The sequence below is a fragment of the Cololabis saira genome, chromosome 13, assembly GCF_033807715.1.
Source record: "Cololabis saira isolate AMF1-May2022 chromosome 13, fColSai1.1, whole genome shotgun sequence".
In the NCBI taxonomy this organism is placed as follows: Eukaryota; Metazoa; Chordata; class Actinopteri; order Beloniformes; family Belonidae; genus Cololabis; species Cololabis saira.
The window spans coordinates 21,100,667-21,225,954 of record NC_084599.1 but is presented as its reverse complement, the minus strand read 5'-3'; the positions used below and the strand labels follow the sequence as shown (position 1 = coordinate 21,225,954).

At 39.5% G+C, this 125,288-nt stretch overlaps 2 protein-coding genes across 2 annotated transcripts; both read left to right on the top strand.

Moving 5' to 3' along the window:
- The first annotated feature begins 3,629 nt into the window (after window positions 1-3,629).
- On the top strand, window positions 3,630-73,538 carry faf1 (Fas (TNFRSF6) associated factor 1). Its single transcript, XM_061738243.1, has 19 exons — window positions 3,630-3,925; window positions 7,938-8,006; window positions 10,849-10,895; window positions 13,580-13,845; window positions 14,214-14,305; window positions 16,699-16,790; window positions 23,670-23,775; window positions 28,711-28,797; window positions 37,928-38,023; window positions 38,118-38,241; window positions 38,358-38,421; window positions 38,534-38,615; window positions 50,781-50,935; window positions 56,073-56,209; window positions 56,306-56,394; window positions 60,062-60,142; window positions 60,397-60,474; window positions 65,574-65,786; window positions 72,490-73,538. Exons 1-19 carry the CDS (start codon window positions 3,866-3,868, stop codon window positions 72,571-72,573), a joined length of 2,022 nt encoding a protein of 673 aa, XP_061594227.1. The 5' UTR covers window positions 3,630-3,865; the 3' UTR covers window positions 72,574-73,538.
- Window positions 73,539-84,723: 11,185 nt separating this feature from the next.
- On the top strand, window positions 84,724-87,726 carry dmrta2 (DMRT-like family A2). Its single transcript, XM_061737139.1, has 2 exons — window positions 84,724-85,463; window positions 86,604-87,726. The coding sequence occupies exons 1-2, from the start codon at window positions 85,019-85,021 to the stop codon at window positions 87,473-87,475; spliced, it is 1,317 nt and encodes a 438-aa protein (XP_061593123.1). The 5' UTR covers window positions 84,724-85,018; the 3' UTR covers window positions 87,476-87,726.
- The last annotated feature ends 37,562 nt before the right edge of the window (window positions 87,727-125,288 follow it).

The window sequence follows — 125,288 nt, the reverse complement described above, 5'->3', positions numbered from 1 at the left end:
TGCTCCACCTGATATATCATTTGATATATATATATATATACACACAAACACACATTCACGGTATCATCTGAGCAGGCAGCCAAGTTCATTGATGATTCTAATTATTGGGAAATCTGAAATGCACATGAGGCTTATAATTTATTGTGCAGATGTTGTTATCCTCTATCTTAGAATATCAGATGAAAATTATCACAAAAAATCTCACCAATCGTCCCATCAAAACACTCACTATACATTAGTTTGCACATCTTGTCTCTTTACTATTAAGAGTGCAGATGCCAAAATGCACTTTTTTGCCTATTGCGAGCTCTGATCTGACATCTTCATCCTCTGTGCCCTACATGCTCAGGATCTGCTGGGATCACTCCCAGTATCAGTCACTCCCCTTAGGTCACAGCTCTGGCGTTGCCTTCACGTTCCACATCTTATATTCTTCCTCTTTTAATCTTTGGCTTCATGTGTTCCTTTGTCTTAAAACTGCCTGTAACGTGGAATCTCTATATCTACCATCACTGCTTTCGTTTGAGATTTGTTCAACCTTGACAAAGTCCAACTGCCTACCCATCACCATTTTGGGAGTCTTGCTCTGAAAATCTCACGGAATTTCAACTCTTTCATCCTCTATCAAGCTCCCATTTTGACCAAGGCATTTCCAATGAGAAATTAATTCCATGCACATGTCTACGCCCACATCACAGATCTTCCTCTCATATGCAGTTTTCGCACAGCTCTCATCCAACATTTTGCGTACTATGGAGCCCAGCTTCCATGGCTCCTCTGACCAGAGCCCATTCTTGTGGTATGTCATAATTGGTTGGGGTGTGTCATAATTGGAGCATCTGTACTGACATGTGGGAGCTTCTTCTTCTATGATAGAATCCTCTTTCTGTGCTTCCTTATTGAGTTTCTGCTGCCTGAAATGTTAATTTCACAGTTCATCACTAAGGAACAACATGACACTCTAGTTTAGGGGTGGGCAATCCTGGTCCTCGAGGATCGGTGTCCTACATGTTTTAGATGTTTCCCTGCTTCATTGCACCATGACACAAGTGATACATGATACATGACACAAGTCCTGCTCAAGGTTTCTTCCCTCCTAAAGGGGAGTTCTTCCTTGCCACTGTTTGGCTTAAGGTTTTTCTCCCACTAGGGGAGTTTTTACCTTCCATTGTTTATGTTATGTTTATGTAATAATTGCTCGGGGGTTATGTTCTGGGTCTCTGGAAAGATCCTAGAGACAACTTCTGTTTTAATCGAATTGAATTGAACAAGTGACTGTGTTGTTAACAGAATTGTACAGACCTTGATGACAAGCTGATGATGATGATTAATTAGAATCATGTGTGTTGAAACCGTGACACAACTAAAACATGCAGGACACCGGCCCTCGAGGACCAGGATTGCCCACCCCTGCTCTAGTCCTGTCCTCCTTCCTTCCACTTATAATACAGTTTCAGGGTGGTAAGGGGGGGGTGTCCATGCAGTCTGAGCAGCTTTGTCTGATTTCTTAAGACCCTTAACCCTTCTTTCCTCTTCATCACTGATCATCCTCAGATTTGTCTGGACTATTTTCATCCCTTTCCTCTCATTTTTTTTTCATATATACAAGTAGGTACTGTAGATGTATTGGATTGTCTTGGGTTGTGTGTTGTCTCGGTCATTCTGGGTGCTTTAATTTTCTGTATTGATGCTGCTGTTTTGTGATCCGTCCATTATTATAATCTCTTCCCAGTGAAGATAGGATGACAAAATGGCTACCAAAGCCAAACCAGCACTACCACCTTCAACAGAACACTGCGCTCATACAAGCTCCACGTAGTGACAGTGCAGATATTACCTTCCCTAACATAGCAGAAGCAAACAAGGTTACCAGCATGATCCCAAACAGATTAAAATATGCCACTCCCACCTCCTTAAATAAACTCTCTCTGCCTGGATTTCCTCCTCAAAAGCCTGATTCGTGGACCTCACCTGCCACGCATCATTAAATAGAACATGTAAAATGCCCCAAACATCATATTTATTTTCATTTATTTATTTACTTACTTATATTTGATTCATTCTTTCTTGTTATCTTATTTTAAAAAAAAGGATCTGATCATCCTCAGATTTGTCTGGACTATTTTCATCCCTTTCATCTCTTTTTTTTCATATATATAAGTAAGTGAAATGTATTGGATGGTCTGGGGTTGTGTGTTGTATCTGTCAGTCTGGGTGTTTTAATTTTCTGTAATGATGCTGCTGTTTTGTGATCCGTCCATTATTATAATCTCTTCCAAGTGAAGATAAAATGAAAAAGAGTGACTGGTTTTGTCTCAGAATTCTATTCCAAGCTGCAACACTTCACTACAGGCAGACTGTCATTCTTACAGACATCATGGGAGACTCAGTTGAAGACAACAATAGACAGTGATACATGGGACGAAATTTTACTCTTACCCTCGAAAATATCAATCTGCAACCGACTCAGAGAAATGCAATATAATATTCTACAGAATGTCTATATATCTCCATATATGTATAGTAAGTATACAGCAGGAGCCTCTCCAAACTGTCAAAAATGTAAAACTAGATTAGGAACAAGATTGCACTGTCTTTGGGAATGTGAAAAGATTCAAAGTTTCTGGCAAACTGTATGTGATGAGGTTGGTGTGATAATCCAACAACAATTACAGCCAAACCCACTATGTCTACTGGGATGTATCCCTAAATCACTATTACGGCATAAAAACACTTTACAGTTCTTGCTTATGTTGGGCCGAAAGGCTATTGTGACTAAGTGGGTGGGAGAAGAACCTCCCTCAACACATTTGTGGAAGTCGTTGATAGCCGACTATATTTCTCTGGAAAGAGTGAGATTTGGAATAAGTGATCAGAGGTGCCTTTTTGGAGCAAAATTTGGCAAAGTGTTGGAGTACCTGAGAACAGCCTGACATATTGGATTCACTGAGGACCTTGGGAATCATTACTTTGTATGTATTCTGGATCTGCTACAGATTTCAAATTATTTGTATATATACTGTCCCCGTGACCCTGCAAAGGGTAAAAGCGGGTATAGATAATGGATGGATGGATGTATACAGGACTGTCTCAGAAAATTAGAATATTGTGATAAAGTTCTTTATTTTCTGTAATGCAATTAAAAAAACAAAAATGTCATGCATTCTGGATTCATTACAAATCAACTGAAATATTGTAAGCCTTTTATTATTTTAATATTGCTGATTATGTTTTACAGTTTAAGATTAAGATTCCCAGAATATTCAAATTGTTTGAGATAGGATATTTGAGTTTTCTTAAGCTGTAAGCCATGATCAGTAATATTAAAATAATAAAAAGCTTGCTATATTTCAGTTGATTTATAATGAATCCAGAATGTATGACATTTTTGTTTTTGTAATTGCATTACATTAAATCACAATATTCAAATTTTCTGAGACAGTCCTGTATATACTGCACTGGACATGTATAATTTTGAAAATGTATAATAAAAAGAATGTTAAAAAAAAGAGTGACTGGTAATTTTGAGAGTCCATCTATTCTTAAATAAACAAACAAATAAATAAATAAAACCACGTCCTCGCTTCAAAGTTTTACAACACCCGGAGCCGCTTTACGTCAGCCGTAAAGCAATGGGCTAGCCGACAATAATGAACCGAGATAACTGAACACAGCAGCGTTATACTCCGTTGTTTTGTCTTTTTAAGGCAGTCATATGCCAGTTCACTTCACTATTTCGAATTTGCCAACGTTTCGCCCGTGGTCACCTGTGAGCATATCGTTTTATTTATGCTCAGTGTCCTTTTGTGAGGCGAAAAAGCGACGTGAGCCAGTGAAGAGGAATCGCTTTTAGCCAGTCATTGCCATGGCCTCCGAGAGCAGCGACAGCTACATGGACAGGGAGCTGATTCTGGCCGACTTTCAGGTGTGTCCGGGTTGTGTGTGTCTCATATGATGTCGGGGAGGGGGTTTCCTGGCCGGGGCTGCCCGGGGGAGCCGTGTTGTGGTCGGCAGCAGCAGACACGGCTCCGGGAGCAGAGCCGGGCTGAGCTTAGCCCGCCGGGCTAACTCTGACAGCTCTGGCTGTCTGACACCCAGAACACCGGCGGGATGGAAACAAACATGGTTTATACTGGGACTGGGCTGCACTTTGCTGGGTTCATCTGACAACTCCTTGTTAAAGATAAGAGCTACAACGCCCACGACGAGTGTCAGCTTGTTTACATCCTGCTGGCTGTTTTCCTCTTGGTGTAAATATGACGAACCTAGATTGTTAAAAACCACATTACTATTATTAATGTGTGTCTATTTTGGTTTTATTTAGATCAAACGATTAATCTCCCTCAAGTTGTTGTTTATTTTCTTTTATAGCGTAAAGGTAAATTCAACTTTAAACCTTCTTACTGGTCTCTCATGATCTTTTATTTTATATTTGGGTTTTAAATAAGCAAATTCACTTGACAGCAGCTCTAATTAGTAGTATATTGTCTAAAAGCCTGCTCCAAGGACTGATTTTTTTGCTACTTTATGTTTCTGTGCTACATACTGAGATTAAAGATTAAAAAATGCAGGAATAATAGAAAAACACACACACACACACACACACACATTCACAGTATCAGTTTCTAATAATGGGAAATCTGAAATGCACATGAGGCTTATAGTTTATTGTGCAGATGTTGTTATCCTCTATCTTAAAATATCAGATGAAAATTATCACAAAAAATCTCACCAATCATCCCATCAAAACACCCACTATACATTAGTTTGCACATGTTGTCTCTTTACTATTAAGAGTGCAGATGCCAAAATGCACTTTTTTGCCTATTGCGAGCTCTGATCTGACATCTTCACCCTCTAACACACTGACAGCTCTCCCCAACGAGTGTCAGCTTGTTTACATCCTGCTGGCTGTTTTCCTCTTGGTGTAAACATGACAAACCTAGATCGTTAAAAAACACATTACTATTATTTAAAATGTGTCCACTTTGGCTTGATTTAGCTCAAACGATTAATTTCTTCTTCTTAATTGTTTATCTTCTTTTATAGCGTAAAGGTAAATTCAACTTTAAACCTTCTTACTGGTCTCTCATGATCTTTTATTTTATATTTGGGTTATAAATAAGCAAATTCACTTGACAGCAGCTCTAATTAGTAGTATATTGTCTAAAAGCCTGCAAAAAGGACATTTTTTTGCTACTTTATGTTTCTATGCTACATACTGAGATTAAAGGAGCTGTATGTAAGAGCAATAATAAAACGAATCATAAAATGACCCCGATATGTCAACAGACATTTAAAAATCATGTTCATTTCAAATGCTTATGTCACTGACAACAGCACTCAAGCCAGGATATTCCAGTTTAAAAAGAGGAGTTGCAGCCTCAACTGATGTTTATGTTGTCATTTTTTGTTTTGGCCTGAAGCTCCACCCTCCACCTATCTCCCAATCACCAAGTCAGTATTGTTTCGGCATCCGGGTTGTCAGCTCGGCTCTAATTATCGCAGCCATGACAGCCTACGTTCCTGCTGCGTTCTGCAGCCTACCTGGCAACCTCTGGTCGGGGGGAGGAGGGGGAGGGTACACGCTGCTCAACAATATTTTGAAAGTGACTGCCGTACCAGTTTTGGCCATTTCTTACAGACGGCTCCTTTTAAATAAGCAAATTCACTTGACAGCAGCTCTAATTAGTAGTACATTGTCTAAAAGCCTGCACCTAGGACTGATTTTTTTCCTACTTTATGTTTCTGTGCTACATACTGAGATTAAAGATTAAAAATTGCAGGAATAATAGAAAAAAAAACCACACACACACACACACACACTCACAGTATCATCTGAGCAGGCAGCCAAGTTCATTGATGATTCTAATAATGGGAACTCTGAAATGCACATGAGGCTTATAGTTTATTTTACAGATGTTGTTATCCTCTATCTTAGAATATCAGATGAAAATTATCACAAAAAAATCTCACCAATCATCCCATCAAAGCACTCACTATACATTAGTTTGCACATGTTGTCTCTTTACTATTAAGAGTACAGATGCCAAAATGCACTTTTTTGCCTATTGCGAGCTCTGATCTGACATCTTCACCCTCTAACACACTGACAGCTCTCCCTGTCTGACAGATAACAGCTTCACCCTGGCGGGATGGAAACAAACACATGGTTTATACTCAGAACTGGGCTTCACTTTGCTTGTTTGATCTGCCAACTTTTTTTTTTTAAAGATAAGAGCTACAACGCCCACGACGAGTGTCAGCTTGTTTACATCCTGCTGGCTGTTTTCCTCTTGGTGTAAACATGAAAAACCTAGATTGTTAAAAACCACATTACTATTATTTAAAATGCGTGTCTATTTTTGCTTGATTTAGATCAAACGATTAATCTCCCCCAAGTTGTTGTTTATCTTCTTTTATAGGTAAATTCAACTTTAAACCTTCTTACGGGTCTCTCATGATCTTTTATTTTATATTTGGGTTTTAAATAAGCAAATTCACTTGTCAGCAGCTCTAATTAGTAGTATTTTGTCTAAAAGCCTGCACCAAGGACTGATTTTTTTGCTACTTTATGTTTCTGTGCTACATACTGAGATTAAAGATTAAAAATTGCAGGAATAATAGAAAAAAAACCTCCAGTTACTTTAACAGCCCTTTTTGCAAACAAGGTAGCTGTTGTTGATTGTTGGAGAGAAAACACTCAGTGATCTGAAGAAAGAGTCTGAGACTTAACTTATTTCTTGCAGGGTAGCAGACTAGCTGTAAACTACAACTAGCCAGCACCCAGCAGGGTTTATTTGTTAGACACAGAAAGTGGGTGTAGAATTACACCAGAAAAAGGTGTGGTGTGGGTGTGGTGTGGATCACAGCATCATCCAGCATCATTCATGAGATAAAGGAAGGTCATATTGCACGCACATAGTTGTTTAACATTCATAAGATAAAGAAATGTTAAATATAGTTGATTAACAATAAGGACGTCTTGACATGAGCACATTTTCATTCTAACATTGATGAAGTTGATTTGCAGGGGAGGGCAGCTGCCTTGAAATAATGTAGGGGAAATCTATTTGTTGTATTGACTCCAGCTGGTGCAACAGTTTCAAGACACTGACAGAATAGTACTTGATCTCATAGTCTTTGAAGTTTTAATTATTCATTAACAAAGGATGCTACATTTCTGTTTGCAAATAAAGCTTCATTTTCTGCATTTTCATGTCAATGACAAGCAACATTTAAGAATTCTTAGAGCTCAGTAAATAATGTTTTATCAGGCAGATTTCTGTTGTAGATTTGTAATGATTAATGAGGTAAAATTGTTTGAGTTATTTTGCCTGTATTCATATTACATGGTCTTTAGTGTGACAACAGCCTTGTTTCTGCCCAAACATCAAAATTTCAAATATTGTTCATCTCTGCCTCATCCATTTTCTACTAGATATGTGCTACTTTGAATATGACATTGCATTTTTGAATCTGTTAGTGAGAGGGATCAGTCCAGCAAAGAGAGTAAAAGACAAAACAAATCACGAGGATTCTAGTTCTGGAAGCTCAAGAAAGTTGTTACAAAATTATACAGTGACATTTGGGATATAATTAGTTGTTTTTTTTGTATTTTGTTCTTAAAATACTGACAGCTTTTTTAGTTGGCTTTGCAATTTACAGGTAATTCAATACAATTTCCAGCAGCCGAAGGCTGCTCCTTTTAACCACTTGTCCATTATATGTTTTCACAACATGATACATTCTTTAATTTCCCTTCTCTCTTAACAAGATCAGTAAAGGCAGAGCAGAAATAATGAAAACAAACCAACATGTTTTTATTATATTTCATTATGTGACACTGGACTGAAATATTTAATGTAAACACTGCAGAATCTCAATTCATTTTATATATTGCTTTCTTGTAATAACTTGTTCCTCTCATCTTACAGGCTTGCACTGGAATTGACAACATTGCAGAGGCTATCACTCTGTTGGAGCTTAATAACTGGGATTTAGTGGTAAGTTCATTATCTGAAGGCTTTGGGCTTTAATCTTCCACATGCAGCTGTTGTCTTTCTAAAGTCCAAGTTCAAAAGGCCTCTTGACATCCAGTAGCAAACATTTTGTAATGGTCTAATCAGGTCTTTCTAATCCGATCTTCATTAATTATTTTGTTGTTAAGTAGACCCTATCTTAGCAGAAAGGTCAAAATGAGAGAATATATTTCCAAAAAGACAGAGTGAACGTTCTGTTCAGAGACTCTGAGAAAGAACTTGTCCTGACAGGTTTGTATTAAATTATGATGAACCCCTTATGTGAAGTGCATATTGGAAGGGGTCAGTCTATAATTAGATTCATGCTGGCAGGAGCTCAAAGCAGGAAACAGCAGGACAGACTATGGGGACTGGACTCGCTGCAGCTGTAAATCTGATGACTTGCAGTCCTCCTGTAGTTGGTGTCAGTTTTTGTGAAAGCATAGCTGCTTGTGGGTGCATGCTACTGTAAGTTAGGCTGTGGAATGTCAGGTGAGAAAGCAGAACTTGATGTGCTGATGTGCACCCACATCAGCATTTCAGCTCAGTGTTGGAAAAGATTCCCCATCCACACTACAGCAACAGTGACACTTATTGCAACAACCATTGATGCTCCACTGCAATATACCTTTCCTGAAAAGGTTTAGCATTTTTACATGGAAAAATTATTTGGATAGCAGTTAATAACGAGGACAAAAAAGTCAGGAGTGGTTGTTGTTGTTGTTCCATTTTTACACTTTCTGTTATGTCTATCTCCTCTATCTGTATGGTCATTATGCTTCATATTCTTGTATAGCCAGATCATTTTTATTTTTTTATTTCACTTATCCAGTTCTTACTTTTAACTTTGATTTTGAAAAGTTTGTGAGTGAGTGGGATTCTGACCCAGCAATGGACTGGCAACCTGCCTGAAGAGAGTTGGGATAGGCTCCATCAGTTACCCTGAAAAGGAATAAGTGGGTATGGATAATGAATGGACAGATAGATGGTACCTGTCATTAGTTATATCCATAGGCTGTAAAAAAAACTATTGATGAAGCCTCTTTTTCTTTGTATTGAGTGCAGCCATGTTGCCTGGGAAGCAGATGGGAACATGTTCACCATAATCAAAGCAATCAGTTTCTTCATCACCCGCCGAAGTAGCTGACAGACGTTTACAGCAAAATATCCTGTTTCACATGTCAAATCTCCTGATGTGGTTCAAAACAATCCCCCTAAAAAAATAAATAAATAAATAAATAAAAAAAAAAATGTTTTTTTGCACTAAAGTTGAACATTTTGACATGAGGGTGATGGAGATCGACTCACTTTTGGAGCAGGCCTCTATTACCCAGTCGATGAACTGCAACAAATCTTACTTCTGCATGGGATTCAACTTGGAAAGTAGATGGTTTGTGCTTGGTTATATGCAGTAGTCCATTTTAGTCACTCTTTTTTTTTTTTTTTTTTTTTTTTGCCTGAAAGATAATTAACTATACTGATGATGTTTTGTCTATGAACCAACATCATTTTTATAGAAGGTGTTGCAGCCTCATAACACTTTTTTGTTTACCTCTCCTCTTGTCCTCATATGACTTAGGAAGGTTGTTTTTCTTTGTCATAGAAATAAATGTGCACGTTATTAATGATGTGAACAATTCTTCTGCTCTATTGCCTCATTAAACAATGACAATGACCTAATAACAAGACGTAACATTGAACTATTCACCCCCAGTTTCATAGTTTAAACACGTGCTTTGTATCGTGTCAAATTGTCCTCTTAAAGAAGGGGCTATCTTCTATTAAAGAACCTATTGTAATATGTTATAAAAAGAAGTTAAGTCACCAGACAAAGATTCTTGTTAAGAATGGTGTTCAACGTCATTTAGCACTGGTCCAGCAAGAAATGTGTGGGATACAGAGAAAGTGTGGCTCAAACGTAATTTAAAGATAAATTAATATTTTTTAAACCTTTCCTAAAAGGTTCACTGTGTGCACAATGTATTTACATTGAGAGGTGAACTTGTAAATTGTCACCAACTAAATACTTTTCTCCTTCCAAGAGTGTTGGCAAATTTACAATGACTGCAAACAAAATATAAAGCTTACTTTAGAGCCTGTGTTTAGTTTTCCCTTCTAAACGGCTCTCTTAACGTGGTTGTGCAGCAAGGCAGAGGCCCAGGAGGAGCAGGTGCCTTTACATAAACTATTTGTACATTTAAATCTTAATACAAAGGAAATATAACTTTTTTTGTTTTGTTTTTGTTTTTGCCTACAGCATTGAATATTGATATTATGCCAAAAATCCCTCTAAATATTACCTATAATAATGTTAAACATATAGATTTGTTTTTCCCATGTGGTCCATTCATTAAACACAAGAGGAACATTGGTGATGATTATAGCAGCACATGCCAGCTACCACTGCACAGTGTAGAACAGTGAGTGTTCAAGAAAAATCCAGTCAATTGTCCACTGAAACAAACGCTCACTGCAAAGCTGACGATGGTTGTATTTGTCCTTTCAGTTCTTTTTGTCCGGATCATTCAGCTTCCTTGAATATTCCACCTGTCACATTTTGACCTTCTTTGTTTGAAAATGTAAAGCTTAGTAGAGGGAGTGGTAATTACTGCTAAGAGTTTTATAAATGTTCAAGTTGTGTAAAGCACAGAAGGTGTCATGTGACCAAATTTATTGGAAGCTTTGAAACTGCATCACATCTATATCTGTTACAGCAACTTGTGACTACCAGTTAGCAGTAATCTATTTTAGTAGCATGCATTTTGGTTATTAATTTAGTAAATAACAACAATGGCATTCAATTAAATGTCTTCTTTTTTCATTACAGGCAGCCATCAATGGTGTGATACCACAGGAGAATGGGATCTTACAAAGGTAATCACCATTCTGCTCCACATTTTTTTTAAACCAGGCACTGATATTACCTTTTTGTAGAAAACTGTGCACTATTCTCTTCTTGCCACTTTTGGAAGAAGATGTATGAGGGAGAATGCTGTAGTTGTGTGAGTAACTGAGTGAGTAGCAGTGAGTGTGGAGGGGTTTAGTGGTCCTGTTTTTCACTGAGGAATACTGCCTATGACTCGGAAGTACCCCCACACCATAGATGCAAAATAAAAGTTGATACAAAGTATATCTCTCTCAGCAAAAAAACATTGTCAGTAAGCTGTATGCCTTTGAATTGGTATTAAATTGACTTTAAAAAAAAAACTTTCCTAACTAATTCTGGATGTTAAAGCTTTGTTTGGTGCCTTACATCCATCTGTATTCATGGAATCACTTCAAAATATTCAACAAATGATGCCAAGATAGAGACTGCTGAATTCGAAGGCATTTTTTTGTTTTTAAGTTTATCTTCTTTTGATAAGGGACTAATATAAAAGACTGCAGATGCAATATATTTTGTCAAGAATTGAGTTGTACATAGTTTCTGAATAAAACATGCTTTCTTTTTGCTGTTAATGTTCCTCACAATGGTTAGCTGACACACCGGAGTCATTCTGATAAACCGTTTTATTTTGTGCACCCATTTGTATACATGTGGTGTAGCCTGGTTTAGAGTACCGCTGGTCTCTCTTGAGGGCACATATTGCTGTTAATGGAGGCTGTTTGGCAGTGTGACCAGCAGCCATCACGTTTACTAAGTGGCTGGCAAGGGTACGAGTAGGTGGCTGTTGCCCAGTAAACAGGCTGATGACACGGCCCGAGCTGTGGCCAGTTGGAAGATATACCAACATTCCTGCCTAAAATGTGTTTCCCTCCTCCCTTGTGCCCTCTTCACTTGGCAGTTTGGAAATTAGAACATGCAACAACGTTTTTAGGAGCAGGACATAAAACAAAAAAGAAAAAAAGAAAAATCCCTTTGGTGAACTTTGTCATTCTCTAGTCCGGAGAGTTTGTCCATTGCCAAAGCCCTGCAACAGTTTTGTTTGTCCAGCTTATTGATCTCAATAATCTGACAGAAAAGTGCCACTTCAAAGCCTGAAACTGTACCCAAACAGCAACAACAGACATTTTAAACTGCGTATAGCTTTACAAAGATGGCTTTATGTTAAAGTGTATGCAATTGCAAGAATCATCTTGGTAAAACCTCTTACCTTGTCCCTAACTTTGGAAATCTCCACTGCTTCATTGTGTCTCTTTTTCAGGTTTACGTATTTCTGCTTTTCTATAAAAAAAACAATGCTATTGAAAAATGAAATGAATCCTCTGGTATTATGTGTTTTTCTACATTACTTGATCAGAAAATCAAGGCACACCACACTGAATTTAAACATAACACCCTTAGGCACATGATCTTTCAAGTTTTCACTGAACTCACCTCGTCTGGGGACCCGACTTTTGTAGGACCTGCTCACTGTTCTGTTCTTGTGTAACTTCAAATATAAGGAAAAATCAATCTCCTAAAAAATATCATGTTATCAATAAATTTGCCGATGGAGGAGATATTATCATCTGCTACTGTATAGTGTTCATTTTCATCCCTCTTAAAGGGGACCCATTATGGCATCTAATACCTATTTTAAACAGGCCTTGAATGTCTTAAAAACAAGCTTTTGATTTTTTTTTTTTTTTTTTGCTAAATAAATTAGAAATTTAGCCACTGAGCCATGTCTTTAGCATCCCAGTCTCTAACCTCATTATCTATGCAGGATTCTGAGTGGGCGGAGGCTATGATAATGAGGCTCTGTGCTGATTGGCTGCCTGAATGACGTGTAGCAGGGGAGAGCACAAAGATGGAATACAGACATTTGTGTTGGTTTTTACAACCAACAACAGAGCAATTCGCATGTCTAGCTCGAACAGACGCCATCACGATACACCGCTACGAAAAAATGGCGGAAGCTCCGGCCGGCTGAGTTGTTGTTGTTCCGGCCAGAGTTAGTTGTGGGCGTGGCTTCACGCATCGGAGGCCAAACAATGTAAATCGCTCCCGTCGTTACGTAACGACGGAAGAAGAATCTGAACGGCTTGTAGAAGCCACATCACACTGGACGGCTCATCCGGGCGGCTGTACAGACACTGCAGAATTTGGTTGCTTTCCTCCTTCTCTGAGTTGGCAGGCTGAGGGGAGACCACTTTATATATGTTAAAGCAAGAAAAAACGTGTTTTTCATAATAGGTCCCCTTTAAGGGCAGCCTGTTTGTGAAAATGTTGTGGTAGTTGATGTATGCCCCAGGACAGTGACCTCGCTAACATTGTGGGTGAAAGGAAATAGAGCATTTTAGCAAAAGCCTGATTGTAACACTCTTTCAAAAGTGTGGCTGATTACACTTTGAAGAACAAAGGATGCATTTTGTTTGTGGTCCGCTGTGTTGTGTTAACAGGAGTCTTCTGATGAGAAAGTGTTAAAGAAAAAAAGCATGTGAGAGAATGGGAGAGTAAGCCCCTTTCAAGTTTTCTTGTTGGAATTTATTTCTGAAAAGCATCTTTTGTGTTATGGGCTGTGCTCTGTAACATTTATCCTCAATGAGCTTTGACAGAATATGTTATTCTTTATCATATGAAGGCTCAACTCTTGATCTTTCAGTATATCAGCAACCTTCTCATTTCTTTGCAGTGACTTTTCTAGTGAGGCGAGCCAGGCCTCCATGTACGGACCCACGAACCAACCCGAAGCAGCCAATTCAGCAGCTGGAGGTGTGGCTCCTCCCCCCTCTTCATCATCATCATCCTCTTCTCCTCCGTCATCCTCTGCTTTAGCTTTTTGCCCGGCCGATCCTACTTCCCGACACATTGTAGAGCGTCAGCCACGGATGCTGAACTTCAAGGTGGAGTACAGGCAACGTACTGTGGAGCTGGTGCTCGAGGAGGGCAGCACAGTCGGTGAGAATCACATGCAAATGATGATGATACACATTCAATATCCTGTCCAAAAAACTGTTTTTGATACACAAACGCATAAAACAACTGTCTAAATGCCATCACAAAATTTTGTTCATAGTTAACTCTATTTTATATATATATATATATATATATATATATATATATATATATATATATATATATATATAGCATGTGTGTATTATCTTCTCATATTTAATTTACTTCAAATACAAACGAAAGGTTTTGTTTTTGTGGGCAGAATGTGGATGAGCTAGTGGTTTTGTGAGAATTTTGACTTTGTTATTGTGCTGTCAACTCAGGTAATTGTGATAAAGCAACTGTGAGACTGTCCTCATTTAACCCTTCAGGAGAAATCAAACAAATCCTTGAGACTGAGCTTGGTGTTCCAGTGTCCAAAATGCAGCTGAAGGGATGGAAGAGTGGAGAAGTGTCTGATAGTGTAAGTCTAAGCTTTTATTTGTTTTTGTTTTTTAAGTGAAGAGCAATAAATCATTCTTTAATGTCTCTGGTCATCAGATTAATTATATGTAATACATTTAAAAGTGCCAAAGTTAGTCAGAATATGTTCTGCAAAGAATCTTGGGGCCGAGTCCTGACAGGAGCTGTGTCTATCCTAGCATCAGGGAAGAGTGGAGGCCAGCTACACCTCTGCTGGATGTGAAATCTGTGCTCAGGCACAGAGATGTAGTAGGCAACATCCAGCAAGGCAGAGGGACCTTGGCCTCAGAATAAAAATGCATACCTGGCATAAGGAAACCACCCCTGAACACCGAACCATGGTAATAGGCTAGGTGCACTGTCGGGAAGAAGCAGTCAAATGTTCCAAAGCAACAGTACCAGCCAAGCAGGGTTGCTGGGTGAGATGGGAGAGCATAGAGAGGAGGAAACTCACGGAGTAATCTCTTGAGCATGGAGTCAGATCGACTATGTTTCATCATCAAAGCCTTGTGTGAAATTCTGCCATCTCCCACAAACCTAAGTATCTGGCTCAGAGAGGACCCATCCTGTCTTCTGAGCACAGTCCCAGCAGCCCCAAGTCACATTTTATGGCACTTTTCCACTAGTACCTACTCGGCTCTACTCATCTCAGCACGGCTCGACTCAACTTGGCCAAGTTTCTTTTCCATAACAATTCAGTATCTGGAGAAGTAGGAGGGTTGGAGTGAAGCTGCTGTGACGTATTTGATTGTGTGATCTAAACGAAGAAGACAACAACACTAAAGATGTAGAACATGGAGGAGATGATATATATGTGCTGCTGGGTCTGTGACTTGTTAGTTATCAAGTTAAAAAACGAGTGAGAGAATCTTCAAGCAATAATTTTTTACTTTGTCTCTGCGCTGCTGAAAAGTCTGTTGGTAGCTGCGAGCAGCTGAGAAGTGACAGAGCTCCTGGTAGATCTTGTCGTTCCTCATCACCCCGTCTAGATTTCTATTTAATTCTCTCCTCAGCCACCAGGTTTAGGAGCATCTGCACCTCAGAGTTGGATCACGAAACAGACCTTTGCGCTGCCATTTCTTGTTGAATAAAATGAACAAGCAGTCTAAGTCGCTCTTTCCCTGATGTCCACATCTTGACTCAGCCGTCTGACTCCAACCCCCGACCAATCGGTGGCCTGTAGTGTGATGACGTCAGATACAGCCCGACTAGAGTAGTTACAGAAAAAGTATCTAATCTGCATGGGTAGACCCCTGGTGGGAAAGCGCCAAACCGAGTGGAGCCGAGCCGGGCTGAGTAGGTACTAGTGGAAAAGTGCCATTAGTTGGGTGCAAGGCCAGCCTCACCGAACGCTGACACTATCAGGTGCTCAGGTGTTTGGCAGCTCAGGTGCTCAATTGCAAGCGGATATCCATCAATGCCTGACCTCTGAATAATCAGGCCGTGCACTGACAACTCCCATCCTTCATGGGAGAAGGGGACAAGTTCATGGCCGGTCCCCCAAAACCTAGCTTAGGATCACTGAGTGCAGCCAGGGACTGGGAAATGTGAGCAGATCTTGGAAGGTGCATTCAATGGAGGTGAGGTTTCAGGAGCTTTGTAGCAAAGCCATAAAGCGGCAAAGCATATGCCTACTGCTATTTTTTAGGTATTCCCCTAATTGGGAGTGATACTGGAATATAAGTGACTGCAACATATAGTCCTTTTACTGAATCTGAAATGTATTTGAAAACAAACAACAAAAATACAGTCCTTGGGGTTGAGGATTCAGGGGAAGCATGATACTGAATTTAGATGATTATACATTGTTTGGGAAAAACAACAACAACAAAAAAACAAATTCTGTGTTGGCCAATCCATGTGTGAAAATACCTTTGTGGTCCTTGAATCACTCTTTCACAATTAAACACAGTGAATCCTGGCTTTGTCCTCTTGAAATATGTCTGTGCCATCATGAAAGATCCTAATGGAAAAATCTAGTAATTCTGTATATTCAGGTTGCCAGCTATTCTCAATTATGGCTGCTTAACGTTTCTGAACGTAGACCTGACCAACTGAAGCAAGCCCAGAGCAGAACACTGCTCCTACAGACTTGGATGAATTTGGCCAAGAAAATTGCTATTGAACAAGTGAAAGTGCTGGTGAAATAATCTAAATCTGGTCCCTTTAAAATCTTTTACACAGTCAAATTTCAAATTTTCATGTTTGTAAAACTTTTAGCCATTTTTCTGTATTATTTTCCTTGGTAGCTCAGTAAGTGCTGAATGAGAGCCTCCACTCAAACTCTTCACAAGATCTGATTTTGTATTGAACAGTGTCAGCACACCTACAAGTAATATTGGTGAACAGAAATGTTTTGAAATTATTTATTTGTGTGTGTGTGTGTAAAATCAGACGGTGTTGAGAAGTTTACACCTGCCCAAGAACAACAGCCTGTACGTCCTGACCCCAGATATTGCTCCTACTGCCAGCACCAGCAAAAACAGGTATTCACTCATGCTATTTTTCTCTTACTCGTTTTAAATAAGAAATATTATAGTTAATCTTCTTCCTACCTCTATCCTGATGCACATTACCAACAAAGCACTCTTGTTTTTGGTGTACAGTTATATGAGCGCAATACCCCATAATGAACACCAGGTGGAGATCTGTGTCCACTTTTAAAATATGAACATACAGAATCCAACCAGCAAATATCATTGACTTCTTTTAATTGAAATACATTTAGGTCACCAATGCACATTTATTTTCCTGAAACCATTGTGAAATTTTTGAAATCTTTATGTAAATATTTTGTCTCCCCATTAGTATTAAGGAATCAATTTCCCTTCTGGGATTAATAAAGTATTTTGAATTGAATTTTAAATTGAATTGCTGCATCCTGAAGCTTGCTATATATCTAGCTCGTTTGAATTTATGCGTGATATCTCTTATTTATGCCTTTTTTTTTCAAACAATATAAGTCTGCCATTTTAGGGATTCTATCTAATAATAAAGAGGATTTTCAGACAGTTTTCTCCATCCAGCGGTGGCTGCAGTCATCTTAGTGAGCACATGACCGTATTAGCAGCCTTTTCTTCCGAAAGGTCAACCAGATAAGTGTCACAGAAGTAGCTGGTGGACATGTGGCAGTCTTCCGACCAGTAGCATAATCGGTTTCTCATGTTTATTTAACTGACATTTGTCAAGTAAAGCTTAAGTGAAGCATACATACTGTACTTGACTTACTGGAAGGTTGTTTTTTTCTTGCTTGTTGTTGGACAATTTTATTTAATTTTTTTGAATAATTATTACATGATTGTAAAGCTTGACCTAACGCTGTCATGCATGTGAGTGAGGCCTCGTGATTTGCAGATATTTCTCTGAATGCAGAACACTTGCATGAATAGACTTAATGCAGTATTTTGAATTGAATGAAATTTGAAATAGATTTTTTTTTTTTTTGATTTTGAGTTATGATAATAAAAGAAATGGCTTGGATGAAAAGAAACACGTTTTTTTCAGAATTGTTGTCAATGAGTTGTATCCAAAATAAATTAGGAAAAAAAAATCTGATATAATTTAGTAGTATTAAAAATACCCTTTCTCAATGAGTATTTAGTTTTGAATCCACATTCAAAAGGAATGTAACGTAACATTTTTGCCATCTACTTCTGTTTGGGAAGATGTTAAATGTTCTTTGTCACCAAAAGAAGACATAATAAGGATGTTTTGAGGATTGTTTTACTAGCACTGTTCCCAGATACATGATCTTTTCTCCACAGAATGTGTAAAATGATACATACAATGTCTGTAATTTGTTAACAGTAGATTAGAGAATAGATTCTGCTGTCATTCTCACTCAAACAAACGTCCACATGTCAGCCAAACACTTGTAAAATAAGTCATTTGGCAGTTTGCCCTTTTGCCTGCTAGTTAGGCTAAGTGGTAGCTATATTGTGTTGGCAGCTAATGGCCCTCATCTCCCCAGTCTTCCCTCCCCTTCTCTCCTCATCCTCTCACTCCCCCACTAACTGCTGTGTCTTTTTAGCAGCACCGTTCCCATTTCTCCAAGTGTCATCGATATCATTTTGGGTGTCAGGAGCTCATTATTCTGTGTCAGCTATTTTAGTGGCGGACAGTTGGGGCTGAAAGGAGTGGGTGGGATCCTGTGTGTATGCAACATGCAATCGTGTATGAGTGTGTGGTTGTGTGTGGGGTGACCCTGCCGTCATGCTGGGAGAAGATAGGTGACAGTTCACAGAATATGAGGGGAGCAGCCCCCGTGGTGGAACCAAACAAGCTGTTAGCTTGAATTAAAAATAAGCTGTGGTCACACCACATATCCACAGTACGCACAATTAGTCTACAGTGCCTGCAAATTTGTTGCAGTAGACACTTCTCACTGTCACATCAGGCCTCCCCTAATGTTTACAGATAGGGAGCTGCACCTCATTAGCACTGTGCCATCTCAGAGTATTTATAATAAACTGAATTATCTGATCTTTCTCATTACTATTTTATCTAGCATAAAATTATAACTTGCATTTAAATGCCTCCTTCCTAAATCCATTATTAATTAAATGCAGTTTTTTTTTCAGCATTTTCAAGCTTGTATATCAAGTTGTGATTTCCATGGACACACTCCTAAAGTAATTGTCCCTTTTGTTGCAAAAAGCAGAATAGATCATTTTAAATTTTTTTTAATATATATTTTGGAGACAAATCTCTGTTCTTAGATTGGTTACACAGTTGAAAGCATAAGCTACCGAAGACACGCAGTCGTATTCAGTTTCTTACTCGTCACTTCAACACAACAACAGATTTATTTGTATCCAGAGAAACCATGTTTTTATTTTTAACAACCAAAACACTGATGTAGTACTACAAAGGTACACATTAAATAAAGCTCTGTTGTACTTCTCATTGGCCTTTCAGCAAGTAAAATGCTTAAACACTAATCCATGTGTTTTCCCTTCATGTATAAGGTTGCCATCTAAATAATTAGTTAATAATTAGAAATTCTAATAATTAACCTTAAATAAAACCATTTTTATTTCCTCTTTAAATAATTTTTCTATTTTAATTTGTCGACTTTTCGTTCTGTACATTTATTTTCAAACATGTAAACAACAGTGTTTCATCCAAGCTTGTACACACAGGATTTATTTACTTGAGCGTTTGTTTTTGCTCACATATTTCTTGGGAGTTGCTGAGCCACACACCTTAATGCTGCATAATTCATAATTATGTTGATTAGGATCATTGGCAAAGGTTGTGTTGTACTGCACTTCATTAAACCTAAAATGTAGTTCCTCTGTAACAATTTAAATATAAACTGACAAATGTCTGTGTGTCAGAAAGCAAACATTATGGTGGTACTGTTTAATTGAATTTCATTTAAATGTCCAAGCTTGAGATATAATGTGGAGAGTCAAATATGTTTTTTATTTTTTTTATACATATTCCTTGATGTGTGTTTTTTTTTTTTTAATAAATGAGATGTGTGAAGAAAAACTTTCTGAGGAAAGGTTTATTTATTAAAATTTTAGGTGGTTGCACATAACTCAATAATACTACAAGCCAGTGTGAAAAATATAATTCAGACAACGTAAAAGGTCTGCACTTATGTATCACCTTTTAAACCTAAGTTCTAAGTAAATCTAAGTTCTAGAAAGGGCTTAACAACATATTTACTAAACGTTTATATTCACACACATACAGAAACCTGAATTTGAACATTTTTAATCATAGTCTGAAAACACAGTCATGTACTCAAATTTAATTTCACAATGCTTGTTTGCTCCAAATTGTTGCTGAGTAAAAATGCAAATGTCCGTTAAATCGCTAGCAATTACTTTGTAGACTTGGCTCATGTGCTACACACACCTTAAACAAACTGATTGATTAAACAATGCTGCACCGTCATTATGGATGCACTGAACAAACTCCTCTTGGTTGTCTTCTTTGATTAGAAATAAATCTTGAGGCTTTGGGAGATATTCCACGGTCAACCAATCTGTCTCAGTTATTTAGTGAGTGGCGAGGTATCGTATTTAGTTGTGCAGTGTGAGAGCCTGATCTGGAGAAGGCCATGTTGAAGACCGCTGCAAATACAAGAGAGTGTTGAGGAGGAGCTAATCTCTTGCATAAATGATGAAAGCCTGATGAATATTTCAGTGGACCCTGTTTCCTTTCATGTTTATTCTTCACTTCAGCTCCCAGCAAGCATGTTTGCCAAAGAAAGGTTATTTCAATTTGAAGTCTCCCAATGAAGTTTGAAATTGCAAAAACGATTCATTAGGCTTTATGTGTATGTGCTTTTTTTTTTTTTTTTCTTCTCTTTTTTGTGGCATCTTCCCTCACCTATGTGTGAGCTATTGAGCTGTAGATACATGGATGGATGTGGAGAAATAGCTAGCTGGTTAGCTAAGCAACTTTTATGGGAAGGGGCCAACAGTTAACCTGCTAATTTACTTTTGGACAACATGACAGACCAAAACAGAGCAGAGACTAAATGGCTTCATATTTTTCCGCTTTGTTGTGGATGCAAAATATGGAGGAGGTAAGAAGACCTTGTGTGTGCTCCCAGGCTGCCTCTTCGGAGGCAAAATCAGTCAGCATGTATTCTCCTGGTCAGTGTTTTCAGCTCTTCTGAGGAGCTTAAAAGTACATAGTGGTAGGGCTGCACGATTAATCGTTAAAAAATCGCGATCTCGATTCATGCTTGAACGCAATCTCATTTCCAAATGACGACGATTTAATTTATTTATTTATTTTTTTTTTTTTGGATGTTTATTGTTTGTATGTTCAATGTCAGCTGTTACAAAGTTGATGCCAGTCTTTTATCAGGCACCATCATATTTTTTGTAACGTTTACCTTTTTGTATCGGCAGCTTCTTAATAGCAGCAAAAGGCAATGGGGGGTTCATCCCAGCCAGAGGAATAATTTGTTGCCTCAGAACTACAGGATCTGTTACAAGTCCCCTTTCTGGGACGAACAAATATTGTTCAAAATTGTTATTATTGTTTAAATTATTCAAAGGTTTGTGTAAAGAAGACAAGAGATGTTTATTGTTATTATATTTTTGTTCAGCTGTTGCAAAGTTAAAGTAATAAGTGCAATAAATTTTATATTGGAAAAAAATCGTGAGAGAATCGTGATCTCAATTCTAAGCAAAAAAATCGTGATTCTCATTTTGTCCAGAATCGTGCAGCCCTACATAGTGGTACTCGGTTAAAGGTTGGGGAGAATGTCTATGGGACTGTGCGTATTTGTGTTTTTCAGTCACATGTCGCATTGCGTGAATGCGTGTGCACGTCTGCATCAGGCAATACTAGTTTAATAAGGTCTATAGTCTGCTCTGTGCCATGGGGACTGGCAGCTTAGGCGATGGGCTTACCTCAGAATGAAACCAATCTGTTAAGGCTGCTCTTCTCCCTCTGCAGAACGCACAATTTTTGCTGTCCATAAAGTTAAATGACATTTTACTCCCAGCACCCTTATGCCATGTCAAGCGCCTCTAGAGATGTTGTGGGCCGACCTAGATGTCACCGACTATGTGTGTTGAGTGAGGAAGGGACCTCTGATGGCGGAGGCAAACATAAAGCCATCCGTATTTCACCCCTCTACCACTTGAGGGGCCTGCTTTTGTCAGATGACAACAGGTTTAAGAACATCAATGGCAAAAGCAGTCAGGACTAAGGGATGTTAAGCTTGAAAGATTCTTGTTCTGCTTATATGAACCATCAGGACTCTTTAGACAGATGGCAAATTAAATTGAAATGACTCATAATGAATAGTGCCCCCCTCCTCATCCTCTGCTGGATGCATTCAATACTTTAAGTAGCTATATTTGGACTAAAGAGCACAATAAGTGATCTGATTTTTCAAAGTAAATCTTGAACAGAACTCTGGCGATGCAGGCACCAAATGTTTTGTCACCCTGCCATAAATAACTGATAAGATCTTCTTTCTTTTCTTGGAAGGACAGAGTAACACTTCCACTCAGTTTACCCTCTATCTCTGCCTATTTAGGAGTCTAGCTGTCTGCCAGCAGCAGCTCGGGACTGTGTCCAAACATAATCATGATATTAGCTAGATCCGTATTTATGTGTCCTTACCCCTTCCATTTCTCCTGTTTTTCTCAGGCACACATGCACGCTCTTCTATCTCGTCCTTCTGCTCAGCCCTATTACATATGCATCCATCCTTCCCACTCCAAGCATATCCAATCTTCTTCAGTTAGCTACAACAAACATTACATTTACATATTGATTTCGTAGTTTTAGTCAATGTAAATATGCTGTCATTACAGTAAATTTGAGCTTCTGTTAACATAAGCTCGTCCAGATCTGCACAGATTAAGGATGTGATTGCATAATTAATATGTGTGCTACATATTAATTCCCTTATCCCTCCCTTTCGCTCAACTCTTTCTCCTCTTCTTGGTTTCTGAGCCCCGATTAAGTGCCCGTTTCGGCCTTTAAGCCTCCCATTGCTATTCACCCTCACAGACCAAGTGTTTGCTCAAAACGCTACTTAACCTCGCTGCTTATTGTAAATAAAACCTTCAAAATATGATTCACCCACCTCCTCTTCACTAGTGCTACATCTAACACTGCTTTAAATTGCAGATTGAGGTACAGATGTCACTCCAGAAACAAAATGATAGAAAAGTGGTTACCTGTGCAACGTGTTCTTATTTTAACAGAGTATGAGTTTTATTAATTAGTTGTTTGTAATAAAGTGAATTACTCAAGTTAGTTTTATTAGAAAATATCTGTTATAAGTTTTCTGGTTTTTCATTGACACGTTTTTTTTTCATTTGTTTTATTAAAAATGACAAAACCTTCCTACATGCAAAATGTATGGATTCAAATTCTGGATTTATTCAGAAATATGTAATGTAGAGAGGACGTAGTGACATCTTCAAGTTTTTGCTACTCTTATATATTTTACAGTACAGTTGTATTTGATGCATTGTGGGGGTTTATCATTATGAAGGTGCTGAAAGCTCTTCTTGAATCACTTTTTAACAGCTTATGGGTTTGTTCAGAGTAGAACAAATTAATGGACTCCATGCTGTTAGTATGCAGGTGGTCATAGCTGTGAGATCCTTCTGTGCTGAACACGGCTCTGGCCAGGCTTGTTAAGACACAACCAGTAAAGTGGGTGACCGGCCCCTGAGGAGGCACCTGCCTCGCTGTGGGCCGGCAAGCTATCAGTAGTTGACAAGTTTCAGCTTGTCCTGTGTTTGACTCAGTCACTCTCACTGATAATGTTTGCTTTTCTATGCATCTGTCTTTCTTTCCTCTGACAACCTAATGTGCATTTGCATTGCTCCCTATTTCTTATTCTTTTAATTTTTTCCCTCTTCGTTTAGTGGTCTCCCAGAGTCGTTAAGCCAGAACTTCCTGCTGGTAATCAGCCACCGTGAGGCTCAGAGGGACTACAGCCTCAACTTCCCTGGCTCCAGAACCATACAGGAGGTATAACACCAGCACAGCACACAGACACAATCCGTAGAGGACACTTGTCATGCGCACAACATACAGTTCTTTCTTAATGCATCTGCAGGTGCTACATAATATTATTGTACCAGATTCTAATTTCCCCAGAACAAAGTTTTCCTTCCATTTGCTAAACATTGCTGGTCTATCTCAGCCATCGATTCATTATTCATCACAAATGATCACATTTCAGAGCACATAATTACTCTCACAGCTGTGGTCTTTTACAACCCCCTCTTTTCCTCTCACTTCCCCGTATCCTGCGTCTAATTCCCTCTCCCTGTATCTCTGCAGACTGCGGAGGGAGAAGCAGTTTAAATAACTGAACATTATTTGATCTAGGCATGCAGGAGCAAAAGAAAAGTCAATTCATTTTTTTTCATCTGAAAGTAAACAGTAGATTTGGCAGCCTGTGAAATATTTATAGCTCTTAATCCTGAAACCCAGCATGAAGGCAGTGCATCTTTATATCCACCGGTTATTACTCTGCCAGCTGCAAATGGAATAAAAGGTTAAGGAGCATGAGAATATAAGTGCATGCTTTGTTGTCTATGTAGACGAAGAAGCTTGTGCCTCTGTCAGTGTTTTGAGAGTTTAAGCCAGCACATGCAAACATGCATAACTGCCCTGGCCTAACTTCACATCCCGAAGGAGACCTGAGCAGGCAGGCAGCATATATTATTCAAAATGTGTGGCCTGCAGAGTCATTTTTGAAAATGCTTCCATGAAACGGGTCAGTTAATCATACCTCACTGATGAATGGGGTTTTCATTATTTTCACTTAATAATTCAGGCTAGAAATATCTCTGTCTTAAGTTGTTTTCATTCCTGTGCTGATTTACACAATTGGATTAGATTATAATTTTTTTTCACTTTGGCTGTTTGTGTAATCCACGTTTTATATTTATGCAAATGATTTACTCTCAAGCAACAGTCAAATGTGTCATTCCTTGCTCTTTGCAGCCACGGGTCCTCAGTACGGGTTAAGATTACACTAATAATAATAAGACCACTACTCGGGCTTGTAATGGTGCTAATTGAACAAATTAGTATAACCATCACCTGAACTGGTGGTAGCCTGCCTCCCTGGATAACCGCCACACCTCTTTTGCTCTCTCCTCTTTCTCGTCACCCCATCTTCTCCCTTTAAAAAAAAAAAAAAGAAAAAAAAAACTTTCTCACTCTGCTCTCAAGCAGATGTTTTTGATGAGCACCCACTGTGAACCTTAAGTGTTTCTGCTGGGATTACAAACACTGGGGAGGGGCCCCTGCGGTGTGGGAGGGGGGGAACTGTGGCCAAAGAAAAGACGCAAAGGACTGTTAGCTCGGTGGGGGTGCTGTAAGAGGCCATGAGGGATAGAGAAGCAGACAATGTGGGCTTAAACAGGCCTCCATGTCGTGGTCTTTTCCTTACACATGCTTTCATTCGGCATCTCGAGGCCCCCTGCAGTGAAAATGTGTCCTAGAACTTTAACCTGCATATATCCAAATGTATACACCATGTAGTTTAAAAAAAGTTAAGTTACCAGCTACAGGTGTAAGAGTAATGATATCATTACTGGGAGTTAAACAGTACTCACAAATGAACTGAAATGAGTTGATGGTGGCTGATATGCTCATAGTAAAGATGAATGGGAAAGTGGAAATTCTGACAGAAAAACGGCAAGAAGAAATGTTAGCAAGGAATTGTTTTTCTAACTTTTTTGTAAAAAGAGAGTGCAACAAAGAAGTAACACCATATTCAGCCTGTCTGAATCCTTTCCTGTTCATTCTGTGGACACTCACACTTATGGACTACGCTAGAAAGCATCTTTCTTTCACCATTCTCTCTTTTGTCTTAGCTGAAGACTAACCGATGGACCCTGCTTGTGCATATCAATAGGAAAAGAGTCTTGTCTTTTTGTTTGTCTCTTCCATAGACACTGGCTTTGGCTTGTGGCTCTAAGGGAACTGCCCTTACCCCTCCCTTTCTATTTCTTCATTTGCCATCTCTCTTTTCCAGTGTCCCTTTTCCACCTTCTTTCTTTTCCATCCCTAAAACTCAAGGCTGTTGAGACTTTGATTGGCATTACCAGACAAGAGTGCGGGGGTAAGTTGCTGGCTAGCTTCTGAACTAAGCTGGAGAGCAAATGTTTGCCAGGGAAGTAGAGGGTAGAATAGGGATGGCTGCTGGGTTCTGAGTTGTCCGTGACCAGACCAGTTGTCCTGGGGATTTTTCTTGTCTACTGCCCCCCAAGGCTGGGCCTGGGGCCCTTCCCTGCGCCGCAGCTGGGAGACATATATGAAGTAAATGCAGACGGGGGCTACTGAGCTGAGAAAACGAAGGCTGGATGGTAAAGGGAATGAAAGAAAGGCATCTGCTGTCAAGATGAGATGAAGAAAGAAAGCAAGAGAGCAAGAGCTTGTGACTGTTTCATGGAAACCTGTCTTTCTCTTTGATTTGATTCCAGTCAGGGATTAGACGAGACAATTGGCATTTACGATGATTAGATCATTAATTTTACAGTGAGGCATCAAACCCAGCAGCTCAGCAGTACAGCTTTTCCATCCTTATTGCTGATGTCCTTATTGTTGTCTATAACTACATCATACACTCTTGTCTAATAATAAAATGGACAGTTGTACATAAAGCATCTCCACTGAGTTATTAAGCTTTGATATGAAATCGCTTCTGTTCGATTGAACACATTTCCTTCATATTTTAACTTCTGAAGGTACTGGTTTCATGAACCCTTTATTTCTCATCATATAATGACGTTTAAATAATGCTCCCTTGATTTTTTTTGTTTATTTATTTTTTCCTCTTTTGTAATTGTTTGTAAGAACTCTTGCTGACCACTAAAGGAACTTGATAGTATGATACATATTCAACCATGCACGCACGCACGCACGCATGCACACAATCATACAGCAGTCTATAGAGCTATACACAGATTTCTTCTCTATTGAGTCCATGCAGTGCTTTTTCTGTCTTGTATACAATCACACACTGATGAATGCATCAAAGGCAAGTTGGGGTTTCGATGTCTTGCCCACGGACACTTTGACATATGGACTGTCAGGCCTGAAATAAAAAAACAATAAAATGGTATTCACAGTCAACTATTCGATGTTACCGTTTCGTCTGTTACAAACTCTTATGAGTGAACAGGCTATTGTGGTAGACAGGGGGCAGCATTTGACAATGTTGCTTCATGCATGATGGCAGTACCAGAAAGAAGGGGAAAAAACAGTTACCTGGAGAAGTTGAGGCAAGCCATCATATTCCAAATTTATTTTTTAAAAATATAAATATTTCACTTGACATAATTTTTCACCATTTTTCATGTATCAGTAGAGGGTTGAATGAACGACTGCAGAGTTTCTTGGGGTAGGTTCAGGTGGGGAGTTAAATGGTATTTTCCTCCGATGGTTGCTATAACTTCATCCATTGCTAGCTATCTTTCACTACGTGTCTCCGTTCTCCTTCAGCACCTCTCACCTTCACTTTCTCTGTGGTGGGCGTTAGTTTGTTGTTTCTCTGATGCTGCTTTAACCTCTGACTGCAGCCTCTTCATTACTAGTGTTTATGCCTCTCCTTTCCTCCCTTTTCCCGTCTATTCATCGGCTGTCCAGCCGGCCAGTCAAATCCCTGTAGTCTGGCTGGTCAAACATAGATATTACACTCTGTAATAATACTGGCCACCCGTCTTGACCCCAGTCTGCTATCCTGGCCATAGCTTTTCCTCATAAGGATAGAAATAGAGCAGTATGATGTAGGATTACAATAAAGAGACAAAAGAAAGATTGTGGCTCTCATTCGTCATATTTCTTTTATTTTACTTCTCTGCTTCTTTGTACTGTGTTTTAATTTGTGAGGCCTACCATAAGCGTAATCATTTTATTGTGAAATAACAGCTAAAGTATGAACTCATGTTGATCAGACAAAGAATTGTGTTCAGTTGTAAGTAAGTTATACAACTGTAAATGTATAAAGTTGAGTAATAAGGAGTACAAGCAAAGTTTATCCTCCAAATCATTGAAGTTCAGTGTTTTTCAGATACATCCCTGCTTTGCTTGAGATTGGGTTTGACTGTGTTTGCCGTGTTCTTTAAGTTTCCACCTCTATGATCAGCAGGCCTAAATATGCCCAAGGATCCATCGCTCCTCAGAGCTTTTTACAAAGGCAGGATTTGTCCGGTATATGGATGGATATGTGCTCCACAATAGATAGTTTTCTCAGCATTAGTGTCCAGCTCCGCGAGCCTGAATGGCAGAATTCTGCAGAACAAATGCACTAGAATCCAACATCGTTGGTGCTCAGACACCGACAAGGCTTTGATCAGCTTTGACTGGCGCACATCAGGCTGGCGTTAGGGCTTTAAAACAACAACCCACTGGAGGGTGTAATGCAGCGCCTGGTGGGACAGGCGCTGCTGGCTGCTAACTGTTTAAAACCAAGGAATGTTATTAAGTGATGCAGATACAGCGTCCAAGCATGAATGGAAGAAGAGAAATACTGTTCATTTCAGAGCGTGGGGCTGTTGTTGCTGGGAATTAGCGGTGGCATCTGAGGAATGCTGATAATGCTGACTTTTTTTTTGTTGTTGTTTTTTTTCACTACGATCCTTTTGACTCTTGTCTTTCATTTTCTGCCTCCAATGAGAATTGCTGAAATTGGCAGTTTTGTGAACACCATTTTGAAGCAGTGATAGGAATAATTTTAGTCATAATAATGCATGAATAGATTACTTTTGTGACCAGCTGTCTATGGACCAAGTCTGGTCGACTTTACTTGCTCACAGGGCTGAGAACCAAAACAAAAAATACTTCCAGGTCTATATATTTTATGAGCTTGCCTTTCCAGATACAGATGCTGTGCAGGTCTGAATTTACATTTCAAGTGTCCATTAATAACTTAAATTTTTTTGGCAGGTAAAGAGGAACATTTCAGACTTGACTAACATCCCAGTCCGGCATCAACAGTGGGAGGGATGGCCTGCATCTGCAACTGATGATTCGGTAAGAGAGAGACACACACACACACACACACACACACACACACACACACACACACACACACACACACACACACACACACACACACACACACACACCTAACAACAAATATTTCTTTATGCCCTACAAATATTGTCTGGATCCAACCCTTTACGTTTTAAATACAATTTAAAAACCCATTTGACATTAAAGTACATCATTATTAAATTATTTAAAGTTATTAACATTTTTGATACGGTCAAGGTTTTGATGAAACCGTGTGACACGCTGTCATCCATGCCAGCCCCATCTGTTAGAAGCAAGAGAGTAAGATGTTGAAGCTAAATAAGATGTCAGAGACTATTTCCATCGTATGTCTCTATCTGTGGACATTAAAGATCACATCATTGAGTGCCACTGACCTCTCCGTCCCAGGGTTGCTCTTCCCAGCCATTCACCCTCCACACAGTCAAGCTGATCAGAGATCGCCCTCATACAGAACCCTGAGGAACCTCTGACCCCTTTTGTTTCACCCCTTCTTTGACAGCATATGTGTTCCCATGCTAATTGTTTGGGATGGGTTATCATGCCACATTGAGAAGCTGCTGGGCACACATTCTTGTGTTAACTCCCTGCTAACGTTTCCCTTTTAGATCCGTGCAGTTTGTGTTTGGTTTAGAGTATTGATGTTGACTTTGCCTCCTATTTTTTTTTTTTTGTTTTATCCATACATTGTCGCATGTGTCTTATACCAGAAAGAATAAGAATGCAGAGCTGTGGATAAAATAAATGAATTGTTTTATTTCTGGTGTTATAGTGAAAACAGTCTACTTAATCTGTTACCCATTATTTAAAAGATTTAAACTGAGTGAACAATGAATTCAACTGATATGAGGAAAATCTTTTAAGGTTAACATTAAAAATCAATGAACTATTAGCAGCCATTCCATCACACAAAATCAAATCTCTGAAAGTTTGATAAGGGTAGCGCTGTGGGGGGTCAGTGTTTCCATTGATAGCTGTTCTTTGAATAAGTGTAATTATCATAGCTCCGCTAGTATCTCGTCCTGCAAGACTTCTCTTCAAAACAATGAAAAAGAAAATCCCAATGTTGAAGAAAATTGAGCTAAAAATTAAACAATTGCCACTACTGCTTTTGAGAAAATAGTCAGATGATGAAGCAGTAGAGGATCATTCAAATGATTATTCAGGGGCAAAGCCCTTATGTGATGTATAATGATTAAGTAGGGTTACAGGACAACTACATCGTTTGAATTAGGCCAAAAACAGCTGGAAACTTAATTTTGATTACTTTAGATTGACCGGCTACGTCACATACAGCGCTGCCAGACACGGGAAAAATTTCAAAAATCTAGGGGTAATAGAAACATGCGTAATGCATGAAAGGCAGAGAATTAAAGCATATACTGTATACCCTTTTACGCTGCAAAACATTTTTATTTTTTATTTTAGTCTGTGATCGTGCAAAGCAGCCAATTTTGAAGCCAGTAACTACCAAGCAAATCATATTGCTATCATACCGATTTAGCATTGTTTGCATTACCTCTGTAGACTTCCAATTCTGTGCTCAGCAAACAGCCCAGGATTGCTACACAACACAAATCATTCGGCAGATGTCATCACACTGTGAATAATTCAGGCAACAAACTAGCCTCAGTTTTGAGTAACTATATTCCTGTTTTACAATATCAAATGATATATTTCTCAGCCTTGAAACCACGCTATGCAGTTTGGTCTTCCTGGCAGATTAAGACAGTTCAGTATGTTGAGTTTATCCTTCAGCAGAAGACAAGTGAAATCTGTGATTTCTGTGCAAAAAAAAAGAAGAAAAAAATTACAAAAAAGATCTAAACTTCAATTTTTTTTTTCATTAATCAAATCAGCAATGATGTAACAGAGTGATTTATCTATTTCTTTTTCTCCATTTAAATATTATTTACAAAATGGCGAAATGTCATCAAACCAATCAATACATCTAATTTTTTATTTTATTTATTTTTTTAAACATGGTTTTACATTAACTGTTTTTGACATGAAATTGGCCATACTCAGGCCATACTCAATTTGCAACTAGCAATGCATGGTTGTTGCTGCAGTTTGTCACCCAGGAAACTTTTTATCTGCATTTTTGGAGGGGTTTTTTCATCAGCGGGCTTCAACTTATAGCTGTTATTAATGATCATGAATGAGTTTGAGTTTATTGTGTTATTACAGCCCAAGCCAGTTCCAAACTAATGCACATCTGCAGTGTCTGTTTTTTTTGCAGGTTTTTTTTTCTCAGTTTGAGGAGATATTAACTCTCAGAGAGAAGAGAGTGACAGAAGTGTAATAATGGCTTCTGCAATAGCTATAGCTCTCTTATTGAAACGTCCAAAGGTATTAACAGAGAAAGCCTTGGGGTTGGCTGGACTGGCAGGCGGGTAGGGAGCCAGAGTTAGTGTCTAGCTCATTAGCCCAGGCTCATCTCTCGGGGTTTGAGCCAATAAAGATGGCAGTCACAGGCCTCCAGATTACTTTTAGCTTTGTACATTATCCAACTTCTAGCTGAATCTGTGATTATTTATCTCTGTTTACCCTTCAACTGGGTTACCACTGCAGTTAACTATACATTTGCATTTATGTGTCTCTCTTATTGTCTTAACTGTTTTTGCATGCTGCATACTGAATCTCTGTATTATCGGATACATTATTTTATCATGGCCAATTATTTCCCATAGATGGGTATGATTCTCTGTAAAGTACCAAAAATCAGTTTTTGAATTGACACCAGTAGGGAAACAAATGAACAATGTTCAGCACCTTAATCTTGTCATTGTAGTTACGTCTTTTAGACCTGCTGTAGCAGGGAAGCTGGTGTTACTTTGTAGGTTCACAGAGAAACATTTTTGTTTCCTTATTTGTAACTTGATTAACTAACTCATTGCACCAATTTCCTATATGACTTATTGTTCTGGGAAAGTTATGTAATTTGATGAAATGAAATGATGACATTATTCTCTTTTTTGAGGGAAACTAGTGTGTTGTACACCCCCTAATGCTGTCTAAGTACAAAAGAAAGTGAATGTTTCACAAAGCAGGAGCTACTTGGGGTAAGCAAACCTTTGGGTAATTTAACTCTACCCTAAGGTGTGTGCAGAATGCATGAATCATGATATTTTGTATGTATATAAATCCCATCCTTGTTTTGCTCTCTAAATAATCCAAATACTTATAATTGTTCAGTAAAGTGGCATTCACTTAAATTCCATTTCATATAGCACAGAAGTCCATCCCTCTTTCACAAGCAAGATTTTTATGTGCCATTCCAACATTCTGTCTTTTGTGTATTTACTAGAAGACAGTTTGTGATATATTCTGGAGTTGCCAAAAAGAGGATGATGAGAGGAAGCCCACTGTCCCTGAGTGAACATTTGTTTCAGCATTTGTTTTCATTTTCTTTGGGTTTACTGCATCACACCAGTCTTTATTGCTTGAAAAAGTTGCCAGGCAGAGCAAAGTATGTTGGACTTTGTAATAGTTAAAACTTGATGCAGTTCATTTTATTCCAAATAGATCAAAACAAATGCTTTGGCATTATTTGCAAATACTGTGAAGTAGCTCTGCCTGCAAATTCCTCTGGATTCATGTGGCTTTGGCAAAGCTGTTCTGCACAGTGCTGGTGATGGCAGAGATCTTTGCAACTGCTGATTTGAGAGGCCAGGGACAATAACATCCTTTGCTGTTGAAAATACACTGAACAAAGCTCCTGCACTCCTCTGAAGTCGTCTCCTTTGCCGAAGCAATTCAGCTTGGAGAGTTTTCTAGACAGGCCTAATCTCATTGGAGCTGGTTTGATTAGCAGTTCTACCTCCACACCTGTTGTAGTGATTGACAGCCAGTGGGACATCCTTATTGCATGCCCTCATCCTTATCACCCCTCCTCCACCGCTCACCCATCCCTCTAGCGAGTAATTGCTGACATTTATGCAGTGTTTCATGGTGTTTGCTAATGTATTAATGCCGAGGAACCTCTAAGGTGTATTGCTTTGTAGGGCAGCGGCTCCCTCCCTTTCCCAGCTGGCATTAACGGAATCCTTTTCTACCTGATTGGGGGCTATGGAACCAGGGGTTTATTGAGAAAGGCCTGATGGTTTCCGTAGCAACAGGATTCAGCAGTAAGCTCAGGCAGAACCCCCTCTCTTGTAAAATGGGCCTACTTCAGGTGACATTCAGAACTGAGGTTGCCTGTCTGACTTACTTTCTGTCTCTTCTAATTTGTTTTTAGTTGAGCTCTGATATCTTTTAAACATTTGTATCATTACTTCAGGAAGAAGATGCTTCTCCTTTAGCTTTGCCGTGTTTGGAACCTCCTGCACTTATGGTTATCAGCAAACTACCATGTTGATGAAATTATGCTTTTATAGCCACTTTTACAGCTCCATATACTCCAATAGTTTTTTATTACTGCCTAATAGTATTCGTATCACTAAGGTGTTGTATGTTATACCTTTGTATATTCAGCAACGCACAAAGTGGCATAAAACAATGAAATCCGGACCTATTAAGAATAGATCTCTGCCTTTTTTGTGCAAATGGGAAAAAATATTTCTCCTATTATATTGTTGCCTCCTCTCTCAACACTTCCACTCTTTTCTTCAACTGTTCTTCTTTCTCCATAAATGACAAAGTGGAGTAAAGTGGTTTATGATTGTGGTAGCCTTCAGTGCAGCTGTCTGTGGTAATTATCTCACACTCGCAGCCAGACACCTTATCCAAACATAGCTTACACCAGCAAAGAAAAAAAAAGAAACACAAGAGAGAATGGGGAGAGAAAAAGGGAGAAAAAGAAGAGTAAAGAAGGGGGAAAAAAGGATTGAAGGGGAGATGGACAGGAGGGTGAGGGTAAGAGAGAGAGAAAATTCTTTCGCTGTATCAGCCCCTGAATGCTTAGAGCCTCAATGCAAGTGTTAATTAAAAGAATCCAAAAAATAGAGGAGCCAGTTCCTTTTGTGTGGAGATGTGGGAGAGGGTCGTTTTGGGGGGGTGGGAGGTTAACCTCATCCCCCCGGACCTCGTGCCCTGCGGTGCTTTAACCTTGTTTCTACGTTTTACCACTGAACCACCAAGCTGCACTTGTGTAACTCAAGATTGGTAGAAGCCATCGGGTCAAAGCAAGTAAGGGGAGTTAGAGACACTCAACTCACTTATTCCCTTTTTTCCCCTCCTCCCTTCCTTGCATCAATGTCAGTCCAAACCCTTCAGGGCATCTATGAAAGGGGAAGTGGCCAACTTTATTTATACACTTATTAGGTCCTCAGACAAGAGCCTCTCATTGTGAGTAGTGGGGGTAAATGATTTATTGTGACCCTCTCAGCAACTGCTGTTAAAATTCTTATGTTTGATTGCCACTTCATTTGAAGGAATAAACCAGGGGACTCTTCCTGTCTTCCTTTTGGAGCAGCACCTACAGGTATCTGCTAATTGTCACTCTCATGTACATATATGATTGTGTTTATTATTATTTTAAACCCATGAAAACCTAGAAGAGCACATGGGTATGTTTCTACTCATGTCTAGAGGATGCTGTCTGTCCTAATATGTTAAATAAAAGCAGCTTTAGTCAGTGTTTTTGTCAACCCATTCCTTGATAAAGTTCTGTTTCTATGTAAATGACAAAGTCATTCAATAACAGTTCTGCAGTACTAAATTAGTTAGAGTTAAGTTACATGAAAAAAACAACAAAGCAATTCAGTTAAGTGTTCTTCGTAGGTGTTCCTGGGGTACTCACCCGTCCTTGCTGTGACACTTGCATGCTTTTCATTGTCAAAAGAACACTTACTACTAATTGGTGGCATAAAAGAAACACAATCTGTTTCATTTCTAATCTGTATATACACTTGTCTGTCTATGTCTGGCGGCGGCCCAAAATGTTTAGGCTTTTCAGTGAGTAAGATATGAGGTATATTTGTGAAGAATGCTGTGGCCACTGTTCATGTGTGTCTTCAGCCGTGATGTCATTCTTGGTTTGTCTAGATTTAATATTACATTCCAGTCTAGGTGGTGTGCTTACGAAAACACAGTGGACGAATACTCATCAAGATATTATTCTTTCTCAAATGTCATGGGAGACACTGGGTTTCTCATATATCCTCTTCTTTGTTGCTGGCTGGTGGCACTTTAAAACCCAGAGTTCAATATTAAAACCGGTTTCAGTATTTCCCGAGTCTCTTATCTGAGGCTTCAATAAGTGGTTGTTTGCTTCCCATAGGTCATTGTGACAAAGTTAATTTCCCTCAGTTTAGCTGAAAGATCAATATGTAAACCACACAAATACGGTAATTTGAAATCGATACCTGTACAGGCTCATGAAGAAGTACAAAGTCTTTCAAGTCCAAGGTTTTACATTTCAGATAATACTTTAGATTGTCAGTTATATAATGTTTTCTACCTATGAATAATCTTTATCACAGTAGAATTATGCACTCCAGATTCTCTGGAAATAGCTTTATAACTCAGATTGATGGACACCAACAATTGCTCCTCTAGGATCATTGATGATATCTTTTTTGCTTTGCTTTAACATTTTTTTAACACAAACTTGAATGCTCCAGAGCAGCAAATGGAAACATTTTAGTTTTTATAGAATTGGCCACACTTGCTAATAATCAATTTATCAAACATATTTGATAAGCAGCATCTGCCTACTATTTTCCCTCTTTAACACATGTTATGTCCACGCTAATGGAGTTTTGTTTAAAAATGTAACCAATCCATGTCCATAGCAGCAATTTAACTTGGTTAACTCTGCACCATAAGTATTGTTCTTTACACTTTCACAGCCTGGCTTGCCTGGTTTTTGTTTTTTTTTCTTACTTTGTAATGGTCATATGATACGGACTTTGCAAATGGGGAAAGGATGTGTTGTAACCCAGAAGAGCAAATTTAAGACAGGAACGAGTTCAACCCCATCATAGTTTTTAAATGCTTTCAGTTTTATCCATCAGCACTGGATCCCAATGGACCCCAACCCCAACATTTACAGGCTGAAACTTTGTCTGCAGCAGACCAAAGGTTTCCGGTTTTCAAAGAAAACCATCAACCTCTCCAGAGCAGTGTGGGGGCTGAAATAAACATTTTAAATTTAAATCTGACTAATGTGGACAAACTTTTGTTTTTGACACATTGCTTCTACCTTTTACCTTACTTTTTGAGAAACAAAAAATGATGCGTTATAAAATGGTCATGTTTGTATTTGAAGTTGTTTTCAACATTTTCAGAACTATTAATTAGTAGATTATTTTTTTGTTTTTATTAAATCTGCATTCACCCTTGTTCATTCGTTCGTTCATGTTTTAGTTCGTTCATGAATTCTTTCGAGCACACATGACTAGCAATCATACTGATTGACAGTCGTGTGTGATCCTCGATTCGGGTGTGAAAGGTGCTGGGTTCAATTCCTTCAGGTTCAATACCGTATTATAACTGAAAGAAATGGCGCCGCTGTGTATGGTCCACCATTGTCGATTACTTGTGAAGCACTTTGGTCAACCCTGGTTGTTTTTAAAAGTGTTATACAAACAAATATATATTTATTAAGTATTTGAATGGACAGTCCTAACAGGCAGCAATCATGCTTTCCTCAGAGCTGAGCTTTCTTCATTGAGAGTAGCTGTATATATTTTGTGAGATTTTACAGTATTTCACAGAAAACACCATTGATTGACTGGAATTTTTACATTACTGCGGTACTGGAGTCACTACATTGGCCAGTACTTGTCTGGTTATAGTCTCCATAAACCAAAGTTTCACTTTTAATACTCCAGTAAATTTCTCCTGTGCATTGACTGGCACTTTGTAAGAAAGGCATAGCTGTGCAAGCAGGATAATAAAATCTCAGACAGAATAAAATTCATATAGTATTAGCTTGTATGATTTTTAACCTACCCATCCGTATAGTTGCATCTGCAAGTCGTGCATGTGTAGGCCACAACTGTGCAAATATTTTTGAACAAATATTTTGATTTTTTTAATATACTTTCTTTCTAATGCTGCAAAGACATATAAAAAAACAGTGTGGTTCTTTGTCAGGTATTTGTTTTTAACAGTACCTAGCAGAACATTTGGCTCCATGTTGCTGACAAGGTCTGGTGGTTGCACTGTTTTCTCCTGTTGTAGAAGGTGAGGCCAGGACGGGGAATCAGTCTATTTTAGAGCGAAGCTCCCTTCAGTCTGTGTAGCCCTTTTCAGATTCAACAGGCGTTGCATGTAATCGTCTCTTGATTCAAACATGTCCAGCTGCTCTTTGTGTGTCTTAGTACCTGACAATAGAGTAGATCACAGGACCTCTGCAGGGAACAAGCAGCTTCTCTTCCTCTTATCACACTCTGCCTGCCTGCCCCTGGCTTTTCTCTGTTGTTTAGAAGTGCACTCTCCCAGAAAAGAGCTTGCTGATAGACACTTAACAATTAGTTGCTTAGTGAATATATTGTAACATTATTGTGATGTATTGCTTCAATCAGGCATGGATAAATTATTACCAGTCCCACTTTTAGAAGTCATTATTGACGGGATCAGAAAAATGTACCTTCATTATGAGAAAATGTTGACATGTAGATATTTTTTTAATAGTTTGATGTTACAAGAAGGTTCCTTTTAGTTTAATTTTGATCAGATCTGCCTTCTCTATATTGTTGATGTCCCTTGAGATCTGAATCAGGAGACTCGAGATGTAATGAGTCCCCGCTGAACGCAGACATTTTCAGTCCTGGCTTTGTATTTGGGAGCTCATTAGTCAGGTGCTCTTTTACTATATAACCCCCCATTTTACAGCTACTGCAGGTCGCGTGCAAAAAATTCACAACTGTCTCCTCTCATTAGAGAGATGAGTAAGCATTTGTTTTCAAGTCATATAGTAAATTATAGAGACTATGCTTCTGCAGCCAATTTTAAAACGGCTCTAACTGGATATTAGAGAAGATACTATGATCTAAATACCAACTGTAGTGAGTTTTGAGGATTTTGGTCTGGTCAGACTCGCATTGCTTACTTAATTTAACTCAATTGTAACTTTGGATATTTAGCTTGAACAATGAATCAGATCTGATCATAATTACCTTTGATTTGAACTTGGACTTAATGTTTATCTTTTTTATAGATGACACTAGCTCTCTCTGGGATCAGCTATCCCTGCCACCACCTTAGTGTTTGTCGAAGGTCCGCACCAGCCAACACCCAAGAACCCACAGAAGAGGTACACACTTGTATTATGTATCAATACAATCCTCACATCTGTCGATCACTTTCCCTGTGGTCATTTATATACACTAATTTATGAACATTTCCAGTGTGCAGATGTCCATATGATGAGTGACAGTGAGGGGGATGATTTTGAAGATGCGTCAGAATTCGGCGTGGACGATTCAGAGATGTTTGGAATGAGCTCGTCAACTTGTCGGAAAGCACCCATGAGTATGTAAATTAACCTAATCTAAAAATATTGATACTGATTGTATCAAATCCCTGGTGCTGGTTACATTCCACACAGCCAAAATTTGACCATGTATTTATTTTTGTCCCTCTTGCAGTGCCAGAGAATAGTGAGAATGAAGCGGATGCCTTACTTCACTTTACTGCTGAATTTTCTTCAAGGTGGGCAAAATGTGTTGGAAGCTGATTCGATAAACTTCAAATATAATTTTGTTGAAATATAACAATGTATTCTAATCTAACTGTGTGCCTGTTGCATTTGTGTGTCATGAAGGTATGGAGAGACCCACCCAATGTTCTTTATTGGGTCTTTGGAGGCAGCATCTCAAGAGGCCTTCTATGGCAAAGCCAGAGATGTAAGTAGAGTGGACTGTTGGAGCTTCACATGAATATTTTTAATTGGTTCATACTGTATACAGGAATGGGTAACAGTTATATATTTCTTTGTATTTTGATCTTCTGCATTCACCCTTGACTTTTTGCATTGCCTATGTAAAGACAAGACATTGATTACAGCCTGTCCATTAGAAGTCATTCCTGGTTTATATAGTCTAGTCACTACTTTATTCAGGGGTTTTCTTAGCTTAAAATAATATGGAAAGAGACTGCAGACTGCACAGGATATTATTCATTCTCTATCTGTCGAGGGAGGTGCTGCATTACTCATATCTTTTGTTTCATTACTGAGCTGGTGGGAATTTAAAGCACACTAATTATTATTATAACTAGTGTCTGTACATGGCTTGTTGCTGTTTAGTTTTTTGAGGCCACAGTAAAGATGGAATTAATTATGGTAGCTCAGACTCAAAACAATAAAATGAATTAAAAAATCCTCAAAGAACTTTAAGATTTAAAAAGAAAAAAAAAACCCAAACAGCTCATACTTTGACAATGTATGTGGCCTTCAAGAATTTCCACAGAGATTAACATACTGTATATTGCTGAAATGCAGACGTCCATGAAATGGGTGACGCTGTCTGCAGTGACTCACAAATAATTAAAACCCATATAGGATTAAAAGTGTTCTAATAAAACCCGCCAAACTGTTTAAAATTTGACCTAAGGAGGTATGTGGTTCACACACGATTTAAGCTGTTCAACATTCTCAGGTCTCCTTTGCTAAATTCATAGTACATAAAAAGATTGTAGGTTGAAGGGTCTCGACTGCTTTTAAAGTGCTTGATCTTGCTGAAATGCGTAGGATTGTCCTTGAAAAAGACTGTTTAAAAGAATGTTGAACTTGGTTGACAGGATTTGTTCAAGGACCTGACAGATGCGTCCCAGGTTGAGGTCAGATTATTTCTTTGGGATTGTGGTAAAATTAAGCCACCCAAAAATTTAAATGCAGTACTTTTTCAATACTTTTTTTTTTTTGGTTCAGTTATTAAGAATCAGCTGCTCTGAATGTCTAAGCTATATACAGGTGTTTGCACAAAATTTGTAATAAATATTCTGTCATACATATATATAACTGAGATGTACATTTTGAGTACATTCTGACTGAAAATGTTTGTTTAAAATGTTTTGTCCCTTCATTGATATGCCTATTAAAAGGGTATATATATATATATATATATATATATATATATTCATTTGAAATTAAAAATTAGAAGTCATAAATCTCTAAATTCATCAGTGAATGAAAAAAGATGCCTGTCGGGTCTCTATTTTTATAGTGTAAGAGTTTTATCCATCCATCCATCCATCCATCGTCCGCCGCTTATCCGTTCCCGGGTCACGGGGGCAGCAGTCTCAACAGAGATGCCCAGACTTCCTTCACCCCAGACACTTCTTCCAGCTCTTCCGGGGGGAGTCCGAGGCATTCCCAGGCCAGCTGAGAGACATAGTCTCTCCAGCGTGTCTTTGGTCTTCCCCGGGGTTTCCTCCCGGTGGGACATGACTGAAACACCTCCCTAGGGAGGAGGGACATGCCTGGAACACCTCCCTAGGAAGGAGGGACATGCCTGGAACACCTCCCTAGGGAGGCGTCCAGGAGGCATCCGGTACAGATGCCCAAGCCACCTCAGCTGACTCCTCTCAATGTGGAGGAGTAGCGGCTCGACTCCGAGCTCCTCCCGGGTGACCAAACTCCTCACCCTATCTCTAAGGGAGCGTCCAGCCACCCTGCGGAGGAAACTCATCTCGGCCGCTTGTATCCGCGATCTCGTCCTTTCGGTCACTACCCAAAGGTCATGACCATAGGTGAGGGTAGGGGCGTAGATTGACCGGTAAATCAAGAGCTTCGCCTTTCGACTCAGCTCCTTCTTCGCCACGACGGTCCGTTACATCGACCGCATAACTGCGGACGCTGCACCGATCCGTCTGTCAATGTCCCGCTCCATCGTCACTCGTGAACAAGACCCCGAGATACTTGAACTCCTCCACCTGATGCAGGACCTCCCCACCCAACCGGAGAAGGCACACCACCCTTTCCCGGTGGAGAACCATGGCCTCGGTCTTGGAGGTGCTGATTCTCATCCCTGCCGCGTCGCACTCGGCCTCAAACTGCCCCAGCACATGCTGAAGGTCCCAGTCCGATGAAGCCAACAGGACTACGTCATCCGCAAAAAGCAAAGATGAAATCCTGTGGTTCCCAAACCGGATCCCCTCCGGCCCCTGGCTGCGCCTAGAAATCCTGTCCATAAAAATTATGAACAGGACCGGTGACAAAGGGCAGCCCTGCCGGAGTCCAAGATGCACCGGGAACAAGTCTGATCTACTGCCGGCAATGCGAACCAGACTCCTGCTCCGATCATACAGAGACTGGACAGCCCCTAATAGAGGGCCCCGGACTCCATACTCACTGAGCGCCCCCCACAGAATGGCACAAGGGACACGGTCAAATGCCTCTTCCAGATCCACAAAGCACATTTAGACTGGTTGGGCAAACTCCCATGAACCCTCGAGCACCCTGCGGAGGGTGTAGAGCTGGTCCAGTGTTCCGCGACCGGGACGAAAACCGCATTGTTCCTACTGAATCCGAGGTTCAACTATCGGCCGTATTCTCCTCTCCAGTACCCTGGCGTAGACTTTCCCGGGGAGGCTGAGAAGTGTGATCCCCCTGTAGTTGGAACACATTCTCTGGTCCCCCTTTTTAAACAGAGGGACCACCACCCCAGTTTGCCACTCCAGCGGCACTGTCCCCTTCCTCCGTGCAATGTTGCAGAGGCGTGTCAACCAAGACAGCCCTATGACATCCAGAGACTTGAGGTACTCAGGGCGAATCTCATCCACCCCCGGTGCCACTGAGGAGCTTACGAACTACCTCAGTGAGTCCCCACTCTCTGCTTCCTCAGTGGAAGGCATGTCAGTCGGGTTGAGGAGATCCTCGAAGTATTCCTTCCACCGTCCGACTATGTCCCCAGTCGAGGTCAACAGCTCCCCATCCACACCATAAACTGTGCCGGCAGAGTACTGCTTCCCCCTTCTGAGGCGCCGAACGGTCCGCCAGAATTTCCTTGAGGCCGACCGAAAGTCTTCTTCCATGGCCTCCCCGAACTCCTCCCAGGCCTGAGTTTTTGCCTCCAGGACTACCCGAGCCGCGGCTCGCTTGGCCTGCTGGTACCCATCTACTGCATCAGGAGTCCCACAGGCTAACATAGCCCGGTAGGACTCCTTCTTCAGTCTGACGGCATCCTTTACTTCCGGTGTCCACCACCGGGTTCTAGGATTGCCGCCACGACAGGCACCGGAAACCCTGCGTTCACAACTTCGAGCCGCCGCGTCGACAATGGAGGCAGAGAACATGGTCCACTCGGACTCGATGTCCCTGCCTCCCCGGGATCTGAGAGAAGTTCTCTCGGAGGTGAGAGTTGAAGACGTCCCTGACGTCCCTGACAGAGGGCTCAGCCAGACGTTCCCAACAGACCCTCACAATCCGTTTGGGTCTGCCCGGTCTGTCCAGCCTCCTCCTCTGCCAGCGCATCCAACTCACCACCAGGTGGTGATCAGTTGACAGCTCAGACCCTCTCTTCACCCAAGTGTCCAAGACATGCAGCTGAAGGTCAGATGAAACGACAACAAAGTCGATCATTGACCTCCGGCCTAGAGTGTTCTGGTGCCACGTGCACTGATGGACACCCTTATGTTTGAACGTGGTGTTCGTTATGGACAAACCGTGACTAGCACATACAGTTAGGTCCATAAATATTTGGACACTGACACAATTTTCAGTATTCCAGCTCTGTACAACACCACAATGGATTTGAAATGAAACAATCAAGATGTGCTTCAAGTGCAGACTTTCAGCTTTAATTTGAAGGTATTTACATCCAAATCAGGTGAACGGTGTAGGAATTACAACACATTTTATATGTACCTTCCACTTTTTAAGGGACCAAAAGTAATTGGACAACTAACATAATCATACATCAAATTGTCAATTTTTAATATTTTGTTGCAAATCCTTTGCAGTCGATGACAGGCTGAAGTCTGGAACCCATAGACATCACCAGACGCTGGGTTTCGTCCCTGGTGATGCTCTGCCAGGCCTCTGCTGCAGTTGTCTTCACTTCCTGCTTGTTCTTTGGGCATTTTCCCTTCAGTTTTGCCTTCAGCAAGTGAAATGCATGCTCAATCGGATTCAGGTCAGGTGATTGACTTGGCCATTGCAAAACATTTCACTTCTTTGCCTCTTTGGTTGCTTTCGCAGTATGCTTCGGGTCATTGTCCATCTGCATTGTGAAGCGCCGACCAATGAATTTTGAAGCATTTGGCTGAATATGAGCAGATAATACTGCCCGAAACACTTCAGAATTCATTCTGCTGCTTTTGTCAGCTGCCACATCATCAATAAATATGAGAGAAGACTTCACCAGAGGAAATACAGAGGAAATACAGATGGGTTACACAAGGTGTAAACCATTGGTGAGCCTCAAAAACAGGAAGGCCAGATTAAAGTTAGCTAAGAAACGTCTAAAAGAGCCAATGCAGTTCTGGAACAACATCTTATGGACAGATGAGACAAAGATCAACTTGTACCACAATGATGGAAAGAGAAGAGTATGGAGAAGGGAAGGAACTGTTCACTTTAATCTGGCTTTCCTGTTTTTGAGGCTCACCAACGGTTTACCTTGTGTAACCCATCTGTATTTCCTCTGTATTTCCTCTGGTGAAGTCTTCTCTTATATTTATTGATGATCTGGCAGCTGACAAAAGCAGCAGAATGAATTCTGAAGTGTTTCGGGCAATATTATCTGCTCATATTCAGCCAAATGCTTCAAAATTCATTGGTCGGCGCTTCACAATGCAGATGGACAATGACCCGAAGCATACTGCGAAAGCAACCAAAGAGGCAAAGAAGTGAAATGTTCTGCAATGGCCAAGTCAATCACCTGACCTGAATCCGATTGAGCATGCATTTCACTTGCTGAAGGCAAAACTGAAGGGAAAATGCCCAAAGAACAAGCAGGAAGTGAAGACAACTGCAGCAGAGGCCTGGCAGAGCATCACCAGGGACGAAACCCAGCGTCTGGTGATGTCTATGGGTTCCAGACTTCAGCCTGTCATCGACTGCAAAGGATTTGCAACAAAATATTAAAAATTGACAATTTGATGTATGATTATGTTAGTTGTCCAATTACTTTTGGTCCCTTAAAAAGTGGAAGGTACATATAAAATGTGTTGTAATTCCTACACCGTTCACCTGATTTGGATGTAAATACCTTCAAATTAAAGCTGAAAGTCTGCACTTGAAGCACATCTTGATTGTTTCATTTCAAATCCATTGTGGTGTTGTACAGAGCTGGAATACTGAAAATTGTGTCAGTGTCCAAATATTTATGGACCTAACTGTAAGTCCAACAACAAAACACAGCTCGGGTTCAGATCGGGGAGGTCGTTCCTCCCAATCATGCCCCTCCAGGTATCACTGTCATTGCCCACGTGAGCGTTGAAGTCCCCCAGTAGAACAATGGAGTCCCCAGTTGGAGCACTATCCAGTACTCCTCCCAGGGACCCCAAGAAGGCCGGGTACTCCGCACTGCTGTTTGGCCCGTAGGCACAAACAACAGTGAGAGACCTTTTCCCGACTCGAAGGCACAGGGAAGCGACCGTCTCGTTCACCGGGGTGAACTCCAACACATGGCGACTGAGCTGAGGGGCTATAACCAAGCCCACACCAGCCTGCCGCCTCTCACCCTGGGCAACTCCAGAGTAGTGGAGGGTCCAGACCTTTCAAGGAGCTGGGTTCCAGAGCCCAAGCTACGTGTGGAGGTGAGCCCGACTATCTCTAGTCGGTATCTCTCAACCTCTCGCACAAGCTCCGGCTCCTCCCCCCCCGAGCAAGGTGACATTCCATGTCCCCACTGCGAGGGTTTTGGTCCAGGGATTGGGTCGTCGAGGCTCCCCGCCACGACTGCTACCCAGCCCACATTGCACCAGTCTTTCACGGACCTTCCTGCAGGTGGTGGGCCTAAGGGCCCACGTCGCCATTTCGGGCTGAGCCCGGCCGGGTCCCATGGGCAAAGACCCGGCCACCAGGCGCTCGCCTACAAGCCCCAACCCCAGGCCTGGCTCCAGGAAGGGGCCCTGGTGACGCCGATCTGGGCGATGTTACGGTCCTTGCTGTCTTCCTCTTCATGATAGGCTTTGTGAACCGCTCTTAGTCTGGCTCGTCACCTAGGACCTGTTTGCCTGTTTGCGTAATGCCCCCGACAATATAGCTCCTAGGATCACTTGGGCACACAAACCCCTCCACCACAGTTAGGTGGCGGTTCAAGGAGGGGGTAAGAGTTTTATTTCAAATAATTTTACATTACTGAAAATACTATTAGTACAGTCATCTGAAATAATTTATGATGAAACACTTTTATAAATCAAATAAAACAGTTGTGAATAAATTATTATGCTGAGTCTATTGGGAAATTTAGTTTCATAACTTTTCTAGTCTAATGATGTACCTCGCCCAACTTTTTGGGCTGCTGGATATGCATATGTGAACAAAAAAATGTCTTAATGATTTTGAGAGATAAGCAAATAATGAATTCTGTTTTTAATATTACAACATTTTATGTTAATAGGGATTTCAGCTGAATTCTAAGTCTGAATTCTAGAATGAAAGTCTGCAATCTAGAAATTTCACCGCAACATGGAAACAGAACAAAGTAGAGGCCTAATAATGCATCCTATTTTCACGGAAAGTTGAAAAATGTAATATTAATGACACAGTACCAGACACTAAAGAAATTTGATGTGTTTTCTACATTGTAATTCTTTTTTCTCATAGCGTTCTACATTGACAAGATTGTATCGTCACGTTGATATAATGACAGTAAATCTTACATTCAGTTTTCCCCCTCACAGCTGATGCTTCATTTTTAGCTGTCCACTTTCTCCCCTTGTTTTCCAACTATTTTCCGTTTAAGGATGCTTGTATCAACTGACAGCTTGTGTGGATTATAGCCTTATTAGACTGTCAGGACACAGCAAGATGTTGTGGGGGGGGGGTCAGATCACTGAACACACAAGGACACACACAAAGAGGGAGTGATATAGATGACATCAAGGGCACATTATCAAATGGACTGATACGTGAAAAAGGAGCAGTGGTTAAAGTTAAAAAGGAGTAAGAAGCAGGTGAAAAATATGATATTTTTTTTTAGTTTGTAGAACAAGTGTAATATATGGGAAGAGTGAAATAAACAGATGAACATAAAAAAAAGCTAAAGAGAAAGTTGGCATTTAGCCTGCATCCCAGCTGATCTCCTCAGATCTCCTCCTCTAAGCCAGCTCAATATGGCTGATGTCTCTCTGGTGTTCACTCATTCTGTACTGTACCAGGGTGCTCTACACAGCACAAGGGCAAAGAAGTATTTATTTTCACAGTATTTAGTTTTATTCTGGGTGAGTTTGATTTAGCCCGCCAACTGTGCTGTGGTTAAAATGGCTTTAGAGGAGCTCGTTATGTGCAAAGACATTTTCATGAAAACAGAAGCTATTCTGTGTTTCTCATGTTTTGTCTCAAGCTGTCTGAGTGACAGGCCAAAACTGCTTTTGATGGTTTTGCTACAATGTAGCGTATTTGTACAAATTACACCATCTCTTGGTTCATCAATCAGGCATATCATTCTTTGTCCTTACTTTCCATTTCAAAAGAAATCTTTTTTTTTCCTCTCTCTTCATTAAAGAGCTATAAGAACAGCACAGATTTGGCTGAAGAGGGACAACTCTGGATTTATAAACAGAGGAATCAGTCTTACTCTCACATATCCTGGGAGAGGCTAATCACTAAGCAAAACACTACATCTGATGAAGTGTTTCTGAAGGTGTGTGTTGGGGCACTGTTGAGATGGACTCAATCCATCCTTAATGAAAATGCTTTGGGCTGCAGAGCTGAGCTGTGCTGAGCTGAACTCTCTTGGGGATCAACGGTTAGTCAGAGCGTATGGAGAGATAGGCCACCCATCACTAACCACGATCCTCACTAAATCCCCATCAACGCAGTGGTTAATCACTCTAACCCCACTCTCCTTCACTCTCCACTTCTCTCTCCTGTCTGCCACACACAAAGACACATCAACATTCATAGCCTTGCTAGAGTGTGGAGTTGATCACTGCCAAGTATCAACTTTAAATCCTAGCAATAGCTTTGTAGAGTCAAGAGGAAAGACCAGCGGTGATTGAGAAAGGCATCTGACACTGAGATACTGACATGCCTGTCAGATCTAGAACTGTAAATCATAAACGAGTCATGATGACGTTATTGACTGCACATGAACTGATGCCGTCGTTCAAAAATGTACATATTATCATGCTAATGTCAAACTGATGTTGGAGGCAGCAAAAGTAGAACTGACAATTCACTGACGATTGATAGATCAGGAGCCTTTCAGTTCAATGGTGGAGTCTACTCTGTTTTATATTTATGTAGTAGTACTTCTCTCTGTCCTTTTAAGTTATATGCATCACATATAATAAACAGTAAGGAAGGGGTGGAAATAACCATATTGAAATGATAAAAAATACACCTGGTTTGAAACACCAAGTGAATTGAAATGGAGTGGAACTCAACACCCCCCATAAAACTGCTACATTTTAACCGTTCCATTTTTCAATCTATCACCTCATTTAACTTTTGTTACTTCCACCTCTCAACGAATTGCCCAAACACACCACCTTCTTCTCTAAAGCATGCCGGTCAACCTATCATGGCTTAGGCATATATGGTTGTCAACACAACTGGTCCAATGGCAGTTAATTATTTTACATCCAATGGCAGCAACAAGAGGAATGCAAAGGTTAGAGGGTAGTCTATATGTGTCAAAATTCAGCCACCTATCGGAACATACTCGACCACCATCACTTGTCTGACTGAGCATGTTTCTATGCTCAGTGCTGATCTAGTAAAGTCTGAGAGACCCCAAAATAAGTTGAACTTGGGGCCTTGAAAGGGCTTAGTAGAGCTGAATCAGAGACACATGCAAAGCGCAAAGATTTGATCATATTAATTAGTCAAAGGTTTCAGGTAGTTGATGATGATAATGATCATAATAATAACAAACAAATAATAATAGTGGCTGATGACAATTATAACAACCCAGTTGTCTGATATAGAGCTTTAAGGCAAAGTGTAGTTGAACCGTTGATTGTAATTGGTCATTCCATGGCTGTGTTTCCATCTGTATCTTTCCATGTTTGTACCTTATTGTTTGGTCTGCCTCCCTTAACCATTCTGTATTCATGATTAAGAGTCTCTTCTTGATTTGACAGAATTGTCCTCTACAGAAGTAGCCTTATTCACTTATTTAATAGCTCTTGATCAAGACAAAAAATACCACCTGAGTCCCGTGTAAATATAAAAGTGCTTGAAAATGTCATATATATTATTTATTTACCTGTATTATCGGTTGCTTTTTATTGTCCACTCTACTGGCAGAGAATGACTGAAAGCATAAGACCCACAGCCACTTGAATATTAGTTTACAGTGAAATTTAGGAGAAAAATATTAGCTGGTATTTTGGGGTTATCAGTACGTAGTGAATGTGGAATGCATATTGAATGAGGTGGTGTTTAGAGGTGTTGGTGGATTATTTTTTTCCAGTAAAATCAGTCTGGGTTTTATTGGCACTGTAATTTTCATGTCACTCTTACAAGTGCTCTAACAGTGCATGGTTTAAGAAAAAGAGGAAAACAAGAAAGTTTGCAGGATACACAAAGGAGTGAATCTGGAGCGGTTTAAGGCTCAGTGTGATTAAGTATACTTATATGGAAAAAATTCATTTTATGCACCGTGGCTATGAAGAATAACTGACACTAATGAGCTATATTTTCATCTAAATGAAACATGCATTTTCATAGTTATCAATATTCTGAAAGGATTGTCTATTTAACCATAATTAAGTTTATGATATGTGTTTTGAAACTATATCTGGCATTGGAAACTGACTGTACTATTGATTTATTTGGCTCAAAGTAGATTACCATAAATATTTTCAGAATATTGTAACATTGTCCAAGCTTTACGTCATCAGTTATGAATTGTTCTTCCTACTTTATCAGGGTATTTTAGATATCTTGAGAAATTGCAACAGATGGCGAGTTGAGTTTATATTAAGTGGTTCTTATCATTGATTCTAAGTGTTGTCTCGGGGGACCATCAGTGTAAGCTGCACCTTTTTCCAGTATTGGTTCAATATTAAGCACAGATTTTAGACTCTAAAAAGGCGATTTCATTCAAAGAACCGCCATGATCCAAAAGAAGATTAATGGATTTATGTACTGATATTTGAGTCCAAACATGTCCCTTTTATTCAAACAGACAAACATTGTGTGCTTTATGATTCACTCTCCTAGTTGTGCTTGGCCAAAGTTGAAGCCAATCAATATCGTGTTTACAACAGATACTCGTTTCATCACAGAACAAATAAATTATTTCAAAGTAAAAATGTGTTTTTTAATAGAAAAATGTCGTCATTGTAAACTGAAATGTTCATGATTTGAAATGGCACCAACACAGACTCTGTATGTTTTGGTTTTACACACAGGCTCAGGTGCAATCGCTGCTCAGCTCTGTGAACTCTTTCGTTTCTTGCTTAGACAAAGCAAGCGTAGATTTAGGTGAACAGGTGTGAGGAAAGGCTATGGGGTCACTATCTAGCTCAGGTTAGACCTAGTAATTTAGCTGAACAGAGGGATTTGCTCCTCCCTGCTAAGACGGGCAGTACAAAAGATCTCACTTGAAAGCGGCGAGAGAACAGAGGGGTATGGACAGTTTAACTAAGATGAAGGAGTTCAGTTGGCCAAAATGCCTACTTTGATTGGTCTTTACACTTGCTCTAATTGAGCATGCATGTGTGAGTATAAATCCTTCGCTTGTGGATTCAGAGTTAAGTTTGTGCATGTGTGTTGCGACGGCAATGTTCAAGTGTGTATCAGGGTTTTTTTTTTTCCTTGTTTTTTTGCTGTTGTAAAACTCCCTCTATCCTCACACTCATTCCTCCCTCAAGACTGAATTTGCTTGTCTTCTCAGCATGAGTGTTTAATCTTTTCAGGCTGTTGAATCGGCCCAGTGAATGAGTCCCCCGCTCCTTCTCTCTAGGAGCCCTGGAGATTATTCTAAAGCACTAATCGTTGAGCAAACACAGCAGTGCTCTCCCATTCCTATTCTACACAGGCCACAGTATAGACCAACTTCTTCTTTCAATTCCCCTCAGATTTTATGCCCTGTGTAGATTTTTTTGCTTTTTGGCGCACGTAGCCTAGATCACTGTTCCTGAGAAACGGACTCCTTAACACCCTCGTCAGTCATGGTTAAAACAGACCAAGCAGAGACTGACAATTTTTATTGTTTGTTCTTTTATGGCAAGAGAAGTGACATGTAATTTAAAGGGCATTATTTCCTACATTGTCCCCTGAAACCTTTTACGCTTGTGGTTTTGTTTGCTTTTTAATTAGACTGTCTGTAAGAGAAATCTAGCAGGCTTATATGATGGTGTCAATATCCTTGGATTTGGAGCTTCGTCAATATTGTCTGGCCTTGCAGCTACTAACCTGAGCAGGCTGCTGGCATTTGGTATAAAATAAATAGAGTGATTTGTCTGTTTTGTTTTCGCCATATCTCTTTTGCCTCTAAACGAATTTTATTTACACCGCTCTCCATTTGATTTTGTTTGGTATTTGGTCTGGATTTTTTTGTAAGTTGTGCCCTTGCTGTAGTCTGAAGACATCATGTGAGCTCTTCCCCAGATATCTGTCACGTTATTTTATTTTCAAGTGTGTCCACGGCAATGAAGCACCCACACACGGGTAAAAGATGTCACACAACTGGAGCTGTGATTTTTATTTTTTTTAGAATCTCATTTTGTCATTTCAGTGGGACATCATCAGTTTTTGTGTTAACCAAATCATCAAACATGTGATTTTCAAGCTTTTCTGCAAATTAAACCAAAACTTTGCTGTTTTTCTTGATGTAAAAATGACTCGTGTTTCAATTATCTTAAAAAGAAAAGAAAATTGGCTGCAGTAGCCCAATGAGCTTGTTTTTCCTCTGCTTCCAACGGTCAAGTTTTGATTTATTCCTCAGAGAAAGCTGCTGGCTATCTACCTCCACAACGATGACAGTGTCCTCAGCAACGTCTTCTGCTCCCAAATGATGTGTGCTGACTCCATTGTCTCATACCTGAGCCAGAACTTCATCACATGGGCCTGGGACGTCACTAAAGAAGCTAACAAAGCCAGGTACGGGAGCAGTGGGGTTATTTTAGGTTCCTTACAGCTATAGTGTTTCCCCTCATACTGTGTTTTTATAATGATTGATGACATAGGTTAGATCAATGCATTCTCCTTTTTAATGATTAGATTATATGATTTTGATATAATCTGATAAATAAAACTATTTCTTAACTCAAACAAGCTGGGCTATTAAAATAACCATAATCCCAATCTAATGAAATTCTGACTAAATAAAAATGTGTTGTCAACTTTTCCTTCCACTAAGTTATTTTAATATTAAGTAAAACAGGGTTACCTCAAAATACTGGCGTGGACACATTTTTGAATCATTGTTGAGATGGCACCAACAAGTTTGGATGAAACTACGTGCTGCACGTCAGTTGTAGTTTGTGTTGTACTGGTAATTTCGTGCTCTGCAGTAAAGACACTCCCCGTTATCGTGGGAGCTTGTTTGTTAAAACTGTAATCACTGCAGCTTACGAACTTCGAGTGGTTTGGTAGGTTTTGCAGAGCTTATTAAGCTCAATACTTATTTTACAATAACAAATGTGAACATATACTATACATTGGTACCCATATCTGACCATTCAGCAACACATGACTTCTTTTTTTTACGAAGCTAAATCAGGTTGAGGTCATGATGAAGTTAGTGAAAATGATGGGCAAACCTTTATAGTCTAGTTCAAAACTTGTAAACCATTTACATTTTATATTGCAGCAATTGAACATCTAAGAACGACGTCCAGCTTAATCGTTATGTTCTATTAATATGTGGCTTACAGCCCAGAAGAAGTGACTGTTTGCATTACTACTCATGTGTTTGTAATAAAGAGGATATTAAATGTATCGCACAACGTGAAGAGCTTGATTGGGTCCTACAAGACTTTGGGAGCAATGAGAAGCAGTGTGGAGTCCTCGTGTCACATTATCTTTCATTGTTCCCTTAAAGAAAGTTAATGTGATTTTCATCTTTTCAGTTCTGCATCCAACTCCTCTGTGTTGCCTTTTTACCCCCCTTTCACAGTTCTATATAGAGTTGGAAAATCTTGGACTTGAAATACTCGGAGCTAAATATTTTAGCATGCCAGTGCAGTGTTTACAGGAAGTATTTAAAAAATAATTTAAAAGTGCTAGTGTGTACGGAACCTTATTTAACACATGAACAGCGTTTTAAAATCCATTTGACATGTCCTTAATTGCTGGTATTCAGCTCACACTCCACTGCTCACACCCTGTATCTCTGTCTTCTCATTCTCTCTTCAGCTTCATTCTCTTTTTGAAGCTCGGAGGTTGCATGCTAACAAAAGGCGTTGTGTTTGCATGGTGGAACCCCTGATTGGGCAATCTTGACTAAGCTGTCTGAATAGAGGGTCAGTGGGAGATGAAGGACTCCCTTGGAGTCCAAACATCTCTATCTCCCATTTATCTTGAAAGTCCAAGCATGGCTCCAGTGCTTCATTTTGATAATTTACCGATCTGTGCAACACCTGTTAATGTCTTTGATCCAGCACTTATAATTAATATTACTTATCAGATAATTAATTTTAAAGTAGGTTTGTTTTTGTGACAAAGACAATCAGATCTCCTCCAGGAGATTGTAGCCATTGAAAAAGCTCATTTCTCATCTACATCATGTTTATGCTGCATTTCATGTGTCAGTCCTTCTCCTGTTGTCTATTTTTTTTAAATATATTTCTTCTGTTTAGTTCTGTTTATTTCTTTACCTCAGTTTTCTCTTTCTCCCCTGAACTTCCAGAGTTAAGCCTGCCCTCTAGTAGCAGTCATTTAATCCAGACTCACACCCTGACCTCACCCCTCTATTATTTCTTTTAAGGAAATTCCCTCCTTCCTTCATTCCACTTTCCTTTCTCTCCTACTGGCCTCCTTTGCTTTTTGCCCCAGCTGGGCCTTTTTATTGCACATTAAAAGAGAGGCAACATCTGGAGCTTTTCATCACACACAGCTAGTCGCAGCTTTGCTGCTAACGCATGCATGCACTTGTGGACACTGACTCGCTCACACATACGCTGCTGCTCCGCATTCTCACGCTCTCTGGTTGATCCAAAGTGACTGCTGATTGGCATCAGTCACACGGGCTGTTAGAAAGGTATCCTAATTGTGTGTGTGAGTGTATGCGTGTGTGAGAGGGAGAAAATGATGAACCTGCTGATACTGGAATGTGCTAGTCTCACAGGCATCCCTGTTAAATGATTAAGTATGCATAAAATCAGATCTGGTGATTGGATTCCAGTGCATTTGTCACTTGTGGGAAACAAACATGATATATTGTGCAGACAATATATATTTTCATTTGACAAGGGGATTATATAAGATACCTTTGCTGTCACTGTACACAAGAAAATGTAAATACATACTATATATACACAGTGGGTAAAGTGTGCATAGAGTGCAGAGATGTATTGTACATGTAAAAATATTAGTTCAGTTGTTCTGAGTCCAATTCAAAGGAGTGCCTGCTGCAGATTCAGATGGCTGTGGGGTACGAGCTATTCTTTATCTGGCTCATGCGGGCATGAAGGACTCTGAAGTGCTTTCCAGATGGCAGAGGGGTGATGAATCTATGTCCAGGATGGTTTGTGTTTTTGTTAATGTTATTGGCTGTGCATCTTCATCAAATGTGATGGATTTCTTGTAATGTTGGAGGTTTAGTGCCAGTGATCCACTATCATGTTTTTTTATGATGAGTTGGAGGTAATTTCTTTTCTGCATGCTGCCAATGGAGCACCACACTGTGAAGCAGTGTGTGATAACTGATTGTGGTGCTCTTGTAGAAGTGAACTGACTTGTGGTAGCTATGCTGCCTTGAGTCTCCTCAGGAAGTGGAGCATCTGAAGGCCTTCTGTTGTCATTGCTGACTTGTTAATTTTCTGGTCCTGCCTGATGTGTACTTAAAGAAGTTTAAGAAGCTCTGAACTAGCTCCATACTCCTGTCATTGAAGACAATAGAATGATGGTCTTCATGCTTCCATTTTCCAGGATCCAGCATGAGAAACTTTTGTTATTTACCAAGGCTCGCCATTCCTGATTTTGACCCTCTTTTCTGTATGGGAAGCTGTTGCTAAGGAGGGGGCTGAGCACACAACCCTGTGGTGTCCCACTGCTGTTTGTGATGGTGCTGGAATAAGCTTAGTAAATAAACACATTAAAAGTTGATTATTTATGGTATTTCTAAATATATCACCCATAGCTGTCCTGTACTTCCAGTTAGTTTGTTGCTGTGCAAATCAGACTTAATTCCTAAAAGCAAGACCAATGTGCAAGCTTGTTCTGTACGCTTGACATCTCCCCTTGACATAATTCAATCTGAAAATACAACTGGTTTATGGAGAGGAAAAAATGTCACTTTCAAATCCAAACATGTCCACATTTTCTTTGAAACAAAGTGTGCATGACACAGTGAGCTATCGGAGTATCCGGTTCCCATACTGCTCACATACAGGTGGCTGACAAAAATACCCCCTGCAGTGCTACTGTACCAGCCTGACTCATCAGCTGCTCAGTGGAGCAAACGGCAGGTCCTAGCAGTCAACTCCATCTTAATGCGCCACTTAGATTTGAAGAAATGCAAGCTGACATGTGAGGGAAACATTAACTATTTTAGCTGTGTGAGTCTGCGCTGAAAAATTGAGACTGGATGGATGACAAATTAGAAGCTGTCAGTCAGATTAGTCGCTGAAGCAGAGTCTCAAACACATTAGTTACGAGTTCCGTGCAGGTGTTTTCTCCACGTTTAGTTCCCCCTACAGGTTTTTGGTTTTGTTTTGTTGAAGCAGTGGGTCTGGTGTGTTTTCAAATGCATTCTTTACCATGTTATAATATGCCTGGATGAAACTGCTGAAATGCTTATCTCAGTTCCCAGTAGCTCATTTTCCTCCTGTCCTTTGGTTCTGTGTCAGCACTTTTAAGTGGATTCACAAGTGCTTCATATCTGTGTTTCAGCTTTAGTTGCATTCTACCTCGCAGTGGGATTCATGGCATATATGTTTGGTTGTGATAAGTTTTATTGTAGTGGACTAACATTTTCTATTTTAAACTATTTAAACTTTTTTTTTTTTAGAAAAAAAGCCAAGGCGTTTACTTAAATAGAGATTGAAGATTAGGTTACCTTTTACAGCAGAGTCCATTGTTCTCTAGTCTTTCATTGCAGGTTACCCTGTGAGCAGTAGTTGCGTTCTGACAGAGCTGAAGGGTGAGGAAAGACAAATGTTGGGTTAAAATGATCAGTAAGATTAACGGTACCCACTTTTTTACTTTTTGCAAATTGAGGGTCACTCAAAGTTCAACATTTGGAAAACTTTTCTCTCGATCACAACCAAAAGCTGAACTTTCAGGGCTCATTTATTGTTGCATCCATATTCTAAGTTTGTACTACAGTATGTTATTGTTATTACCCCGGTGAGCTCCTGTACTCGATTTCACAGTTTAAAAGTTCTGCATATAGCTTCCATAGCTTTGAATTCATATTTTAATAAGTAACACCCCCTCTCTGTCAGCTCCCTTTCTGTCTTCTTTCTCTGACCTGCTGTCCCTCCATCCATTCCATTACTTCTCGATTTACCACCCAGTTATTAAAGTAGATCTTATTAAAAGGCTGGAGAAAAAGCTAATCTATATTTGCATTCAGTCTATAGCAATTCATTAATATTATGACATTTACAGGGAGCTCGGTGAGGCCCTGGCTGCCTGCTACCCTTTTCCCTCTCTGAAATGTTAATTTAAAAAGTTCTGTCTTTGTAATGGAATAAGAAATCCTCTCTTGCCCTATCAATTCTGGGTGTCTGGTGAAGAATACTAATTCATCTGCGGTTCCAATTCAGATAGCATGTCATTCTGATGGAATAAGAAAATGCAGAATTGGTTTTAAAGTCCTTAATGCCATGACTTGGTTATGTGTATTTCTCTTCTGTGCTGGGGTCTGAATAAAGTGTGCCTTCCTTTGTTGTGAAAATATGTGTGTGCACACTTTTGAACAGAAAATGCTTATGTGTGTCTTGTTTACGGCTTATGCATTATTTCAAATTGAAAAGGATTTTCATTTTTCTAGAAAAACAATCACGTGTGTGAAAATCGAATAGATTTGAGGGGGGAAAAAAAGAATTAAATCTTTTTCTTTATCTTCCAGACTACTTACCATGTGTACAAGGCACTTTGGCAGCGTGGTGACACAGACTATACGAACGTATAAGACAGACCAGTTCCCCCTGCTCCTTATAGTTATGGGCAAACGCACATCCAATGAAGTTCTAAATGTTATTCAAGGTAATTATTGTTTTATTTTTGATAAACATTTTCATTTTGTAACTAATGTAGGAAACCATGCACTGTGGATTTTGACATGTTCATGTATTTTCAAAGGCAATACGACAGTGGACGAGCTGATGATGAGGTTAATGGGAGCCATGGAGATCTTCACAGCACAACAACAAGAGGACATCAAAGACGAGGTGCGGTTTGTGCAAAATCACGAAGCTTAAGTATGGAAGGATGCACAAACATCAATTTTTGAATTTTAAAGGTGCAAAGAAAGCTTTATATTTTGGCACCCTCTGATTTTTCAGTCTTTATTTCAAGTACAGTACCTGCTGTGGCCTGAGGAAAGAGATCAATCTATTTATTATCATTTAGTACCCTATTCAAAAACTCGGCTCAAACCATCCTGGTGGTTAGTTAGTGATCTGTCCATGTGGGTTTAGTGGAGCGACTGAGCTGAGTCTTTTACTTTCTGCTCAAGAGAAGATGTGCAGTGTTGGGAAAAATCAGAAGGCTCATATTAAATTATGACTACTTAACCAATTTGTTGTCTATAAGGCCTTTATAGCAGTGTTCCTCACAATTTTAATAGCTTGGTGGCAACCCAAGTATATTTCCAGCTGCCTAATCATATTTGCCAACCGACTCGCATATCGTTGTATTTTTATCATTATTTATAAATCTACTACTGCAGGGTTTTGATTCAGCTATCTGCCATTCTCTTGCTCACTTTCTTCCGCCCATCTCTTCCTCTCTCTCACACAACCGCACACACGCATGCACACATGGTTAACCTTGTTCAGGTGAGTTCTGACTACTGAATGGCATCTGTTTTCTCACTGTTGTTATTAATAGTATAATCTACTTGCTTCGTTGTGCATTTGTCACTCTTGGTGGCTCTTCAAGTAATCATAACTGACAGAATATAACTAGAGCTATTCAGAGGATGTACATTAAGCCTGTTGTCGGCTCATTCTGAGTATCAGGATTGTTTTTAGTGTCTGTGCCAAAACAAAAGCTTAGAGGCGGTGTCAAAAGGATACTTTTTGTATTTGATAACTGAGCAGGTTTTCCTTGAATGTCATGATTTTTGTTTATTCTATTAACATATAACTAAAAGTACTTAGATATTAAATGTTGTCTTGCACACATAAACTGTGGACCGGAGATTTGCAAAAATGAGGCATAATTTACATAAAATCAGAATATGTTAATGACATTTTAGTAAAGGTTTGATGCCAGTTTTCACTATCTGGCAGCTTTAGACACTTGATGCTATACACACATTTAATTTGCAGCCAAATTACTTGCATTCAACGCTTATTTCTAGTATATGAGTATTTGATTTAATCCTGTGTATTGTATATTCCTCCAACGTGATTTTATTTTTTTAATGTTTAATCTTCTTTTTACAATCTTTACACAGAGTAATGAATTAGTTCTGCAACAACTGAGTTGCATTCAGACGAAAAATAAGAGATTTGTGTTGTTTAAAAAAATAAAAATTAGTAAAGCTGTTTCAAAAGATATAAAAGTGCAGTAATTATCCAGGAATGGCCTGCTAGTAGGAAATAAATCAGTATTATGTCAGCAAAATGCAGTATTTAATTAATGGTGTCATTAACCTCAGGACTTATTCATTTCTTGTAAATGACAACACCTTTTGCGTCTCCTCAGCCTTTACTTCGCTAATCTCATCCTTGTAGCAGCTTTAGGGTACAAGTGAGTTTCCTCCTTTCTTTATATTGGTGTTTTCTTTCTTGTATATCTTGTTCTCACTTTTCCAAGGGAAACTCAGGCATGAGCACAGACGCCTTACAAACCCAGACATTCCAGTTTGTCAGAGACTGTCTGGAGCTGGAGCATCTGGACAGCCGTGCTGTGACTTCAGCTAACTTTGCTGACACTCATTCCTATGATTGTCTGTGTTTTAGTTTACTAGTTACTAATCCAGTGACTACTCACTGCAGGTTTTTGTGGTTTATCTCGGCATCAACATTCCAGGTATTTAGGTCATTTTCAGGTCATTTGACATTTTATGCAGGAAAGGAAATTTCTATTGGAAGAAGTTTAAGACCACCAAACACGCTAACATCAGGGCAGTGTGCAACATTAATAGGAAGTAGCACTCTAGTTTCATTTATTCCAGTGTTAATTTTTTCAAAGCTGTTTACGCTGTGATCTTTGCACCTGGCCGTCTTGCTTCTTTATCTATGGGAATTCCCTTTGCAGAATATAAAATTAGCCTTTGGATGTATAAAAGTTGCTGTCATGAATTGTCAAACTATGTTGTTCTTAATTAAGTGGTGTAAACCGAATATGACCTGGAATTTAACTTGTAAAAAGTGTGCACGTCTTGCAGTGCTTTTGGTCATTATTGAAATGAGCTGTTGACACAAGTTGTTCATATATCAGGATGATTTTCAAACCTTGCAAGCAGAACTGGACACCTATCAGAACCATTTATGATTTGTCACCACATGTTAATTTGCCTAGCATAGTAAACCTTCCTCAGAATTTAATTGGAATATTGATAAATATAGCAGTGTTAATGACATTATCAGAAAGAACCTTTACAATGGCAAGTGTTTTCCTGTATCTCTCACATGCTTTATTATTATTATTATTATTATTATTATTATTATTGTTGCCCCTCAAAGATTACCCCCTCCATTAAGAAAAAAAATGAGGTGCAGTGTTTTCATAAAAAAACAAACAAATAACATGTCATATGTAGGGTTTAAATGAAGTGCATTTTTTAATTTATATGTTGACATCTTACACAGAATCCCATCTTTTTTGGGAAGTGGGGATTTATCTTTGAGCCTCTTGGACACCGACTTAAAAAGGAAATTAAAAAGAACCATTTAACTTTCTCATTATTTGTTCGCAAACATTTAATGTGTGACAGCTTGCTTTTCCAAACTCAGTGTATCATCAGCACTAGAAGACGGTAAATGCTGCGCCAACTTGAACAGTAGCCATGCTTTAGTTTTGGAAAGTCTGTTTCTTTTTTCCTACAAAACTAAGTCTTAAAAATCACATGGTGCTAGAGGAGATACATGTGAAAATATTTTTCTTTGTGCTTCTGCGCATTAGGATATTTTGTTTTGAAAAAAGCGAGACCTGAAGTGAGTATTATTCATGAATTGCTCTGTGACTTGTTTGCGTGACTCATAACCTCAGAAGAATCTTTTGACAGTAGCCACTTTTGAAGTTTTTGTGCCTCTACTATTCTTTTACAGTTTACTTTCAGCATGTCTCTATTATGTGGGCCAAAAGCACAAATGTATCTTTGCATTTTCCATTTTAATACAACAATACACACTGTCATTTTGCTTTGCCACTGCCTGGTTGCATAGTAGCCCTCTGATCGTAACAATAAGCTTTCTTTGCCATATCCGGGGTAGAACCCAGCATGGGCCTTCAGAAAATAGAAAACCAATGCCTATGCAATGTTAGCACAATGGACACTCATATTTAGGCCCAGTCTTTATAAAACACTTTGTAGCCACAGCAGGTAGAAAGATAAAAGCCATCTGTCCCCTTCCCTCTGTACAAACAGGAAGAGAGAGACAGAATGAATGAAAGAAAAAGGGAGGGTGAAACTGAGATGAGGAAACATAAAAGAGGCTCAGGGTTTGCTAAATGACATCCCAGTCACATTGAATTCCCTCTATTGCTACTCTTTCATACCTGATGTTTGTAGGTTACCACACTTGACATGCTGCATTTTCCTTTGCATCGTTCTTTCCTGGGATCTATAACCGGCACCTCAGCTTAGATGTTTTGTTCTTGTGTATCCTTTATTGTATTGTTTATTAAGTGGGCCCCGATTTCTTTCCAATCTTTTCAATCCAGGACGAGCGCGAGGCTAGAGAGATGGTGAAGAGAGAGCAGGATGAGGCCTATCGTTTGTCTCTAGAGGCTGACCGTAAGAAGGTACTGTCAAAATAAGATTCTTTCCTCACTAATCTGGAATCATGAACCCTTTCAAATTTAAAGTGACTTTACTGTGTTGCAGTGTGTTCAGTTTATTTTGATGTTCTAAGAATTGTAATGTGATTTTGATTGCTACATTAAAGACTTAAACTCCAAAATAACACTTATTTAGTAGACAATAGGACCTAATGTGGTGATCACATAGCATTGGACCCTGCCAGCTACTTATACAAACTAAATTCCACCTTTCTCAGAGAGAAGCACAAGAAAGAGAAGAGGCTGAACAGGTACGCCTGGAGCAGATGAGAAAAGAGCAGGAGGAGGAGAAGGAGGTAAGATTAAAAGTCACATCAACTTTACATTGACGTCATTAAAACTACCGTATTTTCCACACTATAAGGTACACCGCATTATAAGGCGCACCTTCAATGAATTATGTATTTTAAAACGTTTTCCATTTATAAGGCGCACCGCATTATAAGGCCCTACAGTAGAGGCTGGGGTTACGTTATGCATCCATTACACCAAGGGTCGGCAACCCTTGGTGTAATCCTTATACTGCGGCTCCGAGTGGCTTGGGAAAATAAATTACAAAAAAAAAAACTAAGTATTTAATTGAAGTGTATTTTATTTGTGTTAGTTCTTTAATATTTTAGTTCTAAGATCGAAGATTATTGTGATCTTGACATATTAGAATAAATATTTTTTTTGTTTTTCGTCGCTCAAAATAAACGTCATACTCGCGAAAGCCGGTATACCCGCCAAAACGCCATCCATTCGTTGCGACTTTCAACCCCAGCAAGGCTGGAAATGTAAGAAAAGTTTAAGGAAAGTAGTTCAGCCTGGCGGCTGCTTACCGTAGTTGCGAGACCTGTTTCGGCTCAATATTGATCCATATATAAGGCGCACCGGATTATAAGGCGCATGGTCAGCTTTTGAAAAAATTGAAGGCTTTTAGGTGCACCTTATAGTGCGGAAAATACGGTAGTCAAATAAGTGCTCCATCATTACCAATACTAAGCTAAATAGTAATATGTTTCGCCAGCACGCAATGATTGTCTGATTTATTTATTTTTTCATGATATTTTTGTCTTGCTGTCCCTTCACTGTAAAAACTCAATTAGATTGTGGTTTAGGTAAAACCTGCCAGTCAGTGAAGCCTGCACGTTGCCCTCAAGCAAATAACCGTTTCAGAAGAATGAAATATCTTAATTACATCTGGTGCTTGTTAATGTCACCTTCCATACACAGTCATTGTTCTGTTTAACTGCTTTCTACTGGTAAAACACACAACCTCATATTCAAACTAAAGTTAACAAAAGACGGCTGGAAATCATGTACATGGGACTTTGGACAAACATGCGTATGATCTAAGCAAACATACATATTCACTTGAAAACAATTATTGTCTTTGAAAAGGGGGCAAACACACAGGCAGACACAATGTCACGCATGTAGGAAAACAATAATTGTCTGCAAGGATAGCACCAATGTTGTTGTGCAGAGCAGAGTAATACAGTGTAGTCCTGGCTGATTGTTGTTTGCTCAACAGCAAAGGGCCCGAGGGCAGGCGGAGGTATTGGGTGACCCGGCTCACTCGGATGATTTGTTGCTTAAGTTAAACATAACAACAAAGGAGACTCAAACCGAGCTGTCTTGATTTATATCAATGTAGTCCGCTAACCAAATCTGTGTATACATACAGTCAACTTTTTACCTGATGTAGTTTAAACACGTTTCCTCCGTCCAGGTCAAAGTGTTGCCCTTAAACCTTTTTTTTAAATGTATATATTTTTGCATCATTAAACAAAACAAAAGGTCAGTTACAAACACTTACAATAAAAGACAAAGATTAAAGCTCTCAAATTGTTCGTTTGTAGTATCTAGTATCTTTGTAGGGAGCAACGGGATTGTACTGATTACAATTGGACCTTTAAACATAATGTCTTAGCAGTGTCAGGGAGCTTTAGAGATGCAGAAAGATGAAGGTAACAGGCAAAAAGTAGATGAAAATGTAGAGCAAGTTAAGAAAAAAACAAAAACACCCACAGCCATGACTGAGCTGAAAACCTTGCAAATTGTTTTAAAGTTTTAAACACACCTTCCACTGAGTTTGAAACAGTCTTGGCTGGTGCAGGTGAATGTTGCAGCGTAATTGACTTCGTTTGCAGTCTTGCTGGTAGCGGATCTAGGATTTTTCTAAGGAAGGGGCCATCAAGAGGCCACATTTCTCAGAGAGATGAGGATTTCTCCAGCACGCTATGCACAATCCCTTTTTTGTTAAGGTGTTTATACATTTCACCTGTCACACCTTCTTCAAACACTTGAAAAATGTAATAAAAAAAAATGCTTAGACAGTAAAATTCCTAATTTTACATTCATTTTTACTTTACATACAACTGGTCCATGCATTCATCTTTAGTAGGCTTAATTAATGTAACAGCATCTTTACAGGTCCACTTAAAAAGTAATTTAGACAACTGCAGCTCATTCAGAACTCTGTAGCGAGTCCTCACTAAGACCAAAAATGTAGACCACACCAGTCCAGTTCTGAGGTCTGATGCTGGTCTATAAAGCTGACCCAGTATGAACCTCCCAGACCCCTCAGGTCATCTGGATCTGGTTTTTCTATCAGTTCCCAGAGTCAGAACCAGACATGGAGAAGCTGCATTCAGCTTCTAGGCTCCACATTTCTGGGACAAACTCCCAAAAAGCCTCAGATCAGCTGAAACACTGTATTTAAGTCCAGGTTGAAGACACACCTGTTCTCAACTGCATTTGAATGAAGCTCCAAATCTGCACTGATACTTTTAGGCTTGAGTCTCAAAACTGAATCATATTTTAACTACTGATTTGATCTGATTCTATCTATTGTTCTAAATTATTTCCTTTTTGTTTACATTTTAAATTATGCTTTTTATTTCTACCATGTGATGTTTAAATCTCTCTGTAAAGCACTTGGAATCACCTTGTTTTTTGAATTGTGCTATAGAAAAAAACTTGCCTTTACTTATCCAAAATACTTTTTAACACAGACAGATTGTCTCACCCAGGGCTTCCCTCTGAGTTTACAGAGAAGCTGCTGTCTTTTTATCATTATGGCATTAAATCATGGAAAATATTATTTTTCTTTTTCTTTTTTTTAAGAAAAAAAAGAATTCCATACTAAGACAAGACCAGATCTGGTGCTCATGCTATTTTTTCCCCTAAAAATAGCATGTGTCTTGAAAAGATAGATTGTCTTTTAAGTTGGGTAGTTTGGTCTTTGGCACATTTACCTCAGATTACAGGTGTAAGTCCCTTTTATCACTTGTTTTCTATTTTTTTTCATCGTAGTTATTTTTTTCAGTCTCTTTGGTGATGTCCACTGTAGCTCTGTGAGCTAGTTGTGGATGTGTGACATAGTGCTGTAAAAATTTGGGTGTTTTTTGCTGAAAGGAGGGATGGGAGCCTGGGTCAGCTAGATGACGCTTCCAAAAAAATAATCCAGTATTCTGTCAGTATAGTTGAAATTGCGATTTTTACATAAAAGCTCCTTTGTACTGCTTAAAAGTGATATTCAGTGTCCAGTTCAAGCTCACCTGGTAGTAGTTTCTCTGAATTTCAGAATTGATATAACAGCTGCTGCTTTTCTTCCAAACAGTTGAGAGTGACATCTATTTTATGCTGCTTTATGTTGTAGCCGGTCTAGTTATCTTTCTGTTCGGAAAAAAAGGGTTTGTCAGAAAAATGTTTCTTGATTCATTGTTCTGCTTTAATATGAACAACTTTTTAAAATGTATTTTAACCCTCCAACATTGTTACCCAGCAATACAAGTTGTTGTAATTGGCTATTGGGAATTTAGCTTGTTTACAGTATTCAGTTGAGTCTTATGAGGCGGTGACTGTGTATTAGATGAACCTCAGACACCACGAAAACCCCATTTGCCATCAGAGAGAGGACAAAGCTAGTGGGAATGCTTTTGCTGTGAGTTTGTCCCTTTGTGCAAAGAAAAGGGAGATGAAAATAGGAGCCTGTGAATTGGGGGTGGGGTTGGAGGGTGTATATGGGCTGACATCATTATTTACCTCCTTCATGGGGTCTTAGCATACAGTTGTGTGGCTGTCAGGTGCTCCTCTTCCTTTTCTCATCATGTGTTTGCTCTCTGTGGTTAGCCGAGTGGAGGTGCGGAGGCAGATGAATGGATGGAGAGATGCTCCTGATTATTTGTGCGGAGCTGCCCAGGCCCGAGGCTCAACCAGATGTGTGTCCTGTGGTTTCTTTGGGGACGCTACCTCTCACTTGAGTGGTTGTTTATGCTTGTGTCTGTGGTTGACTCTTTGCATTTGTACTCCCAACATCATGCACACTCCTGCCTGTTATATGTGTGTGTGTGTGTGTTTGTCCCCCGGGGCCCCTTTAACTCAGTCAGCATCAGCTCGTATACCTGGGGGAGCTGATGGCGGAGCGGCACGCGCCCTACCCTGCCCACCCAACACCAGAAGCTGCTAATGAGCTACTGTTGTACACTCTTATGAAATATAATTGCATTATGGTGTGTAAATAAAGCCGGGGCGTGTTGTCACAGCATATGCTCCCCGGCTGGCCAAACAGGAACAACAAGGAGGGGGAGGAGGAGGTGAGGGGCAGGAGCAGAGAGAAGTGGAAGGCTCATGGGAGCAGCTGAAGCACGGTTTTTGTAACTCTGGAGAATTGAGAAGCGTGGCTGTGAAAGATGACAGTTGATGTTTGTCTTGTTGCATGATAAGCCACCGGCATTCTGTGTCAAGACAGGAATATCACGTTTTGCTTTCTCTAAAATACGCTATCTCACAAAAGTCTTTCACCATCTCTAGTAGACATTGGCATATTTAAATAAAATCAAATGGCAAAAGAGAATGCAAGAAGTTGACACTTAGCTCTTTTTAACATGCTGATTTGCTACTTGGTAACCTTGTGCACGCTACTTCAGGCTTTAGGGAACCGGGTGTGACACAACAAGGCAACTAATTTAATAACATTCTTAGGACAGGAGAATAGTTTAATTAATGTGAATCTGAAGTGCTGCAATAAGACGCAACTTCTTGGCTTTTTTCCATCTTTTGTCATCTGTGTAACTACCAGTGTTGCTGACTCTCGCGTAGTTTTTCTGCGTGAATCTTTTTATGTTGTTTTCACATAATTTGATGTTTCTGTAATTTTCATAACTGATTGTGTAAAGAAAGGTTCTGTTGCATGCTGCACAGGCTGTAAGATTCATTATATACTGATAAACAGAATATTCTTGATTTAAATGCCACTAAATTTTTTTTGCTGATTTCAAATCCAAAAGGATGAAATTGTTGTACCATTTAGGACAGCAGAGCCACACACACCTGTATGCAAATGTCTTTGCTTTATGTCAAAAATGTCTCCAAAATTATTGATGTACTCTTTTGTACTATTTTTCAGGCAATCCGCTTGTCACTGGAGCAGGCTTTACCTCCAGAGCCCGGTGAGGCGGGAGAGCAAATCAGCAAACTGAGAATCCGCACACCGAGTGGCGAGTTTCTGGAGAGGCGTTTCCTGGGCAGCTGTAAGCTCCAGGTCCTCTTTGACTTCGTGGCCTCCAAGGGATACCCCTTTGAAGAATTCAAGCTCCTCACCACCTTCCCTCGTAGAAATGTGAGTGGTAAACCTATTCTCTAAACAACACAGGGAAAAAAAATGTTCAGAATTGATTTTATGCACACAGTACAGAAAAAAACAGATAAGCATCAATTCCAAACCCTTTCAGATCAAATCTTTCTGCTGCTGCATGTGCATGCACATCTCTCTCAAAAATGTTCAGTTTTCATTTGAATTTAAACGGAATAAAAACAAAATGGAACAAAAGACAGTTTCACATCAATATTCGCTCTCATATGTGCACCATATGTGATCCTTTTCATACTAATAACAGTGGCAGTTAAAAGTAAATAAATAAATAAATAGCCCTTGTACTCAAAGCAGTTTAAGTAAATAATTATTATTTGAGGATGTATGAATAGTGTTGTGACTGAAATTGTTTTTTTTTTCCTTGCTTTTTTTCTCCCGTAATTGCTGGATCTTGGCTTCGTTGTTTTTGTTGTGCCACAGTGCTGCAGCTTCGCTGCCTTTGTTTACTTGCACCTGTGATGAGGAAAGTTAAGCTGTCTGTTTATCCATCCACCTGCCCGCGCGTATTATTCATTGAATATTAATTAGTATCAGTCCGTTGTGGATGCAGTACACTTTGGCTGTGAGGATACAGTTGTCAGCACTAACTATGGAATCCTCTATGGCCGTTGTGTTGATGCTGCAGCTCCGCCAGCTACAACTAGTCATTAGAGGGTTTGTTCGCCACGATATGTGGTAGCAAGCTAATGAGCACTTCTAACTACGGCTTCAATTAGCAATGCTGCTGGATTTCCATTAATCAAGACAGGAGTGTGTGTGAAGTCGAGGTGGTTGTATAAACGCGCGTGTGTGTAGGCTTGCCCAGGCAGTGTGCCATTGCAATCTGTGGAGACCGCTGGGGCACAACCATTTCAAAGTAACACACACACATTAACAAGTAGCTCACACTCCATCTCGTCACAATCACACTCTTCGACACATGCATAAATATTTTCAAGTAAACACATGTCCTGCTCACAACTTTGTCACTTAAAGGATTCACAGTTGTCTCTTTTATAATCAAGAGTAAACATGTGTTTGAGACAGAGATAAAGATGTGTCTGCATCGCAGATGAAATTCCAGCAAAAACAGGATGGGCAGATTAGTGTGGAAGAGGAGCCCGTGGAGGATGCTGACTGCAGAACTATGGGAGAACAAGAGCAGAGGAGACAAAAGCTTGAACAAAAACAGGATTTAATCGGAGAAACAGTCTGAAGCGAAGACAAGTGGTGAAGAAATTAAAAAGTAGAAGATGGGAGATAATTTCAGGAAAAAGCGAGGCTGGAGATTTGTGGAAAGAGAGGAGGGAAGCGGCACAGCGGTAGAGCCAGTATGAGGCTGTGAACACAGGCCCCCGTTTAATCCTGCAGCTCTGAGTTGTAATTAAATAAGAGAGAGCGTTGAAAGCTTCCATCCCGTCCAGACGCTCTCGCTGTTGCTCTGCCAGGATCGGAGGATAGAGGATAGACCACTATTGCATTTGTAATACTGCACAACTGTTTAAACTTTTCTCCCGTTTTTAGTTTCCAGTGGCTTTTTATCGTTACCCTCCTCCTCTCTTTCTTCTCATTTCCGTTCTTTGAGGTTCGATCCACCAAAAAAAATAATTTTTCACCATCCAGTGTTTGTTAATAATATAACCAGCTTCATTTACATCAGTTTCCTGGTCAATTAGTAGGTTTATTTACACAGAACACCATGTTCTTCTCAACTACATGAAGGTACAGATCCGTGCGAGGTTTATGCTTTTGCCCATTTTCTTGTTGTTTGGCCAGTAAATGTCTATTAGTCTCCACTTTTTGGACTCGGTTTCTCCATCACCATTTGGTATCGGTGGCTTATCTCTTCAGCGCTACAGCAGGCCTTACACTGGCATCATTTGTACCAGGCTTAGCTGCGTTCAGGGAACTAACCCTTTCTCCGTTTCTATGACTGTCAGCGAGTTTGAGGAAGAGGAGTGGGGGGGGGGGGACTTTTAGTGTTTCAGTTTTCAGCTCTTCATTCAAGAATTTCCCCCTTTTCCTTTGATACTTGTTGAACACAAGCTTTTGCTGAAAGGCCTGAGGTTTCCTTTCTTCAGCATGTGGTAAATGTGTTTTGACTGCTGTTGAAATTATTTGCCGTAGATGCTTCCTGCCCGGCTGCTCATAGACACCCAAACAATGTCAAACAAGTGTATTAGTTTCCTGACTGTGATACTGTACTTTATTTCACTTCTTCAAAATCCTTTTTCCAGCTCTGACAGTGAATTTGCCAGAGTGATTCTCTCAGAAAACCTGAGATGCAGAAAAAATAAACAATGGTAAAGATGAATCTATGCATTGTGCTGAAATATATTTTACATCTGTTATACTAGACTATTTTTGTTTTTCTTGTGCCGCAATCTGACAGAGTCGTATTAAGACTCCGAGAGAGCTGAACAGTAGTTTATTTTGAAAGGAGTCTATATCATTGGCTCCTATCGTATATTCATCTGCTGAAGGTCTTTTTTTAGCTCACCTTAAATCTGAGCTTACTGTGCAAATGTTTTAGAGATATTAGATATTTAGATTCAGGTTCATAAAGCTGCACCAAGCTTGGGTTGGTCCTGTAGAAATGTAAAGATTTATAGGAACCAAACTTGTGGTCTGAGTAATGAAGAACAAACTTTAGCAGAAACTAGCAAGAGAAGTCCTCCGATACGGTGGGATCCCCGCTGTGAACCCATGTCAGCATCATGGAGTCAGTGTGGGATTACGTGAGACGGATGACAATGAGAGATCCTAAATCCTCAGATGAACTGTGGCGAGTTCTCTAAGAAGCTTGGAGCAACCTATTTCCCAAATAACGTGGGGGGAAAAAAACTAAAAAACAACGTGGGAAAGTGTACCTGGAGAATTGGTGCTGCTCTCATATTAGTTTTACTGCATTTAGTTTGAAGTTGGTTTAAATATTAAAAGGTTTTTATGATGTTATTTTGAAAGTATCCCCACTTTAGGTTTGATGACAGTACAGCAATTTGTCAAGTTCTTTAATAAGTTACTTAAATGTGATATGAAAACTGAACTTTTCACAATCAACTTTTATGCAAAACAAAAACTGAATAGGGAAGATTTTAGAAAAATTGGTTAATTGTTAAGAAGAGGGAATTAAATAAATAAATAAATCCAGCTTATTTTCGATGTCTTTAAAAGGTCTGCAGGTAATTCAGTTTTAACGAAGACATGTCAACCTCCTTTTTATCCTTCTACTTTCTTTACATCTTCCTCCGCTGTTCCTTCTTCTCTTCACTCGGTGCTGCTCTTTTTTTAATTATCCTTTTCACAGTCTCGCCTTTCCATCTTTTTGCTTGTCCTCTCCGAATGCCAATATTGTTCACTACATATTTTTAAGCACGCTGTCCTTTTTTTTCTCACTTTACTGGTTTTCTCATTTTCTCTCCTCTTCCAGTCCAGATTTTCTGCTTTTTCTTTAGTCCTGCCCCCCGTCCAGTCTGTGCAGCGTATTTTTCCCTTTGAAGTGCCGTACTCTTTTCTGTTCTTTTTGTGTTCACGCCCCAGCACTACACGCTGTCAACGCTCCTGGCAGCAGATAATGATCTCCCACTGCTTTTGTAATTGGCCAAATAAACACTTGACAACACTAGTCTAAAACAGACAAGTTATTTGGTTTTAATTAACATAGCAGGGCCTGTAATGGCTTCATTAAAAATGCGTTATTTCAGCTGCACGTTTGATTATGTTGGAAACGGACATCTTGAGGGCTTGTGTTTATTTTCCCTTTCTTTTCTTTCATGGCTGAGCGTTGCTTAGTGTCCCCTCCTCTGTTATGAGTGTGTTTTATTCATTTGAATCAAGTGACTTACAATTGTGGTGTTTATTTTAAACTTTACTTTGATTGCTAATCGTATGATTATTCTTTTTTTTTTTTTCTTTTTTTTTTTAAACCGTGTTAAAATCTGCCATTTCATATCAACAAATACACAGGGTTAATATGAGCCCGATATTTTGTCACATCATTTTTCATAATGAAAGAGATAAAATAGCAAAGATTGCCCAAAAGCACCATCTGTCTTTTTGTTTGGATCCAGTTTTAAAATTAAGCTTTATAATTCAGAGCTCCAAAGTTATTATCTTATCTCTTCCTAATTAACTTCAGGCAAACAGAGGTTGCACCAGCTCTTATTCTGCTGATTTCTCTTCTTCGCCCAGTTCATGTTATTTTTTTTCTCCTAAATGTTAATTTAGTCGGATGAAAATCTTCAGAGTAATTTCATCTGTTAAACAGTCTCTTCATTTAGATGACTGATTTGATCGGCTGATGAGAATTATATTGACTCAAGGTTAAGAAAAAACCCCAAAGTTTAGAGCTAGATTGTGTGTCTTATGTATATATGCGTGTATGTTTGTATGTATGGCTGTGTGGGCAGAAGAGTAGAGAATATGGCTTAGGCAGAGCAGAGGAAAAACAACAGCTTTGTTTGTTGACAGATGCCTCCATGCTTATGGTCTGTTAATTGGATAACAATGTAAACAAACACCGATGGTGCCCGTCTCCTGTGTCAGTGTGGCATCTTGTTTCTCTACTTTCTTTTTGCGAGTCAGATGCTGCTCTCGCCCCGTCGTCTCTCCCCGGTGCACAAACCCTCGTCCCGATTTCTCTCTGAAAATGTGCATACACACACACACTCGTCTTTAGCCTACAGACGCACGTTTGTGAGCCCACCTGCTCCACCTCAAAGCCTCATTACTCCTACCTGATGCTGCGGTGTCACGACAGCCTGTCAGGTTCATTAGCATGGCAGCCATTCGTGACACGCCGCTCCTGAGGTGGGAAAAGGAGCAGAGCAGGCCTGTTGGTCGCTTTTTTTCCCCCTCTTTACAGTGATAGGATTGAATATGTTTACAGCAAGAACACACACACACACACACACAAACACAAGCTTTCTTTAGGGCAAAACCTCTCCAGCATCAACTCTGCCTGTGAAGCAGGGCAGAGTTGACCAGGTTGGGCGGCCCCCCCCACCTGCACCCGGCTCCCCAGAACCCCACTGAGAAGTTGAAGGTTGAAATGACACATTGAAATGGTGATAAGGAGATGGAAAAAAATGTGGAGTCAAAGATCCCAGCTTGCACATGGTGTGACATTTCCAATCACATCACCTCCTGTGGGAGATGGAAAGGTTATCTGATGCTGATATGTCCTCCTAATTCACTTGCCCTCTTTTTCTCTTTCCTCACCCTTTAATCTGAGTCCAATTTCCCCTAATAGGAAAAATATATTAAAGACCAGTTAAAATTAGAGTGAATTTATTTAATTGTAAAGCTGTTTTTTTTTGTTTTTTAAAGAGAAATAATAGCATTAATATGATGAAGGATGTTCTCTGTTAGAAATATGTTAGTAAAGAATGTTGCATTTAGAAATAACTTGACTGATTAAGGACTAAAAAGCATGATGAGACCATGTTAATTTATAGAAGGCGACTGTAGGTGAAGTTGTGGTTCGGTTCATGGTCAGAGGTCACATTTTGTTTCCCAACAAGAGTGTGTGAGACCTGTCTCTTGGCTTGTTGGGCGGCTGACCTTTATGGCTCTCGGCTTGTCCTCTGACCTTCTACAGCAGGTACAGGGACCTGGCTAATTATCCCACTATGAGGTTAGAATAGGATTCCTAATCAGAGGGCCTGATGCAGCAGTCATCAGATAAGCCGTGGACACATCTCGGTGTCACACCAGCTCGCCCATTCAGCCCAGGTGTTAGATTGGCCTGATGTAACACAACCCCTCCAGTGATTAGCTCACATAAGCTAAGAGGCCCACAGGGGTGGTGGGTGTCAGGGAGAGTCAGATTGTTCTGTTTTCAAAAACATGGGTCCGACCCCCTTCATGTCAGCTAACCTGATCAGCCACATTGTGGGTGGTAAAGCTTTATTTCTCTCCTTTTGGACAATTGCTGTCGTGTAGAGTTTTCAGCAGGGGTAAATGTTTCTGTCCTTTACATTTCAAGCGATGAGCTGAAATTAGTCACAATTAGTCATTAAAGTCAGTACAGTCCTCTTAATACATTCAGCTCTGCTTCTCACACACACACATACACACACACACACTCATCCTGCATGCGTCATCAGTTTACTCTGGACCAGAGCCTTTTTGAGAAAACAAACCACATGCTCCTCTTAGGGAAACAAAACTCTTCTTGCTCACATTACCGCTTAAGACCCCCCCCCGCCCCAAACATTATGTTAAAATAATACACACATTTCATGTTCTTGTGAGAACAGACATGCAATAAATGAAAGCATCACTCAAGCTACACTGTTCTCCCGTCTGAATCTTGGGGGAAACGTGGCGAGACGGTCACAAAGGGATTTCAGTGGCTGTGAACGACAGAGCTGAGCTCACTGAATGTGATGTCTGAGGAGGTTTAGAGGGTTTAGACGGGAGGGTCAATCCGTCTGATGGTCCACTTCTGAAGTGTAGAGTGGCTCGGGGTAGGAACGGTTTTAAATCAATTTTGTTTTATTATTATCTCAACTTTTTTGTCATCTTTTATAAATTGCATTACGGAGTGCAAACGTATCATGTAATATGTGTGTTTTTACCTTGAGATGTGATCAGTATTTTGCACAAATTGTACTGATCAACTGTTAAAATAAAATGGTTAGCTGCAGTCCTTCTGTCAAGCTTTTCTAATGTTCTTGTTTCTTCTCAGATCACCCAGTTGGATCCAGGGTCGACCCTGCTGGAGGCTAAGCTGTTTCCTCAGGAGACTCTCTTCTTGGAGGCTAAAGAATAGGAACTGGCCCTCTGATAGCTGAGCATCCACTGACAGACTGATTTACTGGCTGGACGCACACTAGTCAACGAGCATGGCCCCCCTCACCTCAGTCTGGGCCTCCAGTACACGCACGCACGCACGCATACACACACACACACACACACACACACACACACACACACACACACACACACACACACGCACACTGGCATGCACATCCAGTGACACATAAGTGCAAGTAAGCTTCTCTGCCCTTGGCCCGATGGTGGCACACGAATGCCTGATGTACAAGTGTTGCACAGAGGAGCCAAGACACTATCACAAGCACACAGCCAAACATTCACCTCCCCGAACCCCCTCCATGTCTCTCGACTCTTAACACACTTCACAAGTCCATGTTACCAAACTGCTGTGTCATGATTTTCTCTCACAACAGGACACCAGGACAAAAGCAGCAACAAGAGACTGAGCAGGCGAATCTGTCACAGAAAGGAAAAAAAATAAAATAAAATGATAATTAAAGAAAAAAAAAAAAACACAAGGACTTCTTCCCCTGTTTCCTCATTTAACACACCAAGGTTCCTTTTTTTAGAACATGGTTTTTGTGTTTGAAATAAAAAAATAAATACTGAAAAATGTTAAAAATAAAATTTAAAGAAGTTATTTTGCCTTGTGAAGGCTGGCTGTCTCATATCCACCTGTATTTATCCCCTTTCCCAAAGTGTGCTTTCTTCCCCCTGCCCGTCCTGCACCCCTCCGTCCGCTGTCGTCCGCGGGGACTGGACTTGATGGGCCTTCGACGTCATCACTCGGCCCCCGCAGTTCTCGCACCCCCTGGTTGTAACATCCACTGCTCCACAAGCCAATAGATTGCTCGGTTTTCTTTTTCCTTTTTTTTTTTTTTTCTTTTCTTGATCCTTTTTAAGTTTTATGCTGTATTAGTTTTAGTTTGATATACATTATATAAAATATATGAATATGAACATCCATTTGTCTCGCCCAGAAATCTGTTGAAACTTGTCGCTCACTTACATACTCAACTTTTCTCTCCTCTTACCATTTAAACCTTGAATCTCCTTTCTTAAATTTTCAAAAAGTTGTGCAAAAAGGCATAAACCCCTTTATTTCAGGGGCTTCTGAGTTCATACGTTGGAAGTACATAATTTTATATTCAAAATAAATTAATAGCTTATAATTTCAATTAAAGGCCACACAGACAACATTTTTGCTTTGTTTTTTTCTGTATACTGAAGTTTAGATCTCCATTAGAACATCCCTGTTGCCACAAAGGGGTCTTACCTACCTTACTCTGCTTAACAAATGATTTAATATCCTCACTCTCACACCACCTGGTGATATCAGCCACATAATTTTGTGCCTCCAGCAAGGAGAGATCACAAAGGCTTAGCCCTCCATCTGCAGCAGGGCCTCTCTGTCAGCTAAAGGCAAAGTTTGAGAGCCCCAGTAGGGAGAGCACGTAAACAAACTTCCTACGGCAAAAACGATGCTGCCTCGTCATAAATCCTCACACCTGGGTAATACTGGCACATATGCACTGGCACGGAGCAGCAGTACACCTGGACACTTATTCATAGACACTGAATAATTTGGGAGTCCTGGAAAAAAAAGGCAGCTATAGAGGTTGCAGGTTCTATTTCCAGGTAAATTATTTGTCTGAAAGCACATTTCGATTACGTGCGGTTATATTTGCACTGCAGTAAACATCTTCATTGCTCTGTCAGTTTTCCTGTTGTGCCGAAAAGATGATAACACATGAATGTGTTTTCAAGACGTTCATTGAACAACACTGAGAGTTTGGATTCTTAGTCTTAAAGTTTACTTCAACTCTAAACAAAATCTCAATCTTTATTGAGTCACAATATGATAAAGTCCTAGCCTAAGAATAATGACGTGTCCTGAAAGTGAATACTTGAAAAGTATTGAAATACACTGCATATACGCTTACATTTGAAAAGTATTTATGAAAACTGATTCAAACCAGTTATGACAGTAACATTTTAGACCTGATTTTGCAAACTTACTTTTTTGTATTTAATAATTACTAAATAATTCCTGTTTAAAGGTATAATATTAAATCATATTTACATTTCAGACTGCTTTCAGTTAGAGATCTGCAAGTTTCAGCATTAATTCCTTTGGCTGAAATGATTTAATCTATGACTAAGTCTGTGGCGTTGTTTCAACACAAATATCACAATTTTCTATGGTCTTTCACAATCTCTTGCACAAATTAGTTACACAAGTGATCCATAACATCCCACAAGCATCGTGGGGTGTGACTGCGTATTTGTCAGTTTCTCCGTGGCTGCCTCGTTTCTCACGCGAGGAATGAATCGACGTATTCAGTCAGCCACACTTCCCGGGGTTTGACCAGACAAGAAATGATGCCTCAGGCTCCAGCAGGGTGACGGCAAGAAAACCCTACTCTCTCTCATTTTTGTGTTAATCTAAAAACAACTTCATTTACGCTGATATTTCTCATCAAATACAATACCATGAAAAAGGTTCAGGCATCCAAGGTCAAGTCAGTGTTTTTCTTGGTAGTTAGTGTGATTAGATCTGATTTCCATAAGGAATTTATTTGGATGACTGTTTTTTTTTTTTGTTTTGTTTTGTTTTTTGGGGGGTGAGTGGGTCCATAATTTTGCAAAATATTAAAATTTTCAAAACTAAAATTATGTGAAGAAAAGTTTAAGCAGATTGCATCATTAGTTGAGAGCTGTCACAGCTTTTAAAACTTATTTTAACTTTCTAAGGATCTTTGTTTTTCCTCCTGTTCTTCCTGCAAAAGGCTTCTGATTCTCTGAGATTCTTTAGCCATGTTTTACGTGCTCCTTTGAGATCTGTCCACAGATTTTTGAAATCAGGGCGCTGTGTGGCTCATGACCTTTGTTTCGCTCCTCTTGTGCTCCTGTGTGGATTTGAGGTGTGTGGAGGATCACTATCCTGTCATAGAAATGATTATCATTTGATTTTCAGCCATTTTACAGATTATGTGGGGGGATTTTCTACAACACTTTGCTGGCACATAATGTTAAGCCTATTTCCCCCCTAAATACTTCTCATGCTGCTGTAAGCAGCAAAGGCCCAAATCATGATTGATCCACCTCCATGCTCAACAGTTGGAGATGTTCTTTTCATTAAAATATGCACCCTCTTTTTTGATAAATAGCTTTTCCATGTTACCAGAAAGTTTTAGTTTAATTAAAATGTCTGATGCTGCACTTTGCACCTTGCAGCTTCTCTATACTGACTACATTTCCTCATACCATCTTCTGCAATCGGTAGCTCTGATTTACATTACTAGCTTAAGTGCCAGCACTTCTTTGACAAAGCCTTTTTTATGTCTTTTGATCTCAACTTGACCTCTAATTTGACCTTTCTACTGCTAAGTCAAACTACCATTATGAACGAAGGAAAGGGCTGCCTGAAATCATTTTTGCTTTCATCTTGTGCCACTTTCCTGCTTTGTGGACATATGCTTTTTGTTTTTTCAGGTTGCTGGGCAGTGGCTCAGAGGAGCCCATGGGTGATGATAATTGAAATAAAGGTTTGAGTAATTACAGTATACATAAAGCTCTAAACCTTTACCACTTGTCCTGACATTCTAGGAAAAGTTAAAATATCATAGTGTTCCCAAAGGTTTTGTATGATTATCCCTTATTGTTTAAGAACTTTAGATTTGTTGAAAACCAAAATGGATAATTCACTTACCTTGCTTACATTATTGAAATGTTGTCTCATCTTTATTTTCATCCCATCTTCCATTCACCAAATTAGCAGCAGAAACTAAAAACAATACTAAAATATTGACAACGAAGACACTGAGGGTGTGGCAAAGTCAAGGAAAAGTTGCCATTTCACTGTAAGTGATGTTTGATCTTTGAAGCAACATGGGTGACAGAAAATGATTCTGCTACATAAGCTGGTTGCATAAGGCACAACACAAGTCATAACACAAGCAAAGTAAAGTGGCTTGTGTTAACATTCAAGAGGTTTTTGGATCCTTGAAGAAGAAAAAAAAAGGCCTCAAAGACATTTTCTTTCCTTCTGTCTGTTAGTGTTGGAGGAAAGTGTAATGACAATGTATTACATTGCGAAAGTATTTTCACTTGGCCCCAATCCTACCAAACTGGACCTTAAACGTCCATAAAGAGTCCTTCAAATTGGTGAAAGTAGGAATTCCTTTAAGTTCAAGAGAAATGCTGAACTTTCCTAAAGATGTAAGGACAAAAGTCAAATGTCTTTGAATGACATTTGTTAGATGAAGGATGCCCGTACATCTCTGAGTTCGCAGCAGACGTGTTTGTGATAGCTGTATAGACACGTGCAGCTTGGGGCGAGGGTGAGTTCAGGAGAAGGTGAGGAGCTCGGTGAGTGTGAAGCTTCGTGTGTTTATGAAAGAGACAGGTGCATCTCTGCTTGTCTGTCAGAGTGCATATTCCTCAGGGAGCAGCACGCATAGTGCAGCTCCTTTCAACTGTGAGATTACAGTTTCATGCAGCTTTCCAAATGAAATGTGCACAAGCATGTTCACTTATTCCGCTACAGCTGATGATGGTGATATAGTCGGAAATGCCAGTGAGACATAATGATATTCCTCTCTTATACGTGACCAAACTTGTCACGAGTCACTTCTGTTGTGCTGGTAGAATTCATCAGGCCTCATTACTGTACGATGGGAAAGTGTTTGACTTTTGTATGACGAGGTTCATCATACATTTCTGGTAACAAGATGAGTTGGCCCTTTATTGACTAATATATAATTTAAATGTTGTTTATTTGAGCTTTCGTGGCAGCTTTAGTGGAGAGGAAATTAGGTTATTTAGTTGTGTGGTGTTACAGTAGGTGTTTTCTTGAATGTTGTACTCAGAGTTTGGATGGATCATGGATGTCTCAATCAGACTCTGGGATCAGCCCTCAAATCAGACACAGGCGGGCTGAGGAGAAAAAGTGTCTGTGTAGTATTAAGGTTCAGAATCAAGACAGCAGCATCAGGTTGCTGACTTGATTCTGTGATGACAAAGGAGGAAAGCGTCCGTGGTGTTTAACCAGCTCTGCCGGGGTCAAGAATGCAGCTCAGTGGCGAGGCAGCGAAAAATTCCTGAGTGATGTCTCCTCCCTCCTTTTGAAGTGGGACCCACAGAGATCTCGGAGCATGGCAGCTCCTTGAATCACAGGAGCTTCGCACATACCCCAGACTGTCCTAACCTGGAGGGTCACCCCAAGTTTACTTTCTCAGAGACGTGGGCCCTGCCCAAAGAAACAGAATCTATGCAGCTTAAACTGTTGGGTGGGAACAAAAGGAGGGTCATCGCTGCCTCCCCGTCTCCTTCTCTTCACTGTTCTGTTTGTCAATGACACAATGGACATGGTGAGACTTTGATTTTTATCTCAAAAACACAAAACAGTTTTTTTGTGCACTCATGTAACAAATCTTATTAGGTTTGGCTTTAAAATAGCTAAAAACTCTTAAAAAGCTTAAATGTCTGGCCATGGACTCTTTTTTCAGTGTTTTAACTTGCATACCAATTTGTATTACAAGCTGATTGTAGCTTTTAGGTGAAATTCAAAAAATGTGTAGACTTCATTTGATTAAATAACGGGAAAATAAGCCAGCAACAAGTGGTTTAGTGATATTCTCTCGTCTAGTTCTGTGGTAAATGTTTGTGCTACTCTGTTACAGTTTAGATGTTAGAGGATTTGTCAACTAAGTAAAGCCATGTTGCTCTGGGTCTCCGTAAGCTCTTAGTTGCTAAGTACAACCTGTATTGTAATATACACTATATACATAGAATTTAATTGAATGTTTAAAAAAAAATAACCATAGAGCAGTGACTTTATTAAAACACCAAAGACTTTAGTGAGATGCCTCACTACTTGGTCCCTCTTCTTAAAAGAAAAAAAATCACCACATTTGCCACATTCAAGCCTATTGTACATACTTTGCAGAATAAGCTTTTGTGATTTTTTTTCTTTGTTCATATATATTCAAATGCTCTTTTTAGAGATAATTGATCATGATTTTGCCACTGCAGAGACCAATTCATAACCTTACAGAAGATTCTTATCATTCACTTTTACTAATAATATGGCAGTTTTGTGATCTGCTCTTTAGGGGTTTCAACCGCATTTTTGCTGCAACCTTCTGTATACAAAGTAGCACAACTGTATCAAAGCTGCTATTAGGTTTGAAGAAATCTCGCTCAGTGTTGCTCACGTGTGACGAAAGGGAATACAAATGTGTTCGTTTTTCATTGGTGTTGATAAATTGTTTGGATTTTAGGTTGATTCCAAATAAACGAGCAAAACGTATTTCCTTCCTTTTAACATCGACATGAGTGCGAGGACAGATGCTCTGATTAAAGTCCTGCTTGAATTCAACTCAGATTAGGTTTATATGTTTGTTTTTTTAAACAAAAGCTTAGCTGGTTTCCGTTTTCAATTCTGGAAATAATAAATAGGCCTACGCATTTTGTAAACTAAATTGAACATGTAGGCTATCTAGGAAACGTTATCAGCCTAAGAAGAAGGCGAGCAAGGGGAAAACGGATGCTAATAAAGAGCTAATAGAGGCCAGAATTAATGTTATCAATATTATGTTGTATATTATTATGTAGGCTTTAATTAAAAACAAAACAAAAAACTACAATGTGCCATTGTAGCATCCACCCACATCTGTGGGAGATGCGTGTGTGTAAGTAAATATAAATATATATATATATATATATATAATATTATATAATATTATATATAATGTATATGTATGTATATGTATATATGTATATATATATATATATATATATATATATATATATATATATATATATATATGTATATATGTATATATACATTATATATATATATATATATATATATATATAATATTATATATAATGTATATGTATATATATATATATATATATATATATATATATATATATATATATATATATATATATATGTATAGGCTATGTATATGTATATGTGTATATATATGTATATGTATACATGTATAGTTAAGTGAATGTTGATTCGCACCTTCCGGTCCGTCTCCTCAACTCTCATGAAAACCTCTGGTATTCGGATTATCAGTCGCATAAAGCATTAAATGGACCGGCGGGGTCCTGAATGAGTGCCGCGGCGTGAAGGGGAGTAATTACAGCTTCATATTAATTGTGTTTTTTACTCTCTTTCTTTCTTTCTTTCTTTTTTCCTTCCTCTCTCTCTCTCTTTTTCTTTCTGTGGGCGCGCTCCCTCTCTCACGCACACACTGGTAACATCTAGGAAGGCCAAGTCTTTGTGCTGAACACTTCAAGTTTCAAAAACAAGGCCAATTGAAGCGGCGCAGCTCAAAGCCGGCACCATTGTAGGCGAACACATTGAGTTTTGATTGGGGACAATGGTGTTTCTCAAATTTCTTGCAAAAAGAAAGCCATACTCCATCTGTGATCTCAATGAGCGCCTATTCATGAGCTCCCTCCTTTTCTGAGCCTTTCGTTGGTGGAGAAAAGGAGGCAGATGTGGAGGGATAGAGCAGGGGAGAGTACATTTTAATTGGCTGCAGTGTGGGTCTGTCTGTCCCTTTTCTCTCACACACACACACACACACACACACACACACACACACACACACACACACACACACACACACACACACACACACACACACACACACACACACACACACACACACTGGAGTTATATGCCACCTTCGTCTGTGCAGAATGGAGAGGGAGAGAGCCCAATAATCTCGCCGTGTTGATGAATACTTGTAGCCCATTCATTAAACAAAGATAATCCCTGCCAATTTACCTCGGGGGCAAAGAAAAAAAATACTATTTTTTGTTCGTGTGTGTGTGTGAGTGTGAGAGAGAGAGATGTGTAATAGAGGGACTGTGTGTGAGAGAGAGAGATTGCTTGAGAGCTGGCCAATAGCTTTGGCAGAAACAGACCCTTCAAATCTTTGAAATATTCATACGCCACGGCGGGGTTATCCCCCCATTACAAATAAGTGTTATTCTAGCGGCTGAAGACTGATGCTTGAGAGACCTCTGTCTGCCTCTTCAGCTCAAGTGCCTCTTCAACACATGGCCCGGCAGCCAGTCCTGCGGAAATTTGGCCGATATGTTTGTCTTTGACTTTTGCAGGCTGGCATTTGCATACGAAATCAATCACATTTGTCTTTTTCGATTTCAGAGTCTCTTTCAGTGATTTGCTGTTGCATGCTTTTAACAGTGATTAAAATTTTTTTTTTAGATTATTAACAGTTTTTTCTCCAACATAATCAGCGTCTAACCCAAATATATATGCATTATATTCATTTTAAATGCTTACAATGACTTATAATGTGAAAGACACATCTTCTTTATGAACCCTTTTTTGATGTTTTTCTACTAATTATTTATTCCTAATAATTAAAGCTCCACCTTAAATGGTCTTTTCATGATTGATATTACTTTATATTGGTTGGTAAAACTTCCCCAGCAGCCTCGCAGTTCCCCTGGCTCTGCCTTTAAAGGAATGCATTTATACTGATCCACTTCCACGGCGCAGTGGAGCTGGTGTGAAGTGGCAGGTTAACAGCCTGTTGTCTGCAAGGCCGGGGCCTACCCGGTGTGCCCGTCAAGCGTGTAAATACTTGAGTGAAAACCCCCGTGCGCCTCTTTTCTCCGCGGCCCCTTGTCTAACTGCTACTCTAACCTCTCCCTCTGCGTGGCGGCAGCGGGCGGGCAGGAGGCCCGCAGGAGGCCCGCAGGAGACCCGCAGGAGACCCGCAGGAGACCCGCAGGAGACCCGCAGGAGACCCGCAGGAGACCCGCAGGAGACCCGCAGGAGACCCCGCAGCCCGCATAGTCCATGGGCCAGACCAGATATCACTCAAGGTGACAAAACTTGCTTATAATTTTTGAAAAGATCCATGTCTGTATTTTGCTATGATAACCCTTCCTGAGTGGCAACTGTATCATAGTTATCAGCTCATGAAGTTACCCAGCCCCTTCAGAAAATTACATATCCTGGTTTAGACTCATGTACAGAATATCTGTCAATGTTTCACAATCATTTTAAAGGCGACCTTTTATGCATTCATTCAAACTGTGAATCTTTCTGACCAACATAGAGGTCACTGCAGCTCTTTAAACTATAAACAACAAACATTTTTACACAATTTTCGCCTAAATGATATAGCCTAATATCCTTTAGCCCCGTGTCATATAGGAACAACAGAGACGCAAAATACAAAAAAAGGATTCAGGAAATGTATCACATTTTAGCTTGAATGAATACTTCAAAGGTCCCCTTTGAAATGATAAAGACAATATTGTGAAACATTGACAGATATCCTGTAGGCTACATGAATCTAAACCAGGATAGGCACCAGCATCTAAAATGTAATTTTCTGAAGGGGGTGGGTAAGATCATGAGCTGATAACTATGATACAGCTGCCACTCAGGAAGGGTCATCATACCAAAATATCATCTATAGATGTGGATCTTTTCAAAAATCATAAGTAAGTTTTGTCACCTTGTGTGGTACTGATATCTGGTCTGGCCCATGGACTATAAAGCCGCGCCGGGGCTGCAGGGGCAGCGGAAACATGCTGCTACATATGTTGGGTCAAGTGCTTTTGTTATCTTAGAACGTTGTTAAAAGCCACATGTGTAGCCTTGCACGGAAATAAAAGCGTTTTTTGTTGTTGTTTTTTTTTTTTTGTGAGGTAGGCCTACATGGCTGGAAGAATGTTGGGTTTTGCTCACAGTGACTTCAATTTCGCAGGGGGCATTTTTAATTGGACCATTGGGGACAATAATGAACTCGAACCCAATCATTTTTCCATTAGGTCACTTAACCTAAAACTTCGATGCGTAAACCCAAAACCGGTGTGTAAAAGGAAAGACCTTCAGACTTATAATATATTTTTTTCTTCGAACATTTTAAGCTATTTGCTTAGATATAAAAGCACATAGATTTAAAGTTATTGTTATAAATAATGAAAATTGTGCGCATAAGATGACAGACATCTTTGACTTCCCCCTTTGTTTTGTTTCCACCAAGTAATGACACTAATGAAAAGTGATGCCCTTTAAAAAAAATAAAAAGCTAAATCTTCCATCTCTCCAGCGAGTCAGGCCATCTCTTCTGTTTGTAACTATCACTTTCAAGGAGATGGTGCAGTTTTCCGCCGAGTGAGATCATCGCCCGTGCACATAATTACTTTGAATGTCAAAAAGATGTAGTTTTAATATCGTCTCTATTAGCCTCTTGGCTAGGTAATTAAGGTGCAGATGACAGCAGTGAGGGAAACAGATGGCATTTGCTTACAGTGATTCAGAAAGTAAACAATGAGCTTGGGAGGGGAGAGGCAGGGCTGCACACTCGTTGCTGCAGCCCCTCTCAACTTCTTCTTGTCATCCTCCAAGATGTGTTGTTGAGCAAAGAAAACATCTGTAGCCATCATTTTATTCTTTAAATCTGAAGTCTATAGTTTCTGCGTGAATGTATGTCCTGAAAGAGCAGATGAGGGAGCAGGTGCTGCGCGCGTTGCCCTTTTGTGGCTCTGCGCGTCGTGCACTTCTTAAATCTCCCCGAGCATCGTGGCATTATTGCGTGTTAGTAATAGATGGTTAAAGAGCGGACGCACAAATGGCAGAAAAGTATGTCCATTCTACTGAATTGTCGCTTACAGTAACAGAGCAAAGAAAGAAACCAAACAGAATCATGCTCCGTTTCTCTGGGGCACCAACTAAACTACTCAACTATTATTAATATATGCAATTAATAGTGACATAAAATTTACGCATGTCTTTGTTGTTATTATTATTTGGTTATTATAATTATTATGACATCTATAATGATGGGTGTCGCATGCAAATTACTTGTTTCCCCACAAAGTTATTTATGGTTTCGGCTTCAATCATTTTACGTATAGGCTATAAACGACGCCAAATAAAAACAAAAACAAAATAATAATTATAAGAGATCATGTTCAGATTATTATAACACGTTTCTATATAGTGTTTTATTTTAAAACAATTAACTGACTTAAACCAGGGATATCTGAAACTGTTCTAATAAACTGACTAATTACTTCAACTCAGAGCAAACAATAATTTAATCTGACTAAACCAGTTTAAAGCGCCTTAAACAGAGTAGTGAAAGAAATATGAAGCTGGAAATGATGATGGAAATGAAGTTTTATTTAGGCCTTGTGTATTAAAGGCTTAAAAAAAAAGAAGAAAAAAGCGAAACAATTGTCGACAAAAGTTGACTGTTTCATTCATTCAACGTGGAGCATAATTTTATTTAATTTTGTCTGCTGTAGCTCATGGACAAGTTTGAATGAATGTTTTCTCACCTTTGTTTGATGTTTTTATACAGTTGTTGTTGACAAGCAGAGTAGCAGCTTTTATGATCCGATCATTTGAACCGGTTAAACACTCCGCTGGTTCTCAGTGAACCGTTAAATAACCATTTATCATTATCCGTAAAGCTTTGCTTCCTCCAGTCGATAACGCAACGCAAATTTACACTTTTTTATTCTCACACATAACTAATCTTTTTGTTGAACCAACAAAATAAATGATACTTACCTTACAGATGAAATTAGGCACGCGTCAGCAATAAATGTAAGTCAAATGTCTTTAATTTGCGGCACAGATTGACGCAAGGAAGGGCACTTCATAGTCTAATAATCTAAAACGAGTATTTCTTCAGAAATACGGGAGAAAAAAGTTGTATTTAAAAAGGTAATAATTTCCTATGATGAGTTATATTTGATTGAAGCGCTATAATAAAAACAAACTAAGCCTATCATAATTTATGGATGTCACACCAGTTAAAATCTATAAAACTATTTTGGGAGGAAAAATACACACTACATCTATTTGAGCATTCTGGGAACTCCCTACAAATTCTTAACACTTGATGTTTGGAAAAAGAACTCAGGTAGACACAGTTGAAGAAAAAAAAAAGAAGACGAGACAAGCCAATCAGATTGCTCCTTCTCCCTTTGGCCAATGACAGACGCCACATTGTTGTCAAATTTGTCTAAAGAAACGGTAGGAGCAACAATAGAGAGAGGAGAGAGAGGTCTGTATCTATTGACAGTCTCTGGAGGAAGTTAGTGTCTCGGGCTGTGAGTAACAACCTCACTCCTCCCGGAGAGCTGCATGACTGCGACTGGAAATCGAAGAGGAATGATCGTTTCTCTCACCTCCGACTGGATTTAAAGTCGTTTCTAGTCATATTTACCGCTTCTTCACCCTACTACTGGGACAGTTTCGAAAAGAGTTTCGTTTTTTCTTATGTCTGTAAGTAGAAATCCCTGACTTCACCTGTTGCCCATGCAGGGATGTTGGAGCAGAAGTTAGTCTAACCTCAACAGATCGTTGCCTCGACGCCGCTCAACTGTTTCTAGTGTGTTATCGGGGGATTGCGGGCATGGATCTGAGAGCAGAGACGTCCTCCGCCTCCTCCCAGCAGGTCCACCCCGGGGCGGCCGCCTCCATCCCGGTGTCAATGCACGCCGGCGGCCTGCTGCGCGGCCCGCCGCTGTTGCTGCGCGCCGCGGACAAGTACCCGCGCACCCCCAAGTGCGCCCGCTGCAGGAACCACGGCGTGGTGTCGGCCCTCAAGGGCCACAAGCGCTACTGCCGCTGGAAGGACTGCATGTGCGCCAAGTGCACGCTGATCGCGGAGCGGCAGCGCGTCATGGCTGCGCAGGTGGCGCTGCGGCGGCAGCAGGCGCAGGAGGAGAACGAGGCCCGGGAGCTGCAGCTGCTGTACGGCACGGCCGAGGGCCTGGCCCTGGCCGCCGCCAACGGCATCATCCCGCCCCGACCCGGGTACGAGGTGTTCGCCGCCGTCAACGGCGAGAGCAACTCCGGTAAGTGGAGACTGGAGCCTGATTTATGGTTCCGCGTTAAATCGACGCACAGCCTACGCCGTAGCCTCTGCGTTGGTGTAACGCGGAACCATAAATCAGCCCTTACTGTATCATAACATACTTTCACTATGTATGCAAATGTAAAATGGTCCATACGTAATAACAAATATGTATGCTATAATGTCAACTTGTGCAATAATATCAGCACACACATGTCAGTGTGTGCCAGAAAAGTGCAATAAAGCAATGTGCAATATGCATCAGCACTTTACAAATCTGAGCATTAAAGCACTTTACAGAAACAATGGGGTTGATGTGTAATTTGCATCAGCACTTTACAAACTCTTGCACTTAAGCACTAAGCACTTTAACTTTATGTCACTTAATTACTGGTTTATCAATTGTAACATGTTTTATTGCTTAATGATTTTTATCTAGCTCAGTCGTATCTTTTAATGTTGTGTTTTTGTTGGTATGGATGTCATATCTTGTCTCCTTTGTCTGCTGGTGTCTGATTCTATGGCATTAATTTGCCGCGGGGACGAATGGTGGAAATTAGTCTCTGGCTACAACCATCAATCAATCAATCAAATTTTATTCGTAACCTATAGCACCTTTCATCCAGGTACATGAAATACAAAGTGTAACATTTTGACTGAAAAATAAGCATAATAAAAACAAAATAAAAACTGGGAGACCAATGCACACTCACATACAATATAGCCTAGTTAATTAAAATGAAATAATTATAAAAGTTCAAGAATTAAGGCTAAAAAATAATCAGTCCACAACAATAAAATATAATAATAATAAAAACATTACAAGAAATAGATAAATAAATAAAACAAATACCTCTAAAAAATGTTAAACAGAATAAAACTATAACATTTGATGCTTCATAAAAGCCAGACCAAAGAGTTGAGTTTTAAGTCTACGTTTAAAAATGTCCACATTTCCAGCTCCTCCATGCATATTTACACTCGTGTTTATTAATATGTACAGTCCCTGTTCAACAAATAAATGTGAATTTAATTGAATTGAATTTATGTAGCCTCAAATAAAAAATCTGATACATGTAGGCCTATTTAAGCGTTTGGTCATTCATGCTCAGCCTAAAATCTGTGCTGTTTGTGTAAACAGATTCCAGTCTTCAGAAGTACGAGCTGTTCCCAAAGGGCCACCTGTCCGGATCGTCCACCCCGCAGCAGTCTGCGGGGAAGCCTGCGGAGAGCGACTCCGGCCCGGGCCTCTCCTCCCCGGACGGCCGGCGCGGAGCGGGCTCCGGCTCCGAGAACGGCGACAGTGAATCCGTCAGCTCCCCAGTGCCCAAGCCCTTAAAAGACGGAGAAGAAACCCCTGGATCCAACAGCTCCCTCGCCTCGGATTCCGGCTCCGAGACCGACAAGGACGATCCGCAGGATCCGTCCGCGTCCTGCGCGGCCTCCCGGCACATGCACGCCATCGACATCCTCACCCGGGTGTTTCCCAGCCACAAGCGCAGCGTGCTGGAGCTGGTGCTGCAGGGCTGCGGCAAGGACGTGGTGCAGGCCATCGAGCAGATCCTCAACAACGGCGGCGCCTCCAGCAAGCCCGGGCCGGAGGAGACGTGGTCGGCGGAGAGGATGCTGCACAACGCGCAGCATCCTCCTCCAGCATCCTCGGCCTCCACCGTCTCCACGCGGCCGCTGCTCCCCGGGGCCATGGCGCTCAGCAGCCGCTCCGCCTTCTCCCCCCTGCAGCCCAACGGGCCGCCCTTCGGCGGGGAGCCCGGCTCCTACCTGGGCTCCCACCTGGGACTCAACCCGCTGCGCCTCGCGTACTCCGCGCACAGCCGCGGACTGGCCTTCATGACGCCCTACTCCACCGCCGGCCTCATGCCCACCCTGGGCTTCAGGCCTCCGGTCGACTACGCGTTCAGCGACCTCATCAGGGACAGGACAATGTTGCACAAGGAGCAGAGTTACAGCGGCCTGTACGGCCCGCTGGTGAACAACACGCCGGACAAACCGTGAAGGCTGAATTAGGGCCGTAGGCTCTGCGTTGGTGTAACGCGGAACCATAAATCAGTCTTGAGCAGTACTCGAGTTGTAAAAGAAAATCAGGGGGGGATGGTGGATTTTATCATATTGGGACAGATAATTTGTGCTGATTGCAAATAATAAAATATATTACAAATAATAGCACTGACCAAAACACCTGCAGAAATACTGCAGGAATGACATAGCAGCAGTTAAATGCAGCCTTCTGTAAGCTTTAAATATCCTCTGGGCTTACATGAAATACATCAAAACACAACAATAAAAAACAGTTTTCTGAACTTATCAATATGACTCTGTCCTTCACAGGATAAGTAAAATGGATCACTGCAAAAACTCAAAATCTTAACAAGAATATTTGTCTTATTTCTAGTTAAAATGTCTCATTTTAGTAAAAAAAAAAAAAAAAATCTCATTACACTTAAAACAAGACTCATCGCTGGAAAAAACAAGAATTTTCACCTGTTTCAAGTAAATTTTCACTTGAAATAAGTAGGAAAATCTGCCAGTGGAACAAGATTTTTTTGCTTGTATGAGAAGATAAATCTTGTCCCAATGGCAGATTTTCCTAGTTATTTCAAGTGAAAATGTACTTGAAACAGGTGAAAATTGTCAAATAAGTAATTTTTCTGGTGGTGACTCTAAATGTTGAAATAGCAGTAAAACCACATTCATTGATGAAATGACATAAGGGATGGAAAGGGGGATGTCAGTTTTACAGGGGGGATGATTTTGACGGTTTTTATTTCAGGGGGGATGCCATCCCCCCTCATCCCCCCTCAACTCGAGTACTGGTCTTGAGGCTGCGGCCGACCGATCACAGACGTATTCCGTGTATTTGTATAGCAGCAAGTGTTGGAAAATGTGTGATGTCTTTTGGCTACACTTTACTGTACATAAACAAGAAAACGTACTTATGTTTAACTTTAAGAATAATTTTATGTTAGACACTTCCTCCATTTATGACTTTTGATTTGCCAACAGTAACATGAAGTAAAATCCAACATATTTATAGTGTCCAAATTAAGTCCCGATCAAGCTGCGAAAGTGAAAAAAAAATAATAATTCAGCATATTCATACATTTTATTGCAGATTTTTTTGTAAAATCTGTGAGAAGAAATTATTTATCAAAGGTGTTTGACTTTTAAAATCCTGTCAAATTTTTCAGCTGGTTGACAAAACTGAAGTGTTGGGGGATTTTAGGCCTAAACGGAGCAGAATTAAGTTATTAAACCAAGTAGCTATACCTGCTGTAAAGAAAATGTGTACATTTCCTTAATTTTTTTTTTACCTTCATGTATCAGTTCAGCTATCTCACTTTTCTTTCTTTTAGTTTGCTTCCAAAAGTCTGTATTATATATTGCATTTGGTCATATGAAATACTATGGTATATTTAACTTCTCATTTATCCGTTAGCCAGCTCAAACATTTTGTGGCAAATTGATGGACCAAGTCAGTTCCCGTTCAAATGTTGCAATCTGTGTCACATTGTATGAACATACTGGAAATAAATAATATTAAAAAAAATGAAAATGTATTATTTTTTCTGGTGTTTTTACAACAGACTTCTGTCTGAAACCTTTTCATTTGTAAAGTGGTACCCCAAAAAGTAAAATATCTGTTGAGATACCTTTACCTTTTTCTGGCCTCTAAATACTGAATAAACTGAATAAACTGAATAAACTGAATAAAGACATTAAAAATACTGATGAAATGGAGTGATAAGACTAATTATCTGTTTTTTTTATGAGCTGACACACTTTTATCACAAACAAGATGAGAAGACTCACTGTTTCAGCTGATGAAATCCAGATACACTCTGCTTTTTATTAAATCAAGTGAATTGTATAAAAAATTATACGTTTCGTGAAGTAACATGGTGAAAAATGAAATGCAATTACCAGAAACAACTCAAACAATCTTACAAAACAAACATGATATGCGCATTAAAGGCCATTTATTTTTGTTTAATATAACACAAAATGCTAAAAGCGTCTATCATAAGGTATAGTTCAAACCTGGTACAGTTACGATCAGGAGGAAAAACAATACAGAATTTCTTGAAAGAAATGACCCACTAATCATTCTCTGTAACCCCTAATATAACATCTAAAGGTTTACTCCTGATTTTCTTCTTTTTCTTTTTTAATACTACAGTCCGACAGGACACGCAGGTTCGCTTCTAATTTCAGTCTATTGAGGTCTGGAAGCTTTTTTTTCTCCGCCCGCTCAGGAATTTCTCAGCAGCCACAGAAAGCTGCTGATTTCCAAAGAATAGCACCGCCACCTACTGGCCATTTTACGCCAGTGTCAAGTAATATTCACGACTGCAGCTGCAAACTAGAATCATACACACGGTTAGTGATGACTGCTGGCAGAGCTGCAGAAGGAGAAGTGTCTGAGCAAATTCAAATGAGCAAACAACAAAACTCCACTGCAAAGACGGGAGAACAGTGGGTTTGTATGTTGAATGTTTCTATCAGCTATTCTTTCAAAATAGTTCTGTTGGACAAATATAAAAACTGCAATACTATTTTGCGAACAGACAATTCAAACAAGGTTTGTTTCTTCTTATGCATTCATCTAAATGATGCACCTCTTCTGTGGTTTAGGGATGCCATTTTTCAGGGCACAGTCTGTCTTCCTCCACTGAGACAACGAGCACCACAAAAAGCCATTTTTATTTATAAGGCAAGGCAAGGCAAGTGTATTTACATAGCACAATTCAGCAACAAGGTGATTCAAAGTGATTTGTGGAGACATTAAAACATCACACAAATAAAAGGCATAATTTAAAATGTAAACAAATGTATTAGTGGACGGAGGGGTAGTGATATAGTATTTGTAATAATTCTCCGGTGTGTACACATCCCTGGAGGGAATTGCAGATAGAACTGCCATGATGTCCAACAAGAGAGTAAATAGTTCATGCTGTAGCGTCTGCTGAGGTGAGGAAGACTACAGCCGACTCGCTTCAGTCCAAAGATGTGTGTGACGCAGAGCAACACCACTAGATGACAGTCTTGTCTAAGGCATGTGATAACACCGGTACAGCTGAACCCACCTGTACATACTGGGATGTTTCTCCAAAGACAAGACCGTCAGGTACCGTGAATTATCATTTCTGACCTAGCATCTGTAAATGAATATATTTATGTAAAATCAGCAGTTTTCATGTATTTCTTTTTTTGTTTCATGTACATACATACAATACCCTGAAAAGAGTAGCAGAGAAATAATATATTTAGTTATCTAGTACACAAGAATATTGATAGACTATCGATCTTTCTTTTTGTACAGAGAGATTTACAAGAATAAAGCATTAAAGCAATACAAAACAATAAAAGATCTTAAAAATATTTAAAAAAAATACAACTGTCAGGATCTGAACATACAGCTTGAGGTTAAGACTTTAATATTCTCAAAAATTCATAGCGTCCCCTTCTGGACACATGCGTCCTAATCATCTGATAAGAACCAGATGAACTTTGCTGCTGCGTAATGTAAATGATTTATGAAGGAATAGTCTTCATGTGTTCAGAACAGCATTTGCAGGGACGATCACTGTCACCTGAACAACCTGTTTAGATACAACTAACTCCAAATGTATTTGGATAATGACAGAGTTGTATGATTTTGCCTTTACACACCACCAGAATGGTTTAACCTGTTTAAAGACTTTGATTCAAGAACACTTAAAAAAAAAAAAGTTTTCTGGCTAAATCAAATCTGGCTTTGCTGTTTTTGAATGCTACTGTTAACCAGCATCTTGTTAAAACCCCACTGTATTTACATTATTAAAGGCATCTTCTTGGACTTCATATATTTGTCACTCCAGTTAAACAACTGCCAAACACCAACTCAATACCTAATGGTCACTACAGACCTTTCATGTGCTTTATTTGTCTTGAAGGACTGATGAAATTGACCCCACCAGGCTAACTACCTTCTTTTCAGTCAATTGTCCAAATACTTTTAAGACCATACACACAGACTTGATTCAAATGGCTGGGATTCCTAAATGGAGAACACATTATACAAATGTAAATAGATATGCATGTGTATATTATATATACACTTCTGTTTTTTAAAGTTGGAATCATTTTGTTTTCAGAAACACTCCTCTTTTTATCCACAACCATTTCACAAGATGTAAAACATGTTTATTCCAACGTTATGGGTAACAGTGTATACGTATAAGAAAATGCTGCCATGCATCAGGTTGCATTTAGCAGCATCAGATTGTAAAGGATTGAATGTGGCACCATATTTTCTGTGCTCTTTTCTCTGTATTCACTAATGAATAATTAGACAAAAGCAGATAAATAGCCACAGGCTTCCAGAGCAGTGCTGAGAGAGCGAGAGACAGAAGGAAATCCATTTAGGTTATTACTCCATACATAAAACCCATTTTCATTTTCAGAGCCGCAGTTTGGCTTACTGTCAGAATAACAAATAGATAACAGCAAAACAAACCAACACAGAGACAAAAAAAAAACAACAATTGTGCACATTGTCGACTGAATTCAGTGTCTTGACTCTTACAGAGCAGTAAACTTACTGCCACACAGATAAACAAAATAAGAATTAAAGTTTTATTCTGCTATAGTATGCACTCAAACATTTTATAGCTTTGCTGGCTCGCCAACATTGTTTCATCAGTGAGCAGCTGCGGATGAAAATAACCAAAATCCCTGCTTGCATCAACACCAGCACAGACTGTTCCACAACACAATAAACCCTACACACGTTAGTTTAAGTCCATCATTGTTATTTCTTGGCCTTCTGACAATAAAAGCATAACATTTAGGTCTGCCATTCAAACTAAATTAGATAGAGTAATTTGGTTGATTTTTTTTTCTATCACCAAAAGTTTTGTTTGGAAACATTTAACTGAAAAGGAAATACAACCTGTTTCAGTTGTAAGGTTTGAGATATCAGGATATCAGGGTGTAAAAAAAAAAGAAGAAAAAATCATCTTTATCATCATCATTATCAAGTCCCAAAACGTGATCTGTTTAACCGAAGATAAACAACAACATATAACACATTGCACTGCTTTATAATTGGTTGACAAAAACAAATGTATAAGCAGAGTGTTACTGAATTAAGCATGAATATACACCAAAGTACTGAAGAGCAGTTCCAGGACAGATCAGAAAGAGACAATGACCTCTGACACAACAAATATACAACAAAATGACAAAAAAAAAAAAAAAAAAAATCAAGTTGATTTGATGACCCTGGCACAGACTTCAGCCTGACTGAAACGATGTGATAAGACCTTGAGAGAGCTGTGAAATAACAAAGAAGTAAAGTAACATTAAACTAACATGGACACAGTCTGTTGTTGATCATCTGAGGTTGCTGAATTTTAAAACATTAAATATATAACCTTAACAATGCTTTAAGATGTACATTCTTTGTCATATTACTGTATGTTCGGTCTTGGATAAAATGAAAAGTGATTGTAATATCATGGTGAGTTCCTTCAAGAATCCAGCCATTTATAAGAGTTTCCTCCTTAATATATTCATGTAAACAAGTTAAAATATGAACCTGATAGTCTTCAGTCCACAGCGTTTTTGGCTCCCAGGTAAAAAAAAAAAATGCCCCTGTTTTTACGTTGTACGAATTGCGGCATGTCTATATGTCAAACCGTGTGTGTGAGTGTGTGAGTGTGAGTGTGTGTGTGTGTGTGTGTGTGTGTGTTTTAACTGTGGGCGCCTCTCTGTGTATGTTCATTTCAACAAACCATTCGATGTTATTGATTTGGGATCTTATTCCCATTTGTCTTTCAAAAGGCTCTGTCATCATTCTGCCAGCTGAGCATCCACCCACAACCTGACCCAACACGTGCAGATCCGTCTCTCCGTCATCAAATATTGACCCTTTTCAATCTTTCTATCAAGTCTCCCTTCCATTCAGAAGCGACTGCTCATCTGTGGACAACTGAAGCTAGTTTGGATGGAGAGGCTGCCGTTCTGTGTTAGCGTTAAAGGAATATTTCAGAGTTACATGGACCTTCTGACTATTACTAGATGGCAATGAGTTTTAACTAATTTTAGGGAACAAAATAATATGAACTGAAGCAGTTTTGAGTTACAACGGAATATTTGTGGAATATGGGAAAATGGGCATTAACATGAATCCAAAGGGCAAATGTTCAGAATAAGAAGAATTACATTTTTGGAGTCTGATCAAAGACTTAAAATGACAGTTTATTGTGGCATCAGCTACTTGTCCTCTGGGCTAATGGCCATTATGCTGCAAACGTATATTTACACTCATTACCATCTAGTAATAAACCCATGCATTGATTGACTCTGGAATATTCCTTTAAGGGAGTGAACAACAGATATAAAAGGGATTCATATCTGCAATCAATATGTGTACACCAAAATATCCTGTTCAGGGTTGCAGGGAAGCTGCAAGTCTATGCCATGAGGCAGCAGGTCGGAGGGGGGTTACAACCTGGACAGGCTGCCAGTCGACAGCCAGTTGGCTCTTCCACTGTAATGCCTTTATTTGGTCCCGCTGAGCCGTGTGAACAGCATGTGAGAGGTGGAACACTTCATTCTGCATCTTCAAACTTTTCACTTGACATTGGGGACAAGTTACTGCTCAAACCCTGTTCCTTTATTTAACAATCTAGAGGAAACTCCTCCAGCTGAGCCCGGGCCACTGTGTCCCCACTCCAGCTGTGGTACCACCCCAAACAAAAGCAGCACCTCTGTATGTATCCCTTGGGAGCCATCAGGTAAAAAACCTTACTTTTCATTGCAGTGCTTTTTTCCACCACTGTATTTTACCCAACACTGATTGAATATAGTAGCCAATGACCTGCAACATTAGGAACCTGTTGCTGACTTTGGACCACAAAGGAGATGAAAGGGTTAGCATGATGCCTTAACGTTTAGTGAAATCACACACTGGAGAGGAATTATTCTGACTCGCTGGCATCACTGTGAATGCACAGCTGGCGAGTGGAGGTAAAATACAGTGGGGATCTCCAGCACATCTTTATACTAGTATCGCTGTGTGAAAGTGACAAGGCCACACCAGGATGAAACTAATATGTAACCTAATCAAAACACATCTCATATGTATGTCTCTTTTCTTTTGGTGTAAATTGATCAACACAGTTAATACAACTGGTTGTACTTATGTTAACCCCCCTCCCCCCCAAAAAGCCTCTATGTGGAACCAATCCTGTTGATCGTCTTGGCCCTATTATTAGCTCCTCAGACTATAATATGCTAAAAATTAGCAACATAAAAATGTAAACAACCATATGGCAAGATAATTAGCAGCTGCCAGTGAATTGTCTGTAAGCTGCAAGAACCCAGATGGCCAAAGCTATGTATTCACAGTGCTTTGGTTATATCTGATGGTGTCAGAACCACAAATGGTACAGGATCATTTTCTCTTCTATCTTCATCAGGCAATTACACAACAACAGAAATGAATGCTGAATGAAAAAGACAAGCCTTAAAAAAATTCTCAAGAGACGAAAAACCCCAACCAACTCTACATTGATCACTTTTGTCTTCTGGAGTTACAACAGTATTAATAAAGTAGCGTGAAACTGAGGATGTGTGCTCGTGGTTGGCGAGGAGCTTACACAGAGAATTTGTATGAGTTTTAAGGATAAACGGACGTCAAGCTGTGCCGACACAGCATGAGCACACTTAATCTCCTGAAGTGCAGAGTGTCATTTAACTCTACTGGGGCAGATAAGGTGTGCTGCAATGTGATAATGTGACTGTGTTGGGTTCTTTTTGATTTCTATTTGCATATTGTATACACAGACTTTGCACAGACTTGCCATGGTTGTACACTAAGCATGAATAAAAGACTAGAGGAGGTGCTTTGCACCTTTCTTATCAAGCGTGATATAATCTTTTCACTAATATCAGAACACAATCACTCAAAGTTGCGTTTCCATCCCTTCTGAAGCCATTATGTTAACTTGGGTTTACCTCTTCGAGAGTTCAACCAAACCAGCTGCTACTTCCCTCAGCTCAACCATTACACCAGGATTAAATCAAGTCTTCACCCACGCATTTAACAATTTGCATAATGAAGACTTTCAAAAGAGAGGACAGTTCATGCCATGTGACTGCAGTAACAGATTTATGTTCTCATGTGTAGCTGCAACTACACATGCACTTACACACCTTAGATGCCTTATGTGTAATAAGAGTCTGTTTGCATCTTTGTGCAGAGAGAAATGAGCCAGCCCACCACTTGAACACATAATTTCAACCACTGCGTACACGTACAGATGAATAGGTGGTAAATGGGCTCCTGTGTGTGAGAGTACCTGAGCTGTGAAGGATAACCCAAATGGGGCACAAAGAGGCAATAAAACTTAAGTGAGCTGGTCACGTAGCAGCTAAATCCCGCTGCAGCTGCACCTCAGTGCAACTACTCCCAAGCTGATAAAGAAACTCAGCATCTCTCAAGCACGATCACAAACAGAGACGCATCCAGATGAGGATATAATCAAGGCTTCCTCTGCAGGTTATTCATTTGTCCTTCTAAATGCTCTCAACAAATCTTGGATTTTTGTCATGCAATGTCAAGAACACCTGAATGATTTCATATATCATTACATTAAAAGTTGAGTAGCTTGGAAATCATAGTCACATTTACTTTTACAGTAAATTTGATTCCTATAATGTTGTGGATTTCAAGATAAATTACTTCCAGGTAATACCCTCAGCTAGATTTAATTCTCTGTGTGTTTATCTCTACATGCTGTCCAGAGTTTATGTATTTACTGTATTGTATTCAGCAGTTTATCAACATTGTTGCGATTTAATTAACCCCACTCCCTGCACTGCACTTACCTGGGATTTCATGCACATTAAAAACACTTACAAATACTCGACTTGCTGGTCTTGCAATGTGGTTATGGAAACACACACATGCACCCCCCCCCCAATATAATATACACATATGTGATATGCTAATGATTTCTGAACACACATTAAAATGATGCCAGCTTCTCCCAGAGCACCCATTCTCGCTGTTCCTCATCAATGCTTTTTGCTGAAACGTACAATTTGCAATATGCAGTTAATGAGTTGTTGAAGGCAGAGAATGGATCCCATTCTAGCCGTAATTGTGTAAGGTTTCCCAAGGGGTAAGTGTGTGTGTGTGTGTGTGTGTGTGTGTGTGTGTGTGTGTGTGTGTGTATGTGTGTGTGCGCACATCCTTGAAAATTTCTGCATGTATGCTTCAGCAGTAATGGGTGTCGTTGTGTTTGCATCTATGCATGTGTGAGCCTCACACATACATAGATGTGTTTGTGTCGATGAATACAAAAGTGTCTTTAATCTTCATTTGATAATTCCTGCACTGAGCAGGGATGGTGATAATGGGGAAGGAAAGGCTGAAAGACAAAAGAAAAGGAAGGAAGAGAAGGGATGGAAAAGCTCTTGATGATGACAGGAGATGTTGATGTAGATAACTCACCAGAAGAAGAGCCAGCCAAGGAAGAGCGCTTTTCACATAGACCTACTTCTGTCAGTCATTCGAATGATACTGGAAATTTAGCAGAAAACTGCTGAGGCCCATGTAATACTCAGAGAACAATGATTAACATCAAAGGGATTAAAAAGAAAAAAGTTAATCTTTTTTTTTGGTAGAAGCTGGGATCAAACTATTCCTTGAGAGTCTCTAAAAATGCTGCATTTTGATCATGTACAGCATAGAGCCATCAGCCACAACATTAAAAGCAGCTCTCTTATAACCTTATCATACTGATAAAAGAAATCTCCGACCTGCAGAAGCGTGGACTTATAATACGTCCAACGGTGTCCTGTAGCTCTGTCCAGCTGGAGCAAACATTAAATAGTAAGTCAGTTTGATTCCCAGTCCTGTCATGTGTCACAATGTCCTTGAGCAAGACACCAAACCTCAATATGTTCAATGACGTGACAGAGACAAAAGCACTGCTTACTTTATATAGCAAATACAGTAAATGAAATACAGCATTTAGGATACATTCTGTATGTCTATATTTTGTGATATTTTGGCAAATTTCCATTTTAAAGTGTTTTATTGGTGTCAGAATTATGACAAAAGTCATGAGCTCAACAGAGACGTTTCATATGTGAATTATGTGTGTGGAGATTTTATCAGTCCTGTAAAGCTTTACTGGATCAGGGAAATTTGGAGACCAAGATCACCTCGGACCCTTTTCAATGTTCCACAAACTCATCATCCTTGAATAATTGTTGCACAATCTATTACTCTGTTGAAAGATTCCCTTGCTTGTATGGAACCCTGTTAGAATAAATGGGTGTGTATTGTATGCAGTGGTGTTTAGGTGCCTTGTGTGTGTCAAAAAAAAAAACGTTGGCAGGAATCCCAGGACCCAAAGCTTTCTGTTTTTATGCACATTAGTATACACAATGTAAATGAGAAATGAGATTCTGCGTCTTTCATTGCTCCATGCTCCAGTTCTGATGTACATTGTAGGTGCCTTCAGTTGTGGATGGGGACTCTAGATGACACCTACAGTAAACTCTGGTCTGGCTTTCCCCCCCATTTTAATTCATAACCATTATGACAGTTTTCAGTAATGTCTGGACTACATGGGCCAGTTTTGTTTCCCACTTAACCTGGTTTTTAATCTTGCGACTTGTGCGACTGGAGTCTGCACTTCTGCTATACATCAAGTCTTGTTTTAACCTACTACATCCCTCCCTCCTCCTCCTACAAACATGCACACACAAACATACACACTGCATTGGCAAGTCGCATAGTCTCAAATTACCATTTGACTTCCTACAGGTCCTCTAAGTGAAGACTGTAGATGTGAAGGTTAACAGCACTGCTGGAACAACTTGGATGTGTTCAGTCTCCACCAGGTGAAAAGAATTAATGTTCTGCAGCTAAGAGGGGACCAATAAGTGAAGCATGAATTACTTCTCACCTCTAACACCCACTCAGTGTCAGACCTGGGAGATCAGACTCTCAGAGTCTTACTGATAACACTTTAGTTAACGCAGAGACCAGGGTTTTTAAAACATGGAGATGTACTCAAAACATGAACATGAACTACACAGCTCACAAAAGGATGTTTATGCCAGTTTGGTGTTCATAATTAATTGGTATTATGATGTAATTGAACTGCTATGCTATGCATGATATATACAACAAACATTTCTATTCCAGCCACGTATCAGTCACATATAATGAAAAGTATTGGCCCCTATTGCTTGATTTGCCATGAAATGACACATTCTGTCTTCTTATAATGAGCTGCTATGGCTTGGTGATCCGTTCATTTTTCATGAAGTGGCATGATTGAATCAAACTCGCAGTTGGCTTTGGTTTATAACCAAATTCCTGCATAGAGAGCTTGCCATCACTGCCATTTCACTGTATTCACAAGTATATCGTTTTACATTAAGAAACAGGGGAAATCTTAAACATATGTACTCTGCATATACATTTTAACACTGTCATAAACTATGATTATATGCCAAAAAAGTCTCTTGATTTGCTATTTCTTGCATATAAATTATTTTTGTTTTCTACATATTTTAACAAAACGTCATGCAAATGACAAAACCATGGCCTCATATAAAAGTTCCATCTCATATTTGGAAGACAAGCAGCACAATTGGTCAAAGTAAGGAAAAAAAAGGAAAGGCCTCCTATCATCTCTTCCAAATATCTTTTTCTTGACCTTGGAAAACAGCATAAGCCATAAAGATGGCTATTCATGGCATGTTTAAACCCTCCTCTAGTAGGATTCCCTACGTTTGTAACAAGGCCAAGTCCAACAACAACAAAGTACAACAAAGATTAAACGCTGTCACCTGTAGCGGAGCCAGAGGGGGGACAGGGGGCGGTCGCCACGGGGCCCACAAGCTCATAGGCAGAGGTGGGTAGAGTAGCCAAAAACTGTACTCAAGTAAAAGTACTGTTACTACAGAATAATATGACTCAAGTAGAAGTAAAAAGTAGCCATCCAAATAATTACTTGAGTAAAAGTAAAAAAGTACTTGGTGAAAAAACTACTCAAGTACTGAGTAACTGTTGAGTAATGCTGATTTTTTTTTTTTAACACAACCATTCAAACAGACAAAAGTACAAAATAATCATCTTCAGGCAAATTAAATCAATAAAATAATAAAAAAAATTAAAATTAATAAAAAATAAATAACTTAAATTAAAATAATCTTAAAGTAAATTCAAGTACTTTAATAAATAATAAAATGAATAAAAGAATAACAGAATAAAGAAATAAATTAAGCACAAGTAGCACAAAATTTCAAGCCTTTGTACTTTTCTTTTTTAACCAGGCAGAACTAGAACAAGCCCATGAACTCATATAAACTCTGTGTGTGTTTGAGTCTGTGTAAATGTGACAAAACATGCAAAAACAAACATTTTTCCCAAAGAATCACCCAGTGATGTCATGAGATTGACGCGTACGCGGATAAAAGAAAAGTAACAGCTCAACGTAGTCTAATGTAGCGGAGTAAGAGTAACAGTTTCTTCTTCACAAATCTACTCAAGTAAAAGTAAAAAGTATAGTGATTCAAAACTACTCCTAAAAGTACAACATTTCCCAAAACTTACTCAAGTAAATGTAACGGAGTAAATGTAACTCGTTACTACCCACCTCTGCTCATAGGGCCCAATGATAGGGCCCAGTTTTGTGTGATACGTTCATATATAATCGTAAATTGTAGGCTATAATAACGATAAAATGTGCATTGTGCGGCCAGTGTAAGCTAATACTTACTTTACAACTGTCCTGAACGCATCAGGGCTGTGAGCCAACGCTGATTTGCTGAAAAGCCTGATTTATGGTTCTGCGTTAAATCGACGCAGATCATACGTCATAGGGTACGGCGTAGGGTACGCGGCGACGCGCACCGTACGTGCACATGCGTTGGTGTAACGCGGAACCATAAATCAGCCTTAACAGTTACAACCAATTTGCCGACTCGGCAAATTTGCGGCCATGAAGGAGATTAGCGCTAAACTTTAAAAGAGGACTAAGCATGTACAAAGTTTTGAATGTTACCCCGTTTTCCACGTTACCTGGATTATTTTGGGTTATGGAAGATTCAACTACCGTTGGTGAGTCAGTGTAACCTTCTTAAATAATGTCTTTATCAGAATGTTTTGCTATTCTTGACCAACTGCCTATTTGAATGAGCTTTGTGTTGTTGTCAACTAGACCGCCGAGTCTATTCTCTGTTATAGAGCTCAGAAATGATGTTATATACCGCTGTGTCTATAGCTATCTAAATAGATTGTGTAATTTAGACCAGTTATGTTTTTTTTTGTATTTAAGCTGTATCAAAGATGGAACTGAGTGGAGTGTGACTGTCGTGAGTTTTCAGCGCCACGTGATTGACAGCTGTCAAGTGTGTGTGTGTGTGTGTGTGTGTGTGTGTGTGTGTGTGTGTGTGTGTGTGTGTGTGTGTGTGTGTGTGTTCTTCTGAACAAGTTTGTGACTTTACTCTGCTTTCTGCAGCATAGGCCTATAGGCTTAGCTCAATAAAAGTGAGAATAAATGTTGTTTGATGGGTAGGATGAGGTGTTGTTGAACGTTAAAATGACTATCATAAGGGCCCATCGAGAATGCTCCACCCCCTCTGTACTGAGACCCACGCTCCGCCACTGGCTGTCACCTCTGTTGGGGATGGCTGAACCAACCTAGCTAAAGCTGCAAATTGTTTGCTGCATCCTTAGAACCAAATTCACATTGTATTTAGGACATGATGGAAACAAAATCTAAACAGTTTGTATGAGGCAGAAGCTGATCACCCTTTCGTTGGTGTACTTGTAGAAAATTTCACTTTTTTTGTCCATTGTATCTTAACCAAAGACTGCATAAAAAACCCTCTGGGAAGTGTGCTTTTGAATCCTCTTTTTCTTTGTACTGCACAGCGCTATGCTGCAAAAGGATGGAACGAGCAGTTCTGAGAAGCCGACTGGAACAGGTCCACTTTTTTTCGGTCACAGTTAACTATTTTATCTTCAATGGCTTAGTTTTTAATCGCCTATGATCATTAGGTGTAAGATTGCTACCATGCTTAGTAAAGCAGCCGTTTGTAATAACCCAGCCTTGGTTAAACGTGACTGTCATTTTTTAATTTCTCCGTCAAGTCAACATGTTAAAAGATATATCCTGCTGTGAATGTCTAACTGCAGCTGGTAGCCAAAGCTAATTTTGAATGACACACCGTGGGCATGTTTCCTTCCACTTCCTAAGCAACATGGCTGCACCCTGCATGAAGAAAACCGGGCTTCAAAACCGGTCTTCAGAAACCAATGGATCACATGACCGAATGCTTTATCCATTGTTTTATACAGTCTATGTTCGGCATACTTGAACTTGTTGTCAGTCGTGTAGATACCGCTCCCAAGTTACAATTTAAGGATAGGTAAACAGAAACAGCCAGGATGGCTAAAGCTGTAGGGAAGGGAACTTTGCCACAACCACAGCCACTCACCAAAGGGAAAAAAAATCTTGTTCAACAGCAAAAAAGAACCGATAAAAACAGGGTTAAAACAAAAGTAAATATTGGGAGTGCTTTCCCAGTTGGAGACAGCTCATGATCAGCAAAGAAAGGATGTTTGATGTGGAACTTGCAAGATTTCTTATAGATTGATAAGTAAACTGCTGCTTATTTTGTTTTGTTAAACATTTTTGATAGAAAAGTTCTAAGGTCACCAGAAAGTGGGCTGGGGTTTGCTGAGTCGAGAGGTGTATTCAAATGAGTCAACATAGTGGGTTTTGTAACACATTGCAGGTTTTTGAATTGGACCGTCTTTCAGCTAAATATTTCAACTGAGAAATTTGCATATAAGTGATAAGATTTGAGCGTCTAACTTGCTAAGCTATCATTATTCAAATATGCCAAGGTAACCTAGTATACATCCTCATTTCAAGTGTTGCTACCAAAACGGCATCAGACACAAGTGCTGCCATAGCTGAAATGAAGACTAGTGGCGCTTTTACACTAGTACCTACTCAGCCCGACTCCACTCGCCTTGTCTCGGTTTTGCGCTTCTCCACTAGGGGTCGAGGCGGGTCGAGTAGATACTTTTTCTGTATCTATTCTGCTGAGGTTCTAAGCGGTTGAGTCGGCCCTGTATCTGATGTCATCACAATACAGGCCACTGATTGGTCGGGGGGCGGGGCCGTCAGACGTCTGAGTCAGGAGAGGAAAATCAGCAAAAGAGAGACTCGCGGCTTGTTGTTAATTTTATTCGACAGGCAATGGCAGCGAAAAAGTCTGTTTGGTGATCCAACTCTGAGGGACAGATGTTCATAAACCTGGTGCTGAGGAGAGAATTAAAAAGGGATCTAGACGGGCGATAAGGAACGACCAGATCCACCAGGAGCTCGGTCACTTCATAGCTGCTCGCGGCTACCAGCTGACTTTTCAGCAGTGCAGAGACAAACAAAGCATCGCTGCTTGAAGCTTCTCTCACTCTCATTCTTAACTTGATATCAAACACAAGCCACAGACCCAGCAGCACATATATCATCTCCTCCATGCTCTACATCTTTAGTGTTGTTGTCTTCTTCGTTTAGATCACACAATCAAATACGTCACAGCAGCTTTGCTTCAACCTGCCCACTTCTGAGTACAGTTGTTCAGGGAGCATTCAAAGTATTCCCTGAATATGTTTCTATCACATTATTTCACAAAGGCTAGATTTCATGTATATAAAGTAAGTGGTATAGAATATGATAAACACTGGAACATCATTACCACGATCAGTAATTCAAAAGATGGAGGAAAATGCTGCAAAACTGAAAGATGTTGTCACAGGTTGCTCCTCTATTCTGCTCTGTCTCACACGTCTGTCCTCATATTTATTTACATGAATCACAGCCGACGCAATTGGATGAAAATAACGAAGTGTCACTGTGGCTGTTGTGGTTGCAAAAAATTGTTTGGATGGAATTATCATCTTACTTTCATTAATGTTGATCCAGTATTTCCTCTGCTAAGGGGACTTAGGGAGGGAAGCAGTGAAGGTCCTTTCTTTTGCATTTCAGAGATTTCAAGCAGCTCTTATCACGCTAGCTCTTAGATACTTCTGGGTCACTTCACTCGGTCAGGAACCTTTGTGAGCTGAAGAGACTATTCAACCGAACCCACACTCTACTACTCTTGTGGTTTAACCGCAAATTCTGTGACCCATCACATTCAGTGACCCAAAGAGAAAGTTAGTTGTATCTTACCTAAGTTTGAAAATATCTCAAAGTTACAAACTAAAGAGAAATGCTAAGATTACAGTATATGACTATTTTCCTGACAGTACACAAGTGAATAACATTTTTGATTTAGATTTAAGCCACATTAAGTACCACTCTGAGGCACCTGTTATGATTTGTACTTCAAAATGGTGCAATAAATATACGGTGGAGAAAAGTTTTCTTTGCCTTGGAAAGCTGTGCGTTTTTACAGTGTGTACATTATACTAATCTAAAAACAATCATTAACACTCAAAGGAATGGATTTAAAGTGTCTGTGGTGCTGGTTTTCATGAGAGTACAGGAAAACAAACGTCAGAAACACAAACCAGAATGAAGAGGTCACCCATATAGACATGCCAATATGGAAGAAGTGTGATAAATGATTTTGTTGTGCTCTGTAGATTTTTGTAAATTGAAATGAAAAAAGTGTGAATAGCAGGAGAAGTGAGTAGGAGGCAGACAAGGGAAGAGATGAAAAGGCAAAAAATAAATAAATAAAATAAATAAAAGTGTGTGTGAGAGAAGGAAGGAAACTGGGTCAGGCAGGAGAGTAGAGAGGTGGGCAGAGGGGAGGACAGGACTCCAGAAGCATTATTGACGTTCCCTTTCCTCCTCTCCACCTTCCCCCTTTAGTGTCCACCCCCAGTCCCTGACCAGCAATTACACTTCTCCAAATTATGATCTATACTGGTGGACTCAACCTGACCACGGATGGAGATAGATGGAGGAAGATTGAACTTTATCTCCTCCCTTTCCCCTGTTTTTCTCCTTCTCTCTCACACTCCCCTCTCTTTTTCTCTCGATAGTGACAGATGGCATGGGGCCCCTGGCCATGGCCCCTGCAGATTGATTATTGATCAGGAAGACAGAGATGGATTGAGGGGTGGAGAAAAAACCGAGGCGCGGCGAGGTGAGGGTTGTGAAGTTGCAGCAGAGGTGGAAAAGTGGGAGGATTTTAAGGAATTTATGTTTTAAAAGAGGGGCTTAAAAGATGGCAGGTTGGAGAGATGAAGGAGGAAGGATGAAGGAGGGGGAGGGTGATGTGGGCACAGCAAAGATTTTCTTTCGCTCAGCCGTCACCTTGAGAGGGAGCCATTGACTAAGCTCCAGATTTATAACTGAAATCTAAAGCAGTTTGGAGTCTGTTCAGGATTTCCAAGTTATAGCTTTATTTTTCATTTTTTTTGTCTGAACATCACACACCTTTAAAATAGATATTAATCACTGCTGTGAGTGCATGTCCTGCATTTGTAAATGCAAACTTTGCATGAATAAGAATAACTATGCTGAAAGTTGGCAGCATGCAGTATATATTTTTACCTGACAAGAGGTTTGTTTTGCTATAATGAATTACCAAGGCTTTTGTATCTGTGAGATTTAGAAAATAAGAAAAAGAAAAAGATTTCCAAAGACACACTTAAATCATTTTCATCTACTTATCACCTGCGAGTGTGTGTGAGTAGTTCCACGTGAGTGCACCCTTGTGTTTGTGGGCTGAGTGTTTTTTGCGAGGATGCCGGTGTGCAGGGAAGGTGAAGCTGTCTTTCCTCGCCAGACAGATGGCTATCAGTGAGGCTCCTGAGAGTGAGTGCTGCTTTACAGTGGAGCCAGGAGGTTAAGCTGCAATCTCCACTGTCTCTCACTCTCTTATTTTTTCCCCTCAGTTGCTGTACCTTTCATCTTCTCAGTGTGCATTTATGCGTGTGTGTGCACATTTACTCCTTTTGCACTCACATGTGTGAGTATCAGTGTGTGTGATAAAGGAACAGAAGAAGCCTTTTGGCTGGTGAGCGTAAGTGTGCTAGAGGCAGATACTGGAGGAAATAAATGACATGTAGGCTGCTGCCCAGTTTAGAGTTTACACTGGGTGCCATTAGTGATGATTTCTCCCGACGTGCTCCAAGAGACATTAGTTAACTAACTAAAAAGAAAAAAAGAAAAAAGAAAAAAAAAAGCAGCCTTTTCAATTACCACCAAAGTACCTACGTAGCCCGGGAGATAAGAGTTTTGAACATATGATGTTATTGAAGTGTTGTTTTTTTCTGCTAACTTCCTTCATGTCTTTCATATGTACACCAGCCTGCAGGCAGAGTGGGAGTAATGTCTCAGGAGGAAGCATCTTTATGGGCATCAGATAGTGGGAGGAGTGGATAGATGGAGGACAGTGGTCCTGTGGCTAAGTTTGTCCCCAAGGACATACAGCTAAAAGGAATTTAGCTAAATTAAGAACTGAGTGTGTCTATTTTAGTGTGTGAGATGCTTTGATTATGAAATATCCATACTGTATAAACTGGATGCATTTTGTAGAAGACACTGTGCAAAGCTGACTCAAATTTTGGCAATATGGTAACAATGTTGAAAAATATAATGTCACAGCGGTTATATTTGATATCGTCTAATTAATATGAAAGAGGGTGATTTGTGGAAATGAACTGAAATTCTTTTTGTTTTAATGTCATACCATTACACATTTACACATAATATAGGACGTAATTTACACTCGTGTCCCAGTTGTAGACCGTGTTAAGAAAATGAACGTACAAAAACAAAATAAGCGTTAAAAAAAGAGGCTGTATTCTACAGAGCAATGTCAATATAATATAACAATGTAAACATTAAATAGATTAAATAATACAAAACCTGAATTTTCAGCTTTGGTAAATATGTGTGCAAACAGCGGATGAGGTAGTGGCTATAACTAACCAAACATTAATCATATTTAAAAATGATGAATGATAAATAAGTATTTCTTTAACAGAAAGGCTAAAATCTCCCAAAACATGATTTAAAAAAAACAAAAACATTTGCAACAGTAATAAAAGAAGAAGAATGGTAAACAATTTGACTGAAGAAGTAAAAAGACTGTTTGGCAAATAGATAGACCCCACAAGTGGAGAAATAAAATGAAATCAAATCTACAATCAAAACAAAACAGACAAAGTACAGAGAAAATCACAGACTCGTATTTTGTTGGTCAGTTCTTTAGCTCCGATGACAGAAAAATTTGCTGTGGCAGTTAGTGTTGCAATAATTTTTCACAAAGATCTTATTAGAAGCTGAGTCAGACCACAGTGTAAAGTCTTCCCCAGCATATCACAGTGATTATCAGTATATAAGGTTTCAACTCCAATGTGTGAATGTGTGAAAATAATAACTTGTATACCATCAATGACTCTTTCACAATTTCTATTGATGGAAAAACCTGGTAAATCAGCATGTTCAGGTAACCAGCTGACCTCATCTCATGACCTGACACAAGTGAAGACCAGCGTCTTCTAATTTATTGTCTTTTAAGACAATAAATCTAAGTTTTTCCATGGGGGGCTTGGGTGTCCCACAAACTCCCACACCTGTTGCTGTCAGTTGAGAAATGAAACGCAGAGCTCCAAACCAAGCTACGATAAAGAAAACTTTGAGAGATCACTTGTGTTTTCATCAATGTCAAGTTTTGAAATTCAGCCACACATGTTCAGATCTGAAAATTAAAGTCGTCATCTAGGAAGTGTGAAACTAGAGGAACCAAAACTCCATATTTTACCGCTAGACCATCTATATCTCTCGCCATCAACATTGGCATCATGACACATAGCCAGGAGATCTCCTTCTCATGAACACACACTTGAGTCTGTGGCAGAACCTGACCAATCATGACAGTCCCCACCTTATAACATAGTTCTTTGAAGTCCTGTAATAAAGTCCCGCACTGCACAGTTGGCCAGACTTGGATGTTTATTTTGAATAAAAATACAACTATTAGTACACTTTTTTTTTTGAGCTTACGGTGACATCTAAGGTAGGACCACTAAGTGACCACCATTACCTTATCTTAGAAATGTAGTATTATTAAACGATTGCTTCATTAATAGCATCATTATTTAGCAGGCACAAACACTAACTCGTGTTCGGATAAATTGTAATGAACTATTAATTACCAATTTTGTGCCGCTCATCAGCAAGTTCCATTTATCAGGAATTAATAACAAATAAAGTTATTAGTATGAGGGATACAACATTAAACTAATCATTAGGAAAGTAATTGCTAAAATTACAGTTTCCTGTCTGTTGCGTTGTAACTAATGATTATTTACTCTGTTTTGGTTTGAATGGTAAGGTAAGTTAAAGATTTTTAGCCTTTATTATAATTAAAGGTTAACTTGTAGTCAGTTCCTCATTTGCTCATCACTTGTTCCTTGTTTACCACTCAAAATATTATAAAGGGTATAAAGCAAATGTTTCATACTGCTATGTACTGGGAGTTTACATTTTCTGAAATGATATGTCTCTATTCATGTAGTATTTATGGCAGAATTTTTAATCTTATCCACAGACCATTAAATACAAGCCCATAGACAAGCTCTTGACAATTTAGCTGAAGAGTGTAATACATCCTGACGCTTAGCAAGTTAATGTTTACAGCGTTAAAAGGCTGCTTTCAGCCACATTACACATGCATATCTCAAGAATTGGATGTGTGGCAGAGGGGTTAATGAAGTTTCTCTCTGCTACGCTGCAGAGGAGAATTATCTTGTGAAGTGGGAGATGGCTGCCTTTCTGTCTGAGTGTCAACAAACAGTGGGGGATTCCTACAGAAACGACAAGATGTAGCTGGTCATACTTAGCTGTATTATGCGGCTGTCTCACCAGTATTTGGTGAAAACGCATTCAGTACCACTATAAGTAAATTAGTGCAGAAAACGAGAAGAAACAAGTGAGAACGCACACACTTTTACATCAATAGGCACGGAAGAGTTTCATCTGGATGGAGTTATGCACCCTTTCAAACAAACCCATAAATGCAGAAGAATAGCTTAGCTGAGCGGCTTATGAAAAGTTCTGCATCCTTCAGATCACAGTTGGGGGTCTGTAAAGTTTTGAAAAGTCAATGAGGGATGCAAATTAGGATTATAAACTGTATTGAATAAAAACTATCAAAGAAATTTAAAATATGTACATATGCATATACACTATAGACCTCTTGGTGTATCATAGCATGGACGGCTCTGTTTTTAAAGGTTACTCAGGTCATCGTCAACATTAGTGCCACAGATGCACACAGAAGCACACTAGCTATAGTCATGGTAAAAGAAAGTATTCCCTCCATTTTATCTAAGGTTTTATGTATAGGGACATTTAAACAAACCAGAAATGTGTGAAAGAATGTCCTTTTATAACATATGTGACAAAAATGAAATGTCTTGCCGCACACAACATAATGTTTGACAAAAATACAGCAAAAAAAACAAACGCTTCAAATGGCCTTTTGAAGAATGGTGATTTTGTCTTGTTTTGTGTCTCATCAACCCCTTAGTATATACAGTATATACTGGGTGAATGGAGAGTATCAATGCATCACCAGAAAACTAAGAGTAAAACCTATGAATAAATAAAGGTTCTAAACATAAGCATTGCTTCTTAATGTTAGCCTAAAAAAACAAAAGACAGACTGTTTGTAAAGCGCTAACTACCTGTTGAGTAAGTTTAATGTATCTATCTGTGATGGATCTGGAGAGGATTGGAGGTGGCCCATATCTCTCAACAAGCTCCTAAAACATTTAAAGCACCTAGAGCTGCTTTTACACCACAGAAGTCAGTTGAATGTACACAGATACTGAGAAATTCTCATTGGTTAACGTAAGTCTTGGATATTGTTTTATTTTTCCTGCAAGACAGCAAGCCTGACCTGGATCCTAAGATTGAAGTCAGCAAGAAGACAGCACCTTAAATATTTGAACCATAATGCTTAATGGTTGAAGACCTCAGATACTTCTTTTTGACTGACACAGTGCTGGATTGTAGCCATTGTTTAATTTTGAAACAGTTATTTTCAGTCTGAAAAGGGTGGAAAATTGAAGTTGAAACTTTCTTGCCAAAGAAAACTGGTTACAGAATACCACAAAGCCTTTGCTGATCAAGATTTAATGACCAAATTTCTGTAAAATGTAGTGACCACTGTATAAAAAACAAATAAATAAGCAAATGGACAAAACAGAACAAACACAGGGACAAATCTGCATACTTCAAGGAAGAGGTATTAAGAACTGAGCTTCAAGATTGACTTGAAGAATCTAAGCAACAGTAGTGAAAGCCCACAAGCACAATACGTCTCAGTTTAATGCTTAAATATTGTAAATCCTTTACATAAACTGTTTTCATCTGTCTTTCTCGACAGTATTTGCAAGTATTTTTACAAGAACCTTATGAAGATTTAATATCACCAGATGGCTGTTACAACCCTATTGTCTGACTTTTTGATCTCCACTGACCTTTACAAACACCGCCTGGCACTAGCGGAGCAGGCGAGAGGGCAGGTGTGCTGAATAAAATAATGAACGTTGGACTCCAGCAATCCCTTGTTCTTCGCGGGGGTTGCGTTCCAAAAAGAACCCGTGATAGGTGAAAACCGCGAAGTAGCAACCTTTTTTTTTTTTTACAATTATTATACAAGGTTTCAAATTGCGGAAATCAGCCCCACCGCGTCCCGATTAATTGGATTTGAACGGGAGAAAATGAAAAATGATACAATAAGTACAGTAGGACAAATTGTGATTTGCGTGTATTTCACTGCTTTTCTGACTGCTGCTGCATCCCGATTCCGCTCTGTAGTGTCTTTTTCTTCTAAAGCCTGCGGTGCAGGTGTGTTTTTTCGAGAGAAGAACATAGTTATGGGTAGTTGTCGCTCTTTTTTCTTCTGGGCAAAAAGATTCTTATAAACCGACATGCCACCATGGATTATATCTGAGAACTGTAATGAATAAATTCATCAAAGGTTTCCCGTTCTTGAGCTGCTGCTGAAGCTCATTGGCCGTTCTCAGCATTGTTGCTAAGCGACCAACGTTATTGACACAAGAAGTGAAGAAGTGGGGAGACTATTTAGCCAATCAATGCAGTGAATGCAGAACATGATGCACAATGAAAATCCGTGAAGCAGCAAGACCGTGAAAAGTGAACCACGTTATAGTGAGGGATTACTTATAACACTTGCGTTCATAAGGATAAAGTTGTTTAAAAGATAAAAATGAAAGAAATAGTCCCTTCTCCCCTTGTGTGTGTCTGTGTGTCTGTCATGCACGGGTACGTGTGCGCGCATGTTGTCTGTTTACTTTCAGCCAGTTGCCGCATCAGAAGTGTAGCCTTAAATAAAGTTTTTGCATTTTGGATCATTCAATGTGTACCCCACCCCCTTGGATGTAAATATTTTTTGTTGTGGTTCTCTGCCCACCGCTGGATGAAACCATCATTGGTAAGCTGTCATAATTATTTCTGATAACATTGTCATGACGCTGAATATATGGCCTTTCCTATATTGTTTGTTACTGTTTGACCGCCGCGTCGCTCGGTCATTGTGTTAAATACATGTCATTGCACATTGTAAACTGTTGTCGTTTTGGTTGAACACGTGTGTCTGAATTGTGCTACTCGGCTGTATTGAATCCGACATCAGTGGATGTCATTTGATTTTTATCTCCAGTTTGATACCTATATCTTAAAGTCTGCATTAGGCTTATAACTAGGTTCGACATAATGACTGGCAAAATCCATGGTGCTGAAACCTCAGTTGAATCGTTCTGACCGTGTGCGCCTGCGTGCTGTGGTTGTTTGTCAGAGGGGCTGATCTGTGGCATTTTTTTTTTTTTTTTTAGCGATCATGTTTTAACGGGAATGTTTAAGCCACAAGGGCCCATCAAGAATGCTTGGCCCCCCCTGGGCTGGGACCCCTGCTCCGCCCCTGCCGCCTGGTGTTTACGGATATATATTGCTAGGCTACAAAAGTCAAAGGTTTCATCCTTCTCCATTTTCATAGGATTCATTTTAGAATACAGCTTGCCACAAAATTCTATAATAAACATAGCTTTTTACTATTTTTCTGTGAACTTTATCAGCATTTTTTATGTTTTCAAAAACAATAACTCAAAAACCTGTGAAAAAAGAAAAACATGCTACTTCCTACGCTGCTCTGCTGATTTAGATTAAAAAAATTCCATTAAACTATTAGAAACCACAAAAACGAGCTCTTTGGTCATTTTATTTTAGAACAAATACATTAAATCTGTTTTGCATAGCCACCAAAGTATAACATTACTGTTATAAATCTAAGTGGAGGATGACCAAAGTGGATATAATATCTTGATCTAATGTACTGATGAAAAGTACCAGGAGGGTCCTTGCTGTGGAACCAATGGTGGACGTCGTCCTGTCAGAGTTAAGACAGTGCAAATGTGTATGATCTGTTTGTTGACCGGGTGTCATAGACAGTGTACAGTATTGCTTGTCTGTAATGGATCTTTTCTTTTTTAAGTTATATGGCTTTTCTGAGGTAAATGATAAATAATTACACCTGCAACCCATGCAAGTAAGCATGTTTGGTTTGGAGCAGACTTTTGGCCGTGACATACACGTGGACTGGAACAAGGGATGACCTAATATTTACCTCAGAAATCTGAGGAACTTGACGTCACATCCGAGTTGACTACATTCATATTGCAAAATTAACCTTTCCAAATCCCTGAGAATTCTGAGGTAAGCTAAGATGAAGTCGCTCTGATTTTGGGGGGTGTTCCAGTTGAAATTTATGACTTGGAACTAGGAAATCAAAACAGATTAATTTGATTGGCAGCTTCCCCTGGGCCACTCAATAGTTTCCTTCAGTCTGTGTTAAACAAGCTAAAAAGACCATTCTACTGTACAGACTTGAGGCACTGTTGCAGTTTCTTTCTTGCCCTATTTGGTAAGTTAAGTTTGGTAAGTTAAATTTGGAAAATTAATAGTATTTGTAGGCTGGCAAACAGCAAGGAGTCTAATACACATGGGTGGTTGACGAATAAGCCAAAAAAAAGTATTTTTTCAAAAACTTAAAATATTATCCTGAAAATTATTTTTTTGTGTTGTTATAACTCTTAACTTTCCAAATATATATGTGTTCTTTTAGATTAGTGTTGAAATATGCATTTTTTTCATGAATTCGCTATATCTGTGCCTTAAACTGTCATGCGGTGTGACGTGAAAGTTATTTCATATAAAATGAAAATGGAGTACTTATATTTTTTCTAATTCAATTCATCAAACATTTTAATCATTACTGCTTTGATATTTAACATTTCCTTGTGACAATTTTGTATATTTTGGTTTATTTTTCTATACCATCATGTAAAGGAGGACATCACTCCTCAATATTTCAAGATACTTTAGATTAATTCTGGTAAACCTTTTGACAACTGTAAGAAAATGCTTGAGAGTCTTGCTGATACTAATTCCCTTGTGTTCTATTGATATTTTCATGATTTATCACTAACAAAGCTGGGGTTTTTTTCAAAATTGTGAACGTCACACCAAATGACATGAGTGTCACACCAAATGACATGATTGTCACACACATGATAAACTGCACCACACCACAATATGTCAATTCAAAAAGTGTTTTATATGTATTCAATACAAAAACAAAACAACTGTGGAAACAGGCTACATATGAATTCCAAATAATGGTTCAATAATAATGTAAAATTCATACATTAATCACATCAATCATGAATGAACATAAAAAATAGTGTGTATGAATGAATTAACAGAACAACACTGAGCTATGAATGACAGTGACACCTTTGTAGCAAACAGTTAATTAGAATGTCAAATTTATACATTAATCACATCAATCATGACATTTAAAATTTGTTTTGTAATAATAGAAATAATAATTTTAATTTATAGAGCACTTTCCATCAAAGTGCTGTACAGTTACAGAACATTGTAGTTCACATGTTTAGAACTAAACACCACACACCACAATATGTCAATTCAAAAAGTGTTGTATTCAATACAAAAACAACAACTGTGGAAACAGGCTACATATGAACTTCATATAATGAAGTCTTGTGTCAATGTGTCTTGCTTAGAAGGAGGAAGTGATTTGACACTGCGAGGGTCATTTTTTCCTTTTTGTTTCTTCTCTTCATACCTGTTAAAGGAAAATATATAATGACTAAGATTTTTTAACATTTAATTTCAGATTCAATATCATACTGTAGTAAGTAGTTGTAATAGTATTATTACAACTACATCACAATATTACTATGCTATTACTATGCTGGTTGTGGCCTAGAGACCTTCAACCTCTCCTGTGTCTGTCCTATGTGAACTGGCATAATCTATTTACTTTTTTCTTCTTTCCCTGAGGATATCCTCTCTCGTCACAGGGTCTGCATTCAGTCTTTCCCTGTACTTGCGTGTCCTTTCCTTGCTGGACATATCTGCCTAACTCTGACAAGAAATGCAGGAAAAAAATCTTTTAGAACAGTATGGACAACTGTAAAACATGGTTGCATTAAATATAAACTTGTAAAGTATATTATTCATAATATAGATAATATTTTTTTCTCTCAAACATTTTAAATATATAAATATTCGGTAACACTTTACAATAAGGGTTCTTTAATTAATGTTAGTTAGCACATTATTAAGCATTAATATATTAACTAATGTATAATTAATAATAATTAATTAAGAGTAATGCATACATAATGATAACTAATTACATTATTATGCTTAATAATTTATGAACTAGCTTTTAGTAATAAACATTAATCAATTGCTTACTAATACATAATAATGATTTTTAATATATTTTTAAATGTTAATTAATGCTTAATAATGTATTAACTAGCATTAATTAAAGGACCCTTATTGTAAAGTTACCAAATATTCATGTAAAATAAAGTGAATGTCATACGGTGTGACAGGCATGTCATATGGTGTGACTTGGAAAACCTGTCACACCACATGACACATTGTCACACCGTATGACATCTTGATCAGTTTAGCTAATTTATTAGCAAACTAAAAACTGCTAGCCTATAGCTAGCATGTAATTAGCCACATAGCAGCAGTGATTATTAAGAATTAATGAGTAAAATCTGAGAAAAATATAATTTTTTTTATGCAAATACTGTCACACCGTAAGACACAAAATATTTACCACTATTGGTTTTGTCAGATTAGGCAGCACGGTGGCTTAGTGGTTAGCACTGTTGCCTCACAGCAAGAAGGTCCCCGGTTCGACTCCCAGGCCCGGCAGGGGCCTTTCTGTGTGGAGTTTGCATGTTCTCCCCGTGCTTGCGTGGGTTTTCTCCGGGTACTCCGGCTTCCTCCCACAGTCCAAAAACATGCATATTAGGTTAATTGATGATTCTAAAATTGCCCGTAGGTGTGAGCGTGAGTGTGATTGTGAGCATGGTTTGTGTGTTTATGTGTGGCCCTGTGATGGACTGGTGACCTGTCCAGGGTGTAACCCCTGCCTCTCACCTAAAATGAGCTGGGATAGGCTCCAGCAGACCCCCGTGACCCCGCAAGGGATAAAGCGGGTAAGATAATGGATGGATGGATGGGTTTTGTCAGATTCATAGGTTTTTAACTAAACATAAAAAAAACAGACCTCACCTCATGAATTTGCAAGTCACTCCAGAGATGTTACTGTAACTTCCTGGTTGGGTGTGGTCCTCTTCATCATTAAGATGTCCAAATTATTGCCCGTTCAAAATACACATTTTAGTGTCACACCGTATGACATCCATTTTGTGGACAAAATGTATTTGGTCATAACTTGTTTTGACATTGTGCATAGCCATCAACACTTTATGTGGCTATTGATAACACTTTATTATTTTATATGCACTGTAAAACTATCCAATATTTATAATTTATTTTGAAATATGTGAATATTTCTGAGGGCACACATATGCCGGACAGTCACACCGCATGACATTTTTGATGTTTGGATCAAAATTATAAGTAGAAATCTTAATACACCCACAACATCTTTGGTATTATTGTACAATATCTTATCAGAGGGACAACATTTAAATATATATTCTGAAAAAATAAAAAATTTTATTAGTGTGTGACACACGGACAGTCAGAATTTTGTTATTCGTCAACCACCCACATACAATACGAAAAAGTGCTTGTAACTGTCATAATGACCCAGTTCAACAGAAACATGAGCAATGAACTCACCTTCTAATTTTGTGTGTATTGACAGTAGAATATCTGATAATCGTTAGATTAGGTGAAGACCTGACGGCGTTGTTTGGTAAGCGCAATTCTTTATACCTTCTGTACACTCATAAAGTGAGTCTACATGTCAATTACGTGGAATGATACTTTTGAGTATTGTCAGAGGCTGAATATCTATTCCAACACCACTTCTTGCCCTCAGGGTGAACACTAATGCCCACTATACTGCAGACGTACTTTGTATTCTCTTATAAATCAAAGCTGCTTCAGTTCATGCCGTTTTTGTCACGTTTTGAGTTAATGTCACAGTTTTTCCAGAGTTTTGGTGTTTAGATTCCTGTTTTATTTTGAAACCCCATGTCCTTGTGTTTATGTTATGTCTTGACTTCCCTTCCCATCTGCCCTAATTGTGTCTCATCAAGCCTTTTGTGTATACTGTATCATGTCTTTCCCTTGATTATTGCTGGTCCATACTGTTTTATCCTCCATGTGTCAGGTCAAGTTGGGGATATTTTTTATGTTTAAGCTCTTGTGTTTTTTGAAATCCTGCTCAGCCACATTTTGGTTTTTGTTTAAATTAAATAAACCGTGTTTTCTGGAACTCCTGCCTCTGTGTCTCCTGCATCTGGGTCCTCCTCAAACACATCCTTGACAGAATATCTCCCGAAGGCTGATTTAACCTAGCAGAACAGTGGGAACAAACTAGCCCACTGTAGTTAAAATAGTGGGAACAAAAGGGAACAAAAAAGCAAAATAACTGAAAAGACACAATTTTTTGTCTCAAACTCATTTGCACTCATGGAAGTATTCTATGCATCACTGGCATAGCCAGAAAAAAGACATTGGGTGTGCACCAGCAAAGACTGGGTGCCAAATTTATTTTCAACAAACTGAGTGTTGCAACCCCACAAACATTCAAAAGCATGTATCGCTCTCCATTCCAACATTATTGACATACAAAACATATCCACATGTTGTGTGCCTTTTCATCAGTAATAACAACCCATGATTCTCTTACCCATCCTGTTTTCAACTGAAAACAGGCACTCCACAGAGCAACTTGTAACAGCCAGTTGTCGCAGGAGTCAAAGACTTCACTTATGGATGGGAAGTGATGTCCCCCATCCACTTTCAGTGTGATGAGCTGTCCAAACACAATCAATTCAGTCTTCCGCTCGGCATGCGCAATACGTCCCGTGTCACAACGCATAGCCTCACTACAGATTTTACAAATTGATTGATTGATCGAGTTGAACATGTTAGTAAGACAAAAACAAAAAATGCATCACGTTTTTGGGTGTGCCAGTTGCCTCTGTGGGTGGCACTGGCATGATCTGGCTACGCCACAGCTATGTATGCTTGTCCTTCAATGTTCTGTGTTCAGTTTTGTGTTGATTTCCTGCAGAATCAAACCCAGTGAAATTAAACTTAAAAACCACCAAAAGCATCCATGTAAGGTTTTATTTTATCGATTCATGGGAGAGGGTTTTATATGAAGCAACATTAGTTGCTAAATTGTTAAATTGAACTTTTAGTGGGCTTTTGTCTATAGGGTTTAGCTATAGCTTGTGAAGAAATTTTGTACAAACAGTTTGTGTGTCCAAAAACAAGAAACCCAAGTCCAATAAACATGAATGCAAAATACAGTCTCAGTCTGGTTCTCACAATGTGGAAGTTAAACAAGCCAAATACCCAAAATCAGAGATCTTCACAAATGTCCTCTTTTCAAAGAGATAAATGCTTTCTGTCCTTAAACAAGATATTGAGAGGAAATGTCACACTCCACACACATCCATCATTCTATCTCACACCACAGATGGTAATTACAAATAAAAGTGCTTTTATTTTGAAAAACCAAGACCTCTTTCAATATTTCAATATATTTATGTTATTCTTCTTGAAAAAAAAAACATGACTGAGGATACCTTCAAGTGTTATGTTGTATGAGTAGATGTAAGATAATCAACATTAGACTCTTTTCACTAGACTTTAATACCTCTGGCCACTACGGATGCTGTTTATCTGCCCCAAAGATACTCCCAGTGTCACATTCGTGATGCAGTTGCTTTCATTGCCTCCTTTTCCTCGCTAGACATTTATCTGGAGGTAAAGTCAGATTTTAATGTCTCATTTTTAGCTGCTTTTATAGTCACCTTTTACTTCAAACTTTTTTGAAAAGTTGACAGTGATGAATGTGCACAGTATGTTATGAGCATGCATGGAGTGTTGTCAGTAATGAAACTGGCCATGACAGCTCTGTCTCCTCAGAATATCTTTCTTCTCCACTCTTGCTCTGTCTCCTTTCTCTTTTTATGTGTGTGTACATGCTCCCATGGAACCAATAAGGGGGAGAGTTGAGAAATGGGAGGTTCAGATGCTCTTTTGAATAAGAATTTAGGAGGAGCTCGATGTTGTCTGCGAGACTGATGAAAGGAGGGAGAAAAAAGACTGACGAAAAGGGTGAACAGACTACAAGAAAAGGGTAAAAGTAAATTGTGAATAATGTATATTGCAGCTTCCTAATGCTTGTCTGTTTAATACCAGGCTAAATCCCTCAACTTCTCGTAAAAACTTCAACAATTTCGCAGTCGAGTAATCTTCCGATTTAATAACCTTAAGCTTTCCTAGCTCCATAAATCTGACGTTCTTACGCCTCTCCTCCCCAACCTCGCCCTCCCCTCCTCATCCTCCTGCCTTCCTCCTTCATTCCAAGCCTCTGTGCATTTTATCTCCATAATAGCACAAAGCGGAGCGAGCTGCCTCGGCAGGAGAGATAAGGGAAATTCCTGCCTGTATTTTAATAGCTTCGCTCAGCTATCTCTTCCTACCAACTCCTCAGGAGCTACCAGCCAGCACACTCACCTTGGACACAACACCCAGAGGAGAGTCTTACAGAAATGCATGACTGCTGAATGCTCGCTCTGTTTGTGCGTGTGTGTGTGTGTGTGTGTGTGTGTGTGTGTGTGTGTGTGTTTGAGATGCAAAAAAAGCAGTGTGTTCATGAGTGTTTGGGAATGTATGCCTGATTGTATGTGTGCGCATTTTTGTCAATAAATGCATCTGAATGTGTCCATGTATACAGTATTGAGTGATGATAGGCAGGCTGCAAATGTTCCAGCTGAAGCAAGATGCAACTTAAACATTTTGTAAAGTTGGGATACAATCAGCAATATGGCTGAGTTGAAATAAAAAATGCATTACAGTTGGTTTGAGCTCATACTTGCACATAAAGCTATGATAACACACAAATGTGTTACCTGCCAAAAGCCTGTAGACTCCAAGCCTTTGTCATATGCATGCAAATTGCACACAACAGCTCAAGCTGTGGATGATATGGGTGTGACTGCATAACTGTAATCTTTTTCTGAACCTAACTGGGAAGTTTTGACAGCACAGATAGGGGAAAAAAAAGAAAGCTGCCATTTTATATTTTTTAAAATGATGGATACACACCATCTGCTTCTCATCCATGATTTCGAGGTTTCTGGGCTGAGTTTTATACTGATAAGTCGTTTTGTTGCATAAACTTAGCCGAATTAAGAGGAGAAATCTAAAATAATACTACTAATAAAAAAAAAAAGCTTACAAACTGTCCAGTATCTAAGGCAACAATGTAAAACTCAGTGGCAGCTGGTGATCAAATTTTTTGGGGGGGCGCACTGGTGAGTGGGGATTACAACACAACTATAAACTCTACTTGAACATACATTTTTTTGTTATTTTTTATTACATATCACTACATATACTACATATACATGTAGCATATTTTACATAAACATATTTTAAAATTTTCAAGTAACAAAATAACATATTTGAACCATTTATCAGATTTTTTTCAGTTACTGTATAGAGATATTGCCAGATGAAAAATGGGTCAAATATGTTTTTTTGTTATTTGAAAAATTTTAAATTAGTTTTGTTCATGAGAAAATATGTTTCTCTATTTTTCTTATTTTTGTGAGGGGTGGGATATATATATATTGTTTTTCGGCACTACCTTGTTCTCTATAGCTGATATAACATGAATTACTCCTATGTGGGATCAATAAAGTTCTTATTTTTGCCATCTCAGAAAATTAAATATATTATATTTGGTGCCTAACTGTTTCCCAAGTATATTAGTGCATGTGTGAATGAATAAATGAGACGTAAAACGTACATTTCTTTGTAGAAAGGCGCTTTATGAAAATAAGTCCAGTTACTTGTATTAGTTTACAGTGCAGTCTTGCCACATCCAATATGGCAGCGACGTTGACGTATCGCAGCAGCTCCATGGGGCGGATGCGGATAGATGTCTATAGACCCTTTTTCAGCCTACGTCACATAATGTTGCGCGCGCATTTTGGCAACGGAAGTGGCGTTGTTCTCCTGCAGTTCTGACTGAAACAACTGGTTAGCAGGCATTTAACAAACTGTTCCCAGCATCAACATGTCTGGTTGTTGCGTATACGGTTGTACAATCGCTATTCCACCGGCAGACTAAAGTTTTATAGGATTCAGACAGGAATCACAACCATTTCAGAGCAACCGGTGCTCCTGCGGCGGCTCGTACCTTCAGGGACAGCGGGACATCGACGTCTCTGGCCTGCAGGAACTTGAGGAGGAAGCGGTCGGAGAAGCCAGCGGGGTTCCCGGACCCGGGGGAGCTCCGGGAGCTGGTCCCGATCCACCAGAACCTCCAGGAGCTGCTCCCGATCCTCCAGGAGCCGGTCCCGATCCACCAGAACCTCCAGGAGCCGCTCCGGGAGCTCGAGGATCCGCTGGCCGCTCATGACCCTCTCAGTCCGGGTTGGAGGATCCGCAGCTCCGCGGGGAGGGGGGAGGGACCGCCCCGGCCCCGGGGACCCCGCACACCCGCTCCGCCCGCCGCCGCAGGCTCTCCAGGGCCGGCCAGAGCCGCTCCCGATCCTCCAGAACCTCCAGGAGCCGGTCCCGATCCTCCGGGAGCTCCAGGAGCCGGTCCTGATCTTCCGGGAGCTCCAGGAGCCGGTCCCGATCCTCCAGGAGCCGCTCCGGGAGCTCGGGGATCCGCTGGCCACTCATGACCCTCTCAGTCCGGGTTGGAGGCTCCGCAGCTCCGCGGGGAGGGGGGAGGGACCGCCCCGGGACGACAACACATTTGGCCACTTGCTAACGTCTTCAACCCACTCATTAATAGAACACGGATCTGGAAGTCGGACACCATTTGTCAAAGTCAACTTGCTAAGGTAAGATTCGTGATTTTTAGTTGATAATCCCCTTGCAGAGCTTGACACGCTGTTTATCTCCGCCAGCTTCTGTTGCCAAAATGCGCGCACATACGTTTTACGTCATCATTGTTTACAAACACAAAAAGGGTCTATGGCTGTGACTATGTTTGTAGTGAGTGACAGATGCAGTCGCGCGTCTACACTGCCAGGGGTGTGACTTTGATTGACGGCTCATGAATCAATCAGATTGGATGAAGAATGACAGAAAACACGCTGATTGGCCACGGGCGCAGAGAGCTGGTCGGGAGGAGAGTCTTTGAGTAGCCAATTAGAGACCAGCATGAAGTCACATGGAAGAAAAGTTTAAGAACATACAATACACACTCATTTGGCCGGCGCCCCTCGCCATTGAAACCTATCTATTTCGGTCTGCACAAAAAACAACTCTGAATAAACCCAGTATGGGATGGGAAGGCTTGAAAAATGAACTCAGACACATTTTATGAGTGCACAGATGTGATTATTACTTTTACTTTTTATTACGTAATTTATGTGTACTGTGTCTATATATATATATATATATATATATATATATATATATATATATATATATATATATATATGTGTATATATATATATATATATATATATATATATATATATATATATATATATGTATATATATATATATATATATATATATGTATATATATGTATATATTTTTTTTTTTCCCCCCCTGTAATATTAATGGGGGCGGCGCTCTAGCGCCCCCTATTGACAAGCCGCCACTGGTAAAACTGGTGATAAGGAGTGTTTTCGAAAAATGTAAAACAGCGAAGCAAACAAAGTTGACTTTATTATTATTATTTTTTCTGTCACTTCTCCAAATGTTAAAATTATTACTGTTTTGCATCTGAGTCAAGTTCTGATACCTTAACCACTCAGCTTCTGAGTACAAGTAGCCTAAAACAGCTTCTGCTTCTGGTCTTATCCAAACAAACAGAGCATAGAAACAAAATCTTATTGAACAAAAATAAGTAAATAAAGAACTGACATCCTGGCCTGCGCACAACTGAATTGAATTTCCGGAGTTGCGTTGTGTTCTGTATTCTGATTGGCTAAACAGTCTCGTGCTTCTTCACTTCCTGTGTGTCAATAACGTTATTTTAATATGTACTGTACATGTACATGTACGTAAAACAGCTTGCCAAATTATATGTCGACAAAACGTTCTGCACCGCTTCTCCTGTTCAAATCCAATTACTCGGGTAGCGGTGGGGTGGTGCGGATCTCAGCAATTTGAAGCCTTGTATAATAATTGTAAATAAAATAAAGGTTCCTACTTCACGGATTTCACCTATCACGGGTTCTTTTTGGAACGTAACCCCCGTTAAAAACGAGGGATTACTGTATTAGCTGTTAATTCTGAGCTCTCTAACTTGACAATAGGTAGCCATTAACACCACTGACTAAAATGTAACTTTTCACTCAAACAAAACCTGAGGAGGTTAATAAAATCAAACCCCATACACTTGTCATATGGACACCAAACACTTGCTTTTTACTGGGCTGTAAAGATTTTAATTTTTGCTGTAACACTGAACATTTTAACTAAACCAGTGGGGACTGACTGAAATTTAGAGCCAGCTCCTAGTGGTCATTTGATGAATTACAACTTCCGCTACTTCTGCCATTGCTTCAGTTTTTAAAACGGGATGTTGTCCCTCGGTCTAGACTTGTGATAAATTTAAATTCATATGCAGAAGTCTCAGTGAGAGTTACAGAATCGCTTGATTGGAGTGATTGCCTCAAAAGATAATATTAAATTGACCAACTCATTAATCCAGGCCAGTTTGTTTATTATTAATATTAATATTTTTAATGATTCTGTTGAACCACAATTCAAAAGCAATGTCTGATTTTCAGTAAATCATTACTTATTATTGCTTTTGTCAATTTCAAGTTATTTCAGTAACCATTGTGGGTTGTTCTTTTTTTAACAGAGGAGCACCAACAAATCAATCTGGATATAGCAAATTTCCTCTTCTTTTTCTTTCTTCTTCTTTTTTTTAAGGGAGCTTAAATTTTGAATAAAGAGAAGGCCCTTGGCATGAGATTTAAATCATGAGCTGCAAATGCGCCCTTGGGAGACCAGGGAGGAACACAGCTATTCTCGATGCATCACGGTCCTCGTCCCTGCTGGGGCTTTTGGTTTAGACTGCCAAGGTCACACCTGACAGATGCCTCTGCTCAATCTAGACAATGTTACATGAAAAGAAGAGAGTAGTTCTCAGCTTGCACTGGAAAGGTGTCCTGACTCACTAGTGTGTGGAGTGACAAAAAAATTATCCCTCAGTGGCTTCACACCTACAGCGATAATTGTCTTTGACTGAGTGCCCAGCCAAGCCAGAAGCACCAGGGAGTTATATATTTTAGTCAAGGACAGAGCCAACAGTGTTACTTAATTTTTTGTCCTTATGGGTCAAGCTCCAATAAAAGTAAACAGTATTTTCTCCCAACTGAATGCACCACTAATGGCTTTGTTACCCTCAGAGGCTACTTACACTTAAAAAGAAGAAGAAAAAAAACAGGCCTTGTTTTGAAGTCTAGAAACTCAATTCATTTTAATCTGATGCACTGAGAAATTAAGCAAATCATCAGAGACAAACTATGTTTTCCATTTTAGCTATTTCGGTTGATACTATTATCTAGAGTGCTTCTAGTACTGATGGGGACTACTGCAGGAGGTTTAAGACAAAAAACTGACCGCTGCAGGGCTTTAACCTGTAACCAGCAGTTCACACTGCTTATTTTACATAAAAAAGTTATTTGTTTTAGTAACATGACTCAAAGTTTTACCACTTAATCCACACAAATTAAAAAATATTATTTTCTGTCAGGTCTGATTGTTCTAATCTTTACAACTCTTCAAACTGTTGAAGATATAGATGATGTTTACCTTTAATTATAAACACTTCACTAATCAACACTGTTAGGAAAACCTCTAACATTATTTTCACGTGCACCTGCCAAAAAATATGCTCAACACACAAAACCTACATGTTCTAATGATTTTGAATCCATCTCATATTAGTTTCCTCATTCCAACAGAAATCCTGACATGACTGTTCCCCACAACAACTTTCAATATTGTAGAACCAAAAAAAGGGGGAACGGGCTCAATTCCATCACAGCAGAAAATGTGGGCTGTTGTGTTTTGATAGGCTTCTTGCCAGCGAGGCAGAGTGACAGAGTGTGGCGCTCACACTCTGTGATGACACTGTCGCCCAGCCAAAGATGTTATGGGATCCTCAGATGCAGCGTGTGTGTTCTTGCGATTCTTTTTGGACATTTAAAAGTGTGTGTTTGTGTTATAAAGCATCTGTTCACTGTACAGCATTTTTGAAGCTCAGTTTGTGTCTGAGCATTGGTTGTTTGTGTATGTTTCTTTTTAATAATGAAATACAAGAGCATAATCTTAATTTTGCTTTTCCTAAATTAATTAAAGGAGGTTTAGGGAAGCAAATTATGTTATTAATAATATATGTATATCTTCGCAGTGCATTTGTCTCAAGCAAACATACAAAATGTTGTTGTCAGACATCTAATGCAGCTCTATATTCGAATGAAGTATTTAGGAGATCATGCCCAGAACTACTGAGAACCAGAGAAATACCAAGATGAACACAAAATCTGTAGAAACAAACAGAGATTTGGGGAGTGTTGGGAGGCCGGACTCTAAATGAATTGCCACTTCAAACAGACCATAAACAACATGATTATGCCCTCACTTTAAAAAAGGGGATGAAGCAGTTCTAACATGATGATATTCTATCTTTGTGTGATTTTGGTGGGAGGCGCCATTGAAATTGAAAGTCATTTGAAGAGAAAAGGGATTTGTTCGTACGTTTCTCAGCAATGCAAAAGACAAATTGTGGTTTGTGCCTCTGGTGATGCGCAAGACCATGTGTGACTTTGATTGTACCATCTGCACCAGTCTGCAATGTTACGCAGAGTCCCAGCACTGATCGCATACAACACACAAATCTGTAACTGTATGGACTGAGCGTGTCAATATATACACACCCATCTGAATAAATCCCCCTTTTCTAAATGTTAAAAAAAAGATAAAATTGAAATATTTTATTTCCCAGACAGAAATGAAGGGTGCAAAAGAACAATATAGGTACTGATTTTGGAAGAAACTTGCTGATTGTCCGCATCTCTGAAATGATCAATTTCATGTATTTACATGAGAAACTTGGGCGCACCTGACCCAAAAGGTACTTGGAATAGAAGTGTGTGCCCATCGGAAGAACTTTGTGTATGTTGATGTG

What these genes read in the sequence shown, in the direction of transcription:
- faf1 (XM_061738243.1), top strand. Translation starts at nt 3,866, where the DNA reads ATGGCCTCCGAGAGCAGCGACAGCTACATGGACAGGGAGCTGATTCTG. An exon ending in CGAGGAGGGCAGCACAGTCG is followed by an intron (nt 13,846 to 14,213) that starts GTGAGAATCACA and finishes TTAACCCTTCAG; the next exon opens with GAGAAATCAAACAAATCCTT. An exon ending in AAAGAAGCTAACAAAGCCAG is followed by an intron (nt 50,936 to 56,072) that starts GTACGGGAGCAG and finishes TTTATCTTCCAG; the next exon opens with ACTACTTACCATGTGTACAA.
- dmrta2 (XM_061737139.1), top strand. Translation starts at nt 85,019, where the DNA reads ATGGATCTGAGAGCAGAGACGTCCTCCGCCTCCTCCCAGCAGGTCCAC. An exon ending in CAACGGCGAGAGCAACTCCG is followed by an intron (nt 85,464 to 86,603) that starts GTAAGTGGAGAC and finishes TTGTGTAAACAG; the next exon opens with ATTCCAGTCTTCAGAAGTAC.